At 43.0% G+C, this 131068-nt stretch overlaps 33 non-coding genes and 1 pseudogene across 33 annotated transcripts; 14 read left to right on the plus strand and 20 right to left on the minus strand.

Annotated features, from left to right (window-relative positions):
* Positions 1 to 81442: 81442 nt before the first annotated feature.
* On the minus strand, positions 81443 to 81605 carry LOC135019594 (U1 spliceosomal RNA). The gene has a single exon (XR_010217133.1). It is a non-coding gene; the product is annotated as a U1 spliceosomal RNA (small nuclear RNA).
* Positions 81606 to 81757: 152 nt separating this feature from the next.
* LOC135019662 (U1 spliceosomal RNA) lies at positions 81758 to 81921 on the minus strand. Its single transcript, XR_010217187.1, has one exon. It is a non-coding gene; the product is annotated as a U1 spliceosomal RNA (small nuclear RNA).
* A 671-nt stretch (positions 81922 to 82592) lies between these two features.
* Positions 82593 to 82755, minus strand: LOC135019585 (U1 spliceosomal RNA). The gene has a single exon (XR_010217124.1). It is a non-coding gene; the product is annotated as a U1 spliceosomal RNA (small nuclear RNA).
* A 152-nt stretch (positions 82756 to 82907) lies between these two features.
* LOC135019639 (U1 spliceosomal RNA) lies at positions 82908 to 83071 on the minus strand. The gene has a single exon (XR_010217166.1). It is a non-coding gene; the product is annotated as a U1 spliceosomal RNA (small nuclear RNA).
* A 671-nt stretch (positions 83072 to 83742) lies between these two features.
* Positions 83743 to 83905, minus strand: LOC135019600 (U1 spliceosomal RNA). The gene has a single exon (XR_010217139.1). It is a non-coding gene; the product is annotated as a U1 spliceosomal RNA (small nuclear RNA).
* Positions 83906 to 84057: 152 nt separating this feature from the next.
* Positions 84058 to 84221, minus strand: LOC135019566 (U1 spliceosomal RNA). The gene has a single exon (XR_010217106.1). It is a non-coding gene; the product is annotated as a U1 spliceosomal RNA (small nuclear RNA).
* Positions 84222 to 84894: 673 nt separating this feature from the next.
* On the minus strand, positions 84895 to 85057 carry LOC135019590 (U1 spliceosomal RNA). Its single transcript, XR_010217129.1, has one exon. It is a non-coding gene; the product is annotated as a U1 spliceosomal RNA (small nuclear RNA).
* Positions 85058 to 85209: 152 nt separating this feature from the next.
* On the minus strand, positions 85210 to 85373 carry LOC135019557 (U1 spliceosomal RNA). The gene has a single exon (XR_010217097.1). It is a non-coding gene; the product is annotated as a U1 spliceosomal RNA (small nuclear RNA).
* A 671-nt stretch (positions 85374 to 86044) lies between these two features.
* Positions 86045 to 86207, minus strand: LOC135019569 (U1 spliceosomal RNA). The gene has a single exon (XR_010217109.1). It is a non-coding gene; the product is annotated as a U1 spliceosomal RNA (small nuclear RNA).
* A 152-nt stretch (positions 86208 to 86359) lies between these two features.
* Positions 86360 to 86523, minus strand: LOC135019640 (U1 spliceosomal RNA). The gene has a single exon (XR_010217167.1). It is a non-coding gene; the product is annotated as a U1 spliceosomal RNA (small nuclear RNA).
* Positions 86524 to 87194: 671 nt separating this feature from the next.
* Positions 87195 to 87357, minus strand: LOC135019598 (U1 spliceosomal RNA). The gene has a single exon (XR_010217137.1). It is a non-coding gene; the product is annotated as a U1 spliceosomal RNA (small nuclear RNA).
* Positions 87358 to 87509: 152 nt separating this feature from the next.
* Positions 87510 to 87673, minus strand: LOC135019648 (U1 spliceosomal RNA). Its single transcript, XR_010217174.1, has one exon. It is a non-coding gene; the product is annotated as a U1 spliceosomal RNA (small nuclear RNA).
* Positions 87674 to 88344: 671 nt separating this feature from the next.
* LOC135019625 (U1 spliceosomal RNA) lies at positions 88345 to 88507 on the minus strand. The gene has a single exon (XR_010217154.1). It is a non-coding gene; the product is annotated as a U1 spliceosomal RNA (small nuclear RNA).
* Positions 88508 to 88659: 152 nt separating this feature from the next.
* LOC135019623 (U1 spliceosomal RNA) lies at positions 88660 to 88823 on the minus strand. The gene has a single exon (XR_010217152.1). It is a non-coding gene; the product is annotated as a U1 spliceosomal RNA (small nuclear RNA).
* Positions 88824 to 89496: 673 nt separating this feature from the next.
* Positions 89497 to 89659, minus strand: LOC135019586 (U1 spliceosomal RNA). Its single transcript, XR_010217125.1, has one exon. It is a non-coding gene; the product is annotated as a U1 spliceosomal RNA (small nuclear RNA).
* Positions 89660 to 89811: 152 nt separating this feature from the next.
* On the minus strand, positions 89812 to 89975 carry LOC135019641 (U1 spliceosomal RNA). Its single transcript, XR_010217168.1, has one exon. It is a non-coding gene; the product is annotated as a U1 spliceosomal RNA (small nuclear RNA).
* Positions 89976 to 90667: 692 nt separating this feature from the next.
* Positions 90668 to 90809, minus strand: LOC135019611 (U1 spliceosomal RNA; annotated as a pseudogene).
* A 152-nt stretch (positions 90810 to 90961) lies between these two features.
* Positions 90962 to 91125, minus strand: LOC135019558 (U1 spliceosomal RNA). The gene has a single exon (XR_010217098.1). It is a non-coding gene; the product is annotated as a U1 spliceosomal RNA (small nuclear RNA).
* Positions 91126 to 91796: 671 nt separating this feature from the next.
* On the minus strand, positions 91797 to 91959 carry LOC135019581 (U1 spliceosomal RNA). Its single transcript, XR_010217120.1, has one exon. It is a non-coding gene; the product is annotated as a U1 spliceosomal RNA (small nuclear RNA).
* Positions 91960 to 92111: 152 nt separating this feature from the next.
* LOC135019560 (U1 spliceosomal RNA) lies at positions 92112 to 92275 on the minus strand. Its single transcript, XR_010217100.1, has one exon. It is a non-coding gene; the product is annotated as a U1 spliceosomal RNA (small nuclear RNA).
* Positions 92276 to 94573: 2298 nt separating this feature from the next.
* LOC135019627 (U1 spliceosomal RNA) lies at positions 94574 to 94743 on the plus strand. The gene has a single exon (XR_010217155.1). It is a non-coding gene; the product is annotated as a U1 spliceosomal RNA (small nuclear RNA).
* A 647-nt stretch (positions 94744 to 95390) lies between these two features.
* Positions 95391 to 95554, plus strand: LOC135019629 (U1 spliceosomal RNA). The gene has a single exon (XR_010217156.1). It is a non-coding gene; the product is annotated as a U1 spliceosomal RNA (small nuclear RNA).
* Positions 95555 to 95706: 152 nt separating this feature from the next.
* On the plus strand, positions 95707 to 95869 carry LOC135019617 (U1 spliceosomal RNA). The gene has a single exon (XR_010217148.1). It is a non-coding gene; the product is annotated as a U1 spliceosomal RNA (small nuclear RNA).
* A 671-nt stretch (positions 95870 to 96540) lies between these two features.
* Positions 96541 to 96704, plus strand: LOC135019649 (U1 spliceosomal RNA). Its single transcript, XR_010217175.1, has one exon. It is a non-coding gene; the product is annotated as a U1 spliceosomal RNA (small nuclear RNA).
* A 152-nt stretch (positions 96705 to 96856) lies between these two features.
* Positions 96857 to 97019, plus strand: LOC135019613 (U1 spliceosomal RNA). The gene has a single exon (XR_010217145.1). It is a non-coding gene; the product is annotated as a U1 spliceosomal RNA (small nuclear RNA).
* Positions 97020 to 97688: 669 nt separating this feature from the next.
* Positions 97689 to 97852, plus strand: LOC135019642 (U1 spliceosomal RNA). Its single transcript, XR_010217169.1, has one exon. It is a non-coding gene; the product is annotated as a U1 spliceosomal RNA (small nuclear RNA).
* Positions 97853 to 98004: 152 nt separating this feature from the next.
* LOC135019570 (U1 spliceosomal RNA) lies at positions 98005 to 98167 on the plus strand. Its single transcript, XR_010217110.1, has one exon. It is a non-coding gene; the product is annotated as a U1 spliceosomal RNA (small nuclear RNA).
* A 671-nt stretch (positions 98168 to 98838) lies between these two features.
* On the plus strand, positions 98839 to 99002 carry LOC135019663 (U1 spliceosomal RNA). The gene has a single exon (XR_010217188.1). It is a non-coding gene; the product is annotated as a U1 spliceosomal RNA (small nuclear RNA).
* Positions 99003 to 99154: 152 nt separating this feature from the next.
* Positions 99155 to 99317, plus strand: LOC135019587 (U1 spliceosomal RNA). Its single transcript, XR_010217126.1, has one exon. It is a non-coding gene; the product is annotated as a U1 spliceosomal RNA (small nuclear RNA).
* A 671-nt stretch (positions 99318 to 99988) lies between these two features.
* Positions 99989 to 100152, plus strand: LOC135019643 (U1 spliceosomal RNA). The gene has a single exon (XR_010217170.1). It is a non-coding gene; the product is annotated as a U1 spliceosomal RNA (small nuclear RNA).
* A 152-nt stretch (positions 100153 to 100304) lies between these two features.
* On the plus strand, positions 100305 to 100467 carry LOC135019602 (U1 spliceosomal RNA). Its single transcript, XR_010217141.1, has one exon. It is a non-coding gene; the product is annotated as a U1 spliceosomal RNA (small nuclear RNA).
* Positions 100468 to 101140: 673 nt separating this feature from the next.
* On the plus strand, positions 101141 to 101304 carry LOC135019645 (U1 spliceosomal RNA). The gene has a single exon (XR_010217171.1). It is a non-coding gene; the product is annotated as a U1 spliceosomal RNA (small nuclear RNA).
* A 152-nt stretch (positions 101305 to 101456) lies between these two features.
* On the plus strand, positions 101457 to 101619 carry LOC135019592 (U1 spliceosomal RNA). The gene has a single exon (XR_010217131.1). It is a non-coding gene; the product is annotated as a U1 spliceosomal RNA (small nuclear RNA).
* A 1538-nt stretch (positions 101620 to 103157) lies between these two features.
* On the plus strand, positions 103158 to 103231 carry TRNAN-AUU (transfer RNA asparagine (anticodon AUU)). The gene has a single exon. It is a non-coding gene; the product is annotated as a tRNA-Asn (tRNA).
* Positions 103232 to 131068: the final 27837 nt, after the last annotated feature.

The following is a 131068-nucleotide window of genomic DNA, read 5'->3' on the forward strand; positions in this document are numbered from 1 at the left end:
TAAGTAAATTGTGTTTATAGCATGTCATCCTCAGGTTCAGTTATGTTGTGAGGGAATGGTTTTGACAATTTAATAAAGTATAAATAATTTTAATTGGTCCTGGACCACCAAACTATGCTACCAGTGCAAGAACCCCAGTTTGGAAACTACTGCCATAAAATAAACCTTTTTTGTTTTTTTTAAACTACATGTAATACACCTTAGATCTCAGTTCCTAAAAGGTTTTAAACCCTTGCATACAGTAAACTACACATATTTAAAAATCCTACACCGGGCACAAGTGCTCACGGGCCAATTTCATGGCAGTCTCGGATAGGAGGGCATTGTGGATTCACCAAGGGAATGCTGATGCTGACTCCAAGAAGAAAGGGAGTCTCTTCCCTATGAAGGTGAAGCCTTGTTTGGCGACGGCCTAGTTAATTTGATCTCGGCAGCTCCCGCAGGTAAGTCATCCTTCTTGCCCTATGTTCCCTCTCAACGGATGAAGACGCATCATTATCTGACGCAGTCATTTCGGCCCAATAGATATGCAAGAAGTTAAGATTCCCCTTTCTTTGCAGGTAGAGGAAGGAAAAGAGGGAAGAGGTCTGTAGCCTCTTCAAGATCGCAGGAGCAGAGATCGTCCTCTGCTTCTGCCAAATCCACTGCATGACGCTGGGGCTCTCTTGCAGGAGCCCGCACCAGTGGGGGGCACGTCTAAAACTCTTCAGTCAGTTCTAGATTCATTCGGACCTGGACTCGTGGGTTTTACAAATAGTGTCCCAAGGGTACAAACTGGGGTTTCAAGACGTTCCCCCTCACCGATTGTTCAAATCAGCCTTAGTCAGCAGGGAGAAGGTTTTTATTCAAGCCTCTTCGTGGTCCAGAAGCCGGACGGCTCAGTCAGACCAATCTTAAATCTGAAATCCCTTAATTTCTACCTAAAGAAATTCAATTTCAAGATGGAATCTCTCAGGGTAGTGATCTCCAGTCCGGGGGATAAAGGAGATTTCATGGTTTTGGTAGACATAAAGGATGCCTACTTATATGTTCCCATTTAGCCACTGCATCAAGCTACCTGAGGTTTGCAATTCAGGATTGTCATTACCAATTTCAGACGTTGCCGTTTGGTCTGTCCACGGCTCCGAGGATTTTCACCAGGGTGATGGCGGAAATGATGGTCCTCCTTCGCAAGCAAGGAGTCACAATTATCCCGTACTTGGATGATCTCCTGATAAAGGCGAGATCCAGGGACCAGTTGGTGCAAAACATCTACTCTCCCTGACAGTTCTTCAACAACATGGTTGGCTCCTAAACTTGCCAAAATCGCAGTAGGTCCCAATGACGCAGTTGTTGTTTTTGGGAGTGATACTGGACACAGAAGAGGTTTTCTTCTAGTGGAAAGGCTCTGGAGATCCAGAGTCTGGTCAAACAAATTCTGGAACCAGCAAGAGTGTTAATCCATCAATGCATTCAGTTGCTGGGGAAGATGGTTGCGGCCTACGAGGCCATTCAGTTTGGCAGGTTCCATGCCAGAGTGTTCCAGTGGGACCTGTTGGACAAGTGGTCCGGATCCCACCTACACATGCACCGGAGGATAATCCTGTCTTCCAAGACCAGAATCTCACTCCATTGGTGGCTGCACAGTTCTCACCACCTAGAGGGGCGATGGTTCGGGATCCAGGACGGGATCCTAGGGACCACGGATGCAACCCTCCGAGGCTGGAGAGCAGTCACACAGAGGGAAAACATCCAAGGAAGATGGTCAAGTCTTCCTTGGATGTTTTCATCTCCACATAAATGTTCTGGAGTTAAGGGCCATTTAATAACTGCAGACACAGTACACACTGGGACGGGTGCCCAGCATCCTCTACGGACTAAGAGAAAAGGATTTACCGGTAGGTATTAAAATCCTATTTTCTCTAACGTCCTAGAGGATGCTGGGGACTCCGTAAGGACCATGGGGATAGACGGGCTCCGCAGGAGACATGGGCACTTTAAGAAAGACTTTAGTTCTGGGTGTGCACTGGCTCCTCCCTCTATGCCCCTCCTCCAGACCTCAGTTTGATACTGTACCCAGTGGAGACTGGGTGCTTTTCAGGAGCTCTCCTGAGCTTTTTGACAGAAAGTATTTTGTTAGGTTTTTAATTTTCAGGGAGCACTGCTGGCAACAGACTCCCTCATCGAGGGACTGAGGGGAGAGAAGCAGTCCTACTATCTGAGTTGCAAGGTCCTGCTTCTTAGGCTACTGGACACCATTAGCTCCAGTGGGATTGGTACGTAGGATCTCACCCTCGCCGTCCGTCCCAGAGCCGCGCCGCCGTCCCCCTCGCAGAGCCGGAAGATAGAAGCCGGGTGAGTATGAGAAGAAAAGAAGACTTCAGAGGCGGCAGAAGACTTCATGATCTTCACTGAGGTAACGCACAGCACTGCAGCTGTGCGCCTTTGCTCCCATACACCTCACATACTCCGGTCACTGTAAGGGTGCAGGGCGCAGGGGGGGCGCCCTGGGCAGCAATATAAACCTCTTTCGCAAAAATATAACATATATACAGCTGGGCACTTTATATATGTATAAGCCCCCACCAATTGTACAGTTTAAGCGGGACAGAAGCCCGCCTCCGAGGGGGCGGGGCTTCTCCCTCAGCACTCACCAGCGCCATTTTTTCTCCACAGCACCGCTGAGAGGAAGCTCCCCGGACTCTACCCTGCTTATACCACGTTAGACAAGAGGGTTGAAAAGAGGGGGGGGGGGGGGCACATAATTCGCAAATTACATACAGCAGCACTACTGGGCAAACATTAAGTTACTGTTTTATTCCTGGGTTATATAGCGCTGGGGGGTGTGCTGACATACTCTCTCTCTGTCTCTCCAAAGGGCCTTGTGGGGAAACTGTCTTCAGAAAAAGCATTCCCTGTGTGTGTAGTGTGTCGGTACACGTGTGTCGACATGTCTGAGGAAGAAGGCTATATTAGAGAGGAGCGGGAGCAAATGAATGTGGTGTCTCCGCCGACAGCTGATTGGATGGATATGTGGAATGTTTTAAATGCTAGTGTAAACTCATTGCACAAAAGATTAGACAAGGCAGAAGCTTTGGGACAGTCAGGATTTAAACCCATGCCTGATCCTATGTTGCAGGGACTGTCAGGGTCTCATAAGCGCCCACTATCCCAGATTGTTGACACAGATACCGACACGGATTCTGACTCCAGTGTCGATTACGATGATGCAAAGTTACAGCCAAAATTGGCAAAATCCATTCGATTTATGATTATGGCAATAAAAGATGTTTTGCACATCACAGAGGAACCCCCTGTCGCTGACAAGAGGGTACATATGTACAAGGGAAAGAAGCCTGAGGTAACCTTTCCCCCCTCACACGAGCTGAACGAGTTATGTGAAAAAGCTTGGGAATCTCCAGATAAAAGACTGCAGATTTCCAAAAGGATTCTTATGGCGTATCCTTTCCCATCAACGGATAGGTTACGATGGGAATCCTCCCCTAGGGTGGACAAAGCATTAACACGCTTATCCAAGAAGGTAGCCCTCCCGTCCCAGGATACGGCTACCCTCAAAGAGTGTGCTGACCGCAAACAGGAGATTACCCTTAAGTCCATTTATACACATTCAGGTACCTTACTCAGACCGGCAATTGCGTCGGCCTGGGTGTGTAGTGCTGTAGCGGCATGGACAAATACCTTATCTGAGGGGATGGATAGCCTAGACAAGGATACTATTTTATTGACCCTGGGGCATATAAGAGATGCTGTCCTATATATGTGTGTATGCAAACTACAGGTGGTGCTGCAGGGCCCACACCCTTTTACTTGTCTTGTAGAGCAGCTCTGAAGCTGTTACAGTGCCCAGCTGCTGCAAGAAATCAGCTTGAATGCTTCAGGGGCTTGGGCATGGCCAACATGAGCCCCACACCGAAGGAGGGTGGGGGTGTTTAATGCAAACTTGGGGTTATCCAAGCGCCGCAAAAGGCCGCCATGCCCTGCATGCCCCTTTTCTCTTTTCATATACAGATGAGGGTTCCAGCCAACTTTGGCCCACTGCTTGGATGACATCACCGTATGCAAATCCGTCTGCTGCAGAACTTCCCCCAGGAATGCTTGCAATAGTTGTTGCATATGGTTTAATGTCTGAGGGTGCTTCAGTATTAGGCAGCCTTCTGCCCTCCCATGTTCATCTGAAAAGATGTGGTCTCCCTGCAGTTGTTGTCCCCAGACGAGAGTTCCCTTGTGCTTCCTCAGTTAAATCTCCTTAACTTGACGGGGGTGTGCCCGAGCAGCTGCCCTCCCCAGCCCTATCCCAACACATACTTATCTTGCATATGAGATCTCTTGATCATGAAGATAGTTCTCACAGGTTGAGGTTCATCCTGGCCCCGCTCCCCGCTGGAGATCGCTGATGGGGACAGCAGCGGGGCTTCAGCAGAAGGGTGAGTATGTGTGGCCAGAGACCTCCCTTCCCATGTGCAGGCCTGCAGAGTCTGCCGCGCAGGATGGGGCATGTGGCACTCTCCCTCCCAGGGGCTCTTCCAGATGTAGCTCCTCAGCAGTATTTTTCCTGGGCTGCGCGGCGCTCTCCCCGACTGGCATCCGCCCTGGAACACTGCCTTCCTCAACGCAACATCAGCAGGGGGCCCTGGCCTCATCACCATCCCAGGTCTTTCTCATGTATGTATCATGTATGTGTGTGTGATATATGTATGAATCATATATGTTTGTGATATATATATATATATATATTCCATAGACAAAAAACCTTACGGTTTCACATGTCCCATTAAGGCTTCTTAGACATGATCGAAATTTCAGAAACCTGTTGTAACTCTTCCACTCAAACTCCAAAAAGCAATGAAATTCCGATCATTAAGGCTGACGCCTTAATGGACGTGTTCCTTGCGCAATACAGATATGGTATGCCATCACAGCCTGTGGGTAAGTGCAGATTCAGCACTCTCACAGAGTGAGATTGCTGTCACTCACACAATGGTGGAGCTGCTAATTCACAGATTTGTGTGCTCATTGGAATACACACATGCAGTCTATGCAACTGAAGGTCTGAGCAGTTTTGTGGTGCTCCCATCCCACACAGTGCCCACAACCATCCCATTCAGTCAACACAACAAAGCCACCTTGTTACAACATCCTTCTAACTCCATACATCCATCTCACTTAGTATACACATTTAGCTCCCTCAAACATCTTGGTTAATTGCTAAACTATAATACCCCATCTACGGTCTATGCATCTACACTTACTTCCCCTATACACCCCCATGCTGCCCGGTCTTCCCCAATCCCTACTGCTGTGTTCTCCCATCTGTGCTAGTCTGTACTAACTTATCTGTACCATCTGTCTTTCCCCACCTGTGCATTGTCTGTACCACCGTTTCCTTCTCTCTGTGCTGCTCAGTGTTTCCTTCTTCAACGTCACTCTGCCTCCTCCAGTACATGGCACACTGTCTTCTCTCCCATCTGCACCAGTTTTCTACCCATCCATGCCAGTGTTTTCAACCCATCTGCACCATTTCCCCCATCTGCACCGCTCTGTCTCCCTTCCCATACTTGCTGCTTAATCTACCCCCTATCCACACCACTCTTACCCTATTCATGTAGCTGACATCCTGAAGGTAAATTTAGTGGATCCTGCGCTCTTGGCAGGGGGATAACCGCCACAGCCCACCCCCCAGTGGTCCGGAAACGCCTCCGTTGTGCAGACCATGCCCTGCCAATGGCATTCTAACGCTGTTTGCACGCCCCCCTCCTTCCCCGCAACCACCTCTGCCTATCAATCAGGCAGGGTGATAGCATCTCACTGGGCTCCTGGGGTACGCACGCGCAGTGCGGCCATTGCACGTGCGCACCTCACAAACTAATTCAGACTGCAATCGCTGCTGCTGCTGCGGTCTGAATTACCCCGTGTTTCTCTGTCCCCCCCATTAGTGCTGCTTAGTGTTCCCTCTATCCACACACTTCTGTTCCCCCATCCACACCGCTCTCCTCCCTCCAATCAACAACACTCTTACCTCATCTGAGCAGCGTTGTCTTCCGCTCAGACCTTCAGTTGCATAGACTGCATGTGTGTATTCCAATGAGCACACAAATCTGTGAATTAGCAGCTCCACCATTGTGTGAGTGACAGCAATCTCACTCTGTGAGAGTGCTGAATCTGCACTTACCCACAGGCTGTGATGGCATACCATATCTGTATTGCGCAAGGAACACGTCCATTAAGGCGTCAGCCTTAATGATCGGAATTTCATTGCTTTTTGGAGTTTGAGTGGAAGAGTTACAACAGGCTTCTGAAATTTCGATCATGTCTAAGAAGCCTTAATGGGACATGTGAAACCGTAAGGTTTTTTGTCTATGGAATTTCATCGCTTTTTTTACATTTATTTTTTTTATTCAGAAATGTAAAATTTCACTGTAAGAATAAACATTTGATTTTTTAAATGTTTAATGAAAATGTTCGTATAACATCACTGTTCTGTGCAAAATAATTTTATTAACCAAACCAAATTGTTTAAGGTCCGTACACACTTAACGATTTAATGAGCGACGTCGCTCATTTTATCGTTAAGTGTGTATGCAGCCAGCGACAAACGATGCGCGGCCCCGCGGGTCGGCAACAATCTTCGCTGTCGGTAGGGCATGCAGGAAGGATGTGGACTGTCGTCCACGACCTTCATGCAGGGCTGGCGGGGGCGTGACGTCACTGAGCGATATGAGCGGTCATATCGCTCAGTGTGTACAGTCGGCCGCCGGCCGGCCCGGGAGGGGAAACATTAGACGATGTCGCTCACAGAGCGACATCGTTTAATGTGTACGGGCCTTTAGACTTTGGTCAAAATATTTTGCTGCCTTTGCAGCTGATGCAGGGAGGGGGGTAGGCGGCAGCAGCCTGTAACTGAGGCTGGAGGTAGGCGTGAAATGCATTGCTTGTACGTGTGAGTGCGTGGTGTCAGGTGCTGCGCGTGTATATGTGTGTGTGTGTCAGGTGCTGCCTGTGTATGTGTGTGTCAGCTCCTGTGTGTATGTGTGTGTCAGGTGCTGCGTGTATATATGAGTGTGTCTGATGGTGCGTATGTATGCGTCAGCTGCCGCACGTGTGTGTGTGTCAGGTGTGGTGGGTGTATATGTGTGTGAGTATCAGGTGCTCCGCGTGTGTACAAGTGTATGTCTGGTGCTGTGCATGAATACGTATGTCTGTGTCAGGTGATGCGCGTGTACATGAGTGTGCATTAAGTGCTGCGCGTGTACATGAGTGTGCGTCAGGTGCTGCGTGTGTACATGAGTGTGCGTCAGGTGCTGCGCGTGTACATGTGTGTGCGTCAGGTGCTGCGCGTGTACATGTGTGTGTGAGTAAGGCACTGCGTGTGTATGTGTGTGTCTGATGGTGTGCGTGTATATGTATGTGTCAGGTGCTGCGTGTATATGCATGTGTCAAGTGCTGCGTGTATATGCATGTGTCAGGTGCTGCGTGTATATGCATGTGTCAGGTGCTGCGTGTATATGCATGTGTCAGGTGCTGCGTGTATATGCATGTGTCAGGTGCTGCGTGTATATGCATGTGTCAGGTGCTGCGTGTATATGCATGTGTCAGGTGCTGCGTGTATATGCATGTGTCAGGTGCTGCGTGTATATGCATGTGTCAGGTGCTGCATGTTTATTTTATTGTGTCTGATGGTACGTGTGTGTGTCAGGTGCCGCACTTGTATATGTGTGTGTGTCAGGTGTTGCGCGTGTATGTGTGGGTCAGGTGCTGCATGTTTATTTTATTGTGTCTGATGCTACGTGTGTGTGTGTGTGTCAGGTGCCGCACGTGTATGTGTGTGTGTCAGGTGTTGCGCGTGTATGTGTGGGTCAGGTGCTGCATGTTTATTTTATTGTGTCTGATGCTACGTGTGTGTGTGTCAGGTGCCGCACGTGTATGTGTGTGTGTCAGGTGTTGCGCGTGTATGTGTGTGTCAGGTGCCGCGCGTGTATGTGTGTGTCAGGTGCCGTTCCCCTTCTTCCCATCCCAGCTCTCTCTGTAGAATACAGCTCTGCACCCAGAGAGAGGGAAAGACTAGGGGGCTGATCACTGCACTGCTCACTTTTTGGTCATGAGTTCGGCCTCCTGTTTCTTCCAGTGCTGTGTTCCTGCAGCCTAGCCCTCCCTGTTGTGCCAGAGAATCAGCCCTTCCTTCCCCTGACAGAGAGAGAGAGCCCGAGGCAGAGACACTCTTCCCGTAGCTGGCCTACCCCCAGTACTTCAGCACTGGCCATGCGGCAGTCAACAAAGGAGACCAGCAGGGGGTTCTGGCAGCATCAGCTGTGGCCGCAGCTGGATCGGGGAGGCCTGCAGTGTCTGAGGTGGGCAACACTTCCTCCGCCGCTGTCACCTTCCCCTGCCGGAGAGAAAGCCAGAGACATACCCTTCCCGCAGCTGGGATACCCCTAGTACCTCAGCGCTGGACAGGCAGAAGTCTATGGAGGGGACCGGCAGGGGTTTCGGGCCGCAGCAGTAGCAGCGGCCGCAGTCAGATCAGGGAGGCCTGCAGGGTCAGAACTGGGCAGCACTTCCACCAACACTGTCACCTCTGTGCTGGGCATGTACACCAGTCCGTACGGACGGAGGTGTCCACAACAGGCAGCAGTATAATGAGTCAGACAAACTCATTACACGCTGCCCACTGCTGCGCCGCATGCCCTCGATGGAGGAAGCCTAGATGCGGTCCCCAGCGGCAGCGAGGGAGAAGGGTGATCACATCACCCTTCAACCCGGCACCTCACAATCAGCTGGGGATCTGCAGTAGCTTCATCTCTCTCTTCCTCTCCCTCTCTGACAGCACAGCAGCCCCTCTGGGTCCCATGTAGCTCTGCCCCCCTGCTCACAGTTCACTCGGCCTCTCCTGATTAAAAAGAAAATAAGAGCCTGACCTGCTGCTCAGATGCGAGGAGGGGACGGGCGGTAGGTCACTACACAGTCAAAATTAACTCTGACTCCTCACAACAGTGTGGACTGCAGGCGACGTCAAATGCCAATTTGGGTGTGCTTGCCGCACTACCTGCCCATCAAGCCCAACGTGGCATTTTGTATTAGGAACCCTATAACAGCATTCCGACATCCCTCCCTATGACGCTGCCATCCATACACTGCCGCTCTCATACATCCGTACACCGCCACTCTCATACATCCGCACACTGCCGCTCTCACACAACTGTACACTGTTGCTCTCATACATCCATACACTGCCGCTCTCATACATCCGTACAACCCCGCTCTCATACATCCGTACAACCCCGCACTCTTACAGCTGTACTCTTACAGCCGTACTCTTACAGCCGTACTCTTACAGCCGTACTCTTACAGCCGCACACTACCGCACTCTTACAGCCGCACACCGCCGCACGCATACAGCCGCACACCATCGCACTCATACAGCCGCACACCGACGCAGTTATACAGCCGTACATTGCCGCTCTCATACATCCGCACACTGCCGCTCTCATACATCCGCACACTGCCGCTCACATCTATACATACATAGCCTCCATACATCTACACATCCAATCCCCGCGCAAGGGAACACTGAAATCACTATCACTTTTCCCCGGGGTGTGACCACAGCCAGCCACTACTCCGGCCACCTTCTTGTGACACCAAAATGCATCTTACCTATCATCAGGGTGGTGCTGCTGCTGGGGGCAGGTTGCTGCCTCACTCTCCTAGTTGGTGCTGCGATTGGAGGGGGTACTGCTTCCCTGTGCTGCCACTGTCTCCCGGATCATCGTGCCGCTGGCTGAATTGCAGCTTGACGCTACTGCTGCCGGGAGTAACAGCTTCCTGACTGTTGTTGCTGGTGGCTGCCTACTGCTCATTGCCGCCGGAACACTGACCGGCTCGGCAGTGATGCTGGCGGAGGAGTAGTGGCGGTGGGGTGGTGCCTGCTCCCTTCCCTCGAGCATGCCGCAGTGTAAAAAAATAAATAATAGAGAGCATACCAGGGTGAGTCTGTATGGATCACAGTGATTACACGGGGCACAGCATAAGGACACCTTGCTGTGAGGGGCTCTGCCCACACAGATTGCTGCACCCTCTCTGATGTCAGCCGCTGCCCTCTCGTTCTCTGGGCGGCCAGTTCCAGTGTGAGGTAGGAGAGGAAGAGAACACACAGGTGTTAGGCGCCGTGGTCCGCGATGTCCTCGCGGCCCGGCGCCTAGCAACTAGGGACGCCGAGCGTGCTAGGACGCCGGGCGCGCTGAGCCGCCTGGACCCTAGCAACGGGGACGCCACGGACGGACTGCGCTCCCCTTGCAGGGTCAATCAAGTGAACTACACACACACACTTGTCTTCTGGTCGTGCAGCAAGGCAGCTGCACGGCATTGTGCTAATCAGGCTCTGAACTTCTGATTGAAGGACTCCCTGCTAAATACCTTCTCAGTGCTTCACACAGACGCCGGTAATAGCTTCCTGCATGCTGCTTTGGTTTGCTGACGTCTGTTCCAGTTCTGCTGTGTCCGGTCATTCCTGTCCTCAGAGTTCCTGAATCTTAGTGTTGTCATCTCTTCCCAAGGAGTCTTCCAGTCCTCATTTACCCGCAACAGTCGCTAGAGGATCTCGTGTGGTTTTCGTGAGTGGCGGCTCTGCCGCGTGCTGCGGCCTAGGCCGCTTTATTTTGTATTCTGTGTTGGTGCATTTGCGGAGGTTTACGCTCCCACACTCCTCTCCGGAACTCGCCGGTGCCGGGTAGAAGAGTGGACAAGTGGGTATTTTGGTTGTCCTTTTCCCTGGCGGTTTTCCGCACATACTCTAGTTTAAAGTTAGTTTTGAGCCCCTGGCTTTGTTGTTTAGTAGAGGGCCCCTTGTTATCACCCTGTCTCGGATTTCTCTTTGTCTCCCATTAAGACCTGAGGGGGCATCGGAGTTGGGCAGACGTAATCCGCCCTTCAAACGCGGCTGCCATGGGCCCAAGCAACCATAGTCTCGCAAGAGATTTCTGACAGCACGGACGAGACAACGGAGATAGGGCGCCAGGGGATATTCCCGTTCCCACTCCGTTTCCAAGCATTACGTTCCAGTACTCAGGTCCTTGCTATAAGATATCCCCAGACCAGAGTATTGGAATCATAACAGGAGAGCAGCCCTGATATATAACAGAGGTGGAAGTTCTATAGGCAGCAGAGACGGAGACCAGCCAGCCAGTCTCCCAGTGCCCTGATCACTACACGCCGCCAGCACAGCATTACAGGAGGGTCCTATAGTGCTGCCCTGAGCTAACAGGTGTGTGCACCAGTGTGCTGCGCCCTGGTGTCTCTGAGAGGGGTGAGGTCACCGTGCCGCTTTAGTATATGGCTTTTCCTTAGTACTGTAAGTTACAGCCCTGCACTAGTAGTGGCAACTCTGCCCTATGTGAACCTGTGAGGTTATTTTCCTATTTACAGAATAACCGGGGAGAAGGCGGCCATATTGCGGCTCTCAAGAGAAGGCACTCTAGTACACCCCCTGCTGGCGGCCACTGCGCAGGCGCAACAAATTGAAATGCCCGATCTCTATAATGGGGCATATTTCTCTTAATTAAAAAAAACCTGTAACTTTCTGAAAAACCACAACCCCAAAAGGCACTTCACAGGGACATGCTCTATCTAATAAAACAAACCCCAAGTCATATATATATATATATATATATATATATATATATATAATAAGATTTTACTCACCGGTAAATCTATTTCTCGTAGTCCGTAGTGGATGCTGGGACTCCGTAAGGACCATGGGGAATAGCGGCTCTGCAGGAGACTTGGCACAACTAAAGAGAGCTTTAGGACTACCTGGTGTGCACTGGCTCCTCCCCCTATGACCCTCCTCCAGACCTCAGTTAGGATACTGTGCCCGGAAGAGCTGACACTAAGGAAGGATTTTGAATCCCGGGTAAGACTCATACCAGCCACACCAATCACACCGTACAACTCGTGATATTATACCCAGTTAACAGTATGACAACAACGGAGCCTCTGCACAGATGGCTCTCAACAATAACCCTTTTGTTAACAATAACTATGTACAAGTACTTGGGATGGGCGCCCAGCATCCACTACGGACTACGAGAAATAGATTTACCGGTGAGTAAAATCTTATTTTCTCTGACGTCCTAAGTGGATGCTGGGACTCCGTAAGGACCATGGGGATTATATCAAAGCTTCCAAACGGGAGGGAGAGTGCGGATGACTCTGCAGCACCGAATGAGCGAACTCTAGGTCCTCCTCAGCCAGGGTGTCAAACTTGTAAAATCTTGCAAATGTGTTTGACCCCGACCAAGTAGCAGCTCGGCAAAGTTGTAAAGCAGAGACCCCTCGGGCAGCCGCCCAAGAAGAGCCCACCTTCCTCGTGGAATGGGCTTTTACTGATCTAGAATGCGGCAGTCCCGCCGCAGAATGACAGTCCTGTACCACAAATCTGAGGTACTCCTGGTGAGGAGAGTAAATGGGGACATGCAGGTAAACATCCTTGATGTCCAGTGATACCATGTAATCCCCTTCCTCCAGGCTTGAGATAACCGCCCTGAGCGATTCCATCTTGAACTTGAACCGTTTTATATACGTGTTCAAAGATTTAAAATTTAAAATGGGTCTCACCGAACCGTCCGGTTTCGGTACCACAAACATTGTGGAATAGTAACCCCTTCCTTGTTGAAGGAGGGGTACCTTGACTATCACCTGCTGCAAATACAGCTTGTGAATTTGCCTCTATCACAGCCTCCCTGTCCAAGGGAGATGTTGGCAAGGCAGATTTTAGGAAACGGCGAGGGGGAGACGTCTCGAATTCCAGCTTGAATCCCTGAGACACTACTTGTAGAATCCAGGGATCCACCTGTGAGCAAGCCCACTGATTGCTGAAGCACTTGAGACGGGCCCCCACCGCACCTGGCTCCACCAGTGGAGCCCCAGCGTCATGCTGTGGACTTAGCGGAAGCGGGGGAGGACTTTTGTTCCTGGGAACTGGCTGTATATATATATATATATATATATATATATATGCACACACACTCATGTATATACATGTATACACAAATACACGTATGTACATGTTTATGTATGTATAATACACTGAGTACATTATATTTATGAATTAATTGCTTCCCGATTCTGCAGCAGCATCATCAGCACCATCAGTGTTACTCACAGTCACTTCACACTGACTGCTGCACAACACATCACTTAATTTCCGGGCCGCCCGCCACCTGGTGAAGAGACATGGGAGATGAAGGACCAGCAGTGCCACGTTGAGCGGAAGTATTGTGAATTAGTTACCCACACACTCCTTGTGACACCTGCTCCCCGTCTGCCCTCCCACCCGCCGCCTGCCATCCGGAACCCGCACTGACAAGTAAGTCTCAGCAGAATGTGTCTGCCGGCGGCTCCCAGTCCCCCCTAGAGGAACACTGCTAGTGGTGTGGCAGCCGTGGCACACTAGGACTGAGAGACCGCAGCGGGAGGAAAGCACGGGTGGGCGGGAGGAGAGCATAGGCGGACATCACCACGTCACATTGCAAGGTGACACCAGTACCCCCAGTGAGGCCGCCGACGAATGCACTCAGCATAGTATTAGCAGCAGGCAGAGGGGGGGCGGGCGCAGCGGTGGTGGGAGGTACGGAAATGAGCTACAGGCTAGGCTCCACCGATCACACACTCAGCAATCACTGTGCCACAGCAAGCGTGGCGTGCAGCGGTGCTGGACATTAGGGAGTGCCTGTGCGCACCAGGCACCCCCTGTACGCACGCCTATGCGCTACCACCCCCCATATGCCACACTACATCACTATGCTATAGCCCTCCCATATGCTGCACTTCATAGTTACACTATACCCCCCATACAACATACTACATCACCACACTACACTACTCACAATAAAATTAAAACATCCCAGTTCCTCATTCTTAATGAGCTCACGTGAGTTCTCTCCCCAACGGAGCTCCAGACCAAGTAACAATGAAGACACCAGCAGCGTGTAGGGGGCAGGCCTGGTCCACTTGTCAGGAGAGAGCAGTCACTGGAGGGTAAGAAGGGGGCGGGGCCTAGTCCTACAGACGGGAGAGAGCACAGACAGGAGAGAGCAAGGTACAGGGGTAGAAGGGGACGGCTGATGTGAAGAAGGGGGCGGGGCCTATTCTTGCATCCTTTCAAAATTCGACTTTTTAAAATTCGACATTTGACAAATTCGACTTTTCTGCAATGGTACAAATGCAGCAATTCAACAAAAGTATATTCAATTGAAGTTTGTAAATTCGACAACAGTGCTTTTAAACAGTAAATTCGTCATTTTCAATCCGCCACACTTTGCAGGCGGAATCTAATAAAAAATAATATTTTTTTGGGGTAATAGCATATCTATTTATATTAGAAGGGATTAGGTACTTGGTTTGTCTTTTTTGGAGGCACAAGTATTATTTATATATTTTTTAAAAGATTATTATTATTATTATTATTATTTTTTAAATGGAATGTGAAAAACCCGGAAAAGAAAAATTGCGTGGGGTCCCCCCTCCAAAGCATAACCAGCCTCGGGCTCTTCGAGCCGGTCCTGGTTCTAAAAATCCGGGGGAAAAACGGACAGGGGATCCCCCGTATTTTTAAAACCAGCTCCGGGCTCTGCGCCTGGTGCTGGTGCAAAAAATACGGGGGACAAAAAGAGTAGGGTCCCCCATTATTTTTACACCAGCATCGGGCTCCACTAGCTGGACAGATAATGCCACAGCCGGGGGTCACTTTTATACAGTGCCCTGCGGCCGTGGCATTAAATATCCAACTAGTCACCCCTGGCCGGGGTACCCTGGGGGAGTGGGGACCCCTTCAATCAAGGGCCCCCCCCCAGCCACCCAAGGGCCAGGGGTGAAGCCCGAGGCTGTCCCCCCCATCCAAGGGCTGCGGATGGGAGGCTGATAGCCTTGAGAAAATTGAAAGAATATTGTTTTTTCCAGTAGTACTACAAGTCCCAGCAAGCCTCCCCCGCAATCTGGTACTTTGAGAACCACAAGTACCAGCATGCGGGAGAAAAACGGGCCCGCTGGTACCTGTAGTTCTACTGGGGAAAAAATACCCAAATAAAAACAGGACACAGACACCGTGAAAGTATAACTTTATTTCACACCTGCCGACACACACATACTTACCTATGTTGACACGAAGCAGTCGGTCCTCTTCTCCAAGTAGAATCCACGGGTACCTGAAAATAAAAGATAATTATACTCACCTGATCCAGGTTCCAGATTAACTCCACGTACTTGGCAAAACAACAAACCGAACACCCGGACCAGACGGACTGAAAGGGGTCCCATGTTTACACATGGGACCCCTTTCCACGAATGCAGACATCCGAATCTCGCGGGAATCCGACAGCGGGATGATGACGTTCGGGCGCGCTCGGGTTAGCCGAGCAAGGCGGGAAGGTTCGAACCTGCCTCGGACCCATGTAAAATGGGTGAAGTTCGGGGGGGTCCGGATTCCGACGAACCGAACCCACTCATCACTAGTATGTACGTGTGTGTCAGGTGCCGTGCGCGTACGTACGTGTGTGTCAGGTGTCGTGCATGTACGTGTGTGTGTGTGTGTGTGTCAGGTGGCGCGTACCAACATGTGTGTATGTCAGGTGCTGTGCATGTGTGTACGTACACGCGTGTATGTGTCAGGTGCCGCGCGTGTACGTGTGTGTGTGTGTGTGTGCCAGTGAGCCACGCGTGTACATGCGTGAGGGTGTCAGGAGCCGCGCGTATACGTACATACGTGTAGGTTTCAGGTGCCGCGCGTATACATACGTGTGTGTGTCAGGAGCCGAGCGCGTACGTACATGTGTGTGTGTCAGGAGCAACGCGCGTGTGTGTCAGGAGCCACATGTGTGCATACGTGTGTGTGTCAGGTGCCACACATGTACGTACGTACGTGTGTGTGTGTGTGTCAGGTGCCGCGCGTGTACGTGTGTGTGTCAAGTGCCGTGTGTGTACATACGTATGTGTGTGCCTGGAGCCGCGCGTGTACATACATGTGTGTGTGTGTGTGTCTCAGGTGCTGTACGTGTATGTGTGTGTCTCAGGTGCTGCACGTGTATATGTGTGTATTTCAGGTGCTGCATTTGTATGCGTCAGCTGCCACGTGGGTGTCAGGTGTTGAGCGTGTATGTGTTTGTGTCAGCTGTCGCATCTGTATGTGTGTGACTGTCAGGTGCTGCGCGTGTATGTGTGTGTCAGGTGCTGTTCATGTATGTGGGAGTGGCAGGTGCTGCATGTGTATATATGTGTGAGTGGCAGGTGCTGCGTGTGTATACGAGTGTGTGTGAGGTGCTGCGAGTGTATGTGTGTGTTAGGTGCTCTTAGTGTATATGATTGTGTGTCAGGTGCTGTGCGTGTGTGCGTTAAATGCCACATGTATATATGTGTGTCAGGTGCTGCGTGTGTGTGTGTGTGTGTGTCAGGTGCTGCATGTTTGTATGTGTGTGTGTGTGTGTCAGGTGCTGCATGTCTGTATGTGTGTGTGTCAGGCGCTGCATGTCTGTGTGTGTGTGTGTGTGTCAGGTGCTGCATGTCTGTATATGTGTGTGGGTGTGTCAGGTGATGCATGTCTGTGTGTGTGGGTGTGTCAGGTGATGCATGTGTGTGTGTGTGTGTGGGTGTGTCAGGTGCTGCATGTCTGTGTGTGTGTGTGGGTGTGTGTGGGTGTGGGTGTGTCTGTCAGGTGCTGCATGTGTGTGTCAGGTGCTGCATGTCTGTGTGTGTGTGTGTGTGTGTGTCAGGCGCTGTATGTCTGCGTGTGTGTGTCAGGCGCTGCATATCTGTGTCAGGTGCTGTGTGTGTGTGTGTGTGTGCGTGTGCGTGTGTGTCAGGCGCTGCGTGTCTGCGTGTGTGTCAGGCGCTGCGTGTCTGCGTGTGTCAGGCGCTGCGTGTCTGCGTGTGTGTCAGGCGCTGCGTGTCTGCGTGTGTGTCAGGCGCTGCGTGTCTGCGTGTGTGTCAGGCGCTGCGTGTCTGCGTGTGTGTCAGGCGCTGCGTGTGTGTCAGGCGCTGCGTGTGTGTCAGGCGCTGCGTGTCTGCGTGTGTGTCAGGCGCTGCGTGCCTGCATGTGTGTCAGGCGCTGCGTGTGTGTCAGGCGCTGCGTGTGTGTCAGGCGCTGCGTGTGTGTCAGGCGCTGCGTGTCTGCGTGTGTGTCAGGCGCTGCGTGTCTGCGTGTGTGTCAGGCGCTGCGTGTCTGCGTGTGTGTCAGGCGCTGCGTGTCTGCGTGTGTGTCAGGCGCTGCTTGTCTGCGTGTTTGTGTGTCAGGTGCTGCGTGTGTGTGTCAGGTGCTGCGTGTGTGTGTGTCAGATGCTGCGTGTCTGCGTGTGTGTCAGGTGCTGCGTGTGAGTATGTCAGGTGCTGCATGTGTCAGGAGCATGTGAGTGTCAGGTGCGTGTGTGTGTCAGGCGCTGCGTGTGTCAGGCGCTGCGTGTGTCAGGCGCTGCGTGTGCGTGTGTGTCAGGCGCTGCCTGTGCGTCAGGCGCTGCGTGTCTGTGTGTGTCAGGCGCTGCGTGTCTGTGTGTGTCAGGCGCTGCGTGTCTGTGTGTGTCAGGCGCTGCTTGTGTGCCAGGCGCTGCCTGTGCGTGTGTGCCAGGCGCTGCCTGTGCGTGTGTGCCAGGCGCTGCCTGTGCGTGTGTGTCAGGCGCCGCGTGTGCGTCAGGCGCCGCGTGTGCGTCAGGCGCCGCGTGTGCGCCAGGCGCCGCGTGTCTATGTGCGTCAGGCGCCGCGTGTGAGTGTGTGCGTGTGTGTCAGGTCCGTGTGAGTGTCAGGTGCTGCGTCTGTGTGTGCGTGTGTCAGGTGCTGCGTGTGTGTCAGGTGCTGCGTGTGAGTGTATGCGCGTGTGTCAGGTCCGTGTTAGTGTCAGGTGCTGTGTGTGTGTGTCAGGTGCTGTGTGTGTGCGTGTGTGTCAGGTGCTGTGTGTGTGTGTGTGTCAGGTGCTGTGTGTGTGCGTGTGTGTCAGGCGCTGCATATGCGTATGCGTGTCAGGCGTTGCATGTCTGTGTGTGTCAGGCGCTGCGTGTCTGGGGGGGTGGCCGGACACACAGCAGAGAGAGGGGGGGGTGGCTGGACACACAGCAGAGAGGGGAGGGTGACCGGACACACGGCAGGGAGGGGAGGGGGTAGGGGGTGGCCGAACACAGCAGGAAGAGGGGGGAGTTGCCGAACACACAGCAGGGGAGGGGAGGGGATGGTGGCCAGACAAACAGCAGGGGAGGGGAGGGGGGGGAGGGTAGGCCGGACACACAGCAGGTGAGGGGGGTGGGGGGTGGCTGGACACACAGCAGGGAGGGGGGGTAGGCAGGACACACAGCAGGGGAGGGGAGGGTAGCCGGACAAACAGCAGGGAGGGGGGGGGGTAGGCAGGACACACAGCAGGGGAGGGGGGGTGGCTGGACACACAGCAGGTGAGGGGGGGGGGGGCTGGACACACAGCAGGTGAGGGGGGGGGCTGGACACAGCAGGTGAGGGGGGGGGCTGGAAACACAGCAGGTGAGGGGGGGGCTGGACACACAGCAGGTGAGGGGGGGCTGGACACACAGCAGGTGAGGGGGGCGGGGCTGGACACACAGCAGGTGAGGGGGGGCTGGACACGCAGCAGGTGAGGGGGGGGCTGGACACGCAGCAGGTGAGGGGGGGCTGGACACGCAGCAGGTGAGGGGGGGGGGCTGGACACGCAGCAGGTGAGGGGGGGGTAGGCCGGACACACAGCAGGGGAGGGGAGGGTGGCCGGACACACAGCAGGGGAGGGGAGGGTGGCCGGACACACAGCAGGGGAGGGGAGGGTGGCCGGACACACAGCAGGGGAGGGGAGGGTGGCCGGACACACAGCAGGGAGGGGGGGGGTAGGCCGGACACACAGCAGGGGAGGAGGGGGGGGCTGGACACACAGCAGGTGAGGGGGGGGCTGGACACACAGCAGGTGAGGGGGGGGGGTAGGCCGGACACACAGCAGGGAGGGGGGGGGTAGGCCGCCAGACACACAGCAGGGGAGGGGAGGGTGGCCGGACAAACAGCAGGGGGGGTAGGCCGGACACACAGCAGGGGAGGGGGGGTGGCTGGACACACAGCAGGTGAGTTGGGGGGGGCTGGACACACAGCAGGTGAGGGGGGGGGCTGGACACAGCAGGTGAGGGGGGGGGGCTGGACACACAGCAGGTGAGGGGGGGCTGGACACACAGCAGGTGAGGGGGGCGGGGCTGGACACACAGCAGGTGAGGGGGGGGCTGGACACGCAGCAGGTGAGGGGGGGGCTGGACACGCAGCAGGTGAGGGGGGGCTGGACACGCAGCAGGTGAGGGGGGGGGCTGGACACGCAGCAGGTGAGGGGGGGGGGGTAGGCCGGACACACAGCAGGGGAGGGGAGGGTGGCCGGACACACAGCAGGGGAGGGGAGGGTGGCCGGACACACAGCAGGGGAGGGGAGGGTGGCCGGACACACAGCAGGGGAGGGGAGGGTGGCCGGACAAACAGCAGGGAGGGGGGGGGTAGGCCGGACACACAGCAGGGGAGGAGGGGGGGGCTGGACACACAGCAGGTGAGGGGGGGGCTGGACACACAGCAGGTGAGGGGGGGGTAGGCCGGACACACAGCAGGGAGGGGGGGGGGGGTAGGCCGCCAGACACACAGCAGGGGAGGGGAGGGTGGCCGGACAAACAGCAGGGAGGGGGGGTAGGCCGGACACACAGCAGGTGAGGGGGGGGGGTGGCTGGACACACAGCAGGTGAGGGGTGGGGTCTGGACACACAGCAGGGAGGGGGGGGTAGGCCGGACAAACAGCAGGGAGGGGGGGGAGGGTAGGCCAGACGCACAGCAGGTGAGGGGGGGGGTGGCTGGACACACAGCAGGGAGGGGGGGGTAGGCCAGACGCACAGCAGGTGAGGGGGGGGTGGCTGGACACACAGCAGGGAGGGGGGAGGTAGGCCAGACGCACAGCAGGTGAGGGGGGGGGGTGGACACACAGCAGGGAGGGGGGGGTAGGCCGGACACACAGCAGGTGAGGGGGGGGGCTGGACACACAGCAGGTGAGGGGGGGGGGCTGGACACACAGCAGGTGAGGGGGGGGGGGGTAGGCCGGACACACAGCAGGTGAGGGGGGGGGGCTGGACACACAGAAGGGAGGGAAGGGGGTAGGGGGGTGGCCTTATTATAATAACCGTGTGGGGGAGGAGTCTGCGGCGGTGGGTGAATGAGATGTGGGGGCAGGCTGATAAAGGTGCAGGGGAGGAGGGGAAGGGAGCCGGATGGATCTGAATGTGAGCCGCACGTAAGGGACCATACTGATCCTCCCCACCTCAGCCCGCTGGTGCTGCTGCCTGACTTCTTCCGTGCAGCACAGCTGTCTTCTCCGGCTGCCGCTGCCGCTCCCGCACCCGCTTCAGGTGTGGGGGTACCACACCGCTCAGTAGGCAAGCGCTGTCAGTCAGGAGTCAGCGCTGCACCGGATGTCTCTTCTGGATGTTCTCTGACTTTCTCCTGCGGCGCAACTCCAGCTATTCCTCCCGCTGCGGCTCCCACTTCGGGTAAGGGGACCATATTGCTCAGTAGTGAGCACTTTCGGTAAGCCTGCGGCTGCTATGCCGCTACCCCTCTCCTCCACAGTCCTAATGGGTCGCTGCAGTCTGTAAGGGACCGCAGGTGCACACACCCAGGAACCGCTGGCTCTCCTCCTGCCGCCAGCAGCTACTTTTATAACCTCAGCCTGCACGAGACCCCTTCCCTCACTCACTCTCGCTCTCCTGGCGGCCACTGCGCAGCCGCAACAAATTGAAAAGCCCTATCTCTATAATGGGGCATATTTCTCTTAATTAAAAAAACCCTATAACTTTCTGAAAAACCACAACCCCAAAAGGCACTACACTGGGGCATACTCTATCTAGTAAAACAAACCCCAAGTCTTAATTCGTCCTCTATCCGGAGTTATGCCTTCCCAAAAAATATCTAATTCACTCTATAGGAAAACGGTGTCAAAAAGCCACAAAGGAAGTCACAGAAAAAAACTGACAGTTGGAACTTTAGGTTACTCCCAATTCCTCATTTTTTATTATTTTGCCCTGAAATTTGGCATGCAGCACCGGGTGACGATTCTACACGCCCAGGCCAAATTTCAGCTCAGTACGTCCAATCAGTTTTGAGGTGTAGCCCCTCAAACACCATGCCCCCATCTCAGAAGTTCCCTATGGGAGAATTCCGTTTGTTCGATTCAGCCTTAATATAAGGGCACGACCGTGCCCTTATAATATGTATCTATCTATCTATCTATCGTATGTGTGTGTATATATACATCTATACATACATGCGCTAACACCTGGACATACACTGATGTACCCACACCTAATATCCATACATACACGCCCTGACACCTGGACATACACCAACATTCCCACACCTGCATCTATATATACACGCGCTGACAAATGGACATACACCGACGTACCCACACTTGCATCTATACATACATGCACTGACATCTGGACATACAAGCACCTGCATCTATACATACACGCGCTGACACCTGAACCTACACTGACCTTCCCACACCTGCATCTATACATACACATTCTGACACCTGGACATACACAGACGTACCCACACCTGCATCTATACATACACGTGTTGACACCTGGACGTACACTGACGTACACACACCTACATCTATATATGCATGGATGCAAATGTGGGTACGTCTGTATACGTCCAGGTGTTAGCATGTGTATGTATAGATGTTAGGTGTGGGTACATCAGTGTATGTCCAGGTGTCAGCACATGTATGTATAGATTCACATGTGGGTAAGCCGGTGTACGTCCACGTGTCAGCATGTGTAGGTATAGATGCAGGTGTGGGTACGTTGGTGTACGTTTAGGGGTCAGCGTGTTAATGTATAGATGTTGGTGTGTGTATGTCAGTGTATGTACAGATATAGGTGTGTGTGTGTGTGTGTGTGTGTGTGTGTGTGTGTGTGTGTGTGTGTGTGTGTGTATGTATATGTATAGAGGAAGGTGTGATACATACATATAACACATACATGATAGATACATACATATATCACACACACGATAGATAGGATAGATAGACAGAACACATACATACAAGATAGATACATACATACATTATAGATACATATATATACACACACACACATACGATAGATAGATAGATAGATAGATAGATATCACAAACATATATGATTCATACATATATCACACACACATACATGATACATACATGAGAAAGACCTGGGATGGTGATGAGGCCGCGGCCCCCTGCTGATGTTGCGTTGAGGAAGGCAGTGTTCCAGGGCGGATGCCAGTCGGGGAGAGCGCCGCGCAGCCCGGGAAAAATACTGCTGAGGAGCTACATCTGGAAGAGCCCCTGGGAGGGAGAGTGCCACATGCCCCATCCTGCGCGGCAGACTCTGCAGGCCTGCACATGGGAAGGGAGGTCTCTGGCCACACGTACTCACCCTTCTGCTGAAGCCCCGCTGCTGTCCCCATCAGCGCTCTCCAGCGGGGAGCGGGGCCAGGATGAACCTCAACCTGTGAGAACTATCTTCATGATCAAGAGATCTCATATGCAAGATAAGTATGTGTTGGGATAGGGCTGGGGAGGGTGGCTGCTCGGGCACCCCCCCGTCAAGTTAAGGAGATTTAACTGAGGAAGCACAAGGGAACTCTCGTCTGGGGACAACAACTGCAGGGAGACCACATCTTTTCAGATGAACATGGGAGGGCGGAAGGCTGCCTAATACTGAAGCACCCTCAGACATTAAACCATATGCAACAACTATTGCAAGCATTCCTGGGGGAAGGTCTGCAGCAGACGGATTTGCATACGGTGATGTCATCCAAGCAATGGGCCAAAGTTGGCTGGAACCCTCATCTGTATATGAAAAGAGAAAAGGGGCATGCAGGGCATGGCGGCCTTTTGCGGCGCTTGGATAACCCCAAGTTTGCATTAAACACCCCCACCCTCCTTCGGTGTGGGGCTCATGTTGGCCATGCCCAAGCCCCTGAAGCATTCAAGCTGATTTCTTGCAGCAGCTGGGCACTGTAACAGCTTCAGAGCTGCTCTACAAGACAAGTAAAAGGGTGTGGGCCCTGCAGCACCACCTGTAGTTTGCATACACACATATATAGGACAGCATCTCTTATATGCCCCAGGGTCAATAAAATAGTATCCTTGTCTAGGCTATCCATCCCCTCAGATAAGGTATTTGTCCATGCCGCTACAGCACTACACACCCAGGCCGACGCAATTGCCGGTCTGAGTAAGGTACCTGAATGTGTATAAATGGACTTCATGGTAATCTCCTGTTTGCGGTCAGCACACTCTTTGAGGGTAGCCGTATCCTGGGACGGAAGGGCTACCTTCTTGGATAAGCGTGTTAATGCTTTGTCCACCCTAGGGGAGGATTCCCATCGTAACCTATCCGTTGATGGGAAAGGATACGCCATAAGAATTCTTTTGGAAATCTGCAGTCTTTTATCTGGAGATTCCCAAGCTTTTTCACATAACTCGTTCAGCTCGTGTGAGGGGGGAAAGGTTACCTCAGGCTTCTTTCCCTTGTACATATGTACCCTCTTGTCAGCGACGGGGTTCCTCTGTGATGTGCAAAACATCTTTTATTGCCATAATCATAAATCGAATGGATTTTGCCAATTTTGGCTGTAACTTTGCATCATCGTAATCGACACTGGAGTCAGAATCCGTGTCGGTATCTGTGTCAACAATCTGGGATAGTGGGCGCTTATGAGACCCTGACAGTCCCTGCAACATAGGATCAGGCATGGGTTGAAACCCTGACTGTCCCAAAGCTTCTGCCTTGTCTAATCTTTTGTGCAATGAGTTTACACTAGCATTTAAAACATTCCACATATCCATCCAATCAGCTGTCGGCGGAGACACCACATTCATTTGCTCCCGCTCCTCTCTAATATAGCCTTCTTCCTCAGACATGTCGACACACGTGTACCGACAAACTTCACACACAGGGAATGCTTTTTCTGAAGACAGTTTCCCCACAAGGCCCTTTGGAGAGACAGAGAGAGAGTATGCCAGCACACCCCCCAGCGCTATATAACCCAGGAATAAAACAGTAACTTAATGTTTGCCCAGTAGTGCTGCTGTATGTAATTTGCGAATTATGTGCCCCCCCCTCTTTTCAACCCTCTTGTCTAACGTGGTATAAGCAGGGTAGAGTCCGGGGAGCTTCCTCTCAGCGGTGCTGTGGAGAAAAAATGGCGCTGGTGAGTGCTGAGGGAGAAGCCCCGCCCCCTCGGAGGCGGGCTTCTGTCCCGCTTAAACTGTAAAATTGGTGGGGGCTTATACATATATAAAGTGCCCAGCTGTATATATGTTATATTTTTGCGAAAGAGGTTTATATTGCTGCCCAGGGCGCCCCCCCTGCGCCCTGCACCCTTACAGTGACCGGAGTATGTGAGGTGTATGGGAGCAAAGGCGCACAGCTGCAGTGCTGTGCGTTACCTCAGTGAAGATCATGAAGTCTTCTGCCGCCTCTGAAGTCTTCTTTTCTTCTCATACTCACCCGGCTTCTATCTTCCGGCTCTGCGAGGGGGACGGCGGCGCGGCTCTGGGACGGACGGCGAGGGTGAGATCCTGCGTACCAATCCCACTGGAGCTAATGGTGTCCAGTAGCCTAAGAAGCAGGACCTTGCAACTCAGAGAGTAGGGCTGCTTCTCTCCCCTCAGTCCCTCGATGAGGGAGTCTGTTGCCAGCAGTGCTCCCTGAAAATTAAAAACCTAACAAAATACTTTCTGTCAGAAAGCTCAGGAGAGCTCCTGAAAAGCACCCAGTCTCCACTGGGTACAGTATTGTTTTCTTTCAAAAATCCACTTCATTTTCTTTACCCTATTATTAAAATGGTAATTGACAAAAACAAACTACATTGTCACCAGAAGAGCAATACAAAATGTACAAGTGATATATTAAAATCATCTTTCCAGCTTGAATTTCAATGATGCATTGGGTCAACAATTTTGTGAGAAACATCTTCACCCTTAAATAAAGATTTTCTTAATTCCTTACCTGTGTGCTAATTACATATCACCTTGTTTTCACATTAAACAGACTTCCACATGAGAAAACAGCAAGGATGCAGTGGCGTTAATGTTTCCTGGTGTCAACCTGTATTATTTCAGTAGACATTGAAATGAGGATACATCTTGCTGCCTTTCCAATGAAGCAAGTTTAATTTAGTAATAGGTGAAAAACCATCCCTACAAAGGTGTTAATCAGAGACTTGGCTTTGTGGACACTTTTCAGAGAACAAATTTGTTAGCATAAAAATAAAGCCAGAAAATGAAGAGCTGTTTAATCACGCAATTTGATTTTTTTGCCAGCATATTTCTTTTTCTCTGCAACCCACTGCTAAATTGTGCTTCCTAGATGTTTTTATAAAATCACTGAATCAAATCTAACTCTGATTACATCAGAGAAGGCCAGGTACCCTACACCATAACAGGGGGTATGAAATTTGACTTGTCTACTTAAAGATCACCAAAATCTGATAACAAGGTCAATTACGTCCCTGGGTGGGATTGAACCACCAACTTTTTGGTTAATAGCCGTACACACTAACTGATTGCGCCACAGAGACACTTTGTAAAACACCATACTGACAAATGCTAATAAGCATTCATCTAAAACGTTTCCTAGAAAAACTTAAAAAAGTCAATAATCTGGAGAGTTTTTGTAAGATGTTTCTTCTATCAACCAACGAAGAAACACATTGGTACTTTCCCATGATGAGTGAGTGCTTCAGGATCTCTTGCACTTACATGTGCAGCAGAGTACAGCAATGGAAGCATGCTGGGCCCATAACCCAGAGGTAGGCAGCTTGAAACTATCCTCTGCTATATGCATTTTTTTGTTTGTTAATTCAAGTAATCCAAAACTGGGATTGATATTTTGGCTCTTTTATTTTTACTTAAAGTACAATAACTTTTACCATTTTAATTTGTTTTAATAGTATATTGACAGTATTGTTTTCTTTCAAAAATCCACTTAATTTTCTTTACCCTATTATTAAAATGGTAATTGACAAAAACAAACTACATTGTCACCAGAAGAGCAATACAAAATGTACAAGTGATATATTAAAATCATCTTTCCAGCTTGAATTTCAATGATGCATTGGGGCAACGATTTTGTGAGAAACATCTTCACCCTTAAATAAAGATTTTCTTAATTCCTTACCTGTGTGCTAATTAGATATCACCTTGTTTTCATATTAAACAGACTTCCACATGAGAAAGCAGCAAGGATGCAGTGGCGTTAATGTTTCCTGGTGTCAACTTGTATTATTTCAGTAGACATTGAAATGAGGATGCATCTTGCTGCCTTTCCAATGAAGCAAGTTTAATTTAGTAATAGGTGAAAAACCATCCTTACAAAGGTGTTAATCAGAGACTTGGCTTTGTGGACACTTTTCAGAGAACAAATTTGTTAGCATAAAAATAAAGCCAGAAAATGAAGAGCTGTTTAATCACTCAATTGGATTTTTCTGCCAGCATATTTTTTTTCTCTGCAACCCACTGCTAAATTGTGCTTCCTAGCTGTTTTTATAAAATCACTGAATCAAATCTAACTCTGATTACATCAGAGAAGGCCAGGTACCCTACACCGTAACAGGGGGTTTGAAATTTTGACTTGTCTACTTAAAGATCACCAAAATCTGATAACAAGGGAAATTAGGTCCCTGGGTGGGATTGAACCACCAACCTTATGGTTAATAGCCGTACATACTAACTGATTGCGCCACAGAGACACTTTGCAAAAGTCCGTACTGACAAAGGCTAATAAGCATTCATCTAAAACGTTTCCTAGAAAAACTTTAAAAAGTCAATAATCTGGAGAGTTTTTGTAAGATGTTTCTTCCATCAACCAACGAAGAAACACATTGGTACTTTCCCATGATGAGTGAGTGCTTCAGGATCTCTTGCACTTACATGTGCAGCAGAGTACTGCAATGGAAGCATGCTGGGCTCATAACCCAGAGGTAGGCAGATTGAAACTATCCTCTGCTATATGCATTTTTTTTTTGTTAATTAAAGTAATCCAAAACTGGGATTGATATTTTGTCTCTTTTATTTTTACTTAAAGTACAATAACTTTTACCATTTTAATTTGTTTTAATAGTATATTGACAGTATTGTTTTCTTTCAAAAATCCACTTCATTTTCTTTACCCTATTATTAAAATGGTAATTGACAAAAACAAACTACATTGTCACCAGAAGAGCAATACAAAATGTACAAGTGATATATTAAAATCATCTTTCCAGCTTGAATTTCAATGATGCATTGGGTCAACAATTTTGTGAGAAACATCTTCACCCTTAAATAAAGATTTTCTTAATTCCTTACCTGTGTGCTAATTAGATATCACCTTGTTTTCACATTAAACAGACTTCCACATGAGAAAGCAGCAAGGATGCAGTGGCGTTAATGTTTCCTGGTGTCAACCTGTATTATTTCAGTAGACATTGAAATGAGGATACATCTTGCTGCCTTTCCAATGAAGCAAGTTTAATTTAGTAATAGGTGAAAAACCATCCCTACAAAGGTGTTAATCAGAGACTTGGCTTTGTGGACACTTTTCAGAGAACAAATTTGTTAGCATAAAAATAAAGCCAGAAAATGAAGAGCTGTTTAATCACGCAATTTGTTTTTTTTGCCAGCATATTTCTTTTTCTCTGGAACCCACTGCTAAATTGTGCTTCCTAGATGTTTTTATAAAATCACTGAATCAAATCTAACTCTGATTGCATCAGAGAAGGCCAGGTACCCTACACCATAACAGGGGGTATGAAATTTGACTTGTCTACTTAAAGATCACCAAAATCTGATAACAAAGTCAATTACGTCCCTGGGTGGGATTGAACCACCAACCTTTTGGTTAATAGCCGTACACACTAACTGATTGCGCCACAGAGACACTTTGCAAAAGTACATACTGACAAATGCTAATAAGCATTCATCTAAAACGTTTCCTAGAAAAACTTAAAAAAGTCAATAATCTGGAGCGTTTTTGTAAGATGTTTCTTCTATCAACCAACGAAGAAACACATTGGTACTTTCCCATGATGAGTGAGTGCTTCAGGATCTCTTGCACTTACATGTGCAGCAGAGTACAGCAATGGAAGCATGCTGGGCCCATAACCCAGAGGTAGGCAGATTGAAACTATCCTCTGCTATATGCATTTTTTTGTTTGTTAAAGTAATCCAAAACTGGGATTGATATTTTGGCTCTTTTATTTTTACTTAAAGTACAATAACTTTTACCATTTTAATTTGTTTTAATAGTATATTGACAGTATTGTTTTCTTTCAAAAATCCACTTAATTTTCTTTACCCTATTATTAAAATGGTAATTGACAAAAACAAACTACATTGTCACCAGAAGAGCAATACAAAATGTACAAGTGATATATTAAAATCATCTTTCCAGCTTGAATTTCAATGATGCATTGGGGCAACGATTTTGTGAGAAACATCTTCACCCTTAAATAAAGATTTTCTTAATTCCTTACCTGTGTGCTAATTAGATATCACCTTGTTTTCACATTAAACAGACTTCCACATGAGAAAGCAGCAAGGATGCAGTGGCGTTAATGTTTCCTGGTGTCAACTTGTATTATTTCAGTAGACATTGAAATGAGGATGCATCTTGCTGCCTTTCCAATGAAGCAAGTTTAATTTAGTAATAGGTGAAAAACCATCCCTACAAAGGTGTTAATCAGAGACTTTGCTTTGTGGACACTTTTCAGAGAACAAATTTGTTAGCATAAAAATAAAGCCAGAAAATGAAGAGCTGTTTAATCACTCAATTGGATTTTTTTGCCAGCATATTTCTTTTTCTCTGCAACCCACTGCTAAATTGTGCTTCCTAGCTGTTTTTATAAAATCACTGAATCAAATCTAACTCTGATTACATCAGAGAAGGCCAGGTACCCTACACTATAACAGGGGGTTTGAAATTTTGACTTGTCTATGTAAAGATCACCAAAATCTGATAACAAGGTCAATTAGGTCCCTGGGTGGGATTGAACCACCAACCTTTTGGTTAATAGCCGTACATACTAACTGATTGTGCCACAGAGACACTTTGCAAAAGTCTATACTGACAAAGGCTAATAAGCATTCATCTAAAACGTTTCCTAGAAAAACTTTAAAAAGTCAATAATCTGGAGAGTTTTTGTAAGATTTTTCTTCCATCAACCAACGAAGAAACACATTGGTACTTTCCCATGATGAGTAAGTACTTCAGGATCTCTTGCACTTACTTGTGCAGCAGAGTACTGCAATGGAAGCATGCTGGACCCATAAACCAGAAGTAGGCAGATTGAAACTATCCTTTGCTATATGCATTTTTTTTGTTAATTTAAGTAATCAAAACTGGGATTGATATTTTTGCTCTTTTATTTTTACTTAAAGTACAATAACTTTTACCATTTTAATTTGTTTTAATAGTATATTGACAGTATAGTTTTCTTTCAAAAATCCACTTAATTTTCTTTACCCTTTTATTAAAATGGTAATTGACAAAAACAAACTACATTGTCACCAGAAGAGCAATACAAAATGTACAAGTGATATATTAAAATCATCTTTCCAGCTTGAATTTCAATGATGCATTGGGGCAACGATTTTGTGAGAAACATCTTCACCCTTAAATAAAGATTTTCTTAATTCCTTACCTGTGTGCTAATTAGATATCACCTTGTTTTCACATTAAACAGACTTCCACATGAGAAAGCAGCAAGGATGCAGTGGCGTTAATGTTTCCTGGTGTCAACCTGTATTATTTCAGTAGACATTGAAATGAGGATGCATCTTGCTGCCTTTCCAATGAAGCAAGTTTAATTTAGTAATAGGTGAAAAACCATCCCTACAAAGGTGTTAATCAGAGACTTTGCTTTGTGGACACTTTTCAGAGAACAAATTTGTTAGCATAAAAATAAAGCCAGAAAATGAAGAGCTGTTTAATCACTCAATTGGATTTTTTTGCCAGCATATTTCTTTTTCTCTGCAACCCACTGCTAAATTGTGCTTCCTAGCTGTTTTTATAAAATCACTGAATCAAATCTAACTCTGATTACATCAGAGAAGGCCAGGTACCCTACACTATAACAGGGGGTTTGAAATTTTGACTTGTCTATGTAAAGATCACCAAAATCTGATAACAAGGTCAATTAGGTCCCTGGCTTGGATTGAACCACCAACCTTTTGGTTAATAGCCGTACATACTAACTGATTGTGCCACAGAGACACTTTGCAAAAGTCTATACTGACAAAGGCTAATAAGCATTCATCTAAAACGTTTCCTAGAAAAACTTTAAAAAGTCAATAATCTGGAGAGTTTTTGTAAGATTTTTCTTCCATCAACCAACGAAGAAACACATTGGTACTTTCCCATGATGAGTAAGTACTTCAGGATCTCTTGCACTTACTTGTGCAGCAGAGTACTGCAATGGAAGCATGCTGGACCCATAAACCAGAAGTAGGCAGATTGAAACTATCATTTGCTATATGCATTTTTTTTGTTAATTTAAGTAATCAAAACTGGGATTGATATTTTTGCTCTTTTATTTTTACTTAAAGTACAATAACTTTTACCATTTTAATTTGTTTTAATAGTATATTGACAGTATAGTTTTCTTTCAAAAATCCACTTAATTTTCTTTACCCTTTTATTAAAATGGTAATTGACAAAAACAAACTACATTGTCACCAGAAGAGCAATACAAAATGTACAAGTGATATATTAAAATCATCTTTCCAGCTTGAATTTCAATGATGCATTGGGGCAACGATTTTGTGAGAAACATCTTCACCCTTAAATAAAGATTTTCTTAATTCCTTACCTGTGTGCTAATTAGATATCACCTTGTTTTCACATTAAACAGACTTCCACATGAGAAAGCAGCAAGGATGCAGTGGCGTTAATGTTTCCTGGTGTCAACCTGTATTATTTCAGTAGACATTGAAATGAGGATGCATCTTGCTGCCTTTCCAATGAAGCAAGTTTAATTTAGTAATAGGTGAAAAACCATCCTTACAAAGGTGTTAATCAGAGACTTGGCTTTGTGGACACTTTTCAGAGAACAAATTTGTTAGCATAAAAATAAAGCAAGAAAATAAAGAGCTGTTTAATCACTCAATTGGATTTTTCTGCCAGCATATTTTTTTTCTCTGCAACCCACTGCTAAATTGTGCTTCCTAGCTGTTTTTATAAAATCACTGAATCAAATCTAACTCTGATTACATCAGAGAAGGCCAGGTACCCTACACCATAACAGGGGTTTTGTAATTTTGACTTGTCTACTTAAAGATCACCAAAATCTGATAACAAGGTCAATTAGGTCCCTGGGTGGGATTGAACCACCAACCTTTTGGTTAATAGCCGTACATACTAACTGATTGCGCCACAGAGACACTTTGCAAAATTCCATACTGACAAAGGCTAATAAGCATTCATCTAAAACGTTTCCTAGCAAAACTTTAAAAAGTCAATAATCTGGAGAGTTTTTGTAAGATGTTTCTTCCATCAACCAACGAAGAAACACATTGGTACTTTCCCATGATGAGTGAGTGCTTCAGGATCTCTTGCACTTACATGTGCAGCAGAGTACTGCAATGGAAGCATGCTGGGCCCATAACCCAGAGGTAGGCAGATTGAAACTATCCTCTGCTATATGCATTTTTTTTTTGTTAATTAAAGTAATCCAAAACTGGGATTGATATTTTGTCTCTTTTATTTTTACTTAAAGTACAATAACTTTTACCATTTTAATTTGTTTTAATAGTATATTGACAGTATTGTTTTCTTTCAAAAATCCACTTCATTTTCTTTACCCTATTATTAAAATGGTAATTGACAAAAACAAACTACATTGTCACCAGAAGAGCAATACAAAATGTACAAGTGATATATTAAATTTATCTTTCCAGCTTGAATTTCAATGATGCATTGGGTCAACAATTTTGTGAGAAACATCTTCACCCTTAAATAAAGATTTTCTTAATTCCTTACCTGTGTGCTAATTAGATATCACCTTGTTTTCACATTAAACAGACTTCCACATGAGAAAGCAGCAAGGATGCAGTGGCGTTAATGTTTCCTGGTGTCAACTTGTATTATTTCAGTAGACATTGAAATGAGGATGCATCTTGCTGCCTTTCCAATGAAGCAAGTTTAATTTAGTAATAGGTGAAAAACCATCCTTACAAAGGTGTTAATCAGAGACTTGGCTTTGTGGACACTTTTCAGAGAACAAATTTGTTAGCATAAAAATAAAGTCAGAAAATGAAGAGCTGTTTAATCACTCAATTGGATTTTTCTGCCAGCATATTTTTTTTCTCTGCAACCCACTGCTAAATTGTGCTTCCTAGCTGTTTTTTATAAAATCACTGAATCAAATCTAACTCTGATTACATCCGAGAAGGCCAGGTACCCTACACAATAACAGGGGGTATGAAATTTGACTTGTCTACTTAAAGATCACCAAAATCTGATAACAAGGTCAATTACGTCCCTGGGTGGGATTGAACCACCAACCTTTTGGTTAATAGCCGTACACACTAACTGATTGCGCCACAGAGACACTTTGCAAAAGTACATACTGACAAATGCTAATAAGCATTCATCTAAAACGTTTCCTAGAAAAACTTAAAAAAGTCAATAATCTGGAGAGTTTTTGTAAGATGTTTCTTCTATCAACCAACGAAGAAACACATTGGTACTTTCCCATGATGAGAGAGTGCTTCAGGATCTCTTGCACTAACATGTGCAGCAGAGTACAGCAATGGAAGCATGCTGGGCCCATAACCCAGAGGTAGGCAGATTGAAACTATCCTCTGCTATATGCATTTTTTTTTGTTAATTAAAGTAATCCAAAACTGGGATTGATATTTTGGCTCTTTTATTTTTACTTAAAGTACAATAACTTTTACCATTTTAATTTGTTTTAATAGTATATTGACAGTATTGTTTTCTTTCAAAAATCCACTTAATTTTCTTTACCCTATTATTAAAATGGTAATTGACAAAAACAAACTACATTGTCACCAGAAGAGCAATACAAAATGTACAAGTGATATATTAAAATCATCTTTCCAGCTTGAATTTCAATGATGCATTGGGGCAACGATTTTGTGAGAAACATCTTCACCCTTAAATAAAGATTTTCTTAATTCCTTACCTGTGTGATAATTAGATATCACCTTGTTTTCGCATTAAACAGACTTCCACATGAGAAAGCAGCAAGGATGCAGTGGCGTTAATGTTTCCTGGTGTCAACTTGTATTATTTCAGTAGACATTGAAATGAGGATGCATCTTGCTGCCTTTCCAATGAAGCAAGTTTAATTTAGTAATAGGTGAAAAACCATCCTTACAAAGGTGTTAATCAGAGACTTGGCTTTGTGGACACTTTTCAGAGAACAAATTTGTTAGCATAAAAATAAAGCAAGAAAATGAAGAGCTGTTTAATCACTCAGTTGGATTTTTCTGCCAGCATATTTTTTTTCTCTGCAAACCACTGCTAAATTGTGCTTCCTAGCTGTTTTTATAAAATCAATGAATCAAATCTAACTCTGATTACATCAGAGAAGGCCAGGTACCCTACACCATAAGAGGGGGTTTGAAATTTTGACTTGTCTACTTAAAGATCACCAAAATCTGATAACAAGATCAATTACATCCCTGGGTGGGATTGAACCACCAACCTTTTAGTTAATAGCCATACACACTAACTGATTGCGCCACAAAGACACTTTGCGAGAGGGTATACTGACAAAGGCTAATAAGCATTCATCTAAAACGTTTCCTAGAAAAACTTTAAAAAGTCAATAATCTGGAGAGTTTTTGTAAGATGTTTCTTCCATCAACCAACGAAGAAACACATTGGTACTTTCCCATGATGAGTGAGTGCTTCAGGATCTCTTGCACTTACATGTGCAGCAGAGTACAGCAATGGAAGCATGCTGGGCCCATAACCCAGAGGTAGGCAGATTGAAACTATCCTTTGCTATATGCTTTTTTTTTGTTAATTAAAGTAATCCAAAACTGGGATTGATATTTTGGCTCTTTTATTTTTACTTAAAGTACAATAACTTTTACCATTTTAATTTGTTTTAATAGTATATTGACAGTATTGTTTTCTTTCAAAAATCCACTTAATTTTCTTTACCCTATTATTAAAATGGTAATTGACAAAAACAAACTACATTGTCACCAGAAGAGCAATACAAAATGTACAAGTGATATATTAAAATCATCTTTCCAGCTTGAATTTCAATGATGCATTGGGGCAACGATTTTGTGAGAAACATCTTCACCCTTAAATAAAGATTTTCTTAATTCCTTACCTGTGTGATAATTAGATATCACCTTGTTTTCGCATTAAACAGACTTCCACATGAGAAAGCAGCAAGGATGCAGTGGCGTTAATGTTTCCTGGTGTCAACTTGTATTATTTCAGTAGACATTGAAATGAGGATGCATCTTGCTGCCTTTCCAATGAAGCAAGTTTAATTTAGTAATAGGTGAAAAACCATCCCTACAAAGGTGTTAATCAGAGACTTGGCTTTGTGGACACTTTTCAGAGAACAAATTTGTTAGCATAAAAATAAAGCCAGAAAATGAAGAGCTGTTTAATCACTCAATTGGATTTTTTTTGCCAGCATATTTTTTTTCTCTGCAACCCACTGCTAAATTGTGCTTCCTAGCTGTTTTTTATAAAATCACTGAATCAAATCTAACTCTGATTACATCAGAGAAGGCCAGGTACCCTACACAATAAGAGGGGGTTTGAAATTTTGACTTGTCTACTTAAATATCACCAAAATCTGATCACAAGGTCAATTACATCCCTGGGTGGGATTGAACCACCAACCTATTGGTTAATAGTCGAACACACTAACCGATCGCGCCACAGAGACACTTTGCAAAAAGTACATACTGACAAAGGCTAATAAGCATACATCTAGAACGTTTCCTAGAAAAACATTAAAAAATATATAATCTGGAGAGTTTTTGTAAGATGTTTCTTCCATCAACCAACGAATAAACACATTGGTACTTTCCCATGATGAGTGAGTGCTTCAGGATCTCTTGCACTTACATGTGCAGCAGAGTACTGCAATGGAAGCATGCTGGACCCATAACCCAGAGGTAGGCAGATTGAAACTATCCTTTGCTATATGCATTTTTTTTGTTAATTTAAGTAATCAAAACTGGGATTGATATTTTTGCTCTTTTATTTTTACTTAAAGTACAATAACTTTTACCATTTTAATTTGTTTTAATAGTTTATTGACAGTATAGTTTTCTTTCAAAAATCCACTTAATTTTCTTTACCCTATTATTAAAATGGTAATTGACAAAAAAAACTACATTGTCACCAGAAGAGCAATACAAAATGTACAAGTGATATATTAAAATCATCTTTCCAGCTTGAATTTCAATGATGCATTGGGGCAACAATTTTGTGAGAAACATCTTCACCCTTAAATAAAGATTTTCGAAATTCCTTACCTGTGTGCTAATTAGATATCACCTTGTTTTCACATTAAACAGACTTCCACATGAGAAAGCAGCAAGGATGCAGTGGCGTTAATGTTTCCTGGTTTCAACCTGTATTATTTCAGTAGACATTGAAATGAGGATGCATCTTGCTGCCTTTCCAATGAAGCAAGTTTAATTTAGTAATAGGTGAAAAACCATCCCTACAAAGGTGTTAATCAGAGACTTGGCTTTGTGGACACTTTTCAGAGAACAAATTTGTTAGCATAAAAATAAAGCCAGAAAATGAAGAGCTGTTTAATCACGCAATTGGATTTTTTTGCCAGCATATTTTTTTTCTCTGCAACCCACTGCTAAATTGTGCTTCCTAGATGTTTTTATAAAATCATTGAATCAAATCTAACTCTGATTACATCAGAGAAGGCCAGGTACCCTACACAATAACAGGGGGTATGAGATTTGACATGTCTACTTAAAGATCACCAAAATCTGATAACAAGGTCAATTACGTCCCTGGGTGGGATTGAACCACCAACCTTTTGGTTAATAGCCATACACACTAACTGATTGCGCCACAGAGACACTTTGCAAAAGTCCATACTGACAAATGCTAATAAGCATTCATCTAAAACGTTTCCTAGAAAAACTTAAAAAAAGTCAATAATCTGGAGAGTTTTTGTAAGATGTTTCTTCTATCAACCAACGAAGAAACACATTGGTACTTTCCCATGATGAGTGAGTGCTTCAGGATCTCTTGCACTTACATGTGCAGCAGAGTACAGCAATGGAAGCATGCTGGGCCCATAACCCAGAGGTAGGCAGATTGAAACTATCCTCTGCTATATGCATTTTTTTTTGTTAATTAAAGTAATCCAAAACTGGGATTGATATTTTGGCTCTTTTATTTTTACTTAAAGTACAATAACTTTTACCATTTTAATTTGTTTTAATAGTATATTGACAGTATTGTTTTCTTTCAAAAATCCACTTCATTTTCTTTACCCTATTATTAAAATGGTAATTGACAAAAATAAACTACATTGTCACCAGAAGAGCAATACAAAATGTACAAGTGATATATTAAAATCATCTTTCCAGCTTGAATTTCAATGATGCATTGGGGCAACGATTTTGTGAGAAACATCTTCACCCTTAAATAAAGATTTTCTTAATTCCTTACCTGTGTGCTAATTAGATATCACCTTGTTTTCACATTAAACAGACTTCCACATGAGAAAGCAGCAAGGATGCAGTGGCGTTAATGTTTCCTGGTGTCAACCTGTATTATTTCAGTAGACATTGAAATGAGGATGCATCTTGCTGCCTTTCCAATGAAGCAAGTTTAATTTAGTAATAGGTGAAAAACCATCCCTACATAGGTGTTAATCAGAGACTTTGCTTTGTGGACACTTTTCAGAGAACAAATTTGTTAGCATAAAAATAAAGCCAGAAAATGAAGAGCTGTTTAATCACTCAATTGGATTTTTCTGCCAGCATATTTCTTTTTCTCTGCAACCCACTGCTAAATTGTGCTTCCTAGCTGTTTTTATAAAATCACTGAATCAAATCTTACTCTGATTACATCAGAGAAGGCCAGGTACCCTACACAATAAGAGGGGGTTTGAAATTTTGACTTGTCTACTTAAATATCACCAAAATCTGATCACAAGGTCAATTACGTCCCTGGGTGGGATTGAACCACCAACCTTTTGGTTAATAGTCGAACACACTAACCGATCGCGCCACAGAGACACTTTGCAAAAAGTACATACTGACAAAGGCTAATAAGCATACATCTAGAACGTTTCCTAGAAAAACATTAAAAAATAAATAATCTGGAGAGTTTTTGTAAGATGTTTCTTCCATCAACCAACGAATAAACACATTGGTACTTTCCCATGATGAGTGAGTGCTTCAGGATCTCTTGCACTTACATGTGCAGCAGAGTACTGCAATGGAAGCATGCTGGACCCATAACCCAGAGGTAGGCAGATTGAAACTATCCTTTGCTATATGCATTTTTTTTTTGTTAATTTAAGTAATCAAAACTGGGATTGATATTTTTGCTCTTTTATTTTTACTTAAAGTACAATAACTTTTACCATTTTAATTTGTTTTAATAGTATATTGACAGTATAGTTTTCTTTCAAATATCCACTTAATTTTCTTTACCCTATTATTAAAATGGTAATTGACAAAAAAAACTACATTGTCACCAGAAGAGCAATACAAAATGTACAAGTGATATATTAAAATCATCTTTCCAGCTTGAATTTCAATGATGCATTGGGGCAACAATTTTGTGAGAAACATCTTCACCCTTAAATAAAGATTTTCGTAATTCCTTACCTGTGTGCTAATTAGATATCACCTTGTTTTCACATTAAACAGACTTCCACATGAGAAAGCAGCAAGGATGCAGTGGCGTTAATGTTTCCTGGTTTAAACCTGTATTATTTCAGTAGACATTGAAATGAGGATGCATCTTGCTGCCTTTCCAATGAAGCAAGTTTAATTTAGTAATAGGTGAAAAACCATCCCTACAAAGGTGTTAATCAGAGACTTGGCTTTGTGGACACTTTTCAGAGAACAAATTTGTTAGCATAAAAATAAAGCCAGAAAATGAAGAGCTGTTTAATCACGCAATTTGATTTTTTTGCCAGCATATTTCTTTTTCTCTGCAACCCACTGCTAAATTGTGCTTCCTAGATGTTTTTATAAAATCATTGAATCAAATCTAACTCTGATTACATCAGATAAGGCAAGGTACCCTACACCATAACAGGGGGTTTGAAATTTTGACTTGTCTACTTAAAGATCACCAAAATCTGATAACAAGGTCAATTACGTACCTGGGTGGGATTGAACCACCGACCTTTTGGTTAATAGCCGTACACACTAACTAATTGCGCCACAGAGACACATTGCAAAAGTATATACTGACAAGGGCTAATAAGCATTCATCTAAAACGTTTCCTAGAAAAACTTTAAAAAGTCAATAATCTGGAGAGTTTTTGTAAGATGTTTCTTCCATCAACCAACGAAGAAACACATTGGTACTTTCCCATGATGAGTGAGTGCTTCAGGATCTCTTGCACTTACATGTGCAGCAGAGTACAGCAATGGAAGCATGCTGGGCCCATAACCCAGAGGTAGGCAGATTGAAACTATCCTTTGCTATATGCTTTTTTTTTGTTAATTAAAGTAATCCAAAACTGGGATTGATATTTTGGCTCTTTTATTTTTACTTAAAGTACAATAACTTTTACCATTTTAATTTGTTTTAATAGTATATTGACAGTATTGTTTTCTTTCAAAAATCCACTTAATTTTCTTTACCCTATTATTAAAATGGTAATTGACAAAAACAAACTACATTGTCACCAGAATAGCAATACAAAATGTACAAGTGATATATTAAAATCATCTTTCCAGCTTGAATTTCAATGATGCATTGGGGCAACGATTTTGTGAGAAACATCTTCACCCTTAAATAAAGATTTTCTTAATTCCTTACCTGTGTGCTAATTAGATATCACCTTGTTTTCACATTAAACAGACTTCCACATGAGAAAGCAGCAAGGATGCAGTGGCGTTAATGTTTCCTGGTGTCAACCTGTATTATTTCAGTAGACATTGAAATGAGGATGCATCTTGCTGCCTTTCCAATGAAGCAAGTTTAATTTAGTAATAGGTGAAAAACCATCCTTACAAAGGTGTTAATCAGAGACTTGGCTTTGTGGACACTTTTCAGAGAACAAATTTGTTAGCATAAAAATAAAGCCAGAAAATGAAGAGCTGTTTAATCACTCAATTGGATTTTTCTGCCAGCATATTTTTTTTCTCTGTAACCCACTGCTAAATTGTGCTTCCTAGCTGTTTTTTATAAAATCACTGAATCAAATCTAACTCTGATTACATCAGAGAAGGCCAGGTAGCCTACACAATAAGAGGGGGTTTGAAATTTTGACTTGTCTACTTAAATATCACCAAAATCTGATCACAAGGTCAATTACGTCCCTGGGTGGGATTGAACCACCAACCTTTTGGTTAATAGTTGAACACACTAACCGATCGCGCCACAGAGACACTTTGCAAAAAGGACATACTGACAAAGGCTAATAAGCATACATCTAGAACGTTTCCTAGAAAAACATTAAAAAATAAATAATCTGGAGAGTTTTTGTAAGATGTTTCTTCCATCAACCAACGAATAAACACATTGGTACTTTCCCATGATGAGTGAGTGCTTCAGGATCTCTTGCACTTACATGTGCAGCAGAGTACTGCAATGGAAGCATGCTGGACCCATAACCCAGAGGTAGGCAGATTGAAACTATCCTTTGCTATATGCATTTTTTTTTGTTAATTTAAGTAATCAAAACTGGGATTGATATTTTTGCTCTTTTATTTTTACTTAAAGTACAATAACTTTTACGATTTTAATTTGTTTTAATAGTATATTGACAGTATAGTTTTCTTTCAAAAATCCACTTAATTTTCTTTACCCTATTATTAAAATGGTAATTGACAAAAAAAACTACATTGTCACCAGAAGAGCAATACAAAATGTACAAGTGATATATTAAAATCATCTTTCCAGCTTGAATTTCAATGATGCATTGGGGCAACAATTTTGTGAGAAACATCTTCACCCTTAAATAAAGATTTTCGTAATTCCTTACCTGTGTGCTAATTAGATATCACCTTGTTTTCACATTAAACAGACTTCCACATGAGAAAGCAGCAAGGATGCAGTGGCATTAATGTTTCCTGGTTTCAACCTGTATTATTTCAGTAGACATTGAAATGAGGATGCATCTTGCTGCCTTTCCAATGAAGCAAGTTTAATTTAGTAATAGGTGAAAAACCATCCGTACAAAGGTGTTAATCAGAGACTTGGCTTTGTGGACACTTTTCAGAGAACAAATTTGTTAGCATAAAAATAAAGCCAGAAAATGAAGAGCTGTTTAATCACGCAATTTGATTTTTTTGCCAGCATATTTCTTTTTCTCTGCAACCCACTGCTAAATTGTGCTTCCTAGATGTTTTTATAAAATCATTGAATCAAATCTAACTCTGATTACATCAGAGAAGGCCAGGTACCCTACACAATAAAAGGGGGTATGAAAATTGACTTGTCTACTTAAAGATCACCAAAATCTGATAACAAGGTCAATTACGTCCCTGGGTGGGATTGAACCACCAACCTTTTGGTTAATAGCCGTACACACTAACTGATTGCGCCACAGAGACACTTTGCAAAAGTCCATACTGACAAATGCTAATAAGCATTCATCTACAGATGTAGCCACCTTTATCTTGACTGTTTCTCCGCCGAGACGGGCGTTTAGTCACGCTAATGCGATAGCTGAGTTTCATCACAGGCAGGCGCGTTGAGGCGATCTAGATACTCATCATGCATTACACATCTCCACCACTGTGTCGCTAATGCTCCACTAATCCAGTACTTTCGATCGTACAGTATAGCGGCGGATTGATCTACAGCTCTGGCAATACTGTAGGCGTAACGGGAGGCGGTGGAAAAAGTATGGAGTACTGTACAGTACTGTATGTGTATGGAGACGCAACTACAGTAATTGTTTAAAAGGAAGAATGTACAGTACAATGTATAAACACCGTGCTTTTAAAATATATGAGCGTCTGAGTTCGCTAATGCATAATGGGAATGGAGGACTAGCCGGAGGCGGAGGAAAACACCGTGCTTTACAAATGCGAGCGTCCGAGTCCTCTAAGGCATAAACCAACAGCAATGGGGTGGGGGCCGGCCGCTGTTTGCAGTACTTTCACACATGAAATTGGAAATCTCTCATGAGGCGTCGTGGGCTAGGGGTGAAGGCTCCCACCTCCCTCGCTGGGGGTCCAGGGTTCGAGACCTGATGTGCTTTCTTTCTATCTTTTTTTTTTTTTTTTCTGTAATATTGCACTGTATTATTTTATTTACACTGTAAGACAGTCAATGGAAGGATGCACACAGATTTCACATAAATCAAAGTACATCTGCAGGAGCGATTCTTTACGCTAAATGCACCTAAACAGCGGGAATGAAATGAGTGTATTCTGACGCTACCAACTGAGCAAAACAGTACTGTAGATCTTCAGCGTTTGTGTATTGCACAGGACCTGAATTTCCTCCCTGTGCAGGCCCCCAGGGGGGAAGGGCGATGGGGGTAGGGGGGAGACGATGGAAAATACTGTGCCTTTGAAATGCAATTACATGAGCGTCCGAGTACACTACGGCATACTGTAAACCAACACCAATGGGAAGGAAGTGCCAACCTTATTTTTAATGTGTTCCCGTGACATTCACTTTAAAAAAAAAAAATTTCTCTCCAATACAGTACATCCAATGGAAGGATGCACACAGGTTTCACATACTGTACAGTAAATCAAAGTACATCTGCAGGAGCGATTCTTTACGCTAAATGCAACCTACAGTACAGTACTGTAAGTGAGCAAAACAGTACTACAGTGGGCGTTTGTGTATTGCACATGACCAGCATTTGCATTCCCTCCCTGTCTACTGCATGATCTGTGCAGGCTCCCATGGGGGAAGGGCAGCAGGCTAGCCAGAGGCGGAGGAAAACACTGTGCTTTACAAATGCGAGCGTCCGAGTCCTCTAAGGCATAAACCAACAGCAATGGGGCGGGGGCCGGCCGCTGTTTGCAGTACTTTCACACATGAAATTGGAAATCTCTCATGAGGCGTCGTGGGCTAGGGGTGAAGGCTCCCACCTCCCTCGCTGGGGGTCCAGGGTTCGAGACCTGATGTGCTTTCTTTCTTTCTTTTTTTTTTTTTTTTTTTTCTGTAATAATGCACTGTATTATTTTATTTACACTGTAAGACAGTCAATGGAAGGATGCACACAGATTTCACATAAATCAAAGTACATCTGCAGGAGCGATTCTTTACGCTAAATGCACCTAAACAGCGGGAATGAAATGAGTGTATTCTGACGCTACCAACTGAGCAAAACAGTACTGTAGATCTTCAGCGTTTGTGTATTGCACAGGACCTGAATTTCCTCCCTGTGCAGGCCCCCAGGGGGGAAGGGCGATGGGGGTAGGGGGGAGACGATGGAAAATACTGTGCCTTTGAAATGCAATTACATGAGCGTCCGAGTACACTACGGCATACTGTAAACCAACACCAATGGGAAGGAAGTGCCAACCTTATTTTTAATGTGTTCCCGTGACATTCACTTTAAAAAAAAAAAATTTCTCTCCAATACAGTACATCCAATGGAAGGATGCACACAGGTTTCACATACTGTACAGTAAATCAAAGTACATCTGCAGGAGCGATTCTTTACGCTAAATGCAACCTACAGTACAGTACTGTAAGTGAGCAAAACAGTACTACAGTGGGCGTTTGTGTATTGCACATGACCAGAATTTGCATTCCCTCCCTGTCTACTGCATGATCTGTGCAGGCTCCCATGGGGGAAGGGCAGCAGGCTAGCCGGAGGCGGAGGAAAACACCGTGCTTTACAAATGCGAGCGTCCGAGTCCTCTAAGGCATAAACCAACAGCAATGGGGCGGGGGCCGGCCGCTGTTTGCAGTACTTTCACACATGAAATTGGAAATCTCTCATGAGGCGTCGTGGGCTAGGGGTGAAGGCTCCCACCTCCCTCGCTGGGGGTCCAGGGTTCGAGACCTGATGTGCTTTCTTTCTTTCTTTTTTTTTTTTTTTTTCTGTAATAATGCACTGTATTATTTTATTTACACTGTAAGACAGTCAATGGAAGGATGCACACAGATTTCACATAAATCAAAGTACATCTGCAGGAGCGATTCTTTACGCTAAATGCACCTAAACAGCGGGAATGAAATGAGTGTATTCTGACGGACTGTGCATCTTCGGTATTTGTGTATTGCATAAGACCTGTGAAGGCTCCCAGGAGGGAAGGGCGTAGGGCAAGACAGTGGAAAATACTGTGGTCAAAGAAAGGGCATATTTAAAACTAAGGGAAACTGTCACAAAGTACAGTAACTACAGTACTGTACGTTGAATGCCTGGACCGCACGACGTCTGAGACGCACGACGTCTGAGGCGCACGACGTCTGAGACGCTCATTGAGCATAAGGACGGTTATGGCTGCTGTACGGGACCGTCCCTATGCTCTGGGTGAGCTGCGTCTCCTCGTTCGCTGGCGGGACAGAACTCTCGCCAGCAACGAGGAGAAGGTTAGGTCATAAAGGAGGGCCAGCAGGGATATCCTCCGGACCTACAACCGGAGGAGAACGGTGAGGTCTCTCCAGAGGAGATGGAGCGACCTCGTGAGGAGGACCCCACGACGCCTGCAGGCCATAAGGGATTGTAAGTACAGTACATTACTGTAGATTACTGTACTTTAAGTTACTGTAGTTACAGGTACAGTACATTATAGCAGGGGCTGCTGTAGCAGCAGGTATCCGGTCTATATAGCACTGTACAGTATTTGTGGTAAACAAATGGTTAAACAAGGACCAAACATTAACCCGGGTCAAAAGGTCAATTTGTTTTTTGGCGTGGACCTAGATGGTGCGGCTTTTGAAATTGGTTGACACCAGTTACTGTAGGTTGACATGGTCGTTAAGTTGACATGGAAAAAGATCGACATGCGTTTTACAAAAACAATTGTTATTTTTTTAAACTTGTGTATATATACAGTAGTTCTTTACAATCCACGTGGTCTACGATTGTGCAGTGTACAGTATCATGCAGTGTACAGTATATGCAATGTATCACAGTGTATCGTGCTGCGTAATTGCAGCGTGTCATGCAGTGTACAGTACATTCAGTATATGGTATTGTGCAGTGAGTGTAATGCATAGTGAATCACATCGTGCAGCAGAGCCGGCCTTAGGCATAGGCAAACTACAGTAGGCAAATGCCTAGGGCATTTGCTATGCTTAGGGGCACCAGCAGCTTCTGCTGATTAAAATGATATGCGGCATGCCTATATTTTGCGTGACTGCGGCTGTATCTGTATCTGGCTAGGGCCAGCACTGTCGTGCAGTGTACTGTATACACATGTGGTAATTGCAGTTTTTTGTGTAGTGTACATTGTATCATATTTTGCAGGGAAATGTGCAGTTTGTCATATCACGCAGTGCATACACTATGCAGTCGTGCAGTGCATTGTGTGGTTTAATTGCAGTGTGTCGTGCAGTGTGCAGAAATTTGTGTTTCAGATAGTACAGTGTTCTAAGGGATGTTACTTTGGCAGAAATTATTCTAAGGGATGTTACAGTGGCCTAATGTGTTCTGACGTGCATTACTCTTGCATAATGTGTTATAAGGTTCATGACTGTGGCAGATCTCTACTTTGTGACGTAATGTGGATATACTACTGCACTACTGTGACGTACAGTACAGTAACGTGAATAAGGTGCTCTACTGTGTGACACAACGTGAATCAAGGACAGTACTGTGACGTGAATACGGTGCTCTACTGTGTGACACAACGTGAATCAAGGACAGTACTGTGACGTGAATACGGTGCTCTACTGTGTGACACAACGTGAATCAAGGACAGTACTGTGACGTGAATAAACTGCACTACTGTGACATGACGTGAATAAGATGAATTCAGGTGAGTACTGCATCATCTGTCATGAAATCAATTTGTAATGTAATGAACAGTACTGAGATGGTTAAGGGTGGGAGGGCTGCATGCTGATGTGTGTCATAATGTTTATAAGGGCAATGCTTATGTGTGTTACAATGTCTATAAAGGTAGTGTTCTGTCTAATACCCTGGACCTACTGTACTGTAGCGATACTGTAAGTGTACTGTACTGTATGTCACATTTAGAAATGTGCCCCTTAAGTTTTGAAGACAGTACAGTACACTATGCCCTCCTGAGTGATTAGGTGCAGGGTACTAGAATGAACAATTCCATTTATTGTGATGTCATAAAGATGCTGTCAATGTTGAATTTCATTGGCTGTACAGTATGCTGCCATTATACTGTGTATATATATATTTTTACAGGGCTGGTAGCACGACGTCACAGGAGGCGGGACAGGCGCCGCCAAGCTGGTAAGTATTGTCAAATACAGTAGTGTACAGTACATAGTGATTTCTATAGTCCCAACCCCCTGTCCTGACCATCACAGATAACTCGCTGCAATCCGTTAATGTTAAGAATGTCTGTTTACAAAACTAAATGTAAATATTAAACACAAAGTATAAATAACATTGTAGATAGCTGAATACCCGTGCTTCGCTACGGGATGAGGATGGTCAATTCCAGTGATAGTTGTTTGTTAATTTACGTTTGTTGGCGATCTAGTATATAGTACTGTATACTTTAAGCATACTGTATCTTGCTTCTCTGATGCAGATTGTTTATTGGCCGGACCCCTTTTTGGTCCTGGATACTGTACAGTACATGTTTCAAATTGACAGCTTCACTTACAGTACTGTTATTTTTTTTCCCACAGTACCACCACCACCACCACCACCACCACCACCTGCTGCGCTGCCAGGTATTGTGTAACGAGAATTCTGGTGCTACTGTCATCGTTGTTACACTACTGTACATGTGTCCTGGATACTGTACAGTACATGTTTCCAATTGACAGCTTCACTTACAGTACTGTTATTTTTTTTCCCACAGTACCAACACCACCACCACCACCACCACCACCTGCTGCGCTGCCAGGTATTGTGTAACGAGAATTCTGGTGCTACTGTCATCGTTGTTACACTACTGTACATGTGTCCTGGATACTGTACAGTACATGTTTCCAATTGACAGCTTCACTTACAGTACTGTTATTTTTTTTCCCACAGTACCAACAACACCACCACCACCACCACCTGCTGCGCTGCCAGGTATTGTGTAACGAGAATTCTGGTGCTACTGTCATCGTTGTTACACTACTGTACATGTGTCCTGGATACTGTACAGTACATGTTTCCAATTGACAGCTTCACTTACAGTACTGTTATTTTTTTTCCCACAGTACCAACAACACCACCACCACCACCACCACCACCTGCTGCGCTGCCAGGTATTGTGTAACGAGAATTCTGGTGCTACTGTCATCGTTGTTACACTACTGTACATGTGTCCTGGATACTGTACAGTACATGTTTCCAATTGACAGCTTCACTTACAGTACTGTTATTTTTTTTCCCACAGTACCAACACCACCACCACCACCACCACCACCTGCTGCGCTGCCAGGTATTGTGTAACGAGAATTCTGGTGCTACTGTCATCGTTGTTACACTACTGTACATGTGTCCTGGATACTGTACAGTACATGTTTCCAATTGACAGCTTCACTTACAGTACTGTTATTTTTTTCCCCACAGTACCAACAACACCACCACCACCACCACCTGCTGCGCTGCCAGGTATTGTGTAACGAGAATTATGGTGCTACTGTCATCGTTGTTACACTACTGTACATGTGTCCTGGATACTGTACAGTACATGTTTCCAATTGACAGCTTCACTTACAGTACTGTTATTTTTTTTCCCACAGTACCAACAACACCACCACCACCACCACCACCACCTGCTGCGCTGCCAGGTATTGTGTAACGAGAATTCTGGTGCTACTGTCATCGTTGTTACACTACTGTACATGTGTCCTGGATACTGTACAGTACATGTTTCCAATTGACAGCTTCACTTACAGTACTGTTATTTTTTTTCCCACAGTACCAACACCACCACCACCACCGCCGACACCATCCGAGAGCTCCGGAAGTGGTAATAATTACTTTTTGTTACAGACACACTAGTTTCCTACAGTATTACTGTAATTTTTGTATTTTACAATACTTGTCATCTTTTACACACAGACCGCCTCGTAATTGATACAGAGGCGGAGGAGGAGCTCATTCACATTGATTCGGGGGAGGAAGAGGAGCCAGATTATAGTAAGTACAGTAGGATTTTCTCAAGCCCATTCTTAAAAGTATTGACCAAGTCCACTTTTATTACTTTTCAGGCAGGGAATTCCAAACATGTACTGTACAGTATTTCCCTCACTGTGAAGACCCCTTTTCGCCTCTGTGCGAAATCGCCTCTACTTCAACAAGAGTTACTGTGCACGTGTCCTCTGTGTCCATCTTATCAAAAACAGTTCCTGTGTATTGTCCCCTTACTGTATACAGTATATTTGTAAAGGTTAATCATGTCCCCTCTTAATCTCCTCTTTTCCAATGTAAACATGCCTAGCCTGCCTTTCCTTGTATTCCATCTTCTCAATCCACTTCATCACTTTGGTCGCCCGCCTCTAAACCTTTTGTAGTTCCACGATATCCATTTTGTATTATGGTGCCCAAAATTGTGCATCCGACCCACCCTCCACTAGCCTAACCCTCCAATCATACTCTGAATCCACACTCTGCATTCTGAATGTCGGGATCCAGACAGCAGGTCTTTTAAATACAGTACTGTATGTCCCCTACCGCTGGACAGTCATTCTGCTCCTACTGTATTATGAATATATCTCTGCCTCCTGTAGCACTGTACTACTGTGCAATTTTGTAGTAACTGTACTCTACTGTATTTTGTTTATAATATTTTTTTATTTTCCACTCAGTAATTATTGACAGTGATGAGGAAGGGGAGAAAAAGCCCTCTCCCCAACTTGGTAAGTAAACTAAAGTATTGTACTGTACTGTACATTGTGTTAAACCAATGGGTTGGGTTTGCATGACCAGCAGTCAGGATTCTAGCGGTTAGGTGTAAAGTAGTGTATTTCCTGGAATGAACCTTTTTTTTCTCATTAATGTTTTTTCATAGTTCCTACACTGGAACAGGCCGCCGAGGATGATGAATACGATGAGGCGGCATTTAGTGGTAAGAATTATCACTGACATTGATTTGATTCCACCAGAGTAGCACTTTTCATCAGATTTTTCTGGAAAATGCGTAGAAATCGGATAAAAATTGCACAAATCGGAATAGTGGATGGGGGACTTTAGATGATTGTTTTTGTTTGAACTGGTGATATTGCCCATACAGTAGCAACCAATCACATTCCACATTAACATTTATCTACAGTAGTTACACTTACAGACGATAATGCAGTACAGTAGGTAATATTTGTAATTGTCAGAGAAGTATCTTCATATACTGTAGTTAGAATTCTCATATTTGCCACTACAAATTACCACTACAGTAACTGCTAAATATTTTAAGTGTACTGTACAATATGCACATACAGTACAGTACTGTACAGTATGCATAATTCAAAGCAAAAAAGAGTTGCTACCTTAGTCTAGTCATAATCACCGGCATACGGGCCACTCACAAATTTTCTGATGGTTTCGGTGGGGTCCCTTGGAATCACCATGCCTGTCACAAGCATACCTTTTTTTTACCCACCTGTCACTAGGCCTGGACACTAGTTTACTATTACTATACTTTTTACTGTATACTGTATCTTATAATATTCTTCTCTTTTACCCACAGACGACGAGCCAGAATACCATTTTGGTAAATAAATATACTGTACAGTAGCAATAGTTGGTACTGCAATTACAGTATTTTTTTTCTCCAACATTACTTTAAGTCCAACTGATATGACTAACTGTATTTTATCTTTTTACAGTCCGTCGCCAACCAGTGGAGGAGACACCTGGTAATAAAATAGAAATACATAATGCACTGTACTGTATTCTAACTTACTGTAACATGTATAACACTGAGCTGATCATCTTCACACCCTCTGACATAACCTTACAGTACAAACTGTACTTTCTCTCCTTTTTCACCCTCTTCACTACACAAATGCATGCTGCGTTTCCTGACTACTGATATAATAGTGTGTAGAGCGTAGCGAGGCACCGTGCCCACCGCGTGGCGAGCGAAGCAAGCATGCAAGGGGCTGCTTTCCGCTCGCCGCCCCTGTCGGGATTGTGTGGTCGGGATTCCGGCGTCTGTATTTTGACTGCCGGGATCCCGTCCAGCGGGATTACGTACTGATCTCCAGTCTGAGCCTGCCCTAGGCATAGGCATACTTGCCAAATGCCCAGGGGCACAAGCAGCTTCTGCTGATTAATATGATATGCAGCATGCCTACAGTATATTCTGTGCATACAAAATGCATTACTAATGTGCAGCATTATGTGTATACAGTACTTTGTTGTGTAACATATACTGTAGCAAGGGCACTACTGTGTGGTCTAATGTGAACAAAGAGCAATATGATGTGATGCAATGTGAATAAGTGGGAATACTTTGAGGAGTAATGTGGTACTATCATATGATGTAACGAGAAAAAGAGACACTATTGCATGATATGTTGTGAATAAAGTTGCAGTACTGTGTGGCGTCATTTCAGATTGGGGAATTACTGTGTGGCCATGCCCCTTCCCAGCAAGAACATGCACCGTTTTGGGATGCACACCGAATGTGCACACTGTTGCTATTTTAAACATACAGTACAGTAAGTTGGAGGAGCACCAAAATGAGGACTGCTATGGTTGAGGGGTGATGGTGCTGGGAAAGGGGTACAGGCTCAGAGGCGGAAATAGCATCTGTGCAAGGGGGCAGCATCCAAAAACTTGACTAGGGAATCATATTATTTATGGCTGGCTCTGAGTACAGTCCACTATTATGGATAGTACTCCCTACAACACCACCTACAGTACTGTAACCCTCTTTTTTCTGAAGCGGTCATGAAATGTCATGACTGCTAATACATACAGTAAATGTCTACAGTATTTGTACTGTGGTGTTTTATTCCTTTGACAATTTGTTTATGACCTATTGAAGCTAAACACTTGTACAGTACTTTATATTTTGAATACCAGCAATACAGTATAATACTGTACCTACAGTATACAGTAATAATTGTTTACTATTTGAATGTGACTAAATGTTTTTTTTTCTCCAATATAGTGCCAATTATTTATGGGGGCCCCAGACAGGGGCAAGATAGGTGGGCTGGCCCAGAAGCGGGCAGGCAGCAGCCCACTTATACAAGAGGTAAACTAAAGCAATGTTTAAATTACCTCGACAGCATACAGTAGTGTTTGATTTACTGTACTGACAATACAGTACTGTACATTGTAAATAACAATATTGTCTAATATAGAGTAAAGTACTGTATTGCCATTACTACACTGTAAAGTATTCAGTATTTGTTTTGTAATACTGTCCTTTTTTTCCCACAGAACAGTTGCAGCGTGCCATCCAGCTCCTGCGGGTGGTGGTCCACCTCTTAGTGGACCACTTTTTTAATTTTTTATTAAGATTAATTTAATTTTATTTAATAAAAATTTTTGTTCTTGTACTCCATTGTATAGTATCTTTTTCTACTGTATAAGATAGGCATACTGTACACCATACAATTATCTGGCAGATAATCTGCAAGATCTGGCTGTTTGTAATGAAATTCTCTCCTAATTTAGCTGTGGTGTACAGTACCTCCTGAGTGTGCTGGGGTGCTTTCTGGCCAGTTTGGGGTGATTTGGAGCAAGTTTGGTCGGCCATCTGGCCGACATGTGCTGTCGACTGTTTGGCAAACATGTGTTTTCACTCCAGCATGTGTGTGTCAGGCATTTTGTGTGTGTCAGGCATTTTGTGTGTGTCAGGCATTTTGTGTGTGTCAGCCATTTTATGTGTGTCAGCCATTTTATGTGTGTCAGCCATTGCTGTGTGGTTCCACAAATGTTAGCGTGTCAAAGTGCTGACCACTGACACCACTATTTCACTTTGTACCGCATGCCTTTTGTGGAACCACACAGCCCAGCATGACTTATTGCTGGGCTGTGTGGTTCCACAAATTTTCTTGGAAAACAAATGAACATGAGTGTCTTTACTTTAATACTTTTTTTTTTTTTCCCCCACAGATATCTATATACACAAGAAAAGAATGTAACGAAGAACAAACTACTTTTTTGTTTTAATTAACTTTCAAACTTTATTTAAAAAAAAACACCTTTTTTTTCTTCAATAAACTTTTAAAAATAGAAGTTTCCTGTGGTTTTTATTAAAATATGAAATGCAAGATGCCTAACCAAGTTGTTTTACATACAGTATACCACTCTTAATTGAATTCCCATCATACAGTAGTACTAATTTATACAGTACAGGAAGTTGGGAATACAAACATTGGAAACCACGTCATGTTTATTTTAAGAAACACTTTATTTACGGACAAAATCATTTGGAACATGTAACATCACACATACTGTACTGTATTGTAATAAAGCCAACATCACACATACTGTACGGTACTTTAATCAAAAGGTAACAGCACAAATACAGTAACAATATCAACTTTAACATTTTTATAATTTATTTTTTTGTGGTGGTGGTGCGGGGTAATGGTTTTTGTACTTTATTTTTAGGTTTTGCTTTTTTGAATTATTTTTCGTTTTTGTCTTTTGCTTTTTAACACTGTCGCATACGGACACCAGAATAGAGGACTGACAACAGCAGCCCCTGGATGGAAACGCAGCCCAAGGCCCCAGATGGACACAGCACAATGGACTCGGCTGCTACTGGATAGATACAGCAGCGCCCAAAAAATCAACAGGAATAAAAGGGGCAACTTGTAACAGGCCCTTACATTACCAGGAATGTGGTGAGCCAAGTTCATGCACTCCCCTTTGAGTAACCAAGCTGCTCCAAGTGGATTCAGCACAGTGCATGCAGCCCCAGAAAATGTACAGGTCATACAGGTACATTGACACAATTTTTTAGCTTCAGCTGTGTGAAGCTGATGTGCTGAAGCTAGGAGGTAGGTAATGATCTGGTTTCATCATAGTCGAGCTTCCAAGTCATTTTCCTCTTCGTTCTCAGCACAGAGTTTATGGTATCCCTTATCTTCCTCTTTTCTGGATCACCAATCCTCACGCGGCGTTCACACCTAGCCATGATGTCATGTACCAGATTTTTGGGCAGCGGAAGTTTGCCCTTGGAACCATCAAAGTTCACACGATTGGCCCACGTCAAGTATTTGTCGTACCGTACATGGTGCTGGAACAGAGAATATGCATATTTCTGAATATGTCCATTTGAAGCTCTGTACAGATGGTCGTCCAGGGAAGTTGAGATGACAGCCAGGGCAATATTGTTCAGAGAGCCTCCGAATGTATTGCGAAGTGGCCTGTGAGCAGGTGTGCTGGTCATCATTGGTGTTCCTGGCAACAGCACACTTGAATCCAGGCCTCTGCGGTCGTCCAGCCCTCTGCGGTCGTCCAGGCCTCCTCTGCGGTCCTCCAGGCCTCCTCTGCGGTCCTCCAGGCCTCCTCTGCGGTCCTCCAGGCCTCCTCTGCGGTCCTCCAGGCCTCCTCTGCGGTCCTCCAGGTCTCTTCTGCGGTCCTCCAGGTCTCTTCTGCGGTCCTCCAGGCCTCCTCTGCGGTCGTCCAAGTCGCTGACTTCGTCCAGTCCGCTGCTGTGGTCCAGGCCTCCTCTGCGGTCCTCCAGGCCTCCCCTGCGGTCCTCCAGGCCTCCTCTGCGGTCCTCCAGGCCTCCTCTGCGGTCCTCCAGGTCTCTTCTGCGGTCCTCCAGGTTTCTTCTGCGGTCCTCCAGGCCTCCTCTGCGGTCCTCCAGGTTTCCTCTGCGGTCCTCCAGGCCTCCTCTGCGGTCCTCCAGGCCTCCTCTGTGGTCCTCCAGGCCTCCTCTGCGGTCCTCCAGGCCTCCTCTGCGGTCCTCCAGGTCTCTTCTGCGGTCCTCCAGGTCTCTTCTGCGGTCCTCCAGGCCTCCTCTGCGGTCGTCCAAGTCGCTGACTTCGTCCAGTCCGCTGCTGTGGTCCAGGCCTCCTCTGCGGTCCTCCAGGCCTCCTCTGCGGTCCTCCAGGCCTCCTCTGCGGTCCTCCAGGCCTCCTCTGCGGTCCTCCAGGCCTCCTCTGCGGACCTCCAGGTCTCTTCTGCGGTCCTCCAGGTCTCTTCTGCGGTCCTCCAGGCCTCCTCTGCGGTCCTCCAGGCCTCCTCTGCGGTCCTCCAGGTTTCCTCTGCGGTCCTCCAGGCCTCTGTGGTCGTCCAGGCCTCCTCTGCAGTCGTCCAGGCCTCCTCTGCGGTCGCCCAAGTCGCTGACTTCGTCCAGTCCGCTGCTGTGGTCCAGGCCTCTGCGGTCCTCCAGGTCTCTTCTGCGGTCCTCCAGGCCTCCTCTGCGGTCGTCCAAGTCGCTGACTTCGTCCAGTCCGCTGCTGCGGTCCCCCAGGCCTCCTCTACGGTCGTCCAGGCCTCCTCTGCGGTCGTCCAGGCCTCCTCTGCGGTCGTCCAGGCCTCCTCTGCGGTCGTCCAGGCCTCCTCTGCGGTCCTCCAGGCCTCCTCTGCGGTCCTCCAGGTTTCCTCTGCGGTCCTCCAGGCCTCTGTGGTCGTCCAGGCCTCCTCTGCAGTCGTCCAGGCCTCCTCTGCGGTCGCCCAAGTCGCTGACTTCGTCCAGTCCGCTGCTGTGGTCCAGGCCTCTGCGGTCCTCCAGGTCTCTTCTGCGGTCCTCCAGGCCTCCTCTGCGGTCATCCAAGTCGCTGACTTCGTCCAGTCCGCTGCTGCGGTCCCCCAGGCCTCCTCTACGGTCGTCCAGGCCTCCTCTGCGGTCGTCCAGGCCTCCTCTGCGGTCGTCCAGGCCTCCTCTGCGGTCCTCCAGGCCTCCTCTGCGGTCCTCCAGGCCTCCTCTGCGGTCCTCCAGGCCTCCTCTGCGGTCGTCCAAGTCGCTGACTTCGTCCAGTCCGCTGCTGCGGTCCCCCAGGCCTCCTCTACGGTCGTCCAGGCCTCCTCTGCGGTCGTCCAGGCCTCCTCTGCGGTCGTCCAGGCCTCCTCTGCGGTCCTCCAGGCCTCCTCTGCGGTCCTCCAGGCCTCCTCTGTGGTCGTCCATGCCGCTGACTTCGTCCAGTCCGCTGCGGTCCTCCAGGCCTCCTCTGCGGTCCTCCAGGCCTCCTCTGCGGTCCTCCAGGCCTCGGTCGTCCAGGCCGCTGACTTGAACCGCTTGGTGGTGTGTTGCAATGATGGTGCGGCAAACTCCAACTTGCCATTCTTCCCTCGTTTGTTCAATGACTTTCTTCATGGCTTCTACCATCTGTTCCTTTATGCCTTCTTTAAGGCCAGCCACATCGGTCTGCAGCTGATTGACCTGTCCACCAACTTCTGACTCCATATTGGTCACCTTACTGAGTAGCTCCTTTAGTAAAACAGGACAGGTACACTGGCAGTCCTGCACTTTGGTGTTCACATCTGTGAAATGCAACCTTCTTCGTGGTGAATGTGTCATGTCTTCTTGTCCAGGGGTGGCTACATGGTCCAAAAAAGAAGCTTCCTGATGCAGCGTGTTTGTCACGTCCTCTAGCACCGGTATTTCCAGATTCATTGGCTGAACACTGTGATCTGCAGGAGATGGAACAATTACATCATTTGCCACACCACATATCAGCTCCAACGTATTATTCTTTGCCTTGGCATTTTTTCGTGGTTTCACCACATTTTCTTTCTGAGCCGCCTTGGCAGTTTTCTTCTTCTTTTGTGGGACTACTGCAGCAAGTTTCGGTGCCACTGATGGGTGGGTTTTGGCACTCCCGTAAAATCTGGTAGTCTGCATTCTTTGTCTTTTGTCTAAAAATATAAAAACCACAATAAGAAAACATGTAAAGCACAGCATGCTAAAAATAGCAAACAACTGTACATTTTCAAATAAAGTGCACAACAGTAAAGTGCAAATACTGTACAGTATTTGCCTTTTTTCCCTGTGCCTCCCAACAAGAACCTCTGCAGGAGGGACAGAATGCTCTGTTACGGACTTCAGTTTAAATATACAGTATGATTACCATCACCTGTGCGAACAACTATACTGTACAGTAGTTACTGTATTTGATAAGATAGGTGTTTCACCACAAGTGATAGCAATCATTCAGTACTACTGCACATACCTGTAGTACACCGGGATAAGCAAGGTCTATGTACATTACGTTATACCGAGCTGGATCGCTTAGCAACCTGACAAAATGGCCACCGACCGTGAACTCCCAGCACGTGGCAGCGCTTGGATATGGAGTGAGATACAGTATGGTACAGTCCAGGGGCAATGCTGAAGGAGCGTCACAATCCCCTAGCTCAATTACTAGAGCCATCTTAACAGCAGTGTGGGCCCCTGGACACAGCAATGCACTGGGGCCCCTACCCACTCACCAGCGGAAGGGGTGGGGGGAGCTATCAGCGGCAGCTTTGATGCTCCGCGGGGGATAGGGGGGGTTCTATCTTTCGCTCAGTATGTACAGTAGGACCTGGAGAAATAATTTCTGCTAATTATTCCTTTACTGCACAGATGGGGCAGGAAGGAGAACACTAAACTGTAGAAGGGGGCATTGTGCTGAATGAAGGGGCCCTGGTACATGACTTCCAGGGTGGTAGGGGGTGTTTAATACACAGGGGAGGAGTGGATAATGGAGTGGGCTTAATATTAGTGTTATGGACTGCAATTAGTTTCCTGTATGAAACAGATACAGTACAGTAAATAACCCTCCTTGGAAGTGCATGGGCCCTGTGAGACTTACAGTAGTGTACAGCATAAGGGTCGACTGACATGATGTACAAGCATTACATACAGTACATGTCAGTACTGTATGTAAATTCTTCAATTATTGCCTAACAACAATGCTGCTTACTGTATATTAAATACTGTAGGTCTAGAAATGTGCATCTCAATATAGTAGTTAAAAACACAGGGGCCTATGTGGATAAGCGAGTTCTATGCACACTAAAAATGGCCACCGACCGTGAACCCCCAGCACGTGGCAGTGCTCGGATATGTAGTGAGATACAGTATGGCATACATTTCACAGTTCAGGGGGCAATGCTGAAGGAGCGTCACAATCCCCTAGCTCAATTACACTGGGATAAGCGAGGTCTACTGTATGCACATTACGGTATACCGAGCTGGATCGCTTAGCAACCTGACAAAATGGCCGCCGACCGTGAACTCCCAGCACGTGGCAGCACTCGGATATGTAGTGAGATACAATATGGCATACATTTCACAGTTCAGGGGGCAATGCTGAAGGAGCGTCACAATCCCCTAGCTCAATTACATTGGGATAAGCGAGGTCTATGCACATTACGGTATACCGAGCTGGATCGCTTAGCAACCTGACAACATGGCCGCCGACCGTGAACTCCCAGCACGTGGCAGCGCTCGGATATGTAGTGAGATACAATATGGCATACATTTCACAGTTCAGGGGGCAATGCTGAAGGAGCGTCACAATCCCCTAGCTCAATTACATTGGGATAAGCGAGGTCTATGTACATTACGGTATACCGAGCTGGATCGCTTAGCAACCTGACAAAATGGCCGCCGACCGTGAACTCCCAGCACGTGGCAGCGCTCGGATATGGAGTGAGATACAATATGGCATACATTTCACAGTTCAGGGGGCAATGCTGAAGGAGCGTCACAATCCCCTAGCTCAATTACATTGGGATAAGCGAGGTCTATGCACATTACGGTATACCGAGCTGGATCGCTTAGCAACCTGACAAAATGGCCGCCGACCGTGAACTCCCAGCACGTGGCAGCGCTCGGATATGGAGTGAGATACAATATGGCATACATTTCACAGTTCAGGGGGCAATGCTGAAGGAGCGTCACAATCCCCTAGCTCAATTACATTGGGATAAGCGAGGTCTATGCACATTACGGTATACCGAGCTGGATCGCTTAGCAACCTGACAAAATGGCCGCCGACCGTGAACTCCCAGCACGTGGCAGCGCTCGGATATGGAGTGAGAGATGGTATACATTTTAAAATACACCGGGATAAGTTGTATAGGCCATGGAGCAATGCACAGGGACATTCATCATTTACGTACAGTATATAAATAATTGTAAACCGTAAATGAAAGAATTACCGGTCAAATACTGTATGACGAAACTGTGTCAATGAGCTGGAACAGTATGGCCTGTGAAGAAGTTTTCGAAGGCAGAAACGGAGAGCAAATTATCAGGAGATTTCTGAAAGGTCGGAGAAGATCCACACAGCAAGTCTGCCTACGAGGAAACAGATTTGCAAAGTGGGTAGCGGGCGGTGACTGAGACGCTCTTTTATTCACATTCAAAAGTACAGTATGCTCTGTGATTGGTGTAAGGATGAATGCGCCTATATTGGCACCAATCACAGCGGTAAGAATTCCTTTTGTGTGAATGTGAATAAAAGAGCGTCTCAGTCACCGCCCCGCTACCCACTTTGCAAAGCTGTTTCCTCGTAAGCAGACTTGCTGTGTGGATCTTCTCCGACCTTTCAGAAATCTCCTGATAATTTGCTCTCCGTTTCTGCCTTCGAAAACTTCTTCACAGGCCATACTGTTCCAGCTCATTGACACAGTTTCGTCATACAGTATTTGACCGGTAATTCTTTCATTTACGGTTTACAATTATTTATATACTGTACGTAAATGATGAATGTCCCTGTGCATTGCTCCATGGCCTATACAACTTATCCCGGTGTATTTTAAAATGTATACCATCTCTCACTCCATATCCGAGCGCTGCCACGTGCTGGGAGTTCACGGTCGGCGGCCATTTTGTCAGGTTGCTAAGCGATCCAGCTCGGTATACCGTAATGTGCATACAGTAGACCTCGCTTATCCCAGTGTAATTGAGCTAGGGGATTGTGACGCTCCTTCAGCATTGCCCCCTGGAGTGTGAAATGTATGCCATACTGTATCTCACTACATATCCGAGCGCTGCCACGTGCTGGGAGTTCACGGTCGGCGGCCATGTTGTCAGGTTGCTAAGCGATCCAGCTCGGTATACCGTAATGTGCATACAGTAGACCTCGCTTATCCCAGTGTAATTGAGCTAGGGGATTGTGACGCTCCTTCAGCATTGCCCCCTGAACTGTGAAATGTATGCCATACTGTATCTCACTACATATCCGAGCGCTGCCACGTGCTGGGAGTTCACGGTCGGCGGCCATGTTGTCAGGTTGCTAAGCGATCCAGCTCGGTATACCGTAATGTGCATAGACCGCTATTATCCCAATGTAATTGAGCTAGGGGATTGTGACGCTCCTTCAGCATTGCCCCCTGGAGTGTGAAATGTATGCCATACTGTATCTCACTACATATCCGAGCGCTGCCACGTGCTGGGAGTTCATTGTCGGCGGCCATGTTGTCAGGTTGCTAAGCGATCCAGCTCGGTATACCGTAATGTGCATACAGTAGACCTCGCTTATCCCAGTGTAATTGAGCTAGGGGATTGTGACGCTCCTTCAGCATTGCCCCCTGGAGTGTGAAATGTATGCCATACTGTATCTCACTACATATCCGAGCGCTGCCACGTGCTGGGGGTTCACGGTCGGTGGCCATTTTTAGTGTGCATAGAACTCGCTTATCCACATAGGCCCCTGTGTTTTTAACTACTATATTGAGATGCACATTTCTAGGCCTACAGTATTTAATATACAGTAAGCAGCATTGTTGTTTGGCAATAATTGAAGAATTTACATACAGTACTGACATGTACTGTATGTAATGCTTGTACATCATGTCAGTCGACCCTTATGCTGTACACTACTGTAAGTCTCACAGGGCCCATGCACTTCCAAGGAGGGTTATTTACTGTACTGTATCTGTTTCATACAGGAAACTAATTGCAGTCCATAACACTGAAGTTGTATTTTCAGTACTGTACAGTATACAATACTTAAATTTGAACATCAGGTACTGGATAGTAAACATGTACTGTACAGTATTAACTTCTATCATAAAACTCTTATGCATTTTCAGATGTGTAAATTTTAGACTACAGTATTCACAAATGTTTTCTCTCCATACAGGAATTATAGTTGGACAACATGCCAGTAACTATCAACAAAACGATGAGCAAGATAATCGCCAACATGAAAAAAGAAAATAAAACCATCAAAGAGATCCATGCATGGCTCAAGGAAAGTGGCATTATAGTCACTTTAGAAACGATGCGCTATCATGCATTCGAGAGAACAACGCCCAGATTTGTATTTCCTACAAAATGCACATGGTACGTACTGTACACTACTGTAATGTTTAAATGACTTGCTTTATACCATAAACAATTTTTTTGAAATAAAATAAAAACTTCATCAATTGTAACTGTGATTGTGCTGTTCATGAATTCATATTTTTCATACTGTATTGTACTGTAGGAGAGTGCAACAAATTGTGGAGGAACTAACTCGTGAGGATGATGAGCGTACTGCTCTGCAAATAAAACGAATTCTCCATTCCAAGTATGACCTGGACATATCGGCCACCAGCATCAGAAGGATGCGACGGAAAATGGGATGGACCTTTGGCGCAACAAGGTAAAATACTGAAAGCAGTATAAACCATACAGTAAATGCACTGTTAATAATCCCTTGATACGTGATATAATAATGCCATAAATCATTATACAGAGTGTGTACTTTATACTATATACAGTATGTGTGTGTGTATATACTGTATATATTCTATCCCAAAAGAGATACCTACTGTATAGGCACTCAGAGACAGCAATGAAGCATTGCCGGCTTATTGTGATGATTACATACTGTATACTGTGTGTGTGTGTTTGTGTGTATGTACAGTATGTATATATATATTACTCTGTATGTAACTTAATGTACTGTATGTACAGTTTAATGTATACAGTAGGTATATAATACAGTATACTGCACATACAGTCTACTGTATATACAGTAATCTGTAAATCTGTAATTTCATAACTGTATCTGATTTCATTATTTTTGGCTCTTCACAGGATATCTCCAATGATAAGAGATGTGAATAAAGAAAAGAGAGTGGAACAGGCACGGCGATGGATTGAGAGTGGTGAAACATTTGATGATGTCATTTTCACAGATGAATCGTCTGTTGCCCTTGAGCGGTTCTCCAGAATGTCATTCAGGAAACGTAACCATATCTCTTTAAAACCACGCCCAAAGCATCCATTGAAAGTCCATGTATGGGGAGGCATATCACGATTAGGAGCTGGTCCCCTATTATTTTTCGAAGGTACAGTACTATACTTTATTCTGTGCCTGTGTTCTGTAAAAATACATGTTGTACTGTAGAGTACGTGTAACTGCACAATAAAAGGAGTTGCTTATTAATGAACAACATTTTTTGATTTCTGTAGGAATCATGGATAAGAAATTTTTCCAAGAAACAATAGTAGAGAAATGTATGGTGCCATTTGTGAATAAATATTACCCAACTCACCATAGGATATTCCAAGACAATGATCCTAAACACTCCGCCTCAGCCAAATTTATGGAAGAGAAAGGTATGAATTGGGAACGCACACCACCAGAGTGAGTATTCTTTCAACAGTGTACAAGTAAAATTTTGGATAGCACTCTAGTACTGTAAAAAAAATTTTTGTTTAATAAACAGTACAATATTGTATGTTTAATTTTCTCTATTTACTGTAATGTAATTAATTTTTTCTATACGCTTTTTTTTTATTTTTATATAGATCACCAGACATGAACCCAATCGAATTAGTGTGGGCTCAATTGAAGAGGTACGTTAGGAGTGTTGCAAAGCCAACAACAAAACAGCAACTGGTGGATGGGATAAAGAAATTTTGGCTAGAAGTACTCACACCTGAACATTGTAATAATTATATAAATCACCTGTATAAAGTATTACCTGTTGTAGTTGAAAGAAATGGTCAAGCCACAAATATGTAGTTCTGTATTTTCTGTTTAAAATTTTAAATTGGTGCATTATTAAAAAAAATGATAAAATTGCCTTTGTCTGATTATTGCATAAACTAATGTAGAATATTATACAGTAGTAATGTTATTGATGTGTACTGTATGAACAGTTATTTTCAGTTTTATAAGTCCAGAATAAGAGTACTGTACATTTTGATCAGTGCAGTACATGGAATCGGATGTTGTAATACTTTATTTTTACATTAATATTGATGTTTTTCCAATAAATATTCAATTTTACAGTATGGTACGGTACAGTACATGAGGGTACCTGTACAGTATGATACGTCATTATGGGGGAGAAATACTGTATCCACTAAATGTACAGTAAAATGTTTTTTTCTTATTACAAACACACAAATGCATCTCAGATGGAAATATGCTATACACAGCAGACAGCTTATGGTGACAGAACTTCCCTACTGTATCCCCACCCATAGTCGTGGTATATTTTAGATTGCCTAATGAGACACTCCTGCAGCATTGCCAATGATTCATGTAAAACCTGTGTGCAAACAGTATCTGTATTGAATGCAAAGTACAGTAAGAGCACAGTATACAGTATTATCAGAGCCAAACCTGACCAACATGATGCCCTAGGCTAGATTTTGGCTGATGCCCTCTTGCACAGATGCTACGTAGTTCCGCCTCTAACCCTGCACCCCTTTCCCAGCACCATCACCCATTTTGGCGCTCCTACCCCCTATAATCTAAATAAGAACAATGTGCACATTTAGTGCCAGCCCAAAACAGTGTACAGTATGTTCTTGCTGGGAAGGGGCATGGTAACACAATAATACCCGAAGATGAAATGACACAACACAGTACTGCAACTTTATTCACATTATATCATGCAGTGGTGTCTCTTATTCTCATGACATCATATCATAGTACCACATTACTCCTAACAGTAATGCCCCTTATTCACATTACACCCCACCACATTCATCTTTATTTACATTAGACCACAGGTTCTCAAACTCAGTCCTCAGGACCCCACACAGTGCAGGTTTTGCAGGTCTCACAGAATCACAAGTGAAAAAATTAGCTCCACCTACTGTATGGACCTTCTAAAATGTGTCAGTTAGTAATGAATACATCTGTGCACTTGCTGGTTTACCTGCAAAACATGCACTGTGTGGGGTCCTGAGGACCAAGTTTGAGAACCACTGCATTAGACCATGCAGTAGTGCCCTTTCCTTATGTTACACCAGAAAATATTGTAGTACACCTTATACACATACAGTACAGTAATGCCACACATTAGTAATGCATTTCATATTTAAATTTTCTGATTTAATTTCATAGAGCCGCAGTCACTCACAGAATATAGGCATGTACTGTAGCATCTCATTTTATTCTGCAGAAGCTGATTATTCCCGTTTGGCTAGTTTGCCGCCTCTGTACAGTATATCACAATAGAAAAAAGTTATAGTGTCAGTGAAAAAAGCACCTCATGACAGATACTGTACACAAGCTCATGTCTAAATACTGTATACTGTAAGCAGTGACATTAAGGGGTACAGTACTGTATATGCAATTGCAGTCGAATTCCGTCAGGAATACGGAAAAAATGGACACGGGATCCCCCATCTTTTTAGAACCAGCACCGGGCTCTGCGCCTGGTCCTGGTGCAAAAAATAAGGGGGACAAAAAAAGCGTAGGGGTTCCCCATATTTTTTGAATCAGCACTGGGCTCCACTAGCTGGACAGATAATGCACAGCCGGGGGAGACTTTTATACCGGTCCCTGCGGCCATGGAATTAAATACCCAACTAGTCACACCTGGCCGGAGTACCCTGGAGGAGTGGGGGCCCCTTAAATCAAGGGGACCCCCCTCCAGCCACTCGATTATCTCTATCACCCCTGTGTATTGTAGCTAGGGGATTGTGACGCTCCTTCAGCATTGCCCCGTAGCCTGCAAAATCTGTGCTGTTATTTGCTCCATAGCTGAGTGCCTCCTAGGAGCTACTGTAGGAGTCACAGGCGGTAGCCATTTCAATTGAGTCTGCCCTGCTATAGAATTGTACAGGTATGTGTACATTACCGTACGGTGCATAGAACCTTTACAGTAGAAACTCTCCTGCAGCTTTGGCCTGCTTTACTGTATGTACTGTAAAACTTGTGTTTTGTCAGTTTGCTATGCGACCGAGCCCGGTGTAACGTACAGTACTGTAATGTGCATAGACCTCGCTTACAGTATCTCTGTGTATTTTGGCTAGGGGATTGTGACGCTCCTTCAGCATCGCCCCGTAGCCTGCACAGCTTATGCCATTTCTCATTCCATACCCAACTGCTGCCTGCCACGAGGTGGGGGTTCAGGAGGTGGGGGTTCATGGGTAGTGGTCGTTTTGACAGTGTGCTATGCGATTGAGTCCGGTGTACCGTAATACTGTATGCAATCCTACAGTAGCTTATCCCTCCCCTGTGTATTTTGGCTAGGGGATTGTGACGCTCCTTCAGCATTGCCCCATAACCTGCACAAGGGTTCAGGGGCGGCGGCCATTTTGCCAGTGTGCTACAGTATGTCATCGAGTCCGGTGTACCATAATATGCATACTGTGTATTTTAGCTAGGGGATTGTGACGCTCCTTCAGCATTGCCCCATAGTTTGTACAATCTGGACTATTACTTGCTCCGTAGCCTAGGGCCTCTGTGGGGCAAGGAGTCATAGGTGGTAGCCATTTCTATTCAGTCTGCCCAGCTACAGAATTGTATGTGTACTGTGTACGGAGCATAGAACCTTAACCTGCATAGAACCTGCACATTATGGTACACCGGACTCGATCGCATAGAACCGCTCATGCAGCTACTGTATGCCCTGGTTTACAGTATGTGAATAAAAAAAATAATAAAGTGTCTGAAAAAAACTACAGTAACATGCATTCGTACTTAAGGAATCGAACCCTGGACTCTGAGTATAGGAAGCGAAACACTTCACCACTTCGCCGCAGACAAATGTATAAATCTGTTGGTTTTGATTATGCTGTAATGGCTACGGGATTAGGACGATAACATACTGTAGAAAATTCCTAATCTTGAGAGGCAATAGTGAACTTGTAACACACATCCATTTGCGACAGTGTACACTACTGGTTTTACAGTACTGTGTTTTGTCTGCGGGACTTGGACGCTCACATACAGTATTCATAAAGTATTGTAGATGGATCATATACTGTATGCTGTACTACTGTATTTGCGTCGGTGTCGTACTGTATATACAGTACTGTATTAAATAATGCAGCGTAATGAGTACAGTATTTACTGTATGCAGCGTAATGAGACGCCTTAGTAAAGTAGTCCTTATTATGTATGTCAGTATTGTATTTTACGGGAGACCACACGCATGCGCAGTGGTGATTGTAAAAAGCGACATCTGGTGGCTGATCGCAGGTATTACACGTAAAGGTAACGCCAAACGTCAAATGTCTGTCTCCGTGCGATTAGATAGCCTCTCTGTGGCTAGGCGCGCCTCGCTACGCCACAGTACGCTGCGTATGGTCGAACGGGACAAACGCCGCGGCCACTCAAGATAAAGGTGGCTACATCTGTAAAACGTTTCCTAGAAAAACTTAAAAAAGTCAATAATCTGGAGAGTTTTTGTAAGATGTTTCTTCTATCAACCAACGAAGAAACACATTGGTACTTTCCCATGATGAGTGAGTGCTTCAGGATCTCTTGCACTTACATGTGCAGCAGAGTACAGCAATGGAAGCATGCTGGGCCCATAACCCAGAGGTAGGTAGATTGAAACTATCCTCTGCTATATGCATTTTTTTTTGTTAATTAAAGTAATCCAAAACTGGGATTGATATTTTGGCTCTTTTATTTTTACTTAAAGTACAATAACTTTTACCATTTTAATTTGTTTTAATAGTATATTGACAGTATTGTTTTCTTTCAAAAATCCACTTCATTTTCTTTACCCTATTATTAAAATGGTAATTGACAAAAACAAACTACATTGTCACCAGAAGAGCAATACAAAATGTACAAGTGATATATTAAAATCATCTTTCCAGCTTGAATTTCAATGATGCATTGGGGCAACGATTTTGTGAGAAACATCTTCACCCTTAAATAAAGATTTTCTTAATTCCTTACCTGTGTGCTAATTAGATATCACCTTGTTTTCACATTAAACAGACTTCCACATGAGAAAGCAGCAAGGATGCAGTGGCGTTAATGTTTCCTGGTGTAAACCTGTATTATTTCAGTAGACATTGAAATGAGGATGCATCTTGCTGCCTTTCCAATGAAGCAAGTTTAATTTAGTAATAGGTGAAAAACCATCCCTACAAAGGTGTTAATCAGAGACTTTGCTTTGTGGACACTTTTCAGAGAACAAATTTGTTAGCATAAAAATAAAGCCAGAAAATGAAGAGCTGTTTAATCACTCAATTGGATTTTTCTGCCAGCATATTTCTTTTTCTCTGCAACCCACTGCTAAATTGTGCTTCCTAGCTGTTTTTATAAAATCACTGAATCAAATCTAACTCTGATTACATCAGAGAAGGCCAGGTACCCTACACCATAACAGGGGGTTTGAAATTTTGACTTGTCTACTTAAAGATCACCAAAATCTGATAACAAGGTCAATTACGTACCTCGGTGGGATTGAACCACCAACCTTTTGGTTAATAGCCGTACACACTAACTAATTGCGCCACAGAGACACATTGCAAAAGCATATACTGACAAGGGCTAATAAGCATTCATCTAAAACGTTTCCTAGAAAAACTTTAAAAAGTCAATAATCTGGAGAGTTTTTGTAAGATGTTTCTTCCATCAACCAACGAAGAAACACATTGGTACTTTCCCATGATGAGTGAGTGCTTCAGGATCTCTTGCACTTACATGTGCAGCAGAGTACAGCAATGGAAGCATGCTGGGCCCATAACCCAGAGGTAGGCAGATTGAAACTATCCTTTGCTATATGCTTTTTTTTTGTTAATTAAAGTAATCCAAAACTGGGATTGATATTTTGGCTCTTTTATTTTTACTTAAAGTACAATAACTTTTACCATTTTAATTTGTTTTAATAGTATATTGACAGTATTGTTTTCTTTCAAAAATCCACTTAATTTTCTTTACCCTATTATTAAAATGGTAATTGACAAAAACAAACTACATTGTCACCAGAAGAGCAATACAAAATGTACAAGTGATATATTAAAATCATCTTTCCAGCTTGAATTTCAATGATGCATTGGGGCAACGATTTTGTGAGAAACATCTTCACCCTTAAATAAAGATTTTCTTAATTCCTTACCTGTGTGATAATTAGATATCACCTTGTTTTCGCATTAAACAGACTTCCACATGAGAAAGCAGCAAGGATGCAGTGGCGTTAATGTTTCCTGGTGTCAACTTGTATTATTTCAGTAGACATTGAAATGAGGATGCATCTTGCTGCCTTTCCAATGAAGCAAGTTTAATTTAGTAATAGGTGAAAAACCATCCTTACAAAGGTGTTAATCAGAGACTTGGCTTTGTGGACACTTTTCAGAGAACAAATTTGTTAGCATAAAAATAAAGCCAGAAAATGAAGAGCTGTTTAATCACTCAATTGGATTTTTCTGCCAGCATATTTTTTTTCTCTGCAAACCACTGCTAAATTGTGCTTCCTAGCTGTTTTTATAAAATCAATGAATCAAATCTAACTCTGATTACATCAGAGAAGGCCAGGTACCCTACACCATAAGAGGGGGTTTGAAATTTTGACTTGTCTACTTAAAGATCATCAAAATCTGATAACAAGATCAATTACATCCCTGGGTGGGATTGAACCACCAACCTTTTAGTTAATAGCCGTACACACTAACTGATTGCGCCACAGAGACACTTTGCGAAAGGGCATACTGACAAAGGCTAATAAGCATTCATCTAAAACGTTTCCTAGAAAAACTTTAAAAAGTCAATAATCTGGAGAGTTTTTGTAAGATGTTTCTTCCATCAACCAATGAAGAAACACATTGGTACTTTCCCATGATGAGTGAGTGCTTCAGGATCTCTTGCACTTACATGTGCAGCAGAGTACTGCAATGGAAGCATGCTGGGCCCATAACCCAGAGATAGGCAGATTGAAACTATCCTTTGCTATATGCATTTTTTTTGTTAATTAAAGTAATCCAAAACTGGGATTGATATTTTTGCTCTTTTATTTTTACTTAAAGTACAATAACTTTTACCATTTTAATTTGTTTTAATAGTATATTGACAGTATTGTTTTCTTTCAAAAATCCACTTAATTTTCTTTACCCTATTATTAAAATGATAATTGACAAAAACAAACTACATTGTCACCAGAAGAGCAATACAAAATGTACAAGTGATATATTAAAATCATCTTTCCAGCTTGAATTTCAATGATGCATTGGGGCAACGATTTTGTGAGAAACATCTTCACCCTTAAATAAAGATTTTCTTAATTCCTTACCTGTGTGCTAATTAGATATCACCTTGTTTTCGCATTAAACAGACTTCCACATGAGAAAGCAGCAAGGATGCAGTGGCGTTAATGTTTCCTGGTGTCAACTTGTATTATTTCAGTAGACATTGAAATGAGGATGCATCTTGCTGCCTTTCCAATGAAGCAAGTTTAATTTAGTAATAGGTGAAAAACCATCCCTACAAAGGTGTTAATCAGAGACTTGGCTTTGTGGACACTTTTCAGAGAACAAATTTGTTAGCATAAAAATAAAGCCAGAAAATGAAGAGCTGTTTAATCACTCAATTGGATTTTTTTTTGCCAGCATATTCTTTTTCTCTGCAACCCACTGCTAAATTGTGCTTCCTAGCTGTTTTTTTATAAAATCACTGAATCAAATCTAACTCTGATTACATCAGAGAAGGCCAGGTACCCTACACAATAAGAGGGGGTTTGAAATTTTGACTTGTCTACTTAAATATCACCAAAATCTGATCACAAGGTCAATTACGTTCCTGGGTGGGATTGAACCACCAACCTTTTGGTTAATAGCCTTACACACTAACCAATTGCACCACAGAGACACTTTGCAAAAAGTACATACTGACAAAGGCTAATAAGCATTCATCAAGAACGTTTCCTAGAAAAACTTTAAAAAGTCAATAATCTGGAGAGTTTTTGTAAGATGTTTCTTCCATCAACCAATGAAGAAACACATTGGTACTTTCCCATGATGAGTGAGTGCTTCAGGATCTCTTGCACTTACATGTGCAGCAGAGTACTGCAATGGAAGCATGCTGGGCCCATAACCCAGAGATAGGCAGATTGAAACTATCCTTTGCTATATGCATTTTTTTTGTTAATTAAAGTAATCCAAAACTGGGATTGATATTTTTGCTCTTTTATTTTTACTTAAAGTACAATAACTTTTACCATTTTAATTTGTTTTAATAGTATATTGACAGTATTGTTTTCTTTCAAAAATCCACTTAATTTTCTTTACCCTATTATTAAAATGGTAATTGACAAAAACAAACTACATTGTCACCAGAAGAGCAATACAAAATGTACAAGTGATATATTAAAATCATCTTTCCAGCTTGAATTTCAATGATGCATTGGGGCAACGATTTTGTGAGAAACATCTTCACCCTTAAATAAAGATTTTCTTAATTCCTTACCTGTGTGCTAATTAGATATCACCTTGTTTTCACATTAAACAGACTTCCACATGAGAAAGCAGCAAGGATGCAGTGGCGTTAATGTTTCCTGGTGTCAACCTGTATTATTTCAGTAGACATTGAAATGAGGATGCATCTTGCTGCCTTTCCAATGAAGCAAGTTTAATTTAGTAATAGGTGAAAAACCATCCCTACAAAGGTGTTAATCAGAGACTTGGCTTTGTGGACACTTTTCAGAGAACAAATTTGTTAGCATAAAAATAAAGCCAGAAAATGAAGAGCTGTTTAATCACTCAATTGGATTTTTTTGCCAGCATATTTCTTTTTCTCTGCAACCCACTGCTAAATTGTGCTTCCTAGCTGTTTTAATAAAATCACTGAATCAAATCTAACTCTGATTACATCAGAGAAGGCCAGGTACCCTACACCATAACAGGGGGTTTGAAATTTTGACTTGTCTACTTAAAGATCACCAAAATCTGATCACAAGGTCAATTACGTCCCTGGGTGTGATTGAACCACCAACCTTTTGGTTAGTAGCCGTACACACTAACTGATTGCGCCACAGAGACACTTTGCAGAAGTAAATACTGACAAAGGCTAATAAGCATTCATCTAGAACGTCTCCTAGAAAAACTTTAAAAAGTCAATAATCTGGAGAGTTTTTGTAAGATGTTTCTTCCATCAACCAACGAAGAAACACATTGGTACTTTCCCATGATGAGTGAGTGCTTCAGGATCTCTTGCACTTACATGTGCAGCAGAGTACAGCAATGGAAGCATGCTGGGCCCGTAACCCAGAGGTAGGCAGATTGAAACTATCCTTTGCTATATGCTTTTTTTTTTGTTAATTAAAGTAATCCAAAACTGGGATTGATATTTTGGCTCTTTTATTTTTACTTAAAGTACAATAACTTTTACCATTTTAATTTGTTTTAATAGTATATTGACAGTATTGTTTTCTTTCAAAAATCCACTTAATTTTCTTTACCCTATTATTAAAATGGTAATTGACAAAAACAAACTACATTGTCACCAGAAGAGCAATACAAAATGTACAAGTGATATATTAAAATCATCTTTCCAGCTTGAATTTCAATGATGCATTGGGGCAACGATTTTGTGAGAAACATCTTCACCCTTAAATAAAGATTTTCTTAATTCCTTACCTGTGTGATAATTAGATATCACCTTGTTTTCGCATTAAACAGACTTCCACATGAGAAAGCAGCAAGGATGCAGTGGCGTTAATGTTTCCTGGTGTCAACTTGTATTATTTCAGTAGACATTGAAATGAGGATGCATCTTGCTGCCTTTCCAATGAAGCAAGTTTAATTTAGTAATAGGTGAAAAACCATCCTTACAAAGGTGTTAATCAGAGACTTTGCTTTGTGGACACTTTTCAGAGAACAAATTTGTTAGCATAAAAATAAAGCCAGAAAATGAAGAGCTGTTTAATCACTCAATTGGATTTTTCTGCCAGCATATTTTTTTTCTCTGCAAACCACTGCTAAATTGTGCTTCCTAGCTGTTTTTATAAAATCAATGAATCAAATCTAACTCTGATTACATCAGAGAAGGCCAGGTACCCTACACCATAAGAGGGGGTTTGAAATTTTGACTTGTCTACTTAAAGATCACCAAAATCTGATAACAAGATCAATTACATCCCTGGGTGGGATTGAACCACCAACCTTTTAGTTAACAGCCGTACACACTAACTGATTGCGCCACAGAGACACTTTGCGAAAGGGCATACTGACAAAGGCTAATAAGCATTCATCTAAAACGTTTCCTAGAAAAACTTTAAAAAGTCAATAATCTGGAGAGTTTTTGTAAGATGTTTCTACCATCAACCAACGAAGAAACACATTGGTACTTTCCCATGATGAGTGAGTGCTTCAGGATCTCTTGCACTTACATGTGCAGCAGAGTACAGCAATGGAAGCATGCTGGGCTCATAACCCAGAGGTAGGCAGATTGAAACTATCCTCTGCTGTATGCTTTTTTTTTTTTTATTAAAGTAATCCAAAACTGGGATTGATATTTTGGCTCTTTTATTTTTACTTAAAGTACAATAACTTTTACCATTTTAATTTGTTTTAATAGTATATTGACAGTATTGTTTTCTTTCAAAAATCCACTTAATTTTCTTTACCCTATTATTAAAATGGTAATTGACAAAAACAAACTACATTGTCACCAGAAGAGCAATACAAAATGTACAAGTGATATATTAAAATCATCTTTCCAGCTTGAATTTCAATGATGCATTGGGGCAACGATTTTGTGAGAAACATCTTCACCCTTAAATAAAGATTTTCTTAATTCCTTACCTGTGTGATAATTAGATATCACCTTGTTTTCGCATTAAACAGACTTCCACATGAGAAAGCAGCAAGGATGCAGTGGCGTTAATGTTTCCTGGTGTCAACTTGTATTATTTCAGTAGACATTGAAATGAGGATGCATCTTGCTGCCTTTCCAATGAAGCAAGTTTAATTTAGTAAAAGGTGAAAAACCATCCCTACACAGGTGTTAATCAGAGACTTGGCTTTGTGGACACTTTTCAGAGAACAAATTTGTTAGCATAAAAATAAAGCCAGAAAATGAAGAGCTGTTTAATCACTCAATTGGATTTTTTTTTGCCAGCATATTTTTTTTCTCTGCAACCCACTGCTAAATTGTGCTTCCTAGCTGTTTTTTTATAAAATCACTGAATCAAATCTAACTCTGATTACATCAGAGAAGGCCAGGTACCCTACACAATAAGAGGGGGTTTGAAATTTTGACTTGTCTACTTAAATATCACCAAAATCTGATCACAAGGTCAATTACGTTCCTGGGTGGGATTGAACCACCAACCTTTTGGTTAATAGCCTTACACACTAACCAATTGCACCACAGAGATAAAGTACATACTGACAAAGGCTAATAAGCATTCATCAAGAACGTTTCCTAGAAAAACTTTAAAAAGTCAATAATCTGGAGAGTTTTTGTAAGATGTTTCTTCCATCAACCAATGAAGAAACACATTGGTACTTTCCCATGATGAGTGAGTGCTTCAGGATCTCTTGCACTTACATGTGCAGCAGAGTACTGCAATGGAAGCATGCTGGGCCCATAACCCAGAGATAGGCAGATTGAAACTATCCTTTGCTATATGCATTTTTTTTGTTAATTAAAGTAATCCAAAACTGGGATTGATATTTTTGCTCTTTTATTTTTACTTAAAGTACAATAACTTTTACCATTTTAATTTGTTTTAATAGTATATTGACAGTATTGTTTTCTTTCAAAAATCCACTTTATTTTCTTTACCCTATTATTAAAATGGTAATTGACAAAAACAAACTACATTGTCACCAGAAGAGCAATACAAAATGTACAAGTGATATATTAAAATCATCTTTCCAGCTTGAATTTCAATGATGCATTGGGGCAACGATTTTGTGAGAAACATCTTCACCCTTAAATAAAGATTTTCTTAATTCCTTACCTGTGTGCTAATTAGATATCACCTTGTTTTCACATTAAACAGACTTCCACATGAGAAAGCAGCAAGGATGCAGTGGCGTTAATGTTTCCTGGTGTCAACCTGTATTATTTCAGTAGACATTGAAATGAGGATGCATCTTGCTGCCTTTCCAATGAAGCAAGTTTAATTTAGTAATAGGTGAAAAACCATCCCTACAAAGGTGTTAATCAGAGACTTGGCTTTGTGGACACTTTTCAGAGAACAAATTTGTTAGCATAAAAATAAACCAGAAAATGAAGAGCTGTTTAATCACTCAATTGGATTTTTTTGCCAGCATATTTTTTTTTCTCTGCAACCCACTGCTAAATTGTGCTTCCTAGCTGTTTTTTATAAAATCACTGAATCAAATCTAACTCTGATAACATCAGAGAAGGCCAGGTACCCTACACAATAAGAGGGGGTTTGAAATTTTGACTTGTCTACTTAAATATCACCAAAATCTGATCACAAGGTCAATTACGTCCCTGGGTGGGATTGAACCACCAACCTTTTGGTTAATAGCCTTACACACTAACCAATTGCGCCACAGAGACACTTTGCAAAAGTACATACTGACAAAGGCTAATAAGCATTCATCTAGAACGTTTCCTAGAAAAACTTTAAAAAGTCAATAATCTGGAGAGTTTTTGTAAGATGTTTCTTCCATCAACCAATGAAGAAACACATTGGTACTTTCCCATGATGAGTGAGTGCTTCAGGATCTCTTGCACTTACATGTGCAGCAGAGTACTGCAATGGAAGCATGCTGGGCCCATAACCCAGAGGTAGGCAGATTGAAACTATCCTTTGCTATATGCATTTTTTTTTTGTTAATTAAAGTAATCCAAAACTGGGATTGATATTTTGGCTCTTTTATTTTTACTTAAAGTACAATAACTTTTACCATTTTAATTTGTTTTGATAGTATATTGACAGTATTGTTTTCTTTCAAAAATCCACTTAATTTTCTTTACCCTATTATTAAAATGGTAATTGACAAAAACAAACTACATTGTCACCAGAAGAGCAATACAAAATGTACAAGTGATATATTAAAATCATCTTTCCAGCTTGAATTTCAATGATGCATTGGGGCAACGATTTTGTGAGAAACATCTTCACCCTTAAATAAAGATTTTCTTAATTCCTTACCAGTGTGATAATTAGATATCACCTTGTTTTCACATTAAACAGACTTCCACATGAGAAAGCAGCAAGGATGCAGTGGCATTAATGTTTCCTGGTGTCAACCTGTATTATTTCAGTAGACATTGAAATGAGGATGCATCTTGTTGCCTTTCCAATGAAGCAAGTTTAATTTAGTAATAGGTGAAAAACCATCCCTACAAAGGTGTTAATCAGAGACTTGGCTTTGTGGACACATTTCAGAGAACAAATTTGTTAGCATAAAAATAAAGCCAGAAAATGAAGAGCTGTTTAATCACTCAATTGTATTTTTTTGCCAGCATATTTTTTTTATCTGCAACCCACTGCTAAATTGTGCTTCCTAGCTGTTTTTTATAAAATCACTGAATCAAATCTAACTCTGATTACATCAGAGAAGGCCAGGTACCCTACACAATAAGAGGGGGTTTGAAATTTTGACTTGTCTACTTAAATATCACCAAAATCTGATCACAAGGTCAATTACATTCCTGGATGGGATTGAACCACCAACCTTTTGGTTAACAGCCTTACACACTAACCAATTGCACCACAGAGACACTTTGCAAAAGTACATACTGACAAAGGCTAATAAGCATTCATCAAGAACGTTTCCTAGAAAAACTTTAAAAAGTCAATAATCTGGAGAGTTTTTGTAAGATGTTTCTTCCATCAACCAACGAAGAAAAACATTGGTACTTTCCCATGATGAGTGAGTGCTTCAGGATCTCTTGCACTTACATGTGCAGCAGAGTACTGCAATGGAAGCATGCTGGGCCCATAACCCAGAGGTAGGCAGATTGAAACTATCCTTTGCTATATGCATTTTTTTTTGTTAATTAAAGTAATCCAAAACTGGGATTGATATTTTTGCTCTTTTATTTTTACTTAAAGTACAATAACTTTTACCATTTTAATTTGTTTTAATAGTATATTGACAGTATTGTTTTCTTTCAAAAATCCACTTAATTTTCTTTACCCTATTATTAAAATGGTAATTGACAAAAACAAACTACATTGTCACCAGAAGAGCAATACAAAATGTACAAGTGATATATTAAAATCATCTTTCCAGCTTGAATTTCAATGATGCATTGGGGCAACGATTTTGTGAGAAACATCTTCACCCTTAAATAAAGATTTTCTTAATTCCTTACCTGTGTGATAATTAGATATCACCTTGTTTTCGCATTAAACAGACTTCCACATGAGAAAGCAGCAAGGATGCAGTGGCGTTAATGTTTCCTGGTGTCAACTTGTATTATTTCAGTAGACATTGAAATGAGGATGCATCTTGCTGCCTTTCCAATGAAGCAAGTTTAATTTAGTAATAGGTGAAAAACCATCCTTACAAAGGTGTTAATCAGAGACTTTGCTTTGTGGACACTTTTCAGAGAACAAATTTGTTAGCATAAAAATAAAGCCAGAAAATGAAGAGCTGTTTAATCACTCAATTGGATTTTTCTGCCAGCATATTTTTTTTCTCTGCAAACCACTGCTAAATTGTGCTTCCTAGCTGTTTTTATAAAATCAATGAATCAAATCTAACTCTGATTACATCAGAGAAGGCCAGGTACCCTACACCATAAGAGGGGGTTTGAAATTTTGACTTGTCTACTTAAAGATCACCAAAATCTGATAACAAGATCAATTACATCCCTGGGTGGGATTGAACCACCAACCTTTTAGTTAACAGCCGTACACACTAACTGATTGCGCCACAGAGACACTTTGCGAAAGGGCATACTGACAAAGGCTAATAAGCATTCATCTAAAACGTTTCCTAGAAAAACTTTAAAAAGTCAATAATCTGGAGAGTTTTTGTAAGATGTTTCTACCATCAACCAACGAAGAAACACATTGGTACTTTCCCATGATGAGTGAGTGCTTCAGGATCTCTTGCACTTACATGTGCAGCAGAGTACAGCAATGGAAGCATGCTGGGCTCATAACCCAGAGGTAGGCAGATTGAAACTATCCTCTGCTGTATGCTTTTTTTTTTTTTATTAAAGTAATCCAAAACTGGGATTGATATTTTGGCTCTTTTATTTTTACTTAAAGTACAATAACTTTTACCATTTTAATTTGTTTTAATAGTATATTGACAGTATTGTTTTCTTTCAAAAATCCACTTAATTTTCTTTACCCTATTATTAAAATGGTAATTGACAAAAACAAACTACATTGTCACCAGAAGAGCAATACAAAATGTACAAGTGATATATTAAAATCATCTTTCCAGCTTGAATTTCAATGATGCATTGGGGCAACGATTTTGTGAGAAACATCTTCACCCTTAAATAAAGATTTTCTTAATTCCTTACCTGTGTGATAATTAGATATCACCTTGTTTTCGCATTAAACAGACTTCCACATGAGAAAGCAGCAAGGATGCAGTGGCGTTAATGTTTCCTGGTGTCAACTTGTATTATTTCAGTAGACATTGAAATGAGGATGCATCTTGCTGCCTTTCCAATGAAGCAAGTTTAATTTAGTAAAAGGTGAAAAACCATCCCTACACAGGTGTTAATCAGAGACTTGGCTTTGTGGACACTTTTCAGAGAACAAATTTGTTAGCATAAAAATAAAGCCAGAAAATGAAGAGCTGTTTAATCACTCAATTGGATTTTTTTTTGCCAGCATATTTTTTTTCTCTGCAACCCACTGCTAAATTGTGCTTCCTAGCTGTTTTTTTATAAAATCACTGAATCAAATCTAACTCTGATTACATCAGAGAAGGCCAGGTACCCTACACAATAAGAGGGGGTTTGAAATTTTGACTTGTCTACTTAAATATCACCAAAATCTGATCACAAGGTCAATTACGTTCCTGGGTGGGATTGAACCACCAACCTTTTGGTTAATAGCCTTACACACTAACCAATTGCACCACAGAGAAAAAGTACATACTGACAAAGGCTAATAAGCATTCATCAAGAACGTTTCCTAGAAAAACTTTAAAAAGTCAATAATCTGGAGAGTTTTTGTAAGATGTTTCTTCCATCAACCAATGAAGAAACACATTGGTACTTTCCCATGATGAGTGAGTGCTTCAGGATCTCTTGCACTTACATGTGCAGCAGAGTACTGCAATGGAAGCATGCTGGGCCCATAACCCAGAGATAGGCAGATTGAAACTATCCTTTGCTATATGCATTTTTTTTGTTAATTAAAGTAATCCAAAACTGGGATTGATATTTTTGCTCTTTTATTTTTACTTAAAGTACAATAACTTTTACCATTTTAATTTGTTTTAATAGTATATTGACAGTATTGTTTTCTTTCAAAAATCCACTTTATTTTCTTTACCCTATTATTAAAATGGTAATTGACAAAAACAAACTACATTGTCACCAGAAGAGCAATACAAAATGTACAAGTGATATATTAAAATCATCTTTCCAGCTTGAATTTCAATGATGCATTGGGGCAACGATTTTGTGAGAAACATCTTCACCCTTAAATAAAGATTTTCTTAATTCCTTACCTGTGTGCTAATTAGATATCACCTTGTTTTCACATTAAACAGACTTCCACATGAGAAAGCAGCAAGGATGCAGTGGCGTTAATGTTTCCTGGTGTCAACCTGTATTATTTCAGTAGACATTGAAATGAGGATGCATCTTGCGCCTTTCCAATGAAGCAAGTTTAATTTAGTAATAGGTGAAAAACCATCCCTACAAAGGTGTTAATCAGAGACTTGGCTTTGTGGACACTTTTCAGAGAACAAATTTGTTAGCATAAAAATAAACCAGAAAATGAAGAGCTGTTTAATCACTCAATTGGATTTTTTTGCCAGCATATTTTTTTTTCTCTGCAACCCACTGCTAAATTGTGCTTCCTAGCTGTTTTTTATAAAATCACTGAATCAAATCTAACTCTGATAACATCAGAGAAGGCCAGGTACCCTACACAATAAGAGGGGGTTTGAAATTTTGACTTGTCTACTTAAATATCACCAAAATCTGATCACAAGGTCAATTACGTCCCTGGGTGGGATTGAACCACCAACCTTTTGGTTAATAGCCTTACACACTAACCAATTGCGCCACAGAGACACTTTGCAAAAGTACATACTGACAAAGGCTAATAAGCATTCATCTAGAACGTTTCCTAGAAAAACTTTAAAAAGTCAATAATCTGGAGAGTTTTTGTAAGATGTTTCTTCCATCAACCAATGAAGAAACACATTGGTACTTTCCCATGATGAGTGAGTGCTTCAGGATCTCTTGCACTTACATGTGCAGCAGAGTACTGCAATGGAAGCATGCTGGGCCCATAACCCAGAGGTAGGCAGATTGAAACTATCCTTTGCTATATGCATTTTTTTTTTGTTAATTAAAGTAATCCAAAACTGGGATTGATATTTTGGCTCTTTTATTTTTACTTAAAGTACAATAACTTTTACCATTTTAATTTGTTTTGATAGTATATTGACAGTATTGTTTTCTTTCAAAAATCCACTTAATTTTCTTTACCCTATTATTAAAATGGTAATTGACAAAAACAAACTACATTGTCACCAGAAGAGCAATACAAAATGTACAAGTGATATATTAAAATCATCTTTCCAGCTTGAATTTCAATGATGCATTGGGGCAACGATTTTGTGAGAAACATCTTCACCCTTAAATAAAGATTTTCTTAATTCCTTACCAGTGTGATAATTAGATATCACCTTGTTTTCACATTAAACAGACTTCCACATGAGAAAGCAGCAAGGATGCAGTGGCATTAATGTTTCCTGGTGTCAACCTGTATTATTTCAGTAGACATTGAAATGAGGATGCATCTTGTTGCCTTTCCAATGAAGCAAGTTTAATTTAGTAATAGGTGAAAAACCATCCCTACAAAGGTGTTAATCAGAGACTTGGCTTTGTGGACACATTTCAGAGAACAAATTTGTTAGCATAAAAATAAAGCCAGAAAATGAAGAGCTGTTTAATCACTCAATTGTATTTTTTTGCCAGCATATTTTTTTTATCTGCAACCCACTGCTAAATTGTGCTTCCTAGCTGTTTTTTATAAAATCACTGAATCAAATCTAACTCTGATTACATCAGAGAAGGCCAGGTACCCTACACAATAAGAGGGGGTTTGAAATTTTGACTTGTCTACTTAAATATCACCAAAATCTGATCACAAGGTCAATTACATTCCTGGGTGGGATTGAACCACCAACCTTTTGGTTAACAGCCTTACACACTAACCAATTGCACCACAGAGACACTTTGCAAAAGTACATACTGACAAAGGCTAATAAGCATTCATCAAGAACGTTTCCTAGAAAAACTTTAAAAAGTCAATAATCTGGAGAGTTTTTGTAAGATGTTTATTCCATCAACCAACGAAGAAAAACATTGGTACTTTCCCATGATGAGTGAGTGCTTCAGGATCTCTTGCACTTACATGTGCAGCAGAGTACTGCAATGGAAGCATGCTGGGCCCATAACCCAGAGGTAGGCAGATTGAAACTATCCTTTGCTATATGCATTTTTTTTTGTTAATTAAAGTAATCCAAAACTGGGATTGATATTTTTGCTCTTTTATTTTTACTTAAAGTACAATAACTTTTACCATTTTAATTTGTTTTAATAGTATATTGACAGTATTGTTTTCTTTCAAAAATCCACTTAATTTTCTTTACCCTATTATTAAAATGGTAATTGACAAAAACAAACTACATTGTCACCAGAAGAGCAATACAAAATGTACAAGTGATATATTAAAATCATCTTTCCAGCTTGAATTTCAATGATGCATTGGGGCAACGATTTTGTGAGAAACATCTTCACCCTTAAATAAAGATTTTCTTAATTCCTTACCTGTGTGCTAATTAGATATCACCTTGTTTTCACATTAAACAGACTTCCACATGAGAAAGCAGCAAGGATGCAGTGGCGTTAATGTTTCCTGGTGTCAACCTGTATTATTTCAGTAGACATTGAAATGAGGATGCATCTTGCTGCCTTTCCAATGAAGCAAGTTTAATTTAGTAATAGGTGAAAAACCATCCCTACAAAGGTGTTAATCAGAGACTTGGCTTTGTGGACACTTTTCAGAGAACAAATTTGTTAGCATAAAAATAAAGCCAGAAAATGAAGAGCTGTTTAATCACTCAATTGGATTTTTTTGCCAGCATATTTCTTTTTCTCTGCAACCCACTGATAAATTGTGCTTCCTAGCTGTTTTTATAAAATCACTGAATCAAATCTAACTCTGATTACATCAGAGAAGGCTAGGTACCCTACACAATAAGAGGGGGTTTGAAATTTTGACTTGTCTACTTAAATATCACCAAAATCTGATCACAAGGTCAATTACGTCCCTGGGTAGGATTTAACCACCAACCTTTTGGTTAATAGCCGTACACACTAACCAATTGCGCCACAGAGACACTTTGCAAAAAGTACATACTGACAAAGGCTAATAAGCATTCATCTAGAACGTTTCCTAGAAAAACTTTAAAAAGTCAATAATCTGGAGAGTTTTTGTAAGATGTTTCTTCCATCAACCAACAAAGAAACACATTGGTACTTTCCCATGATGAGTGAGTGCTTCAGGATCTCTTGCACTTACATGTGCAGCAGAGTACTGCAATGGAAGTATGCTGGGCCCATAATCCAGAGGTAGGCAGATTGAAACTATCCTTTGCTATATGCATTTTTTTTTAATTAAATTAATCCAAAATTGGGATTGATATTTTAGCTCTTTTATTTTTACTTAAAGTACAATAACTTTTACCATTTTAATTTGTTTAATAGTATATTGACAGTATTGTTTTCTTTCAAAAATCCACTTAATTTTCTTTACCCTATTATTAAAATGGTAATTGACAAAAACAAACTACATTGTCACCAGAAGAGCAATACAAAATGTACAAGTGATATATTAAAATCATCTTTCCAGCTTGAATTTCAATGATGCATTGGGGCAACGATTTTGTGAGAAACATCTTCACCCTTAAATAAAGATTTTCTTAATTCCTTACCTGTATGCTAATTAGATATCACCTTGTTTTCACATTAAACAGACTTCCACATGAGAAAGCAGCAAGGATGCAGTGGCGTTAATGTTTCCTGGTGTCAACCTGTATTATTTCAGTAGATATTGAAATGACGATGCATCTTGCTGCCTTTCCAATGAAGCAAGTTTAATTTAGTAATAGGTGAAAAACCATCCCTACAAAGGTGTTAATCAGATACTTGGCTTTGTGGACACTTTTCAGAGAACAAATTTGTTAGCATAAAAATATAGCCAGAAAATGAAAAGCTGTTTAATCACTCAATTGGATTTTTTTGCCAGCATATTTCTTTTTCTCTGCAACCCACTGCTAAATTGTGCTTCCTAGCTGTTTTTTTTTATAAAATCACTTAATCAAATCTAACTCTGATTACATCAGAGAAGGCCAGGTACCCTACACCACAAGAGGGGGTTTGAAATTTTGACTTGTCTACTTAAAGATCACCAAAATCTGATAACAAGGTAAATTACATCCCTGGGTGGGATTGAACCACCAACCTTTTGGATAATAACCGAACACGCTAACTGATTGCGCCACAGTGACACTTTGCAAACGTACATTCTGACAAACGCTAATAAGCATTCATCTAGAACGTTTCCTAGAAAAACTTTAAAAAGTCAATAATCTGGAGAGTTTTTGTAAGATGTTTCTTCCATCAATCAACGAAGAACATTCAAGCTGATTTCTTGCAGCAGCTGGGCACTGTAACAGCTCCAGAGCTGCTCTGTAAGGCAAGTAAAAGGGTGTGGGCCCTGCAGCACTACCTGTAGTTCGCATTGTGCATTGGAAGGCACAAAGTAAGCAGATGGGAGAAGTCAAGATAATGCGCAAGGGCATAGAAGGGAGCGGCTCAAGAAAAGAGAAGTTGAAACAGACAGCAAACTAGGCTGGAGAGAGACCTGAGACAAACAGATCTGAATTATACGAGAGCTGACCAGGGGAAACACAAATTATGCAGTCAAGTTTCCCACATTTGGGGAAATCGCAGGAGCAGCACACCCAGAGTGCAATGGGTGAGCCTTGCCCTGGGAGAAGCACCTTCATGATCATAGTATCTCACTTGGCAGGTAAGTAGGAGTTGGGCTTGAGCTGGGGAGGGTTGATGCTAGGGCACCCCCCTGTCAAGTGAAGGAGATCCAACTGAGGCAGCACAAGGGAACTCTCGAAAGAAGAACAAGGCTAGAGGAAGATCTGAGACAAATAAATCTGACTTTTACCAGAGCTGACCAGAGGAAAGCACAAACACAGTCCCCCACTACCACAAATAATGCAGTCGAGTTTCCCACATTTGGGGAAATCATAGGAGTCAGCATACCCAGAATGCAATGAATGAACCTCACCCTGGGAGAACAATCTTCATGACCATGGTATCTCCTATGCAAAATAAGTATGATTTGGGATAGAGCTGGGGAGGGCCGCTGCTCAGGCACATCTCTGTCAAGTAAAGGAGATTCAACTGAGGCAGCACAAGGGAACTCTCATCTGGGGACAACAACTGCTGGGAGAACACATATTTTCAGATGAACATGGGAGGGCAGAAGGCTGCCTAATACTGAAGCACCCCCAAACAACAAACCAAATGCAACAACTAGTACAAGCATTCCTGGGGGAAGGCCTACAGCAGATGGATTTGCATATGGTGATGTCATCCAAGCAGTGGGTCAAAGTTGGCTTCAACCCTCGTCTGCATATGAAAAGAAAAAAGGGATGTGCAGGGCATGGCGTCCTTTTGTGGCGCTTGGATGACCCCTAATTCACATTAAACATCTCCACCCTCCTTCGGTGTGGGGCTCATGTTGGCTATGCCCCAGCCCCTGAAGCATTCAAGATGATTTCTTGCAGCAGCTGGGCACTGTAACAGCTCCAGAGCTGTTCTGTAAAGCATGTAAAAGGGTGTGGGCCCTGCAGCACTACCTGTAGTATGCATTGTGCGTTGGAAGGCACAAAGTAAGCAGACGGGAGAGGTCAGGATAGTGCGCAAGGGCATAGAAGGGAGCGGCTCAAGAAAAGAGAAGTGGAAACAGACAGCAAACTAGGCTGGAGAAAGACCTGAGACAAAGAGATCTGAATTATACGAGAGCCGACCAGAGGAAACACAAATTATGCAGTCAAGTTTCCCACATTTGGGGAAATCGCAGTAGCGGCACACCCAGAGTGCAATGGGTGAGCCTTGCCCTGGGAGAAGCACCTTCCTGATCATAGTATCTCACCTGGCAGGTAAGTAGGAGTTGGGCTAGAGCTGGGGAGGGTCGCTGCTCGGGCACCCCCCTGACAAGTGAAGGAGATCCAACTGAGGCAGCACAAGGGAACTCTCGAAAGAAGAACAAGGCTAGAGGAAGATCTGAGACAAAGAAATCTGACTTTTACCAGAGCTGAGCAGAGGAAAGCACAAACACAGTCCCCCACTACCACAAATAATGCAGTCGAGTTTCCCACATTTGGGGAAATCACAGGGGTCAGCATACCCAGAATGCAATGAATGAACCTCACCCTGGGAGAACAATCTTCATGACCATGGTATCTCCTATGCAAAATAAGTATGATTTGGGATAGGGCTGGGGAGGGCCGCTGCTCAGGCACATCTCTGTCAAGTAAAGGAGATTCAACTGAGGCAGCACAAGGGAACTCTCATCTGGGGACAACAACTGCAGGGAGAACACATATTTTCAGATGAACATGGGAGGGCAGAAGGCTGCCTAATACTGAAGCACCCCCAAACAACAAACCAAATGCAACAACTAGTGCAAGCATTCCTGGGGGAAGGCCTGCAGCAGATGGTTTTGCATATGGTGATGTCATCCAAGCAGTGGGTCAAAGTTGGCTTCAACCCTCGTCTGCATATGAAAAGAAAAAAGGGATGTGCAGGGCATGGCGTCCTTTTGTGGCGCTTGGATGACCCCTAATTCGCATTAAACATCTCCACCCTCCTTCGGTGTGGGGCTCATGTTGGCTATGCCCCAGCCCCTGAAGCATTCAAGATGATTTCTTGCAGCAGCTGGGCACTGTAACAGCTCCAGAGCTGCTCTGTAAAGCATGTAATAGGGTGTGGGCCCTGCAGCACTACCTGTAGTATGCATTGTGCGTTGGAAGGCACAAAGTAAGCAGACGGGAGAGGTCAGGATAGTGCGCAAGGGCATAGAAGGGAGCGGCTCAAGAAAAGAGAAGTGGAAACAGACAGCAAACTAGGCTGGAGAAAGACCTGAGACAAAGAGATCTGAATTATATGAGAGCCGACCAGAGGAAACACAAATTATGCCGTCAAGTGTCCCACATTTGGGGAAATCGCAGGAGCAGCACACCCAGAGTGCAATGGGTGAGCCTTGCCCTGGGAGAAGCACCTTCCTGATCATAGTATCTCACCTGGCAGGTAAATATGAGTTGGGCTAGAGCTGGGGAGGGTCGCTGCTCGTGCACCCCCCTGTCAAGTGAAGGAGATCCAACTGAGGCAGCACAAGGGAACTCTCGAAAGAAGAACAAGGCTAGAGGAAGATCTGAGACAAAGAAATCTGACTTTTACCAGAGCTGAGCAGAGGAAAGCACAAACACAGTCCCCCACTACCACAAATAATGCAGTTGAGTTTCCCACATTTGGGGAAATCACAGGGGTCAGCATACCCAGAATGCAATGAATGAACCTCATACTGGGAGAAAAATCTTCATGACCATGGTATCTCCTATGCAAAATAAGTATGATTTGGGATAGGGCTGGGGAGGGCCGCTGCTCAGGCACATCTCTGTCAAGTAAAGGAGATTCAACTGAGGCAGCACAAGGGAACTCTCATCTGGGGACAACAACTGCAGGGAGAACACATATTTTCAGATGAACATGGGAGGGCAGAAGGCTGCCTAATACTGAAGCACCCCCAAACAACAAACCAAATGCAACAACTAGTGCAAGCATTCCTGGGGGAAGGCCTGCAGCAGATTGATTTGCATATGGTAATGCCATCCAAGCAGTGGGTCAAAGTTGGCTTCAACCCTCGTCTGCATATCAAAAAAGAGAAAAGGGGCGTGCAGGGCATGGCGGCCTTTTGCGGCGCTTGGATGACCTCTAGTTCGCATTAAACACCTCCACCCTCCTTCGGTGTGGGGCTCATGTTGGCTATGCCCCAGCCCCTGAAGCATTCAAGCTGATTTCTTGCAGCAGCTGGGCACTGTAACAGCTCCAGAGCTGCTCTGTAAGGCAAGTAAAAGGGTGTGGGCCCTGCAGCACTACCTGTAGTTTGCATTGTGCATTGGAAGGCACAAAGTAAGCAGACGGGAGAAGTCAGGATAGTGCGCAAGGGCATAGAAGGGAGCGGCTCAAGAAAAGAGAAGTGGAAACAGACAGCAAACTATACTGGAGAGAGACCTGAGACAAAGAGATCTGAATTATACGAGAGCCGACCAGGGGAAACACAAATTATGCAGTCAAGTGTCCCACATTTGGGGAAATTGCAGGAGCAGCACACCCAGAGTGCAATGGGTGAGCCTTGCCCTGGGAGTAGCACCTTCATGATCATAGTATCTCACCTGGCAGGTAAGTAGGAGTTGGGCTAGAGCTGGGGAGGGTCGCTGCTCGGGCACCCCCCTGTCAAGTGAAGGAGATCCAACTGAGGCAGCACAAGGGAACTCTTGAAAGAGGAACAAGGCTAGAGGAAGATCAGAGACAAAGAAATCTGACTTTTACCAGAGCTGACCAGAGGAAAGCACAAACACAGTCCCCCACTACCACAAATAATGCAGTCGAGTTTCCCACATTTGGGGAAATCACAGGGGTCATCATACCCAGAATGCAATGAATGAACCTCACCCTGGGAGAACAATCTTCATGACCATGATATCTCCTATGCAAAATAAGTATGATTTGGGATAGGGCTGGGGAGGGCCGCTGCTCAGGCACATCTCTGTCAAGTAAAGGCGATTCAACTGAGGCAGCACAAGGGAACTCTCATCTGGGGACAACAACTGCAGGGAGAACACATATTTTCAGATGAACATGGGAGGGCAGAAGGCTGCCTAATACTGAAGCACCCCCAAACAACAAACCAAATGCAACAACTAGTACAAGCATTCCTGGGGGAAGGCCTGCAGCAGATGGATTTGCATATGGTGATGTCATCCAAGCAGTGGGTCAAAGTTGGCTTCAACCCTCGTCTGCATATGAAAAGAGAAAAGGGGCGTGCAGGGCATGGCGGCCTTTTGCGGCGCTTGGATGACCCCTAGTTCGCATTAAACACCTCCACCCTACTTCGGTGTGGGGCTCATGTTGGCTATGCCCCAGCCCATGAAGCATTCAAGCTGATTTCTTGCAGCAGCTGGGCACTGTAACAGCTCCAGAGCTGTTCTGTAAAGCATGTAAAAGGGTGTGGGCCCTGCAGCACTACCTGTAGTATGCATTGTGCGTTGGAAGGCACAAAGTAAGCAGACGGGAGAGGTCAGGATAGTGCGCAAGGGCATAGAAGGGAGCGGCTCAAGAAAAGAGAAGTGGAAACAGACAGCAAACTAGGCTGGAGAAAGACCTGAGACAAAGAGATCTGAATTATACGAGAGCCGACCAGAGGAAACACAAATTATGCAGTCAAGTTTCCCACATTTGGGGAAATCGCAGGAGCGGCACACCCAGAGTGCAATGGGTGAGCCTTGCCCTGGGAGAAGCACCTTCCTGATCATAGTATCTCACCTGGCAGGTAAGTAGGAGTTGGGCTAGAGCTGGGGAGGGTCGCTGCTCGGGCACCCCCCTGTCAAGTGAAGGAGATCCAACTGAGGCAGCACAAGGGAACTCTCGAAAGAAGAACAAGGCTAGAGGAAGATCTGAGACAAAGAAATCTGACTTTTACCAGAGCTGAGCAGAGGAAAGCACAAACACAGTCCCCCACTACCACAAATAATGCAGTCGAGTTTCCCACATTTGGGGAAATCACAGGGGTCAGCATACCCAGAATGCAATGAATGAACCTCACCCTGGGAGAACAATCTTCATGACCATGGTATCTCCTATGCAAAATAAGTATGATTTGGGATAGGGCTGGGGAGGGCCGCTGCTCAGGCACATCTCTGTCAAGTAAAGGAGATTCAACTGAGGCAGCACAAGGGAACTCTCATCTGGGGACAACAACTGCAGGGAGAACACATATTTTCAGATGAACATGGGAGGGCAGAAGGCTGCCTAATACTGAAGCACCCCCAAACAACAAACCAAATGCAACAACTAGTGCAAGCATTCCTGGGGGAAGGCCTGCAGCAGATTGATTTGCATATGGTAATGCCATCCAAGCAGTGGGTCAAAGTTGGCTTCAACCCTCGTCTGCATATGAAAAGAGAAAAGGGGCGTGCAGGGCATGGCGGCCTTTTGCGGCGCTTGGGTGACCCTTAGTTCGCATTAAACACCCCCACCCTCCTTCGGTGTGGGGCTCATGTTGGCAATGCCCCAGCCCCTGAAGCATTCAAGCTGATTTCTTGCAGCAGCTGGGCACTGTAACAGCTCCAGAGCTGCTCTGTGAGGCAAGTAAAAGGGTGTGGGCCCTGCAGCACTACCTGTAGTTTGCATTGTGTGTTGGAAGGCACAAAGTAAGCAGACGGGAGAAGTCAGGATAGTGCGCAAGGGCATAGAAGGGAGCGGCTCAAGAAAAGAGAAGTGGAAACAGACAGCAAACTAGGCTGGAGAGAGACCTGAGACAAAGAGATCTGAATTATACGAGAGCCGACCAGGGGAAACACAAATTATGCAGTCAAGTTTCCCACATTTGGGGAAATCACAGGGGCAGCACACCCAGAGTGCAATGGGTGAGCCTTGCCCTGGGAGAAGCACCTACATGATCATAGTATCTCACCTGGCAGGTAAGTAGGAGTTGGGCTAGAGCTGCGAAGGGTCGCTGCTCGGGTACCCCCCTGTCAAGTGAAGGAGATCCAACTGAGGCAGCACAAAGGAACTCTCGAAAGAGGAACAAGGCTAGAGGAAGATCTGAGACAAAGAAATCTGACTTTTACCAGAGTTGACCAGAAGAAAGCACAAACACAGTCCCCCACTACCACAAATAATGCAGTTGAGTTTCCCACATTTGGGGAAATCACAGGGGTCAGCATACCCAGAATGCAATGAATGAACCTCACCCTGGGAGAACAATCTTCATGACCATGGTATCTCCTATGCAAAATAAGTATGATTTGGGATAGGGCTGGGGAGGGCCGCTGCTCAGGCACATCTCTGTCAAGTAAAGGAGATTCAACTGAGGCAGCACAAGGGAACTCTCATCTGGGGACAACAACTGCAGGGAGAACACATATTTTCAGATGAACATGGGAGGGCAGAAGGCTGCCTAATACTGAAGCACCCCCAAACAACAAACCAAATGCAACAACTAGTGCAAGCATTCCTGGGGGAAGGCCTGCAGCAGATGGTTTTGCATATGGTGATGTCATCCAAGCAGTGGGTCAAAGTTGGCTTCAACCCTCGTCTGCATATGAAAAGAAAAAAGGGATGTGCAGGGCATGGCGTCCTTTTGTGGCGCTTGGATGACCCCTAATTCGCATTAAACATCTCCACCCTCCTTCGGTGTGGGGCTCATGTTGGCTATGCCCCAGCCCCTGAAGCATTCAAGATGATTTCTTGCAGCAGCTGGGCACTGTAACAGCTCCAGAGCTGCTCTGTAAAGCATGTAAAAGGGTGTGGGCCCTGCAGCACTACCTGTAGTATGCATTGTGCGTTGGAAGGCACAGAGTAAGCAGACGGGAGAGGTCAGGATAGTGCGCAAGGGCATAGAAGGGAGCGGCTCAAGAAAAGAGAAGTGGAAACAGACAGCAAACTAGGCTGGAGAAAGACCTGAGACAAAGAGATCTGAATTATATGAGAGCCGACCAGAGGAAACACAAATTATGCCGTCAAGTGTCCCACATTTGGGGAAATCGCAGGAGCAGCACACCGAGAGTGCAATGGGTGAGCCTTGCCCTGGGAGAAGCACCTTCCTGATCATAGTATCTCACCTGGCAGGTAAATAGGAGTTGGGCTAGAGCTGGGGAGGGTCGCTGCTCGTGCACCCCCCTGTCAAGTGAAGGAGATCCAACTGAGGCAGCACAAGGGAACTCTCGAAAGAAGAACAAGGCTAGAGGAAGATCTGAGACAAAGAAATCTGACTTTTACCAGAGCTGACCAGAGGAAAGCACAAACACAGTCCCCCACTACCACAAATAATGCAGTTGAGTTTCCCACATTTGGGGAAATCACAGGGGTCAGCATACCCAGAATGCAATGAATGAACCTCACCCTGGGAGAACAATCTTCATGACCATGGTATCTCCTATGCAAAATAAGTATGATTTGGGATAGGGCTGGGGAGGGCCGCTGCTCAGGCACATCTCTGTCAAGTAAAGGAGATTCAACTGAGGCAGCACAAGGGAACTCTCATCTGGGGACAACAACTGCAGGGAGAACACATATTTTCAGATGAACATGGGAGGGCAGAAGGCTGCCTAATACTGAAGCACCCCCAAACAACAAACCAAATGCAACAACTAGTGCAAGCATTCCTGGGGGAAGGCCTGCAGCAGATTGATTTGCATATGGTAATGCCATCCAAGCAGTGGGTCAAAGTTGGCTTCAACCCTCGTCTGCATATCAAAAAAGAGAAAAGGGGCGTGCAGGGCATGGCGGCCTTTTGCGGCGCTTGGATGACCTCTAGTTCGCATTAAACACCTCCACCCTCCTTCGGTGTGGGGCTCATGTTGGCTATGCCCCAGCCCCTGAAGCATTCAAGCTGATTTCTTGCAGCAGCTGGGCACTGTAACAGCTCCAGAGCTGCTCTGTAAGGCAAGTAAAAGGGTGTGGGCCCTGCAGCACTACCTGTAGTTTGCATTGTGCATTGGAAGGCACAAAGTAAGCAGACGGGAGAAGTCAGGATAGTGCGCAAGGGCATAGAAGGGAGCGGCTCAAGAAAAGAGAAGTGGAAACAGACAGCAAACTATACTGGAGAGAGACCTGAGACAAAGAGATCTGAAATATACGAGAGCCGACCAGGGGAAACACAAATTATGCAGTCAAGTGTCCCACATTTGGGGAAATTGCAGGAGCAGCACACCCAGAGTGCAATGGGTGAGCCTTGCCCTGGGAGTAGCACCTTCATGATCATAGTATCTCACCTGGCAGGTAAGTAGGAGTTGGGCTAGAGCTGGGGAGGGTCGCTGCTCGGGCACCCCCCTGTCAAGTGAAGGAGATCCAACTGAGGCAGCACAAGGGAACTCTTGAAAGAGGAACAAGGCTAGAGGAAGATCTGAGACAAAGAAATCTGACTTTTACCAGAGCTGACCAGAGGAAAGCACAAACACAGTCCCCCACTACCACAAATAATGCAGTCGAGTTTCCCACATTTGGGGAAATCACAGGGGTCAGCATACCCAGAATGCAATGAATGAACCTCACCCTGGGAGAACAATCTTCATGACCATGGTATCTCCTATGCAAAATAAGTATGATTTGGGATAGGGCTGGTGAGGGCCGCTGCTCAGGCACATCTCTGTCAAGTAAAGGAGATTCAACTGAGGCAGCACAAGGGAACTCTCATCTGGGGACAACAACTGCAGGGAGAACACATATTTTCAGATGAACATGGGAGGGCAGAAGGCTGCCTAATACTGAAGCACCCCCAAACAACAAACCAAATGCAACAACTAGTACAAGCATTCCTGGGGGAAGGCATGCAGCAGATGGATTTGCATATGGTGATGTCATCCAAGCAGTGGGTCAAAGTTGGCTTCAACCCTCATCTGCATATGAAAAGAGAAAAGGGGCGTGCAGGGCATGGCGGCCTTTTGCGGCGCTTGGATGACCCCTAGTTCGCATTAAACACCTCCACCCTCATTCGGTGTGGGGCTCATGTTGGCTATGCCCCAGCCCCTGAAGCATTCAAGCTGATTTCTTGCAGCAGCTGGGCACTGTAACAGCTCCAGAGTTGCTCTGTAAGCCAAGTAAAAGGGTGTGGGCCCTGCAGCACTACCTGTAGTTCGCATTGTGCGTTGGAAGGCACAAAGTAAGCAGACGGGAGAAGTCAGGATAGTGCGCAAGGGCATAGAAGGGAGCGGCTCAAGAAAAGAGAAGTGGAAACAGACAGCAAACTAGGCTGGAGAGAGACCTGAGACAAAGAGATCTGAATTATATGAGAGCCGACCAGGGGAAACACAAATTATGCAGTCAAGTTTCCCACATTTGGGGAAATCAAAGGGGCAGCACACCCAGAGTGCAATGGGTGAGCCTTGCCCTGGGAGAAGCACCTACATGATCATAGTATCTCACCTGGCAGGTAAGTAGGAGTTGGGCTAGAGCTGGGGAGGGTCGCTGCTCGGGCACCCCCCTGTCAAGTGAAGGAGATCCAACTGAGGCAGCACAAGGGAACTCTCGAAAGAAGAACAAGGCTAGAGGAAGATCTGAGACAAAGAAATCTGACTTTTACCAGAGCTGACCAGAGGAAAGCACAAACACAGTCCCCCACTACCACAAATAATGCAGTCGAGTTTCCCACATTTGGGGAAATCACAGGGGTCATCATACCCAGAATGCAATGAATGAACCTCACCCTGGGAGAACAATCTTCATGACCATGATATCTCCTATGCAAAATAAGTATGATTTGGGATAGGGCTGGGGAGGGCCGCTGCTCAGGCACATCTCTGTCAAGTAAAGGCGATTCAACTGAGGCAGCACAAGGGAACTCTCATCTGGGGACAACAACTGCAGGGAGAACACATATTTTCAGATGAACATGGGAGGGCAGAAGGCTGCCTAATACTGAAGCACCCCCAAACAACAAACCAAATGCAACAACTAGTACAAGCATTCCTGGGGGAAGGCCTGCAGCAGATGGATTTGCATATGGTGATGTCATCCAAGCAGTGGGTCAAAGTTGGCTTCAACCCTCGTCTGCATATGAAAAGAAAACAGGGATGTGCAGGGCATGGCGGCCTTTTGCGGCGCTTGCATGACCCCTAATTCGCATTAAACACCTCCACCCTCCTTCGGTGTGGGGCTCATGTTGGCTATGCCCCAGCACCTGAAGCATTCAAGCTGATTTCTTGCAGCAGCTGGGCACTGTAACAGCTCCAGAGCTGCTCTGTAAGGCAACTAAAAGGGTGTGGGCCCTGCAGCACTACCTGTAGTTCGCATTGTGCGTTGGAAGGCACAAAGTAAGCAGACGGGAGAAGTCAGGATAGTGCGCAAGGGCATAAAAGGGAGCGGTTCAAGAAAAGAGAAGTGGAAACAGACAGCAAACTAGGCTGGAGAGAGACCTGAGACAAAGAGATCTGAATTATACGAGAGCCGACCAGAGGAAACACAAATTATGCAGTCAAGTGTCCCACATTTGGGGAAATCGCAGGAGCAGCACACCCAGAGTGCAATGGGTGAGCCTTGCCCTGGGAGAAGCACCTTCCTGATCATAGTATCTCACCTGGCAGGTAAGTAGGAGTTGGGCTAAAGCTGGGGAGGGTCGCTGCTCGGGCACCCCCCTGTCAAGTGAAGGAGATCCAACTGAGGCAGCACAAGGGAACTCTCGAAAGAAGAACAAGGCTAGAGGAAGATCTGAGACAAAGAAATCTGACTTTTACCAGAGCTGACCAGAGGAAAGCACAAACACAGTCCCCCTCTACCACAAATAATGCAGTCGAGTTTTCCACATTTGGGGAAATCACAGGGGTCATCATACCCAGAATGCAATGAATGAACCTCACCCTGGGAGAACAATCTTCATGACCATGATATCTCCTATGCAAAATAAGTATGATTTGGGATAGGGCTGGGGAGGGCCGCTGCTCAGGCACATCTCTGTCAAGTAAAGGCGATTCAACTGAGGCAGCACAAGGGAACTCTCATCTGGGGACAACAACTGCAGGGAGAACACATATTTTCAGGTGAACATGGGAGGGCAGAAGGCTGCCTAATACTGAAGCACCCCCAAACAACAAACCAAATGCAACAACTAGTACAAGCATTCCTGGGGGAAGGCCTGCAGCAGATGGATTTGCATATGGTGATGTCATCCAAGCAGTGGGTCAAAGTTGGCTTCAACCCTCGTCTGCATATGAAAAGAAAAAAGGGATGTGCAGGGCATAGCGTCCTTTTGTGGCGCTTGGATGACCCTTAATTCGCATTAAACATCTCCACCCTCCTTCGGTGTGGGGCTCATGTTGGCAATGCTCCAGCCCCTGAAGCATTCAAGCTGATTTCTTGCAGCAGCTGGGTACTGTAACAGCTCCAGAGCTGCTCTGTGAGGCAAGTAAAAGGGTGTGGGCCCTGCAGCACTACCTGTAGTTTGCATTGTGTGTTGGAAGGCACAAAGTAAACAGACGGGAGAAGTCAGGATAGTGCGCAAGGGCATAGAAGGGAGCGGCTCAAGAAAAGAGAAGTGGAAACAGACAGCAAACTAGGCTGGAGAGAGACCTGAGACAAAGAGATCTGAATTATACGAGAGACGACCAGGGGAAACACAAATTACGAATGCCTCTGCCTGTCAATCAGTAGAGGGCGTACCTTCGCAGGTATATCGCGATCATGAGCCATGTCTCCCATTTTTGTCATTATAGGTGCTCTGTGAGCTGCTGGCCATGCCCCAGCCCCTCTGTCTCCCGTGAATAGAGATTGAGGCTTATTCAGACCAGATCGCTTCAATTTATTTTCACCCAGCGGGCAATCTGGTTTGCATTGCACATGCGTATGCGCCACAATGCGTAAGTGCGACGGCCCGGAGATCACAAGAAGATTGACAAGAAGAGGGTGTTTGTGTGGGTGGCAACTGAATGTGTCTAGGGAGTGTCCGGAAAAACACTGGAGGGACCCGGCGTTTTGTGGGAGGATTTGTGACGTCACCTCAATGGCTGAGTAAGTGCTGAGCTGTGCAGCTCTTGTGCACATGTGATCACACACCTGCACAGCAAATTTTCCCTTCCGCTGTAGGCGACAACTACCTGATTACAGGGATGCAAAAAACACACCCTAGCGATCAGGTCTGAATTACCCACAATGTGCATATTTGCAGAGCAACAAGCTACAGGGAGCCTTCCACCCCCCATCCCCCATGGGAAGGGGGGGGGGGGGTGTTTGGGTTAGCTGGACATTCCCCAAAAAAGTGACTGTCCTGCAAAAATTGGGATAGTTGGGAGGTATGTTCAAATACATTTATTGTTTTGCATGCAGGGTAAATACTGGCTTCTTTGACATTTAGCCACAAATGCTGCACAGCTGAATTACAGTATTACACTGCAATTAACAGTTATGCTAGGACATTCCCCCTCCCAAATCTACCTCTCTCTGCATGTTACATCTGTCCCACAGTGGCGTGCGGTGAGGTCAGTGGCTAGTGAGGCACTACAGCCATAATGTCCGCCGAATCCTGCCCATGACCCTTAGCCAATGCCCGCTACTGCCTCTGAGCCGATACCCGCTGCCACCGCCAATGGCTTACAAACTCGCCCACAATCAACTGACCCAGCCCCCCGCACTATCCTGACTTCTCCCGTCTTCTTACTTTGTGCTTTCCAATGCACAATGCAAACTACAGGTAGTACTGCAGGGCCCACACCCTTTTACTTGCCTTACAGAGCAGCTCTGGGGCTGTTACAGTGCCCAGCTGCTGCAAGAAATCAGCTTGAATGCTTCAGGGGCTGGGGCATAGCCAACATGAGCCCCACACCGAAGGAGGGTGGAGGTGTTTAATGCGAACTAGGGGTCATCCAAGCGCCGCAAAAGGCCGCCATGCCCTGCACGCCCCTTTTCTCTTTTCATATGCAGACGAGAGTTGAAGCCAACTTTGACCCACTGCTTGGATGGCATTACCATATGCAAATCAATCTGCTGCAGGCCTTCCCCCAGGAATGCTTGCACTAGTTGTTGCATTTGGTTTGTTGTTTGGGGGTGCTTCAGTATTAGGCAGCCTTCTGCCCTCCCATGTTCATCTGAAAATATGTGTTCTCCCTGCAGTTGTTGTCCCCAGATGAGAGTTCCCTTGTGCTGCCTCAGTTGAATCTCCTTTATTTGACAGAGATGTGCCTGAGCAGCGGCCCTCCCCAGCCCTATCTCAAATCATACTTATTTTGCATAGGAGATACCATGGTCATGGTCATGAAGATTGTTTTCCCAGGGTGAGGTTCATTCATTGCGTTCTGGGTATGCTGACCCCTGTGATTTCCCCAAATGTGGGAAACTTGACTGCATAATTTGTGTTTCCTCTGGTCGGCTCTCATATAATTCAGATCTCTTTGTCTCAGGTCTTTCTCCAGCCTAGTTTGCTGTCTGTTTCCACTTCTCTTTTCTTGAGCCGCTCCCTTCTATGCAGTTGCGCACTATCCTGACCTCTCCCGTCTGCTTACTTTGTGCCTTCCAACGCACAATGCATACTACAGGTAGTGCTGCAGGGCCCACACCCTTTTACATGCTTTACAGAGCAACTCTGGAGCTGTTACAGTGCCCAGCTGCTGCAAGAAATCATCTTGAATGCTTCAGGGGCTGGGGCATAGCCAACATGAGCCCCACACCGAAGGAGGGGTCATCCAAGCGCCACAAAAGGACACCATGCCCTGCACATCCCTTTTATTCTTTTCATATGCAGACGAGGGTTGAAGCCAACTTTGACCCACTGCTTGGATGGCATTACCATATGCAAATCAATCTGCTGCAGGCCTTCCCCCAGGAATGCTTGCACTAGTTGTTGCATTTGGTTTGTTGTTTGGGGGTGCTTCAGTATTAGGCAGCCTTCTGCCCTCCCATGTTCATCTGAAAATATGTGTTCTCCCTGCAGTTGTTGTCCCCAGATGAGAGTTCCCTTGTGCTGCCTCAGTTGAATCTCCTTTACTTGACAGAGATGTGCCTGAGCAGCGGCCCTCCCCAGCCCTATCCCAAATCATACTTATTTTGCATAGGAGATACCATGGTCATGAAGATTGTTCTCCCAGGGTGAGGTTCATTCATTGCATTCTGGGTATGCTGACCCCTGTGATTTCCCCAAATGTGGGAAACTCAACTGCATTATTTGTGGTAGTGGGGGACTGTGTTTGTGCTTTCCTCTGGTCAGCTCTGGTAAAAGTCAGATTTCTTTGTCTCAGATCTTCCTCTAGCCTTGTTCTTCTTTCGAGAGTTCCCTTGTGCTGCCTCAGTTGGATCTCCTTCACTTGACAGGGGGGTGCACGAGCAGCGACCCTCCCCAGCTCTAGCCCAACTCCTATTTACCTGCCAGGTGAGATACTATGATCAGGAAGGTGCTTCTCCCAGGGCAAGGCTCACCCATTGCACTCTGGGTGTGCTGCTCCTGCGATTTCCCCAAATGTGGGACACTTGACGGCATAATTTGTGTTTCCTCTGGTCGGCTCTCATATAATTCAGATCTCTTTGTCTCAGGTCTTTCTCCAGCCTAGTTTGCTGTCTGTTAACACTTCTCTTTTCTTGAGCCGCTCCCTTCTATGCCCTTGCGCACTATCCTGACCTCTCCCGTCTGCTTACTCTGTGCCTTCCAACGCACAATGCATACTACAGGTAGTGCTGCAGGGCCCACACCCTTTTACATGCTTTACAGAGCAGCTCTGGAGCTGTTACAGTGCCCAGCTGCTGCAAGAAATCATCTTGAATGCTTCAGGGGCTGGGGCATAGCCAACATGAGCCCCACACCGAAGGAGGGTGGAGATGTTTAATGCGAATTAGGGGTCATCCAAGCGCCACAAAAGGACGCCATGCCCTGCACATCCCTTTTTTCTTTTCATATGCAGACGAGGGTTGAAGCCAACTTTGACCCACTGCTTGGATGACATCACCATATGCAAAACCATCTGCTGCAGGCCTTCCCCCAGGAATGCTTGCACTAGTTGTTGCATTTGGTTTGTTGTTTGGGGGTGCTTCAGTATTAGGCAGCCTTCTGCCCTCCCATGTTCATCTGAAAATATGTGTTCTCCCTGCAGTTGTTGTCCCCAGATGAGAGTTCCCTTGTGCTGCCTCAGTTGAATCTCCTTTACTTGACAGAGATGTGCCTGAGCAGCGGCCCTCCCCCGCCCTATCCCAAATCATACTTATTTTGCATAGGAGATACCATGGTCATGAAGATTGTTCTCCCAGGGTGAGGTTCATTCATTGCATTCTGGGTATGCTGACCCCTGTGATTTCCCCAAATGTGGGAAACTCAACTGCATTATTTGTGGTAGTGGGGGACTGTGTTTGTGCTTTCTTCTGGTCAACTCTGGTAAAAATCAGATTTCTTTGTCTCAGATCTTCCTCTAGCCTTGTTCCTCTTTCGAGAGTTCCCTTGTGCTGCCTCAGTTGGATCTCCTTCACTTGACAGGGGGGTACCCGAGCAGCGACCCTTCGCAGCTCTAGCCCAACTCCTACTTACCTGCCAGGTGAGATACTATGAACATGTAGGTGCTTCTCCCAGGGCAAGGCTCACCCATTGCACTCTGGGTGTGCTGCCCCTGTGATTTCCCCAAATGTGGGAAACTTGACTGCATAATTTGTGTTTCCCCTGGTCGGCTCTCGTATAATTCAGATCTCTTTGTCTCAGGTCTCTCTCCAGCCTAGTTTGCTGTCTGTTTCCACTTCTCTTTTCTTGAGCCGCTCCCTTCTATGCCCTTGCGCACTATCCTGACTTCTCCCGTCTGCTTACTTTGTGCCTTCCAACACACAATGCAAACTACAGGTAGTGCTGCAGGGCCCACACCCTTTTACTTGCCTCACAGAGCAGCTCTGGAGCTGTTACAGTGCCCAGCTGCTGCAAGAAATTAGCTTGAATGCTTCAGGGGCTGGGGCATTGCCAACATGAGCCCCACACCGAAGGAGGGTGGGGGTGTTTAATGCGAACTAAGGGTCACCCAAGCGCCGCAAAAGGCCGCCATGCCCTGCACGCCCCTTTTCTCTTTTCATATGCAGACGAGGGTTGAAGCCAACTTTGACCCACTGCTTGGATGGCATTACCATATGCAAATCAATCTGCTGCAGGCCTTCCCCCAGGAATGCTTGCACTAGTTGTTGCATTTGGTTTGTTGTTTGGGGGTGCTTCAGTATTAGGCAGCCTTCTGCCCTCCCATGTTCATCTGAAAATGTGTTCTCCCTGCAGTTGTTGTCCCCAGATGAGAGTTCCCTTGTGCTGCCTCAGTTGAATCTCCTTTACTTGACAGAGATGTGCCTGAGCAGCGGCCCTCCCCAGCCCTATCCCAAATCATACTTATTTTGCATAGGAGATACCATGGTCATGAAGATTGTTCTCCCAGGGTGAGGTTCATTCATTGCATTCTGGGTATGCTGACCCCTGTGATTTCCCCAAATGTGGGAAACTCGACTGCATTATTTGTGGTAGTGGGGGACTGTGTTTGTGCTTTCCTCTGCTCAGCTCTGGTAAAAGTCAGATTTCTTTGTCTCAGATCTTCCTCTAGCCTTGTTCTTCTTTCGAGAGTTCCCTTGTGCTGCCTCAGTTGGATCTCCTTCACTTGACAGGGGGGTGCCCGAGCAGCGTCCCTCCCCAGCTCTAGCCCAACTCCTACTTACCTGCCAGGTGAGATACTATGATCAGGAAGGTGCTTCTCCCAGGGCAAGGCTCACCCATTGCACTCTGGGTGTGCCGCTCCTGCGATTTCCCCAAATGTGGGAAACTTGACTGCATAATTTGTGTTTCCTCTGGTCGGCTCTCGTATAATTCAGATCTCTTTGTCTCAGGTCTTTCTCCAGCCTAGTTTGCTGTCTGTTTCCACTTCTCTTTTCTTGAGCCGCTCCCTTCTATGCCCTTGCGCACTATCCTGACCTCTCCCGTCTGCTTACTTTGTGCCTTCCAACGTACAATGCATACTACAGGTAGTGCTGCAGGGCCCACACCCTTTTACATGCTTTACAGAACAGCTCTGGAGCTGTTACAGTGCCCAGCTGCTGCAAGAAATCATCTTGAATGCTTCAGGGGCTGGGGCATAGCCAACATGAGCCCCACACCGAAGGAGAGTGGAGATGTTTAATGTGAATTAGGGGTCATCCAAGCGCCACAAAAGGACGCCATGCCCTGCACATCCCTTTTTTCTTTTCATATGCAGACGAGGGTTGAAGCCAACTTTGACCCACTGCTTGGATGACATCACCATATGCAAATCCATCTGCTGCAGGCCTTCCCCCAGGAATGCTTGTACTAGTTGTTGCATTTGGTTTGTTGTTTGGGGGTGCTTCAGTATTAGGCAGCCTTCTGCCCTCCCATGTTCATCTGAAAATATGTGTTCTCCCAGCAGTTGTTGTCCCCAGATGAGAGTTCCCTTGTGCTGCCTCAGTTGAATCTCCTTTACTTGACAGAGATGTGCCTGAGCAGCGGCCCTCCCCAGCTCTATCCCAAATCATACTTATTTTGCATAGGAGATACCATGGTCATGAAGATTGTTCTCCCAGGGTGAGGTTCATTCATTGCATTCTGGGTATGCTGACTCCTATGATTTCCCCAAATGTGGGAAACTCGACTGCATTATTTGTGGTAGTGGGGGACTGTGTTTGTGCTTTCCTCTGGTCAGCTCTGGTAAAAGTCAGATTTATTTGTCTCAGATCTTCCTCTAGCCTTGTTCTTCTTTCGAGAGTTCCCTTGTGCTGCCTCAGTTGGATCTCCTTCACTTGACAGGGGGGTGCCCTAGCATCAACCCTCCCCAGCTCAAGCCCAACTCCTACTTACCTGCCAAGTGAGATACTATGATCATGAAGGTGCTTCTCCCAGGGCAAGGCTCACCCATTGCACTCTGGGTGTGCTGCTCCTGCGATTTCCCCAAATGTGGGAAACTTGACTGCATAATTTGTGTTTACCCTGGTCAGCTCTCGTATAATTCAGATCTGTTTGTCTCAGGTCTCTCTCCAGCCTAGTTTGCTGTCTGTTTCAACTTCTCTTTTCTTGAGCCGCTCCCTTCTATGCCCTTGCGCATTATCTTGACTTCTCCCATCTGCTTACTTTGTGCCTTCCAATGCACAATGCGAACTACAGGTAGTGCTGCAGGGCCCACACCCTTTTACTTGCCTTACAGAGCAGCTCTGGAGCTATTACAGTGCCCAGCTGCTGCAAGTAATCAGCTTGAATGCTTCATGGGCTGGGGCATAGCCAACATGAGCCCCACACCGAAGTAGGGTGGAGGTGTTTAATGCGAACTAGGGGTCATCCAAGCGCCGCAAAAGGCCGCCATGCCCTGCACGCCCCTTTTCTCTTTTCATATGCAGACGAGGGTTGAAGCCAACTTTGACCCACTGCTTGGATGACATCACCATATGCAAATCCATCTGCTGCAGGCCTTCCCCCAGGAATGCTTGTACTAGTTGTTGCATTTGGTTTGTTGTTTGGGGGTGCTTCAGTATTAGGCAGCCTTCTGCCCTCCCATGTTCATCTGAAAATATGTGTTCTCCCTGCAGTTGTTGTCCCCAGATGAGAGTTCCCTTGTGCTGCCTCAGTTGAATCTCCTTTACTTGACAGAGATGTGCCTGAGCAGCGGCCCTCACCAGCCCTATCCCAAATCATACTTATTTTGCATAGGAGATACCATGGTCATGAAGATTGTTCTCCCAGGGTGAGGTTCATTCATTGCATTCTGGGTATGCTGACCCCTGTGATTTCCCCAAATGTGGGAAACTCGACTGCATTATTTGTGGTAGTGGGGGACTGTGTTTGTGCTTTCCTCTGGTCAGCTCTGGTAAAAGTCAGATTTCTTTGTCTCAGATCTTCCTCTAGCCTTGTTCCTCTTTCAAGAGTTCCCTTGTGCTGCCTTAGTTGGATCTCCTTCACTTGATAGGGGGGTGCCCGAGCAGCGACCCTCCCCAGCTCTAGCCCAACTCCTATTTACCTGCCAGGTGAGATACTATGATCATGAAGGTGCTACTCCCAGGGCAAGGCTCACCCATTGCACTCTGGGTGTGCTGCTCCTGCAATTTCCCCAAATGTGGGACACTTGACTGCATAATTTGTGTTTCCCCTGGTCGGCTCTCGTATAATTCAGATCTCTTTGTCTCAGGTCTCTCTCCAGTATAGTTTGCTGTCTGTTTCCACTTCTCTTTTCTTGAGCCGCTCCCTTCTATGCCCTTGCGCACTATCCTGACTTCTCCCGTCTGCTTACTTTGTGCCTTCCAATGCACAATGCAAACTACAGGTAGTGCTGCAGGGCCCACACCCTTTTACTTGCCTTACAGAGCAGCTCTGGAGCTGTTACAGTGCCCAGCTGCTGCAAGAAATCAGCTTGAATGCTTCAGGGGCTGGGGCATAGCCAACATGAGCCCCACACCGAAGGAGGGTGGAGGTGTTTAATGCGAACTAGAGGTCATCCAAGCGCCGCAAAAGGCCGCCATGCCCTGCACGCCCCTTTTCTCTTTTTTGATATGCAGACGAGGGTTGAAGCCAACTTTGACCCACTGCTTGGATGGCATTACCATATGCAAATCCATCTGCTGCAGGCCTTCCCCCAGGAATGCTTGTACTAGTTGTTGCATTTGGTTTGTTGTTTGGGGGTGCTTCAGTATTAGGCAGCCTTCTGCCCTCCCATGTTCATCTGAAAATATGTGTTCTCCCTGCAGTTGTTGTCCCCAGATGAGAGTTCCCTTGTGCTGCCTCAGTTGAATCTCCTTTACTTGACAGAGATGTGCCTGAGCAGCGGCCCTCCCCAGCCCTATCCCAAATCATACTTATTTTGCATAGGAGATACCATGGTCATGAAGATTGTTCTCCCAGGGTGAGGTTCATTCATTGCATTCTGGGTATGCTGACCCCTGTGATTTCCCCAAATGTGGGAAACTCGACTGCATTATTTGTGGTAGTGGGGGACTGTGTTTGTGCTTTCCTCTGGTCAGCTCTGGTAAAAGCCAGATTTCTGTGTCTCAGATCTTCCTCTAGCCTTGTTCTTCTTTCGAGAGTTCTCTTGTGCTGCCTCAGTTGGATCTCCTTCACTTGACAGGGGGGTGCCCGAGCAGCGACCCTCCTCAGCTCTTGCCCAACTCCTACTTACCTGCCAGGTGAGATACTATGATCATGAAGGTGCTTCTCCCAGGGCAAGGCTCACCCATTGCACTCTGTGTGTGCTGCTCCAGCGATTTCCCCAAATGTGGGAAACTCGACTGCATAATTTGTGTTTCCCCTGGTCGGCTCTCGTATAATTCAGATCTCTTTGTCTCAGGTCTCTCTCCAGCCTAGTTTGCTGTCTGTTTCCACTTCTCTTTTCTTGAGCCGCTCCTTTCTATGCCCTTGCGCACTATCCTGACTTCTCCCGTCTGCTTACTTTGTGCCTTCCAACGCACAATGCGAACTACAGGTAGTGCTGCAGGGCCCACACCCTTTTAGTTGCCTTACAGAGCAGCTCTGGAGCTGTTACAGTGCCCAGCTGCTGCAAGAAATCAGCTTGAATGTTCTTCGTTGATTGATGGAAGAAACATCTTACAAAAACTCTCCAGATTATTGACTTTTTAAAGTTTTTCTAGGAAACGTTCTAGATGAATGCTTATTAGCGTTTGTCAGAATGTACGTTTGCAAAGTGTCACTGTGGCGCAATCAGTTAGCGTGTTCGGTTATTATCCAAAAGGTTGGTGGTTCAATCCCACCCAGGGACGTAATTTACCTTGTTATCAGATTTTGGTGATCTTTAAGTAGACAAGTCAAAATTTCAAACCCCCTCTTGTGGTGTAGGGTACCTGGCCTTCTCTGATGTAATCAGAGTTAGATTTGATTAAGTGATTTTATAAAAAAAAACAGCTAGGAAGCACAATTTAGCAGTGGGTTGCAGAGAAAAAGAAATATGCTGGCAAAAAAATCCAATTGAGTGATTAAACAGCTTTTCATTTTCTGGCTTTATTTTTATGCTAACAAATTTGTTCTCTGAAAAGTGTCCACAAAGCCAAGTATCTGATTAACACCTTTGTAGGGATGGTTTTTCACCTATTACTAAATTAAACTTGCTTCATTGGAAAGGCAGCAAGATGCATCGTCATTTCAATATCTACTGAAATAATACAGGTTGACACCAGGAAACATTAACGCCACTGCATCCTTGCTGCTTTCTCATGTGGAAGTCTGTTTAATGTGAAAACAAGGTGATATCTAATTAGCATACAGGTAAGGAATTAAGAAAATCTTTATTTAAGGGTGAAGATGTTTCTCACAAAATCGTTGCCCCAATGCATCATTGAAATTCAAGCTGGAAAGATGGTTTTAATATATCACTTGTACATTTTGTATTGCTCTTCTGGTGACAATGTAGTTTGTTTTTGTCAATTACCATTTTAATAATAGGGTAAAGAAAATTAAGTGGATTTTTGAAAGAAAACAATACTGTCAATATACTATTAAACAAATTAAAATGGTAAAAGTTATTGTACTTTAAGTAAAAATAAAAGAGCTAAAATATCAATCCCAATTTTGGATTACTTTAATTAAAAAAAAATGCATATAGCAGAGGTAGTTTCAATCTGCCTACCTCTGGGTTATCGGCCCAGCATGCTTCCATTGCAGTACTCTGCTGCACATGTAAGTGCAAGAGATCCTGAAGCACTCACTCATCATGGGAAAGTACCAATGTGTTTCTTCGTTGGTTGATGGAAGAAACATCTTACAAAAACTCTCCAGATTATTGACTTTTTAAAGTTTTTCTAGGAAACGTTCTAGGTGAATGCTTATTAGCCTTTGTCAGTATGAACTTTTTGCAAAGTGTCTCTGTGGCGCAATCGGTTAGTGTGTTTGGCTATTAACCAAAAGGTTGGTGGTTCAATCCCACCCAGGGATGTAATTGACCTTGTGCGTAGATTTTGGTGATATTTAAGTAGACAAGTCAAAATTTCAAACCCCCTGTTATGGTGTGGGTACCTGGCCTTCCCTGATGTAATCAGAGTTAGATTTGATTCAGTGATTTTATAAAAACAGCTAGGAAGCACAATTTAGCAGTAGGTTGCAGAGAAAAAAAATATGCTGGCAGAAAAATCCAATTGAGTGATTAAACAGCTCTTCATTTTCTGGCTTTATTTTTATGCTAACAAATTTGTTCTCTGAAAAGTGTCCACAAAGCCAAGTCTCTGATTAACACCTTTGTAAGGATGGTTTTTCACCTATTACTAAATTAAACTTGCTTCATTGGAAAGGCAGCAAGATGCATCCTCATTTCAATGTCTACTGAAATAATACAGGTTGACACCAGGAAACATTAACGCCACTGCATCCTTGCTGCTTTCTCATGTGGAAGTCTGTTTAATGTGAAAACAAGGTGATATCTAATTAGCACACAGGTAAGGAATTAAGAAAATCTTTATTTAAGGGTGAAGATGTTTCTCACAAAATCGTTGCCCCAATGCATCATTGAAATTCAAGCTGGAAAGATGATTTTAATATATCACTTGTACATTTTGTATTGCTCTTCTGGTGACAATGTAGTTTGTTTTTGTCAATTACCATTTTAATAATAGGGTAAAGAAAATTAAGTGGATTTTTGAAAGAAAACAATACTGTCAATATACTATTAAAACAAATTAAAATGGTAAAAGTTATTGTACTTTAAGTAAAAATAAAAGAGCAAAAATATCAATCCCAGTTTTGGATTACTTTAATTAACAAAAAAAAATGCATATAGCAAAGGATAGTTTCAATCTGCCTACCTCTGGGTTATGGGCCCAGCATGCTTCCATTGCAGTACTCTGCTGCACATGTAAGTGCAAGAGATCATGAAGCACTCACTCATCATGGGAAAGTACCAATGTGTTTCTTCATTGGTTGATGGAAGAAACATCTTACAAAAACTCTCCAGATTATTGACTTTTTAAAGTTTTTCTAGGAAACGTTCTAGATGAATGCTTATTAGCCTTTGTCAGTATGTACTTTTGCAAAGTGTCTCTGTGGTGCAATTGGTTAGTGTGTAAGGCTGTTAACCAAAAGGTTGGTGGTTCAATCCCACCCAGGAATGTAATTGACCTTGTGATCAGATTTTGGTGATATTTAAGTAGACAAGTCAAAATTTCAAACCCCCTCTTATTGTGTAGGGTACCTGGCCTTCTCTGATGTAATCAGAGTTAGATTTGATTCAGTGATTTTATAAAAAACAGCTAGGAAGCACAATTTAGCAGTGGGTTGCAGATAAAAAAAAATATGCTGGCAAAAAAATACAATTGAGTGATTAAACAGCTCTTCATTTTCTGGCTTTATTTTTATGCTAACAAATTTGTTCTCTGAAATGTGTCCACAAAGCCAAGTCTCTGATTAACACCTTTGTAGGGATGGTTTTTCACCTATTACTAAATTAAACTTGCTTCATTGGAAAGGCAACAAGATGCATCCTCATTTCAATGTCTACTGAAATAATACAGGTTGACACCAGGAAACATTAATGCCACTGCATCCTTGCTGCTTTCTCACGTGGAAGTCTGTTTAATGTGAAAACAAGGTGATATCTAATTATCACACTGGTAAGGAATTAAGAAAATCTTTATTTAAGGGTGAAGATGTTTCTCACAAAATCGTTGCCCCAATGCATCATTGAAATTCAAGCTGGAAAGATGATTTTAATATATCACTTATACATTTTGTATTGCTCTTCTGGTGACAATGTGGTTTGTTTTTGTCAATTACCATTTTAATAATAGGGTAAAGAAAATTAAGTGGATTTTTGAAATAAAACAATACTGTCAATATACTATCAAAACAAATTAAAATGGTAAAAGTTATTGTACTTTAAGTAAAAATAAAAGAGCCAAAATATCAATCCCAGTTTTGGATTACTTTAATTAACAAAAAAAAATGCATATAGCAAAGGATAGTTTCAATCTGCCTACCTCTGGGTTATGGGCCCAGCATGCTTCCATTGCAGTACTCTGCTGCACATGTAAGTGCAAGAGATCCTGAAGCACTCACTCATCATGGGAAAGTACCAATGTGTTTCTTCATTGGTTGATGGAAGAAACATCTTACAAAAACTCTCCAGATTATTGACTTTTTAAAGTTTTTCTAGGAAACGTTCTAGATGAATGCTTATTAGCCTTTGTCAGTATGTACTTTTGCAAAGTGTCTCTGTGGCGCAATTGGTTAGTGTGTAAGGCTATTAACCAAAAGGTTGGTGGTTCAATCCCACCCAGGGACGTAATTGACCTTGTGATCAGATTTTGGTGATATTTAAGTAGACAAGTCAAAATTTCAAACCCCCTCTTATTGTGTAGGGTACCTGGCCTTCTCTGATGTTATCAGAGTTAGATTTGATTCAGTGATTTTATAAAAAACAGCTAGGAATCACAATTTAGCAGTGGGTTGCAGAGAAAAAAAAATATGCTGGCAAAAAAATCCAATTGAGTGATTAAACAGCTCTTCATTTTCTGGTTTATTTTTATGCTAACAAATTTGTTCTCTGAAAAGTGTCCACAAAGCCAAGTCTCTGATTAACACCTTTGTAGGGATGGTTTTTCACCTATTACTAAATTAAACTTGCTTCATTGGAAAGGCAGCAAGATGCATCCTCATTTCAATGTCTACTGAAATAATACAGGTTGACACCAGGAAACATTAACGCCACTGCATCCTTGCTGCTTTCTCATGTGGAAGTCTGTTTAATGTGAAAACAAGGTGATATCTAATTAGCACACAGGTAAGGAATTAAGAAAATCTTTATTTAAGGGTGAAGATGTTTCTCACAAAATCGTTGCCCCAATGCATCATTGAAATTCAAGCTGGAAAGATGATTTTAATATATCACTTGTACATTTTGTATTGCTCTTCTGGTGACAATGTAGTTTGTTTTTGTCAATTACCATTTTAATAATAGGGTAAAGAAAATAAAGTGGATTTTTGAAAGAAAACAATACTGTCAATATACTATTAAAACAAATTAAAATGGTAAAAGTTATTGTACTTTAAGTAAAAATAAAAGAGCAAAAATATCAATCCCAGTTTTGGATTACTTTAATTAACAAAAAAAATGCATATAGCAAAGGATAGTTTCAATCTGCCTATCTCTGGGTTATGGGCCCAGCATGCTTCCATTGCAGTACTCTGCTGCACATGTAAGTGCAAGAGATCCTGAAGCACTCACTCATCATGGGAAAGTACCAATGTGTTTCTTCATTGGTTGATGGAAGAAACATCTTACAAAAACTCTCCAGATTATTGACTTTTTAAAGTTTTTCTAGGAAACGTTCTTGATGAATGCTTATTAGCCTTTGTCAGTATGTACTTTTTCTCTGTGGTGCAATTGGTTAGTGTGTAAGGCTATTAACCAAAAGGTTGGTGGTTCAATCCCACCCAGGAACGTAATTGACCTTGTGATCAGATTTTGGTGATATTTAAGTAGACAAGTCAAAATTTCAAACCCCCTCTTATTGTGTAGGGTACCTGGCCTTCTCTGATGTAATCAGAGTTAGATTTGATTCAGTGATTTTATAAAAAACAGCTAGGAAGCACAATTTAGCAGTGGGTTGCAGAGAAAAAAAATATGCTGGCAAAAAAAAATCCAATTGAGTGATTAAACAGCTCTTCATTTTCTGGCTTTATTTTTATGCTAACAAATTTGTTCTCTGAAAAGTGTCCACAAAGCCAAGTCTCTGATTAACACCTGTGTAGGGATGGTTTTTCACCTTTTACTAAATTAAACTTGCTTCATTGGAAAGGCAGCAAGATGCATCCTCATTTCAATGTCTACTGAAATAATACAAGTTGACACCAGGAAACATTAACGCCACTGCATCCTTGCTGCTTTCTCATGTGGAAGTCTGTTTAATGCGAAAACAAGGTGATATCTAATTATCACACAGGTAAGGAATTAAGAAAATCTTTATTTAAGGGTGAAGATGTTTCTCACAAAATCGTTGCCCCAATGCATCATTGAAATTCAAGCTGGAAAGATGATTTTAATATATCACTTGTACATTTTGTATTGCTCTTCTGGTGACAATGTAGTTTGTTTTTGTCAATTACCATTTTAATAATAGGGTAAAGAAAATTAAGTGGATTTTTGAAAGAAAACAATACTGTCAATATACTATTAAAACAAATTAAAATGGTAAAAGTTATTGTACTTTAAGTAAAAATAAAAGAGCCAAAATATCAATCCCAGTTTTGGATTACTTTAATAAAAAAAAAAAAAGCATACAGCAGAGGATAGTTTCAATCTGCCTACCTCTGGGTTATGAGCCCAGCATGCTTCCATTGCTGTACTCTGCTGCACATGTAAGTGCAAGAGATCCTGAAGCACTCACTCATCATGGGAAAGTACCAATGTGTTTCTTCATTGGTTGATGGTAGAAACATCTTACAAAAACTCTCCAGATTATTGACTTTTTAAAGTTTTTCTAGGAAACGTTTTAGATGAATGCTTATTAGCCTTTGTCAGTATGCCCTTTCGCAAAGTGTCTCTGTGGCGCAATCAGTTAGTGTGTACGGCTATTAACTAAAAGGTTGGTGGTTCAATCCCACCCAGGGATGTAATTGATCTTGTTATCAGATTTTGGTGATCTTTAAGTAGACAAGTCAAAATTTCAAACCCCCTCTTATGGTGTAGGGTACCTGGCCTTCTCTGATGTAATCAGAGTTAGATTTGATTCATTGATTTTATAAAAACAGCTAGGAAGCACAATTTAGCAGTGGTTTGCAGAGAAAAAAAATATGCTGGCAGAAAAATCCAATTGAGTGATTAAACAGCTCTTCATTTTCTGGCTTTATTTTTATGCTAACAAATTTGTTCTCTGAAAAGTGTCCACAAAGCCAAGTCTCTGATTAACACCTTTGTAAGGATGGTTTTTCACCTATTACTAAATTAAACTTGCTTCATTGGAAAGGCAGCAAGATGCATCCTCATTTCAATGTCTACTGAAATAATACAAGTTGACACCAGGAAACATTAACGCCACTGCATCCTTGCTGCTTTCTCATGTGGAAGTCTGTTTAATGCGAAAACAAGGTGATATCTAATTATCACACAGGTAAGGAATTAAGAAAATCTTTATTTAAGGGTGAAGATGTTTCTCACAAAATCGTTGCCCCAATGCATCATTGAAATTCAAGCTGGAAAGATGATTTTAATATATCACTTGTACATTTTGTATTGCTCTTCTGGTGACAATGTAGTTTGTTTTTGTCAATTACCATTTTAATAATAGGGTAAAGAAAATTAAGTGGATTTTTGAAAGAAAACAATACTGTCAATATACTATTAAAACAAATTAAAATGGTAAAAGTTATTGTACTTTAAGTAAAAATAAAAGAGCCAAAATATCAATCCCAGTTTTGGATTACTTTAATTAACAAAAAAAAAAGCATATAGCAAAGGATAGTTTCAATCTGCCTACCTCTGGGTTATGGGCCCAGCATGCTTCCATTGCTGTACTCTGCTGCACATGTAAGTGCAAGAGATCCTGAAGCACTCACTCATCATGGGAAAGTACCAATGTGTTTCTTCGTTGGTTGATGGAAGAAACATCTTACAAAAACTCTCCAGATTATTGACTTTTTAAAGTTTTTCTAGGAAACGTTCTAGATGAATGCTTATTAGCCTTTGTCAGTATTTACTTCTGCAAAGTGTCTCTGTGGCGCAATCAGTTAGTGTGTACGGCTACTAACCAAAAGGTTGGTGGTTCAATCACACCCAGGGACGTAATTGACCTTGTGATCAGATTTTGGTGATCTTTAAGTAGACAAGTCAAAATTTCAAACCCCCTGTTATGGTGTAGGTTACCTGGCCTTCTCTGATGTAATCAGAGTTAGATTTGATTCAGTGATTTTATAAAAACAGCTAGGAAGCACAATTTAGCAGTGGGTTGCAGAGAAAAAGAAATATGCTGGCAGAAAAATCCAATTGAGTGATTAAACAGCTCTTCATTTTCTGGCTTTATTTTTATGCTAACAAATTTGTTCTCTGAAAAGTGTCCACAAAGCAAAGTCTCTGATTAACACCTTTGTAGGGATGGTTTTTCACCTATTACTAAATTAAACTTGCTTCATTGGAAAGGCAGCAAGATGCATCCTCATTTCAATGTCTACTGAAATAATACAGGTTTACACCAGGAAACATTAACGCCACTGCATCCTTGCTGCTTTCTCATGTGGAAGTCTGTTTAATGTGAAAACAAGGTGATATCTAATTAGCACACAGGTAAGGAATTAAGAAAATCTTTATTTAAGGGTGAAGATGTTTCTCACAAAATTGTTGCCCCAATGCATCATTGAAATTCAAGCTGGAAAGATGATTTTAATATATCACTTGTACATTTTGTATTGCTCTTCTGGTGACAATGTAGTTTGTTTTTGTCAATTACCATTTTAATAATAGGGTAAAGAAAATGAAGTGGATTTTTGAAAGAAAACAATACTGTCAATATACTATTAAAACAAATTAAAATGGTAAAAGTTATTGTACTTTAAGTAAAAATAAAAGAGCCAAAATATCAATCCCAGTTTTGGATTACTTTAATTAACAAAAAAAAATGCATATAGCAGAGGATAGTTTCAATCTGCCTACCTCTGGGTTATGGGCCCAGCATGCTTCCATTGCTGTACTCTGCTGCACATGTAAGTGCAAGAGATCCTGAAGCACTCACTCATCATGGGAAAGTACCAATGTGTTTCTTCGTTGGTTGATAGAAGAAACATCTTACAAAAACTCTCCAGATTATTGACTTTTTTAAGTTTTTCTAGGAAACGTTTTAGATGAATGCTTATTAGCATTTGTCAGTATGTACTTTTGCAAATTGTCTCTGTGGCGCAATCAGTTAGTGTGTACGGCTATTAACCAAAAGGTTGGTGGTTCAATCCCACCCAGGGACGTAATTGACCTTGTTATCAGATTTTGGTGATCTTTAAGTAGACAAGTCAAATTTCATACCCCCTGTTATTGTGTAGGGTACCTGGCCTTCTCTGATGTAATCAGAGTTAGATTTGATTCAATGATTTTATAAAAACATCTAGGAAGCACAATTTAGCAGTGGGTTGCAGAGAAAAAGAAATATGCTGGCAAAAAAATCAAATTGCGTGATTAAACAGCTCTTCATTTTCTGGCTTTATTTTTATGCTAACAAATTTGTTCTCTGAAAAGTGTCCACAAAGCCAAGTCTCTGATTAACACCTTTGTACGGATGGTTTTTCACCTATTACTAAATTAAACTTGCTTCATTGGAAAGGCAGCAAGATGCATCCTCATTTCAATGTCTACTGAAATAATACAGGTTGAAACCAGGAAACATTAATGCCACTGCATCCTTGCTGCTTTCTCATGTGGAAGTCTGTTTAATGTGAAAACAAGGTGATATCTAATTAGCACACAGGTAAGGAATTACGAAAATCTTTATTTAAGGGTGAAGATGTTTCTCACAAAATTGTTGCATCAATGCATCATTGAAATTCAAGCTGGAAAGATGATTTTAATATATCACTTGTACATTTTGTATTGCTCTTCTGGTGACAATGTAGTTTTTTTTGTCAATTACAATTTTAATAATAGGGTAAAGAAAATTAAGTGGATTTTTGAAAGAAAACTATACTGTCAATATACTATTAAAACAAATTAAAATGGTAAAAGTTATTGTACTTTAAGTAAAAATAAAAGAGCAAAAATATCAATCCCAGTTTTGATTACTTAAATTAACAAAAAAAAATGCATATAGCAAAGGATAGTTTCAATCTGCCTACCTCTGGGTTATGGGTCCAGCATGCTTCCATTGCAGTACTCTGCTGCACATGTAAGTGCAAGAGATCCTGAAGCACTCACTCATCATGGGAAAGTACCAATGTGTTTATTCGTTGGTTGATGGAAGAAACATCTTACAAAAACTCTCCAGATTATTTATTTTTTAATGTTTTTCTAGGAAACGTTCTAGATGTATGCTTATTAGCCTTTGTCAGTATGTACTTTTTGCAAAGTATCTCTGTGGCGCGATCGGTTAGTGTGTTCGACTATTAACCAAAAGGTTGGTGGTTCAATCCCACCCAGGGACGTAATTGACCTTGTGATCAGATTTTGGTGATATTTAAGTAGACAAGTCAAAATTTCAAACCCCCTCTTATTGTGTAGGCTACCTGGCCTTCTCTGATGTAATCAGAGTTAGATTTGATTCAGTGATTTTATAAAAAAACAGCTAGGAAGCACAATTTAGCAGTGGGTTACAGAGAAAAAAAATATGCTGGCAGAAAAATCCAATTGAGTGATTAAACAGCTCTTCATTTTCTGGCTTTATTTTTATGCTAACAAATTTGTTCTCTGAAAAGTGTCCACAAAGCCAAGTCTCTGATTAACACCTTTGTAAGGATGGTTTTTCACCTATTACTAAATTAAACTTGCTTCATTGGAAAGGCAGCAAGATGCATCCTCATTTCAATGTCTACTGAAATAATACAGGTTGACACCAGGAAACATTAACGCCACTGCATCCTTGCTGCTTTCTCATGTGGAAGTCTGTTTAATGTGAAAACAAGGTGATATCTAATTAGCACACAGGTAAGGAATTAAGAAAATCTTTATTTAAGGGTGAAGATGTTTCTCACAAAATCGTTGCCCCAATGCATCATTGAAATTCAAGCTGGAAAGATGATTTTAATATATCACTTGTACATTTTGTATTGCTCTTCTGGTGACAATGTAGTTTGTTTTTGTCAATTACCATTTTAATAATAGGGTAAAGAAAATTAAGTGGATTTTTGAAAGAAAACAATACTGTCAATATACTATTAAAACAAATTAAAATGGTAAAAGTTATTGTACTTTAAGTAAAAATAAAAGAGCCAAAATATCAATCCCAGTTTTGGATTACTTTAATTAACAAAAAAAAAGCATATAGCAAAGGATAGTTTCAATCTGCCTACCTCTGGGTTATGGGCCCAGCATGCTTCCATTGCTGTACTCTGCTGCACATGTAAGTGCAAGAGATCCTGAAGCACTCACTCATCATGGGAAAGTACCAATGTGTTTCTTCGTTGGTTGATGGAAGAAACATCTTACAAAAACTCTCCAGATTATTGACTTTTTAAAGTTTTTCTAGGAAACGTTTTAGATGAATGCTTATTAGCCCTTGTCAGTATATACTTTTGCAATGTGTCTCTGTGGCGCAATTAGTTAGTGTGTACGGCTATTAACCAAAAGGTTGGTGGTTCAATCCCACCCAGGTACGTAATTGACCTTGTTATCAGATTTTGGTGATCTTTAAGTAGACAAGTCAAAATTTCAAACCCCCTGTTAGGGTGTAGGGTACCTGGCCTGTTCTGATGTAATCAGAGTTAGATTTGATTCAGTGATTTTATAAAAACAGCTAGGAAGCACAATTTAGCAGTGGGTTGCAGAGAAAAAGAAATATGCTGGCAGAAAAATCCAATTGAGTGATTAAACAGCTCTTCATTTTCTGGCTTTATTTTTATGCTAACAAATTTGTTCTCTGAAAAGTGTCCACAAAGCAAAGTCTCTGATTAACACCTTTGTAGGGATGGTTTTTCACCTATTACTAAATTAAACTTGCTTCATTGGAAAGGCAGCAAGATGCATCCTCATTTCAATGTCTACTGAAATAATACAGGTTGACACCAGGAAACATTAACGCCACTGCATCCTTGCTGCTTTCTCATGTGGAAGTCTGTTTAATGCGAAAACAAGGTGATATCTAATTAGCACACAGGTAAGGAATTAAGAAAATCTTTATTTAAGGGTGAAGATGTTTCTCACAAAATCGTTGCCCCAATGCATCATTGAAATTCAAGCTGGAAAGATGATTTTAATATATCACTTGTACATTTTGTATTGCTCTTCTGGTGACAATGTAGTTTGTTTTTGTCAATTACCATTTTAATAATAGGGTAATGAAAATTAAGTGGATTTTTGAAAGAAAACAATACTGTCAATATACTATTAAAACAAATTAAAATGGTAAAAGTTATTGTACTTTAAGTAAAAATAAAAGAGCCAAAATATCAATCCCAGTTTTGGATTACTTTAATTAACAAAAAAAAAGCATATAGCAAAGGATAGTTTCAATCTGCCTACCTCTGGGTTATGGGCCCAGCATGCTTCCATTGCTGTACTCTGCTGCACATGTAAGTGCAAGAGATCCTGAAGCACTCACTCATCATGGGAAAGTACCAATGTGTTTCTTCGTTGGTTGATAGAAGAAACATCTTACAAAAACTCTCCAGATTATTGACTTTTTAAAGTTTTTCTAGGAAACGTTTTAGATGAATGCTTATTAGCCTTTGTCAGTATGCCCTTTCGCAAAGTGTCTTTGTGGCGCAATCAGTTAGTGTGTATGGCTATTAACTAAAAGGTTGGTGGTTCAATCCCACCCAGGGATGTAATTGATCTTGTTATCAGATTTTGGTGATCTTTAAGTAGACAAGTCAAAATTTCAAACCCCCTCTTATGGTGTAGGGTACCTGGCCTTCTCTGATGTAATCAGAGTTAGATTTGATTCATTGATTTTATAAAAACAGCTAGGAAGCACAATTTAGCAGTGGTTTGCAGAGAAAAAAAATATGCTGGCAGAAAAATCCAATTGAGTGATTAAACAGCTCTTCATTTTCTGGCTTTATTTTTATGCTAACAAATTTGTTCTCTGAAAAGTGTCCACAAAGCCAAGTCTCTGATTAACACCTTTGTAAGGATGGTTTTTCACCTATTACTAAATTAAACTTGCTTCATTGGAAAGGCAGCAAGATGCATCCTCATTTCAATGTCTACTGAAATAATACAAGTTGACACCAGGAAACATTAACGCCACTGCATCCTTGCTGCTTTCTCATGTGGAAGTCTGTTTAATGCGAAAACAAGGTGATATCTAATTATCACACAGGTAAGGAATTAAGAAAATCTTTATTTAAGGGTGAAGATGTTTCTCACAAAATCGTTGCCCCAATGCATCATTGAAATTCAAGCTGGAAAGATGATTTTAATATATCACTTGTACATTTTGTATTGCTCTTCTGGTGACAATGTAGTTTGTTTTTGTCAATTACCATTTTAATAATAGGGTAAAGAAAATTAAGTGGATATTTGAAAGAAAACTATACTGTCAATATACTATTAAAACAAATTAAAATGGTAAAAGTTATTGTACTTTAAGTAAAAATAAAAGAGCAAAAATATCAATCCCAGTTTTGATTACTTAAATTAACAAAACAAAAATGCATATAGCAAAGGATAGTTTCAATCTGCCTACCTCTGGGTTATGGGTCCAGCATGCTTCCATTGCAGTACTCTGCTGCACATGTAAGTGCAAGAGATCCTGAAGCACTCACTCATCATGGGAAAGTACCAATGTGTTTATTCGTTGGTTGATGGAAGAAACATCTTACAAAAACTCTCCAGATTATTTATTTTTTAATGTTTTTCTAGGAAACGTTCTAGATGTATGCTTATTAGCCTTTGTCAGTATATACTTTTTGCAAAGTGTCTCTGTGGCGCGATCGGTTAGTGTGTTCGACTATTAACCAAAAGGTTGGTGGTTCAATCCCACCCAGGGACGTAATTGACCTTGTGATCAGATTTTGGTGATATTTAAGTAGACAAGTCAAAATTTCAAACCCCCTCTTATTGTGTAGGGTACCTGGCCTTCTCTGATGTAATCAGAGTAAGATTTGATTCAGTGATTTTATAAAAACAGCTAGGAAGCACAATTTAGCAGTGGGTTGCAGAGAAAAAGAAATATGCTGGCAGAAAAATCCAATTGAGTGATTAAACAGCTCTTCATTTTCTGGCTTTATTTTTATGCTAACAAATTTGTTCTCTGAAAAGTGTCCACAAAGCAAAGTCTCTGATTAACACCTATGTAGGGATGGTTTTTCACCTATTACTAAATTAAACTTGCTTCATTGGAAAGGCAGCAAGATGCATCCTCATTTCAATGTCTACTGAAATAATACAGGTTGACACCAGGAAACATTAACGCCACTGCATCCTTGCTGCTTTCTCATGTGGAAGTCTGTTTAATGTGAAAACAAGGTGATATCTAATTAGCACACAGGTAAGGAATTAAGAAAATCTTTATTTAAGGGTGAAGATGTTTCTCACAAAATCGTTGCCCCAATGCATCATTGAAATTCAAGCTGGAAAGATGATTTTAATATATCACTTGTACATTTTGTATTGCTCTTCTGGTGACAATGTAGTTTATTTTTGTCAATTACCATTTTAATAATAGGGTAAAGAAAATTAAGTGGATTTTTGAAAGAAAACAATACTGTCAATATACTATTAAAACAAATTAAAATGGTAAAAGTTATTGTACTTTAAGTAAAAATAAAAGAGCCAAAATATCAATCCCAGTTTTGGATTACTTTAATTAACAAAAAAAAATGCATATAGCAGAGGATAGTTTCAATCTGCCTACCTCTGGGTTATGGGCCCAGCATGCTTCCATTGCAGTACTCTGCTGCACATGTAAGTGCAAGAGATCCTGAAGCACTCACTCATCATGGGAAAGTACCAATGTGTTTCTTCGTTGGTTGATAGAAGAAACATCTTACAAAAACTCTCCAGATTATTGACTTTTTTTAAGTTTTTCTAGGAAACGTTTTAGATGAATGCTTATTAGGATTTGTCAGTATGGACTTTTGCAAAGTGTCTCTGTGGCGCAATCAGTTAGTGTGTACGGCTATTAACCAAAAGGTTGGTGGTTCAATCCCACCCAGGGACGTAATTGACCTTGTTATCAGATTTTGGTGATCTTTAAGTAGACATGTCAAATTTAATACCCCCTGTTATTGTGTAGGGTACCTGGCCTTCTCTGATGTAATCAGAGTTAGATTTGATTCAATGATTTTATAAAAACATCTAGGAAGCACAATTTAGCAGTGGGTTGCAGAGAAAAAAAAATATGCTGGCAAAAAAATCAAATTGCGTTATTAAACAGCTCTTCATTTTCTGGCTTTATTTTTATGCTAACAAATTTGTTCTCTGAAAAGTGTCCACAAAGCCAAGTCTCTGATTAACACCTTTGTAGGGATGGTTTTTCACCTATTACTAAATTAAACTTGCTTCATTGGAAAGGCAGCAAGATGCATCCTCATTTCAATGTCTACTGAAATAATACAGGTTGACACCAGGAAACATTAACGCCACTGCATCCTTGCTGCTTTCTCATGTGGAAGTCTGTTTAATGTGAAAACAAGGTGATATCTAATTAGCACACAGGTAAGGAATTACGAAAATCTTTATTTAAGGGTGAAGATGTTTCTCACAAAATTGTTGCCCCAATGCATCATTGAAATTCAAGCTGGAAAGATGATTTTAATATATCACTTGTACATTTTGTATTGCTCTTCTGGTGACAATGTAGTTTTTTTTGTCAATTACCATTTTAATAATAGGGTAAAGAAAATTAAGTGGATTTTTGAAAGAAAACTATACTGTCAATAAACTATTAAAACAAATTAAAATGGTAAAAGTTATTGTACTTTAAGTAAAAATAAAAGAGCAAAAATATCAATCCCAGTTTTGATTACTTAAATTAACAAAAAAAATGCATATAGCAAAGGATAGTTTCAATCTGCCTACCTCTGGGTTATGGGTCCAGCATGCTTCCATTGCAGTACTCTGCTGCACATGTAAGTGCAAGAGATCCTGAAGCACTCACTCATCATGGGAAAGTACCAATGTGTTTATTCGTTGGTTGATGGAAGAAACATCTTACAAAAACTCTCCAGATTATTTATTTTTTAATGTTTTTCTAGGAAACGTTCTAGATGTATGCTTATTAGCCTTTGTCAGTATGTACTTTTTGCAAAGTGTCTCTGTGGCGCGATCGGTTAGTGTGTTCGACTATTAACCAATAGGTTGGTGGTTCAATCCCACCCAGGGACGTAATTGACCTTGTGATCAGATTTTGGTGATATTTAAGTAGACAAGTCAAAATGTCAAACCCCCTCTTATTGTGTAGGGTACCTGGCCTTCTCTGATGTAATCAGAGTTAGATTTGATTCAGTGATTTTATAAAAAACAGCTAGGAAGCACAATTTAGCAGTGGGTTGCAGAGAAAAAAAATATGCTGGCAAAAAAAATCCAATTGAGTGATTAAACAGCTCTTCATTTTCTGGCTTTATTTTTATGCTAACAAATTTGTTCTCTGAAAAGTGTCCACAAAGCCAAGTCTCTGATTAACACCTTTGTAGGGATGGTTTTTCACCTATTACTAAATTAAACTTGCTTCATTGGAAAGGCAGCAAGATGCATCCTCATTTCAATGTCTACTGAAATAATACAAGTTGACACCAGGAAACATTAACGCCACTGCATCCTTGCTGCTTTCTCATGTGGAAGTCTGTTTAATGCGAAAACAAGGTGATATCTAATTATCACACAGGTAAGGAATTAAGAAAATCTTTATTTAAGGGTGAAGATGTTTCTCACAAAATCGTTGCCCCAACGCATCATTGAAATTCAAGCTGGAAAGATGATTTTAATATATCACTTGTACATTTTGTATTGCTCTTCTGGTGACAATGTAGTTTGTTTTTGTCAATTACCATTTTAATAATAGGGTAATGAAAATTAAGTGGATTTTTGAAAGAAAACAATACTGTCAATATACTATTAAAACAAATTAAAATGGTAAAAGTTATTGTACTTTAAGTAAAAATAAAAGAGCCAAAATATCAATCCCAGTTTTGGATTACTTTAATTAACAAAAAAAAAAGCATATAGCAAAGGATAGTTTCAATCTGCCTACTTCTGGGTTATGGGCCCAGCATGCTTCCATTGCTGTACTCTGCTGCACATGTAAGTGCAAGAGATCCTGAAGCACTCACTCATCATGGGAAAGTACCAATGTGTTTCTTCGTTGGTTGATGGAAGAAACATCTTACAAAAACTCTCCAGATTATTGACTTTTTAAAGTTTTTCTAGGAAACGTTTTAGATGAATGCTTATTAGCCTTTGTCAGTATGCCCTTTCGCAAAGTGTCTTTGTGGCGCAATCAGTTAGTGTGTATGGCTATTAACTAAAAGGTTGGTGGTTCAATCCCACCCAGGGATGTAATTGATCTTGTTATCAGATTTTGGTGATCTTTAAGTAGACAAGTCAAAATTTCAAACCCCCTCTTATGGTGTAGGGTACCTGGCCTTCTCTGATGTAATCAGAGTTAGATTTGATTCATTGATTTTATAAAAACAGCTAGGAAGCACAATTTAGCAGTGGTTTGCAGAGAAAAAAAATATGCTGGCAGAAAAATCCAATTGAGTGATTAAACAGCTCTTCATTTTCTTGCTTTATTTTTATGCTAACAAATTTGTTCTCTGAAAAGTGTCCACAAAGCCAAGTCTCTGATTAACACCTTTGTAAGGATGGTTTTTCACCTATTACTAAATTAAACTTGCTTCATTGGAAAGGCAGCAAGATGCATCCTCATTTCAATGTCTACTGAAATAATACAAGTTGACACCAGGAAACATTAACGCCACTGCATCCTTGCTGCTTTCTCATGTGGAAGTCTGTTTAATGCGAAAACAAGGTGATATCTAATTATCACACAGGTAAGGAATTAAGAAAATCTTTATTTAAGGGTGAAGATGTTTCTCACAAAATCGTTGCCCCAATGCATCATTGAAATTCAAGCTGGAAAGATGATTTTAATATATCACTTGTACATTTTGTATTGCTCTTCTGGTGACAATGTAGTTTGTTTTTGTCAATTACCATTTTAATAATAGGGTAAAGAAAATTAAGTGGATTTTTGAAAGAAAACAATACTGTCAATATACTATTAAAACAAATTAAAATGGTAAAAGTTATTGTACTTTAAGTAAAAATAAAAGAGCCAAAATATCAATCCCAGTTTTGGATTACTTTAATTAACAAAAAAAAAAGCATATAGCAAAGGATAGTTTCAATCTGCCTACCTCTGGGTTATGGGCCCAGCATGCTTCCATTGCTGTACTCTGCTGCACATGTAAGTGCAAGAGATCCTGAAGCACTCACTCATCATGGGAAAGTACCAATGTGTTTCTTCGTTGGTTGATGGAAGAAACATCTTACAAAAACTCTCCAGATTATTGACTTTTTAAAGTTTTTCTAGGAAACGTTTTAGATGAATGCTTGTTAGCCCTTGTCAGTATATACTTTTGCAATGTGTCTCTGTGGCGCAATTAGTTAGTGTGTACGGCTATTAACCAAAAGGTTGGTGGTTCAATCCCACCCAGGGACGTAATTGACCTTGTGATCAGGTTTTGGTGATCTTTAAGTAGACAAGTCAAAATTTCAAACCCCCTGTTATGGTGTAGGGTACCTGGCCTTCTCTGATGTAATCAGAGTTAGATTTGATTCAGTGATTTTATAAAAACAGCTAGGAAGCACAATTTAGCAGTGGGTTGCAGAGAAAAAGAAATATGCTGGCAGAAAAATCCAATTGAGTGATTAAACAGCTCTTCATTTTCTGGCTTTATTTTTATGCTAACAAATTTGTTCTCTGAAAAGTGTCCACAAAGCAAAGTCTCTGATTAACACCTTTGTAGGGATGGTTTTTCACCTATTACTAAATTAAACTTGCTTCATTGGAAAGGCAGCAAGATGCATCCTCATTTCAATGTCTACTGAAATAATACAGGTTGACACCAGGAAACATTAACGCCACTGCATCCTTGCTGCTTTCTCATGTGGAAGTCTGTTTAATGTGAAAACAAGGTGATATCTAATTAGCACACAGGTAAGGAATTAAGAAAATCTTTATTTAAGGGTGAAGATGTTTCTCACAAAATCGTTGCCCCAATGCATCATTGAAATTCAAGCTGGAAAGATGATTTTAATATATCACTTGTACATTTTGTATTGCTCTTCTGGTGACAATGTAGTTTGTTTTTGTCAATTACCATTTTAATAATAGGGTAAAGAAAATGAAGTGGATTTTTGAAAGAAAACAATACTGTCAATATACTATTAAAACAAATTAAAATGGTAAAAGTTATTGTACTTTAAGTAAAAATAAAAGAGCCAAAATATCAATCCCAGTTTTGGATTACTTTAATTAACAAAAAAAAATGCATATAGCAGAGGATAGTTTCAATCTGCCTACCTCTGGGTTATGGGCCCAGCATGCTTCCATTGCTGTACTCTGCTGCACATGTTAGTGCAAGAGATCCTGAAGCACTCTCTCATCATGGGAAAGTACCAATGTGTTTCTTCGTTGGTTGATAGAAGAAACATCTTACAAAAACTCTCCAGATTATTGACTTTTTTAAGTTTTTCTAGGAAACGTTTTAGATGAATGCTTATTAGCATTTGTCAGTATGTACTTTTGCAAAGTGTCTCCGTGGCGCAATCAGTTAGTGTGTACGGCTATTAACCAAAAGGTTGGTGGTTCAATCCCACCCAGGGACCTAATTGACCTTGTTATCAGATTTTGGTGATCTTTAAGTAGACAAGTCAAATTTCATACCCCCTGTTATTGTGTAGGGTACCTGGCCTTCTCTGATGTAATCAGAGTTAGATTTGATTCAGTGATTTTATAACAAACAGCTAGGAAGCACAATTTAGCAGTGGGTTGCAGAGAAAAAAAATATGCTGGCAGAAAAATCCAATTGAGTGATTAAACAGCTCTTCATTTTCTGGCTTTATTTTTATGCTAACAAATTTGTTCTCTGAAAAGTGTCCACAAAGCCAAGTCTCTGATTAACACCTTTGTAAGGATGGTTTTTCACCTATTACTAAATTAAACTTGCTTCATTGGAAAGGCAGCAAGATGCATCCTCATTTCAATGTCTACTGAAATAATACAAGTTGACACCAGGAAACATTAACGCCACTGCATCCTTGCTGCTTTCTCATGTGGAAGTCTGTTTAATGTGAAAACAAGGTGATATCTAATTAGCACACAGGTAAGGAATTAAGAAAATCTTTATTTAAGGGTGAAGATGTTTCTCACAAAATTGTTGACCCAATGCATCATTGAAATTCAAGCTGGAAAGATGAATTTAATATATCACTTGTACATTTTGTATTGCTCTTCTGGTGACAATGTAGTTTGTTTTTGTCAATTACCATTTTAATAATAGGGTAAAGAAAATGAAGTGGATTTTTGAAAGAAAACAATACTGTCAATATACTATTAAAACAAATTAAAATGGTAAAAGTTATTGTACTTTAAGTAAAAATAAAAGAGACAAAATATCAATCCCAGTTTTGGATTACTTTAATTAACAAAAAAAAAATGCATATAGCAGAGGATAGTTTCAATCTGCCTACCTCTGGGTTATGGGCCCAGCATGCTTCCATTGCAGTACTCTGCTGCACATGTAAGTGCAAGAGATCCTGAAGCACTCACTCATCATGGGAAAGTACCAATGTGTTTCTTCGTTGGTTGATGGAAGAAACATCTTACAAAAACTCTCCAGATTATTGACTTTTTAAAGTTTTGCTAGGAAACGTTTTAGATGAATGCTTATTAGCCTTTGTCAGTATGGAATTTTGCAAAGTGTCTCTGTGGCGCAATCAGTTAGTATGTACGGCTATTAACCAAAAGGTTGGTGGTTCAATCCCACCCAGGGACCTAATTGACCTTGTTATCAGATTTTGGTGATCTTTAAGTAGACAAGTCAAAATTTCAAACCCCCTGTTATGGTGTAGGGTACCTGGCCTTCTCTGATGTAATCAGAGTTAGATTTGATTCAGTGATTTTATAAAAACAGCTAGGAAGCACAATTTAGCAGTGGGTTGCAGAGAAAAAAAATATGCTGGCAGAAAAATCCAATTGAGTGATTAAACAGCTCTTTATTTTCTTGCTTTATTTTTATGCTAACAAATTTGTTCTCTGAAAAGTGTCCACAAAGCCAAGTCTCTGATTAACACCTTTGTAAGGATGGTTTTTCACCTATTACTAAATTAAACTTGCTTCATTGGAAAGGCAGCAAGATGCATCCTCATTTCAATGTCTACTGAAATAATACAGGTTGACACCAGGAAACATTAACGCCACTGCATCCTTGCTGCTTTCTCATGTGGAAGTCTGTTTAATGTGAAAACAAGGTGATATCTAATTAGCACACAGGTAAGGAATTAAGAAAATCTTTATTTAAGGGTGAAGATGTTTCTCACAAAATCGTTGCCCCAATGCATCATTGAAATTCAAGCTGGAAAGATGATTTTAATATATCACTTGTACATTTTGTATTGCTCTTCTGGTGACAATGTAGTTTGTTTTTGTCAATTACCATTTTAATAAAAGGGTAAAGAAAATTAAGTGGATTTTTGAAAGAAAACTATACTGTCAATATACTATTAAAACAAATTAAAATGGTAAAAGTTATTGTACTTTAAGTAAAAATAAAAGAGCAAAAATATCAATCCCAGTTTTGATTACTTAAATTAACAAAAAAAATGCATATAGCAAAGGATAGTTTCAATCTGCCTACTTCTGGTTTATGGGTCCAGCATGCTTCCATTGCAGTACTCTGCTGCACAAGTAAGTGCAAGAGATCCTGAAGTACTTACTCATCATGGGAAAGTACCAATGTGTTTCTTCGTTGGTTGATGGAAGAAAAATCTTACAAAAACTCTCCAGATTATTGACTTTTTAAAGTTTTTCTAGGAAACGTTTTAGATGAATGCTTATTAGCATTTGTCAGTATGTACTTTTGCAAAGTGTCTCTGTGGCGCAATCAGTTAGTGTGTACGGCTATTAACCAAAAGGTTGGTGGTTCAATCCCACCCAGGGACGTAATTGACTTTGTTATCAGATTTTGGTGATCTTTAAGTAGACAAGTCAAATTTCATACCCCCTGTTATGGTGTAGGGTACCTGGCCTTCTCTGATGCAATCAGAGTTAGATTTGATTCAGTGATTTTATAAAAACATCTAGGAAGCACAATTTAGCAGTGGGTTGCAGAGAAAAAGAAATATGCTGGCAAAAAAAACAAATTGCGTGATTAAACAGCTCTTCATTTTCTGGCTTTATTTTTATGCTAACAAATTTGTTCTCTGAAAAGTGTCCACAAAGCCAAGTCTCTGATTAACACCTTTGTAGGGATGGTTTTTCACCTATTACTAAATTAAACTTGCTTCATTGGAAAGGCAGCAAGATGTATCCTCATTTCAATGTCTACTGAAATAATACAGGTTGACACCAGGAAACATTAACGCCACTGCATCCTTGCTGCTTTCTCATGTGGAAGTCTGTTTAATGTGAAAACAAGGTGATATCTAATTAGCACACAGGTAAGGAATTAAGAAAATCTTTATTTAAGGGTGAAGATGTTTCTCACAAAATTGTTGACCCAATGCATCATTGAAATTCAAGCTGGAAAGATGATTTTAATATATCACTTGTACATTTTGTATTGCTCTTCTGGTGACAATGTAGTTTGTTTTTGTCAATTACCATTTTAATAATAGGGTAAAGAAAATGAAGTGGATTTTTGAAAGAAAACAATACTGTCAATATACTATTAAAACAAATTAAAATGGTAAAAGTTATTGTACTTTAAGTAAAAATAAAAGAGACAAAATATCAATCCCAGTTTTGGATTACTTTAATTAACAAAAAAAAATGCATATAGCAGAGGATAGTTTCAATCTGCCTACCTCTGGGTTATGAGCCCAGCATGCTTCCATTGCAGTACTCTGCTGCACATGTAAGTGCAAGAGATCCTGAAGCACTCACTCATCATGGGAAAGTACCAATGTGTTTCTTCGTTGGTTGATGGAAGAAACATCTTACAAAAACTCTCCAGATTATTGACTTTTTAAAGTTTTTCTAGGAAACGTTTTAGATGAATGCTTATTAGCCTTTGTCAGTACGGACTTTTGCAAAGTGTCTCTGTGGCGCAATCAGTTAGTATGTATGGCTATTAACCATAAGGTTGGTGGTTCAATCCCACCCAGGGACCTAATTTCCCTTGTTATCAGATTTTGGTGATCTTTAAGTAGACAAGTCAAAATTTCAAACCCCCTGTTACGGTGTAGGGTACCTGGCCTTCTCTGATGTAATCAGAGTTAGATTTGATTCAGTGATTTTATAAAAACAGCTAGGAAGCACAATTTAGCAGTGGGTTGCAGAGAAAAAAAATATGCTGGCAGAAAAATCCAATTGAGTGATTAAACAGCTCTTCATTTTCTGGCTTTATTTTTATGCTAACAAATTTGTTCTCTGAAAAGTGTCCACAAAGCCAAGTCTCTGATTAACACCTTTGTAAGGATGGTTTTTCACCTATTACTAAATTAAACTTGCTTCATTGGAAAGGCAGCAAGATGCATCCTCATTTCAATGTCTACTGAAATAATACAAGTTGACACCAGGAAACATTAACGCCACTGCATCCTTGCTGCTTTCTCATGTGGAAGTCTGTTTAATATGAAAACAAGGTGATATCTAATTAGCACACAGGTAAGGAATTAAGAAAATCTTTATTTAAGGGTGAAGATGTTTCTCACAAAATCGTTGCCCCAATGCATCATTGAAATTCAAGCTGGAAAGATGATTTTAATATATCACCTGTACATTTTGTATTGCTCTTCTGGTGACAATGTAGTTTGTTTTTGTCAATTACCATTTTAATAATAGGGTAAAGAAAATTAAGTGGATTTTTGAAAGAAAACAATACTGTCAATATACTATTAAAACAAATTAAAATGGTAAAAGTTATTGTACTTTAAGTAAAAATAAAAGAGCCAAAATATCAATCCCAGTTTTGGATTACTTGAATTAACAAACAAAAAAATGCATATAGCAGAGGATAGTTTCAAGCTGCCTACCTCTGGGTTATGGGCCCAGCATGCTTCCATTGCTGTACTCTGCTGCACATGTAAGTGCAAGAGATCCTGAAGCACTCACTCATCATGGGAAAGTACCAATGTGTTTCTTCGTTGGTTGATAGAAGAAACATCTTACAAAAACTCTCCAGATTATTGACTTTTTTAAGTTTTTCTAGGAAACGTTTTAGATGAATGCTTATTAGCATTTGTCAGTATGTTGTTTTGCAAAGTGTCTCTGTGGCGCAATCAGTTAGTGTGTACGGCTATTAACCAAAAGGTTGGTGGTTCAATCCCACCCAGGGACGTAATTGACCTTGTTATCAGATTTTGGTGATCTTTAAGTAGACAAGTCAAATTTCATACCCCCTGTTATGGTGTAGGGTACCTGGCCTTCTCTGATGTAATCAGAGTTAGATTTGATTCAGTGATTTTATAAAAACATCTAGGAAGCACAATTTAGCAGTGGGTTGCAGAGAAAAAGAAATATGCTGGCAAAAAAATCAAATTGCGTGATTAAACAGCTCTTCATTTTCTGGCTTTATTTTTATGCTAACAAATTTGTTCTCTGAAAAGTGTCCACAAAGCCAAGTCTCTGATTAACACCTTTGTAGGGATGGTTTTTCACCTATTACTAAATTAAACTTGCTTCATTGGAAAGGCAGCAAGATGTATCCTCATTTCAATGTCTACTGAAATAATACAGGTTGACACCAGGAAACATTAACGCCACTGCATCCTTGCTGTTTTCTCATGTGGAAGTCTGTTTAATGTGAAAACAAGGTGATATGTAATTAGCACACAGGTAAGGAATTAAGAAAATCTTTATTTTAAGGGTGAAGATGTTTCTCACAAAATTGTTGACCCAATGCATCATTGAAATTCAAGCTGGAAAGATGATTTTAATATATCACTTGTACATTTTGTATTGCTCTTCTGGTGACAATGTAGTTTGTTTTTGTCAATTACCATTTTAATAATAGGGTAAAGAAAATGAAGTGGATTTTTGAAAGAAAACAATACTGTACCCAGTGGAGACTGGGTGCTTTTCAGGAGCTCTCCTGAGCTTTCTGACAGAAAGTATTTTGTTAGGTTTTTAATTTTCAGGGAGCACTGCTGGCAACAGACTCCCTCATCGAGGGACTGAGGGGAGAGAAGCAGCCCTACTCTCTGAGTTGCAAGGTCCTGCTTCTTAGGCTACTGGACACCATTAGCTCCAGTGGGATTGGTACGCAGGATCTCACCCTCGCCGTCCGTCCCAGAGCCGCGCCGCCGTCCCCCTCGCAGAGCCGGAAGATAGAAGCCGGGTGAGTATGAGAAGAAAAGAAGACTTCAGAGGCGGCAGAAGACTTCATGATCTTCACTGAGGTAACGCACAGCACTGCAGCTGTGCGCCTTTGCTCCCATACACCTCACATACTCCGGTCACTGTAAGGGTGCAGGGCGCAGGGGGGGCGCCCTGGGCAGCAATATAAACCTCTTTCACAAAAATATAACATATATACAGCTGGGCACTTTATATATGTATAAGCCCCCACCAATTTTACAGTTTAAGCGGGACAGAAGCCCGCCTCCGAGGGGGCGGGGCTTCTCCCTCAGCACTCACCAGCGCCATTTTTTCTCCACAGCACCGCTGAGAGGAAGCTCCCCGGACTCTACCCTGCTTATACCACGTTAGACAAGAGGGGGGGGGGCACATAATTCGCAAATTACATACAGCAGCACTACTGGGCAAACATTAAGTTACTGTTTTATTCCTGGGTTATATAGCGCTGGGGGGTGTGCTGGCATACTCTCTCTCTGTCTCTCCAAAGGGCCTTGTGGGGAAACTGTCTTCAGAAAAAGCATTCCCTGTGTGTGAAGTGTGTCGGTACACGTGTGTCGACATGTCTGAGGAAGAAGGCTATATTAGAGAGGAGCGGGAGCAAATGAATGTGGTGTCTCCGCCGACAGCTGATTGGATGGATATGTGGAATGTTTTAAATGCTAGTGTAAACTCATTGCACAAAAGATTAGACAAGGCAGAAGCTTTGGGACAGTCAGGGTTTCAACCCATGCCTGATCCTATGTTGCAGGGACTGTCAGGGTCTCATAAGCGCCCACTATCCCAGATTGTTGACACAGATACCGACACGGATTCTGACTCCAGTGTCGATTACGATGATGCAAAGTTACAGCCAAAATTGGCAAAATCCATTCGATTTATGATTATGGCAATAAAAGATGTTTTGCACATCACAGAGGAACCCCGTCGCTGACAAGAGGGTACATATGTACAAGGGAAAGAAGCCTGAGGTAACCTTTCCCCCCTCACACGAGCTGAACGAGTTATGTGAAAAAGCTTGGGAATCTCCAGATAAAAGACTGCAGATTTCCAAAAGAATTCTTATGGCGTATCCTTTCCCATCAACGGATAGGTTACGATGGGAATCCTCCCCTAGGGTGGACAAAGCATTAACACGCTTATCCAAGAAGGTAGCCCTTCCGTCCCAGGATACGGCTACCCTCAAAGAGTGTGCTGACCGCAAACAGGAGATTACCCTGAAGTCCATTTATACACATTCAGGTACCTTACTCAGACCGGCAATTGCGTCGGCCTGGGTGTGTAGTGCTGTAGCGGCATGGACAAATACCTTATCTGAGGGGATGGATAGCCTAGACAAGGATACTATTTTATTGACCCTGGGGCATATAAGAGATGCTGTCCTATATATGTGTGTATGCAAACTACAGGTGGTGCTGCAGGGCCCACACCCTTTTACTTGTCTTGTAGAGCAGCTCTGAAGCTGTTACAGTGCCCAGCTGCTGCAAGAAATCAGCTTGAATGCTTCAGGGGCTTGGGCATGGCCAACATGAGCCCCACACCGAAGGAGGGTGGGGGTGTTTAATGCAAACTTGGGGTTATCCAAGCGCCGCAAAAGGCCGCCATGCCCTGCATGCCCCTTTTCTCTTTTCATATACAGATGAGGGTTCCAGCCAACTTTGGCCCATTGCTTGGATGACATCACCGTATGCAAATCCGTCTGCTGCAGACCTTCCCCCAGGAATGCTTGCAATAGTTGTTGCATATGGTTTAATGTCTGAGGGTGCTTCAGTATTAGGCAGCCTTCCGCCCTCCCATGTTCATCTGAAAAGATGTGGTCTCCCTGCAGTTGTTGTCCCCAGACGAGAGTTCCCTTGTGCTTCCTCAGTTAAATCTCCTTAACTTGACGGGGGTGTGCCCGAGCAGCCACCCTCCCCAGCCCTATCCCAACACATACTTATCTTGCATATGAGATCTCTTGATCATGAAGATAGTTCTCACAGGTTGAGGTTCATCCTGGCCCCGCTCCCCGCTGGAGAGCGCTGATGGGGACAGCAGCGGGGCTTCAGCAGAAGGGTGAGTACGTGTGGCCAGAGACCTCCCTTCCCATGTGCAGGCCTGCAGAGTCTGCCGTGCAGGATGGGGCATGTGGCACTCTCCCTCCCAGGGGCTCTTCCAGATGTAGCTCCTCAGCAGTATTTTTCCCGGGCTGCGCGGCGCTCTCCCCGACTGGCATCCGCCCTGGAACACTGCCTTCCTCAACGCAACATCAGCAGGGGGCCCTGGCCTCATCACCATCCCAGGTCTTTCTCATGTATGTATCATGTATGTGTGTGTGATATATGTATGAATCATATATGTTTGTGATATATATATATATATATGTATCTATCTATCTATCTATCTATCTATCTATCTATCGTATGTGTGTGTGTGTGTATATATATGTATCTATAATGTATGTATGTATCTATCTTGTATGTATGTGTTCTGTCTATCTATCCTATCTATCGTGTGTGTGATATATGTATGTATCTATCATGTATGTGTTATATGTATGTATCACACCTTCCTCTATACATAGACATACATACATACACACACACACACACACACACACACACACACACATACACCTATATCTGTACATACACTGACATACACACACCAACATCTATACATTAACACGCTGACCCCTAAACGTACACCAACGTACCCACACCTGCATCTATACCTACACATGCTGACACGTGGACGTACACCGGCTTACCCACATGTGAATCTATACATACATGTGCTGACACCTGGACATACACTGATGTACCCACACCTAACATCTATACATACACATGCTAACACCTGGACGTATACAGACGTACCCACATTTGCATCCATGCATATATAGATGTAGGTGTGTGTACGTCAGTGTACGTCCAGGTGTCAACACGTGTATGTATAGATGCAGGTGTGGGTACGTCTGTGTATGTCCAGGTGTCAGAATGTGTATGTATAGATGCAGGTGTGGGAAGGTCAGTGTAGGTTCAGGTGTCAGCGCGTGTATGTATAGATGCAGGTGCTTGTATGTCCAGATGTCAGTGCATGTATGTATAGATGCAAGTGTGGGTACGTCGGTGTATGTCCATTTGTCAGCGCGTGTATATATAGATGCAGGTGTGGGAATGTTGGTGTATGTCCAGGTGTCAGGGCGTGTATGTATGGATATTAGGTGTGGGTACATCAGTGTATGTCCAGGTGTTAGCGCATGTATGTATAGATGTATATATACACACACATACGATAGATAGATAGATAGATAGATAGATAGATAGATAGATAGATAGATAGATAGATACATATTATAAGGGCACGGTCGTGCCCTTATATTAAGGCTGAATCGAACAAACGGAATTCTCCCATAGGGAACTTCTGAGATGGGGGCATGGTGTTTGAGGGGCTACACCTCAAAACTGATTGGACGTACTGAGCTGAAATTTGGCCTGGGCGTGTAGAATCGTCACCCGGTGCTGCATGCCAAATTTCAGGGCAAAATAATAAAAAATGAGGAATTGGGAGTAACCTAAAGTTCCAACTGTCAGTTTTTTTCTGTGACTTCCTTTGTGGCTTTTTGACACCGTTTTCCTATAGAGTGAATTAGATATTTTTTGGGAAGGCATAACTCCGGATAGAGGACAAATTAAGACTTGGGGTTTGTTTTACTAGATAGAGTATGCCCCAGTGTAGTGCCTTTTGGGGTTGTGGTTTTTCAGAAAGTTATAGGGTTTTTTTAATTAAGAGAAATATGCCCCATTATAGAGATAGGGCTTTTCAATTTGTTGCGGCTGCGCAGTGGCCGCCAGGAGAGCGAGAGTGAGTGAGGGAAGGGGTCTCGTGCAGGCTGAGGTTATAAAAGTAGCTGCTGGCGGCAGGAGGAGAGCCAGCGGTTCCTGGGTGTGTGCACCTGCGGTCCCTTACAGACTGCAGCGACCCATTAGGACTGTGGAGGAGAGGCGTAGCGGCATAGCAGCCGCAGGCTTACCGAAAGTGCTCACTACTGAGCAATATGGTCCCCTTACCCGAAGTGGGAGCCGCAGCGGGAGGAATAGCTGGAGTTGCGCCGCAGGAGAAAGTCAGAGGACATCCAGAAGAGACATCCGGTGCAGCGCTGACTCCTGACTGACAGCGCTTGCCTACTGAGCGGTGTGGTACCCCCACACCTGAAGCGGGTGCGGGAGCGGCAGCGGCAGCCGGAGAAGACAGCTGTGCTGCACGGAAGAAGTCAGGCAGCAGCACCAGCGGGCTGAGGTGGGGAGGATCAGTATGGTCCCTTACGTGCGGCTCACATTCAGATCCATCCGGCTCCCTTCCCCTCCTCCCCTGCACCTTTAGCAGCCTGCCCCCACATCTCATTCACCCACCGCCGCAGACTCCTCCCCCACACGGTTATTATAATTAGGCCACCCCCCTACCCCCTTCCCTCCCTGCTGTGTGTCCAGCCCCCCCCCCCCTCACCTGCTGTGTGTCCGGCCTACCCCCCCCCTCACCTGCTGTGTGTCCAGCCCCCCCCTCACCTGCTGTGTGTCCAGCCCCCCCCCCTCACCTGCTGTGTGTCCGGCCTACCCCCCCTCCCTGCTGTGTGTCCAGCCACCCCC

Source organism: Pseudophryne corroboree, unplaced genomic scaffold (genome assembly GCF_028390025.1).
Source record: "Pseudophryne corroboree isolate aPseCor3 unplaced genomic scaffold, aPseCor3.hap2 scaffold_336, whole genome shotgun sequence".
NCBI lineage: Eukaryota > Metazoa > Chordata > Amphibia > Anura > Myobatrachidae > Pseudophryne > Pseudophryne corroboree.